This window comes from Gossypium hirsutum, chromosome A05, assembly GCF_007990345.1.
Source record: "Gossypium hirsutum isolate 1008001.06 chromosome A05, Gossypium_hirsutum_v2.1, whole genome shotgun sequence".
NCBI classification, from domain to species: domain Eukaryota; kingdom Viridiplantae; phylum Streptophyta; class Magnoliopsida; order Malvales; family Malvaceae; genus Gossypium; species Gossypium hirsutum.
In genome coordinates, this window is record NC_053428.1 from 3,115,544 (window position 1) to 3,245,177 (window position 129,634).

Here is a 129,634-nt window from a genome sequence, read left to right on the forward strand (position 1 = left end):
AGCCAATAAGTACAGTTTATTCTTTAAAGTTACCTCTATTCTGCTGTCTGACAGTTTTGACCCTTCTTCACTAAAAATTAATTATCTCCTCGTACAGAATTCGAATGATGTTTCATTTTATTTCTTTGGAAAATATACTCATTAAAGATTCTAAACATATAAATTTAAGCCCCTAATTATTTTTCTCCAATTTTTTTATGATTTTCCAAAGTCAAAACAGGAGAACCCGAAATCATTCTGACCTTATCTCACAAAATTTATTATATCTCATGATTTAAAATTCCATTGCTTACATAATTTCTTCTATAAGAAACTAGACTCAATAATATTTAATTTCATATTTTATTCATCCTATAATTCGATTTCTACAATTTTTTGTGATTTTTCAAAGTTAGACTACTGCTGCTGTCCAAAACTGTTTTAGTGCAAGATATTAATTACCATGTTTATAACACCCTTATTTTCTTTTTCTACACTATTTCTCATCACTTTCTCTTATTTTCTCTTCACTAACATATCAAGAACATAGGAACATATGTAAGGAAACTCTACATTAACATTAATCCCATGCTTTTTCAATAATATCAAACTTAAAAATATATTGAAATCATGATGTTCTTACCTTTTTCTATTGATTTCAATCTTCATCTTGATTTTCTCTCTCCTTTAGCTTCCATTTCTTGAATCCAACTTGATATTCTAACTTCCAATAGTCTCCTTAACATTTTTATCTCTTGGTAGCTATGGAAATTCTGTAATGGCCTAAATTCAAGGTTATCGGAACAATGGTTTCGTAACCATAGATCCGATTTAAAGAGAAATTTATTTCAATATTTTTGCTTGAAAATTGATCTGATAGGAAAATCGTATGAAAATATTGATAGAAAAATTTTACCAATTTAGTGATTAGATAGAAAAAGAAATTATTGAAGAAATTGGGTAAAAACAAGATATCGAGACCTTTATCTCGAAAAACCGAGTCAAAAACAATTTTATAAATATTTATGAAATGTTATTAATGTGGTATTAAAATTTCGTTAGGAAATTTTAATGTTTGGGTAGTCAATTAAATGAAATGGACTAAATTGTAATAGGTGTAGAAGTTGCTAGAATGATTAAATAGCTTAAGAGTCTAATGAGAAAGGATTTAAAAGGAATTAGACCCAAAATTTATTTGGGCTGGACAGCAAGGGTATGAAATCAGCAGAAAAATTGATAAATTAAGGGTAAAATTAGAATATTGCAAAATTAACTAAATAAAGCTAGGACTAAATAGGAAATATCTAGATTTCTCTTCATTTCTCTTCAATTCCAGCAGCTAAAAACGCCATAGGAGGGTTCTCTAAGTTGGTATTCCATAAATTTTGCACCAAGTGAGTTAATCCTTGCCTTTTTCTTGTAATTTTTGTGTTTCTAAGACTTTTACAACTAGGTCCTACTATTAAATTCATTAGTTTTTGATTTCATGGATGAAATTGAAGGTCACCATGGTTGAGTGCTGTAAGATTATGATGAAATAGAATGAAATTAAAGCTTTAATTTGTTTATGAGATGATTTTATTAGGTAGTTTCAATAGAAATTGATTTTTTAGGACCTAATTGTAAAAATGATTGGAATTAAAGTCTATTGCTGAAATTCTGATTCCTAAAGGTTGTAAACTAGTTTAAGGTGATAGAATAAAATGTTAATTGAGAAAAACCAGCTCAATTGAGAGGCTAATTGAGTAGGGATGAAATTATCATTTATTAAAAGCTTAGGGGAAAAATAGTAATAAACAGCTTGCACACAAACAGTTTGGACAGCAGCAGTAGACTAACTTTTAAAAATCACCATAAGTTGTAGAAATCGAATTATAAGATGACAAAAATATAGAATTAAAGCTTATTGAGTCTAGTTTCTCATAGAAGAAATAGTGTAAGCAATGGATTTGTTAATTTTGAGATATAATGAATTTTGTGAGACAAGGTCAGAATGAATTCGGGTTCCCCTGTTCTGACTTTGAAAAATCATAAAAAAATTTAAGAAAAACAATTATGGGCTTAAATTTATATGTCTAGAATCCTTAATGAGTCTATTTTTAAGAGAAACAAACGAGAACATTATTTGAATTCTGTATGAAGAGATAATTAATTTTTAGTGAAGAAGGGTCAGAACTGTCGACAGCAGAACAGGGGTGAGTTTAAAGAATAAACTGTACTTATTGGCTAAACCAAAAATTCTGAAAATTTTATTGTAAAAATATATATGAGTCTAGTTTCAGGGAAAATTAACGGATCTTAATTTGGAGTTCCGTATCTCAAGTTATAAATAATTTAGTGACTATGACTCAGGTAGACAGCTTTTACTGAACTATAAATAATAGTTGAATTATAGAGAATGTTGCATATGAACATGAAATGTATTAAATTGATAATTAAATTTATTTATTTAGATCCGGAAGATTCAAATAAGAAGCTAGATCGAGGAAAGGAAAAAGTTCGGGATTAGTAGATTTTTATTGTTTACACACAAGTATCAAGGTAAGTTCATGTAACTTGAATTATATTCTTAAATGCTTGAGATTGTATGTTATTTATGTGAAAATGATTTGAATGTTCATTGTATGAAAATTTATGAAACATTGATATATTTGATAAAATAGGAAGAAATCTCGTTTGAATGAAAGGAAAATTCGATGGATATCTTAAAGGGAATTGACGGTAAAAAGGATCTAGCCCGGACGGGTGATCCTATCCTGATATAGCCCTCCCGAAGAATATGTGTAAAATGGATTTAGCCCGGACGGGTAATCCGAATTAGGGTTTGAATTTAGCATGGACTGGTAATCCCGACAATACTCTATGAGTTTATATTGCAAGGGATTTAGTCTGGACTGGTAATCCCCCTACAAGGTTGAGGTTCGCGGGAGTGTGCTCTCTGAAATGGATATGTGTGCACATGAATATGAATTGACGGACCCGGAATTGTACAATAAATGTGTACCTCTGAAAATCCATTGAAATTTCGATAAATTCAACGGGATAAATATGGAAAAATAACAAGGAAATGGAAATCATGGTATTGACGAGCTCATCAATCATGGTATATATATTATTGATACATGGAAATTATTGTACTAACTTGAATGTTGAGTTTGTGCATGTTAGGGTAATAATGCATTGAATGGATATATGAATGTTTATTATATTGTATTGAAAATATTAGGTAAGTATAATTCTTGTTACTTGAGCTTACTAAGCACAAAGTGCTTACCCCGTTTCCTTTTTCCTTGTTTTGTAGTGTTATGAGCTCGGAGGTCGGATTTGGTCGAGGACACATCACACTGTCAACCTCAGGATTTCGGTATATAAAGAAACTTTATTTTGGAAATCAATGGCATGTATAAGCTAACAAAGTAAATGTTAACGTGAAATGAATGTAAAGATAGCCATTAGTATGGTTAACAAACCTGGTTTTAGATATGTGATGACGTTATCTTATAAATATGCATGAATTTATCTTGAAAATATGTTGAATTGATTTGGTTGATGTGGATTGGTCTCGATTTAATATTGCAAGGAAGGTTAGATATTTATAAAAGGGGCTATATTGAATATAAAAAAAAAATAATTCGTAAACTCCGGTAATGCCTCGTACCCTATTCCGGCAATGAATATGGGTAGGGGTATTACATTTATTGGTATCAGAGCTACGGTTTAGCCGGTTCTAGGATCGATGTAGCAAATACGGGATTAGCTATACATGCCATTTAAATTATTATTGATAGTGTGATATCTCCTGACCATTTAAAATGTGTTTTTCTTATAGTAATGTCATCCGACCGAGCTCAATCTGAGGAAGCTGGGAGTCATGCTCTGGCTTCAGTACAAAGAGAAGAAACTAGCAGTAGAAGGCCCGAGACAGAGGGTCGAGGGGAGAAGGCAAAAACAGCCTTCTTTCAAATGATGAATGAATGGTTTAATCAATACTTAAGAACTAACCCTCTAGTGCAGCAAGTTCAAGCTCCCCCTCCTGCTCCTCTACCGGTTCTCGAGATCCCACAAGGTACGGGTATTGAATCTGTTAGAAAAGGGAAAGCTTCAGTAGATAAAATTCGAAAATATGAGGCCGAAGAATTTCGAGCAGCAGTTGACGATGATTCCGAACGGGCTGAATTCTGGTTAGAAAACACTACTCGGGTTCTGGAGGAATTATTGTAATGGCCTAAATTCAAGGTTATCGGAACAATGGTTTCGTAACCATAGATCCGATTTAAAGAGAAATTTATTTCAATATTTTTGCTTGAAAATTGATATGATAGGAAAATCGTATGAAAATATTGATAGGAAATTTTTATCGATTTAGTAATTAGTTAGAAAATTTTTTTTTTGAAGAAATTGGGTAAAATAAGGTATCGGGACCTCTATCTCGTAAAAACGAGTCAAAAATAATTTCATAAATATTTATGAAATGTTATTAATGTGGTATTAAAATTTCGTTAGGAAATTTTAATGTTTGGGTAGTCAATTAAATGAAAAGGACTGAATTGTAATAGGTGTAAAAGTTGCTAGAGTGATTAAATAGCTTATTAGTCTAATGAGAAAGGATTTAAAAGGCAATTAGACCCAAAAGTTATTTGGGCTAGACGGCAAGGGTATGAAATCAGCAGAAAAATTGATAAATTAAGGGTAAAATTGGAATATTACAAAATTAACTAAATAAAACTAGGACTAAATAGGAAATATCTAGATTTCTCTTCATTTCTCTTCAATTCCAGCAGCTAAAAACGCCATAGGAGGGTTCTCTAAGCTGGTATTTCATAATTTTTGCACCAAATCCAGAAGATTCAAATACGAAGCTAGATCGAAGAAAGGAAAAAGTTCGGGATTAATAGATTTTTACTGTTTACAAACAAGTATCAAGTGTTAAGAGCTCGGAGGTCGGATTTGGTCAGAGACACATCACACTGTCAACCTCAGGATTTCGGTATATAAAGAAACTTTATTTTGGAAATCAATGGCATGTATAAGCTAACAAAGTAAATGTTAACGTGAAATGAATGTAAAGTTAGCCATTAGTATGGTTAACAAACCTGGTTATAGATATGTGATGACGTTATCTTATATAAATGCATGAATCTATCATGAAAATATGTTGAATTGATTTGGTTGATGTGGATTGGTCTCGATTTAATATTACAGGGAAGGTTAGATATTTATAAAAGGGCTATATTTAATATAAAAAAAATTTAATTCGTAAACTCCAGTAATGCCTCGTACCCCATTCCAACAATGAATACGGGTAGGGGTATTACATTTATTGGTATCAGAGCTACGGTTTAGCCGGTTCTAGGACTGATGTAGCAAATACGGGATTAGCTATACATACCATTTAAATTATTATTGATAGTGTGATATCTCCTGACCATTTAAAATGTGTTTTTCTTATAGTAATGTCATCCGACCGAGCTCAATCTGAGGAAGCTGGGAGTCATTCTCTGGCTTCAGTACAAAGAGAAGAAACTAGCAGTAGAAGGCCCGAGACAGAGGGTCGAGGGGAAAAGGCAAAAACAGCCTTCTTTCAAATGATGAATGAATGGTTTAATCAATACTTAAGAACTAACACTGTAGTGCAGCAAGTTCAAGCTCCCCCTCCTGCTCCTCCACCGGTTCCCGAGATCCCACAAGGTACAGGTACTGAATCTGTCAAAAAAAGGAAAGCTCCAGTAGATAAAATTCGAAAATATGGGGCCGAAGAATTTCGAGCAGCAGTTGATAATGATTCCGAACGGGCTGAATTCTGGTTAGAAAACACTACTCGGGTTCTGGAAGAATTATCTTGTACACCAGAAGAATGTCTGAAATGTGCCGTCTCACTGCTAAAAGATACAGCTTACCATTGGTGGAATACTAAAGCTTCAGTTGTTCCGAAAGAAGAAATTACATGGGAATTCTTTCAGACCGAGTTCAGAAAAAAATATATCAGCCAGAGGTTCCTTGACCAGAAAAGAAAAGAATTTCTTGAGCTGAAACAGGGCAATAGATCAGTATCTAAATATGAAAGAGAATTTGTTCGATTGAGTAAATATGCTCGATAATGGGTACAGTCAGAAGCTGAAATGTGCAAACGATTCGAAGAAGGGTTGAATGAAGACATTAAGTTACTGATCGGAATTCTTGAAATTCGAGAGTTTGCTACATTGGCAGAGAGAGCTTATAAAGCAGAAGAATTGAGCAAAGAAAAGAAACAGGCTGAGAGGGAAGCTCGAATTTTTAGTAAAAGACCGATGGGAAAATCCCAGTTTTCTGCTTCAAAGAAATTGAAGAAATATCAGGATCGTTCTACTTCAGCCATTGGGTATTCGGGCAAAGAGCGAGGTTCTCAACGCACTAATCCAAGGCCTTCTACTCCATCAGTGACCAGTGTTGGCAGTGTTGGCACTCCTAAACCGAGATGCCAGTACTGTAATAAAGCTCATTTTGGTGAATGCCGATTTAAGAGTGGGCTTGTTACCGATGTGGTTCTTTTGACCATTTCCTCAGAGATTGTCCAGAAAGGGTTGAAAAAGAAGTTGAACATATATCGAAGCCGAGTAATCTAGTTTCGAGGGGCAGACCACCTCGACCATCCGGTAATGTCAGTGGTAGTCGAGGAGTTACAAAAGATACTATAGGTAGGCCTGAGGTACGAGCACCTGCTAGGACATATGCCATTCGTGCCAGAGAAGATGCTTCATCACCCGATGTTATTACTGGTACATTTTCTTTACTTGATACTGATATTACTGCATTGATTGATCCTGGTTCTACACATTCATATATATGTGTTAAATTTGCAATTGTTAAAAATTTATCTGTTGAACCTACTGAATTTGTGGTTAAAGTCTCAAACCCCCTGGGCCAGTCTGTGTTAGTGGATAAAATTTGTAAAAATTGTCTACTGATGGTAAGAGGTTATTGTTTCCCGGCTGATTTGATGTTACTGCCATTTGATGAATTTGACGTGATATTGGGTATGGATTGGTTAACTCAGCATGATGCAGTAGTAAATTGTAAACAAAAATATATTGTGCTAAAATGTCAGAATGGTGAGTTGCTCCGGGTTAAATCTGATCAGACAGAAGGGTTATCTGATATGATTTCAGTAATGGAAGCACAGAGGTATGTCAAAAAGGGGTATGATGCTTACTTGGCTTATGTACTCGACACCAAGGTATCTGAGTCAAAGATACAGGCAGTTCCAGTGGTATGTGAATTTTCCGATATGTTTCCAGAAGAATTACCAGGATTGCCACCAGAAAGAGAAATGGAATTTTTTATAGATTTGATTCCGGGAACTACTCCGATCTCCATAGCTCCGTACCGGATGGCTCCTATAGAAGTAAAAGAGTTAAAGACACAGTTGCAAGAGTTTGTTGACAGGGGTTTTGTTCGACCGAGTCATTCACCTTGGGGTGCTCCGGTTCTGTTTGTGAAAAAGAAAGATGGGTCTTTGAGATTGTGTATCGACTACCGGCAGCTTAATAAAGTAACCATAAAGAATAAGTACCCGTTACCCCGGATTGATGATTTATTTGATCAGCTGAAAGGTGCTACTATGTTTTCAAGGATTGATCTTCGATCAGGTTATTATCAGTTACGGGTAAAGGAGTCAGATGTGCCAAAAACTGCCTTTAGAACCAGGTACGGGCATTATGAGTTTCTAGTTATGCCGTTTGGGCAAACTAATGCTCCTGCAGTATTCATGGATTTGATGAACCGGATATTCAGACCGTACTTAGACAGATTTGTAGTAGTATTCATTGATGATATTTTGGTTTATTCTCGGGATGAAGAAGAACAAGCAGAACATTTGAGAATTGTATTGCAAATTCTACGAGAGAAGCTGTTGTATGCTAAATTCAGTAAATGTGAATTTTGGCTTCAAGAAATGAGTTTTCTTGGACACATTGTATCTGCCGAAGGCATCAGGGTCGATCCAAGTAAAATCTCAGCTATTGTCAATTGGAGTCCACCGAAGAATGTATCTGAAGTTAGAAGTTTCTTGGGTTTAGCTGGTTATTATCGAAGATTTGTACAAAGATTCTCTATGATAGCTTCTCCAATGACTCGATTATTGCAGAAAGATGTAAAGTTCGAGTGGACTGATGAATGTCAACAAAGTTTCAACTAATTGAAAGACCTATTAACAAAAGCACTTGTATTAGTGCAGCCTGAACCGGGTAAGGAATTTGTTATTTACGGTGATGCCTCATTAAATGGTTTAGGTTGTGTTTTGATGCAAGAAGGTAAAGTAATAGCCTATGCTTCAAGACAACTTAAACCACATGAAAGAAATTACCCAGTACATGATCTTGAATTAGCTGCTATTGTATTTGTGCTGAAGATATGGCGGCATTACTTGTACGGTGAGAAATGTCATATTTATACTAATCATAAAATCTTGAAATATTTGATGACACAGAAAGATTTGAATTTGAGACAGCGCAGGTGGCTTGAACTAATAAAGGACTATGATTTGATTATTGATTACCATCCGGGTAAGGCTAATGTTGTAGCTGATGCTTTGAGCCGGAAATCTCTGTTTGCTTTACGAGCTATGAATACCCGGTTATCATTGACTGATGATGGTTCAATCCTAGCTGAATTGAGAGCTAAACTGACATTTTTACAGCAAATATGTGAAGCTCAGAAGAATGATGAGAAGTTACAGGTTAAACGGGCACAGTGTGAGTCAGGTAATGATTCTGAATTTCAGATTTGTTCTGATGATTGTTTATTATTCAGAGGTAGGGTATATGTACCTCAGAATTTAGAGCTCATACAGAAGATTCTACGCGAGGCCCACAGTAGTACTATGTCTGTACATCCGGGGAGTAATAAAATGTATAATGATCTGAAAAAGATGTACTGGTGGTCGGGAATGAAACGTGATATCTCTGAGTTTGTATCAAGGTGTTTAATATGTCAACAAGTTAAAGCTGAACATCAGGTACCTTCGGGGTTACTTCAGCCAATTACTATACCGGAATGGAAATGGGAAAGAATCACTATGGATTTTGTATCGGGGCTACCTTTGTCTCCGAGGAAAAAATATGCTATTTGGGTGATTGTTGATCGATTAACAAAGTCAGCTCACTTTATTCCGGTACGTATGGATTATTCTTTAGATAAACTAGTTGAACTGTACATATCTGAGATTGTCAGGTTACATGGAGTGCCTGTCTCCATTATATCAGATAGAGATCCCCGATTTACGTCTCATTTATGGGACAAATTGCAAGAAGCCTTGGGTACTTAGTTGTATTCCAGCACTGCATTTCATCCTCAGACAGATGGTCAATCTGAGCGTGTAATTCAAGTATTGGAAGATATGCTCTGATGTTGTATACTAGAGTTTGAAGGTAATTGGGAGAGGTATCTACCTTTGATTGAATTTGCTTACAATAACAGTTATCAGTCTAATATTAAAATGGCTCCGTATGAAGCTTTGTATGGTAGAAAATGTAGAACATCGTTATATTGGACAGAGCTCAGTGAAAGGAAGATACATGGGGTTGATTTGATTCGGGAAACAGAAGAAAAAGTAAAGGTTATTCGAGATAGTCTAAAAGCAGCTTCCGATCGTCAAAAATCATATGCCGACCTTAAGCGAAAAGAGATTGAATTTCAAGTCGGTAACAAGGTATTTCTGAAAGTATCTCCTTGGAAGAAAGTTCTTCGATTCGGTCGAAAGGGTAAATTGAGTCCAAGATTTATCGGGCCCTATGAAATAATAGAAAGAATTGGACCGGTCGCTTATCGATTGGCATTACCACCAGAACTTGATAGAATCCATAATGTTTTTCATGTATCTATGTTACGACGATATCGATCAGATCCTTCAAATGTTATTTCTCATACAGAAGTAGAGATTCAACCGGATATGACTTACAGTGAAGAACCGGTCAAGATATTGGCACGGGAGACAAAAGAGCTTAGAAATAAAAAAGATAAATTTGGTGAAAGTATCGTGGCAAAAGCACGGGATTGAGGAAGCAACATGGGAACCGGAGGAGGCAATGAGGAAACAATACCCAAACCTCTTTACTGGTAAGATTTTCGAGGACGAAAATCCTTAAAAGGGGGGGAGAGTTGTAATGGCCTAAATTCAAGGTTATCGGAACAATGGTTTCGTAACCATAGATCCGATTTAAAGAGAAATTTATTTCAATATTTTTGCTTGAAAATTGATATGATAGGAAAATCGTATGAAAATATTGATAGGAAATTTTTATCGATTTAGTGATTAGTTAGAAAAAGAAATTATTAAAGAAATTGGGTAAAATAAGGTATCGGGACCTCTATCTCGTAAAACCGAGTCAAAAATAATTTTATAAATATTTATGAAATGTTATTAATGTGGTATTAAAATTTCATTAGGAAATTTTAATGTTTGGGTAGTCAATTAAATGAAAAGGACTGAATTGTAATAGGTGTAAAAGTTGCTAGAGTGATTAAATAGCTTATTGGTCTAATGAGAAAGGATTTAAAAGGCAATTAGACCCAAAATTTATTTGGGTTGGATGGCAAGGGTATGAAATCAGCAGAAAAATTGATAAATTAAGGGTAAAATTGGAATATTGCAAAATTAACTAAATAAAACTAGGACTAAATAGGAAATATCTAGATTTGTCTTCATTTCTCTTCAATTCCAGCAGCTAAAAACGCCATAGGAGGGTTCTCTAAGCTGGTATTTCATAATTTTTGCACCAAGTGAGTTAATCCTTGCCTTTTTCTTGTAATTTTTGTGTTTCTAAGACTTTTACAACTAGGTCCTACTGTTAAATTCATTAGTTTTTGATGTCATGGATGAAATTGAAGGTCACCATGGTTGAGTGCTGTAATATTATGATGAAATAGAATGAAATTAAAGCTTTAATTTGTTTATGAGATGATTTTATTAGGTAATTTCAATAGAAATTGATTTTTTTAGGACCTAATTGTAAAAATGATTGGAATTAAAGTCTATTGCTGAAATTATGATTCCTAAAGGTTGTAAACTAGTTTAAGGTGATAGAATAAAATGTTAATTGAGAAAAATCAGCTCAATTGAGAGGCTAATTGAGTAGGGATGAAATTATCATTTATTAAAAGCTTAGGGGAAAAATAGTAATAAACAGCTTGCACAAAAACAGTTTGGACAGCAGCAGTAGACTAACTTTTAAAAATCACCATAAATAGTATAAATCTAATTAGAAGATGAAAAAAATATAGAATTAAAGCTTATTGAGTCTAGTTTCCCATAGAAGAAATAGTGTAAGCAATGGATTTGTAAATTTTGAGATATAATGAATTTTGTGAGACAAGGTCAGAATGAATTCGGGTTCCCCTGTTCTGACTTTGAAAAATCATAAAAAAATTAAGAAAAACAATTACGGGCTTAAATTTATATGTATAGAATCCTTTATGAGTCTATTTTTAAGAGAAACAAACGAGAACATTATTTGAATTCTTTATGGAGAGATAATTAATTTTTAGTGAAGAAGGGTCAGAACTGTCGACAGCAGAACAGGGGTGAATTTAAAGAATAAACTGTACTTATTGGCTAAACCAAAAATTCTGAAAATTTTATGGTAAAAATATATATGAGTCTAGTTTCAAGTAAAATTAACGGATCTTAATTTGGAGTTCCGTAGCTCAAGTTATAAATAATTTAGTGACTATGACTCAAGTAGACAGCTTTGAATGAACTATAAATAATAGTTGAATTATAGAGAATGTTGCATATGAACATGAAACGTATTAAATTGATAATTAAATTTATTTATTTAGATCCGGAAGATTCAAATACGAAGCTAGATCGAGGAAAGGAAAAAGTTCGGGATTAGTAGATTTTTATTGTTTACAAACAAGTATCAAGGTAAGTTCATGTAACTTGAATTATATTCTTAAATGCTTGAGATTGTATGTTATTTATGTGAAAATGGTTTGAATGTTCATTGTATGAAAATTTATGAAACATTGATATATTTGATAAAATGGGAAGAAATCCCGTTTGAATGAAAGGAAAATTCGATAGATCTCTGAAAAGGAATTGACGGTAAAAAGGATCTAGCCCGGACAGGTGATCCTATCCTGATATAGCCCTCCCGAAGAATATGTGTAAAATGGATTTAGCCCGGACGGGTAATCTGAATTAGGGTTTGAATTTAGCCTGGACTGGTAATCTCGACAATACTCTATGAGTTTATATTGCAAGGGATTTAGTCTGGACTGGTAATCCCGCTACAAGGTTGAGGTTCGCGGGAGTGTGCTCTCTGAAATGGATATGTGTGCACATGAATATGAATTGACGGACCCGGAATTGTACAATAAATGTGTACCTGTGAAAATCCATCGAAATTCTGATAATTTCAACGGGATAAATATGGAAAAATAACAAGGAAATGGAAATCATGGTATTGACGAGCTCATCAATCATGGTATATATATTATTGATACATGGAAATTATTGTACTAACTTGAATGTTGAGTTTGTGCATGTTAGGGTAATAATGCATTGAATGGATATATGAATGTTTATTATATTGTATTGAAAATATTAGGTAAGTATAATTCTTGTTACTTGAGCTTACTAAGCACAAAGTGCTTACCCCGTTTCCTTTTTCCCTGTTTTGTAGTGTTATGAGCTCGGAGGTCGGATTTGGTCGGAGACACATCACACTGTCAACCTCAGGATTTCGGTATATAAAGAAACTTTATTTTGGAAATCAATGGCATGTATAAGCTAACAAAGTAAATGTTAACGTGAAATGAATGTAAAGTTAGCCATTAGTATGGTTAACAAACCTGGTTTTAGATATGTGATGACGTTATCTTATAAATATGCATGAATTTATCTTGAAAATATGTTGAATTGATTTGGTTGATGTGGATTGGTCTTGATTTAATATTGCATGAAAGGTTAGATATTTATAAAAAGGCTATATTGAATATAAAAAAAAAATTAATTCGTAAACTCCGGTAATGCCTCGTACCCTATTCCGGCAATGAATACGGGTAGGGGTATTACAAATTCTTTTGATTTTTGGGTGAAAATAGTGAATTTTTTATAGAAGGACCAAATTGTAAAGAAAGCAAAGCTTTCTTTCTTTCTCTCTTTCTCTCACGTTAGTGCATGGGAAAAATGTTCATCCTCCTCTTTCTTTCCTTACACATATATATATTAAATAAAATAATAATAAAATAATAAAATATCATTTAAAAAAATCAATTTAAAGTATTAATAAACTAATATTTATTTAATTTATCTAAAATATCTCCAACATCATCATTGTCTCTAGATTTCTCTCTCCTTCTAATTGACCATATTACCCTTGATATTTTTTAAAATTCCATCTTTGAGTCATCATTTAATTTGGTAAAATTACAATTTAGTACCTCATAATTCTTCACTTATTCAATTTGGTCCTAATTCATCCATTTTCCTTAGTTTCTAGATCATTCCACCCATAAAATATTTGCACTATTGGTCTTTAAACTTTTTTTATATTTACACTTTAACCCCTCAAGTTTTGAGTATTTACTCTTGTACAACAAAACTTTTCACACTTTTATAATTTAGTCATTTCCTGAATCAAGATATCATAATTTACTTCCCAATGTTTTCATAACTCAAAACTTTCCTTTTTATCACTTATTTCCTTATTTTTCTATATCAAGGATAATATCTTTCTATAGAAAATTTCAGGGTATTACATGAATTCTTCTAATAATGATAGAATTGGAGATTCTCGTATCATCTTTCATGATAGCTTTAATAGCTTCAATACTATCAGTTTGAATAAGGACCTTTTGAAAACACCTATCTGCCGTAAGATTCAGCCAATCCCCCAGTGCTCTACCTTCAAAACTGAACAATTACCCAAATATCTCGCGACCCTATAATCCACTCTCCTTCCTATATCAACTTAAAACACTCCCTGCAAGAGGCTTATTTTCGACTTCTCTCTTTTGCCACATAATCATTTTAGCTTATTTTTTAATTTAAAATTTTTATTAATTTTTAAAGGGATAAATGTCAAAATTATAAATAAACTATGATTTGACTCAGTTTTCACAAATCACTAACACCGTTTTTGAATTAGCATCATTTTAGTTGATATATTGTATACACAAATAATATATTAATCCAATATGAAAATAAACGTAGTTATTTTTTTCTTTAGACGTGCACAATTGAATCAAAATTAATGTTTCATATATGTATATAAACCCCAAATCAAATTTAACAGGTATAACTGTTCCAAATTAAAGTTCATTATCAAATTGCACATTGATATGAAGTTGATGTATAAATTTATCATTTATCCCATTTTTAATCAAATCATTTGAATAGATTAGATTCAAGGTTGATATAATTTTTTATTTAGAAAAATTAACCTGCAATCTAAATAGGTTTATGGATACTTTTAGCATAAAATTTGACTAAAGTTATTAGGATTTAAATTCTAAATTAGATGTTATTTTTTTAATTATTATATTTCATGATGTAAGATATATTCTTTTTTTATTATTATAAGAAAAAGAGATATTTTTTAAAAAATAAGTTCAAAATATTTAAGTTGATTTTGGGAAAAAAAATACTTAAGCTTATGAAGTTTAATTCAAAGTAATAGAACAATTTTGAAAAAATTAGAGATATTTCAAGTTTTCAACCAAAAAAAAAAATTCATCTCTTTAGAAAATGAAAAATATAAAAGAAGACGTGTTTGATTGAAAATTTTAAAAATAATTTATAAAAAAATAAAATATGTAAAATTTAGAAAATAAAAAAATATTGTCATTATTTTCACTAAAAATACTTTATAAAACTAAAAATAATAAAAATAAAGGGTTGAACTAGGGTGATATAAGCAATCAAATATATGTTTTTGAACAAATTTTAAATTATTAAGTCTCATGCTTTAGTTGGAATCCAACTATTAAAAAATTTAAATTAAATTAAAAAGAAAATAAAATAAAATGGTTATGTTGATGTGGCAGGAGAGAGAAGTTGAAAACTCCCTCTGCAGAAAGCATTTTCAGGTAAAATGGGATAGAAACACTTTCTACAAGAGGTGTTTTCAGTTTCTCTCTAAACCGGCCTAATTCACTAAATTCATTTTTCAAATGGTACATGTTTCTCGTAAATCATTGTCTGTGTTAAAATTGATTAACTTTGAATTGAAAGAGAGCATTGGACAGGTGGATGGTGTGAGTGAGGATGTTTTCAATCATTACTGTAAGGCCCTTTTTAATTCTGGGCTTTGGGGATTGTTTGACTTCATCAACTTGTAATCATCGGGGATATGAGTATAGTCATAGATTTATTTTCCGATGCTTAAATTACTACTTTGATGGTTTCCAAATGTCTGGATATGAAAGGAGAATTACTTGTCAAAACATTTACAGAGTTTTACAATAATGTTTAAATATTTTCTACTTTGTTCTTTATTTATTAAACTGCATTTCTAGTAGTAACGAAATCTTACTCTATAGGAGTTGGATGAATAATCTTTCAATGAGTGAAATAAAATCATGAATGTATAATTTTTAGTTTGGTATGAAACCCTGGCTTACATTGTTAAATCAATAAGTTCACTATTCATATTGATTGGGTCAACATTAAATAATAACCAAAAAAGGAACTCAAATTTCGTCTTTTCATTTTTATTGCCTCATGATTTGAATGTTATGTTTGAGATAGTGGCAACTATTCAATGTTTCTCTTTTTTTTTTTATTAAAACAAAATCTTAAAGCAGCTTTTGTTTATCAGCTAACACTCCCGCGGAGGCGGCTATCTGGATCATTCCAAGTACTAAAATATTTTAAGGTAAATTGTACTAATAGTTACTCAAATTTGAGGTTATTGATAAAACAGTCACTTAATTTTTAAAAAATAACAAAACAGTCCTCACTAACCTTTTTTCATTACTGACTTAAACGGAGCTATCATTTTTCATCCTCCTATCACTACTCTCCCATCCCTCTCCCGCTCCCCCACCATCCTTCCCCCTACTGTGATTCTCTCTTCATCCATCCCTCCTCCTACTTTGATTTTTTCCCTCTCTCCCATTATCCCTTTGTTAACCCTCTTTCCCTAATTCAAAAATAATTTTAATAAGAATGATCTCATACATTGTTTATAGAGATTTTTATATATTTTATAAACAGGTTCATAGAGTATAATAATGAATTTAAACGGAACATTTGTCACTGCTTGAATTTACTTGTGTAGTTTAAAGATATTTATGACTATGCGTTAAATAATTACTCAATCTTAATATGTTCATATATGGATTATGTTTGAGATACTGACAATGAATTTTTTTATTCTACAAATATCTTTAAAAAATTATGATGTTTCATTTTTTAAAAATATTTACTGTATTTTTAAAAAACATCTATTAATATATTAATTTTGCAAAATCTTAAAACTCTAATAACAGTATATTAAATATTATTCTCTTATATATTTATATTGTTTTGTATTAAACTTAAATATATCATAGTTTATGCTGGTGGGCTATTTGTTTAGCAGTCAGAGTAGGGTTTACACAAAGTCTTGGTGTAGTCTTGATGTTACAATAATTTGTACCATAACTTAGGTACGCTAAAACTAGTAATAATCTAATACATATAATATATAATATTATTTATTAAATTTAATTAATTATCTGATTTCGAACTAAATTAACCGTTAATTAAAATTTTAAAATATTTTTAATCGATTTCTGATCAAACTAAATCAATTAACTAAATTAAATTAATTTAATCGATTAATTTAATTTTAACCAAAATTTAAAAACCCCAACCATAATTTCGTGTCCCCTTCCCGTTGTTATTAAAGTCCCGGCCCCAAAACTCACCTAACAAATAAAAAGCATTTTAGGTTTATAACAATAAATTCAGAAGAAAACACATTTAATACTAAATTAAATAACAACAAATCACAAAATTATTCGTACTAGGTGCAGTTTCGTAATCACTGTACCAATAATTCTAAACTATAATATTTATCGATAAAAAACACAGTATTAAAACAGCACTGATAAAAAAAAATCATAATAGAATTTTTGTTTAATTTCAATTTTTTTTAAACTACAATAACAAGACAAATTTCAAATAACAAATATGATTAATACAACTCAAATTCAGTCTTATCTAAAATAGTGAACATTTTAATTTTTAAGCCATTGCATAAATTATCTATTTTTAAACTAAGAATTTCAAGTATTATTTATATGTATACAACTAGTACTTAATTATTTGACATAATAAATATTTAAATACGTGTATCATTTTGAATTGAGTAATTAGATTCGAATCAAATATGTTTAAGACCATGGATAATGTTATGTGAATAAGATATTCACTTAATGGTTGAGGTTATGAAACTTTTGTAGTTTTTAATTTAATTTTTAATTATTCTCGTTATAATTGTTGATATATTTTTAATTTTTTAAATAAATTAACGAGAAGTGTACATTATAAATTTAAGTTGAAATATCTTGAAATTTTAGTTAGATTTCTTTTTAAATATCCACGTGTGTTCTTCTATTTTACAGTTTCAATATAATTTTATTCGAATTGAGATAGTATTTAGATAAAACTCTCTCAATAATACTAACTTCAAAATTCAAACTTAATCTAAATGTTTGAGACAAAGTTGGACTTCTATTTCTACCACTTACTTGATTGTGAAATAGGCTTTTTATTGCAATAAAATATATATCTAAATTAAAATAATAAAATTTTTATTTATTATAAATAATTAAACTAAAAAAATCCACAAAGAATCTTATAATAAATAATTCCAAACTGAAAATTTGTTTATAGCAAATTAATCAATCCGGAAAAGTATATTATAAGAATATAATAAAATATTAAAATAATAATAATTTTAACACTATTTATAAAATAAATACCAAATATTAGCTCATTTTATATTACTTTACTATTTTTTTATAATATGTAATCATGTTATTTCAACATCGCCTAGTCTATGCAAAAGGCCCAGTATTGTTTTTCTTTTTTCTTTAGAAAATGCAAAAGGCCTAATCGATGACGCATAATTTTTTGGTCTAGTCTTTTGATGCTACATTTTTCTCGAGAATAATTTCGTGGCTGCTTCTTAAAGGCCCCCCCTCTCACTCAGCTGAAAGGTTTTTTTTTTTTTACTTTAATAATAAAAATAATAATTATAAAAAGGAAACATACTGTAGATTATTATATAAATAATACAAGGATATAAAAAATTAATTGGGAATCTAATCAACAACTTGATTTAAAGATTTTAATTACACTAGCTGCCACCGATGTTACGGCACCACTTTAATTTTTTAAAAAATATTTTTACTATATTTGTTTAGTATTTAAAAGAATTTTTTTTGTGTTGTTTAACAATCTAATGACATGATTTAAAAAATAATTTTTTTTATAAGAAATGAATGTTTTATATTTAGGCAAATTTCAAGACTAATGTCACTAGATATATTGGTGACACCTAAATTTATTATAAAAGAAAATATTATTTACAAAAACAATCTACAGTATACTTCATTTTCATAATTATTCTTTTTATTACATACGTAGAAAAAACCCCTCAGCTGAAAGTAACATTTTGTTTGATAATAAAGAGAGAATAATGTATAAGAAAAATAGACAAATAATACTTCAAATTCACAATTATTGTAATTGAACCAGTTTCTCAAATTAAATAATACGAAACTAAAAAATATTTCAGAAGATTCTTCTACCATGGCCCCAAATTAATAGCCACTTGTTCACTACATTTATAACACTAAGCTGTAACGTTTTCTCTCTTTACATTGATCTTCAATGATGACTATTGATTTGGTAACACTAAGCTATAATAATTTTTTGATTGAAACTGTCATTTTTCCAAATATCGTTAAAAAATTATATTTTTATTTAAAAAAGTAATTTTTTTTAAATATTAAGATAAAAAAAAGTAAAATAATATATTTAGTTTACAAAGGTTAAAATGAAAATCACATGTAAATGTGAAAAAAGCACACGTGTTGCAAGTTTGCTGTATTTAACACGCGTCAAAGTCTATAAGCTATGAAGCCAGCGTTAGAAATGATGTCAAAATTTTGACATCCCTAATTTTAATTCATTGATGCTACAACAATTTCTAATAATATTTTAATCTTATTAACATCAAATCATAGTACCAATATTTCAATACTTCTTCTTTTTTTATTTTGTAAAATTTCATTTAAAATATATTAGATCATGTTGTTGACTCTAATTAATCCTTATGTTTTTTTTATGCTATATATTATACAAAATTTGGATTGTAAGTATAATTTTATTTGCATGTAAATATATATTAGTAATTGAAGTGTAACAAAACTAATATATATACTAACCCGTGTAAAAGGAGAAGAACAGTAGGACGCGAGGAAAAAAAGCAAAGAAAAGGTAGTTTAAAAGGATGGTTTAATACCCAATGCGGTGATTGGTAAAGTGTGGAGTTCAAATCCCAATCAATTCAAAGACTAAAAGGCGATCTTGACTTTGGACCACTACGTTTAGTTTGATTTTGACTGGCTTTTAAGAGTTTTTCTAGCCTTATAAAATTAATTTTGTTTACGGATAAGGAAAAATAATTATGTAAAAATATATTAATAAAATAGGTTGTGCAGGGATGAGGCTGAGGTTTTGAGCTCATGTTTAATATTTTTTATATGGCTTAGATTTAGGTAAAAATTTAAGTTCGTTTTTTATTTAATCTCTAAATTTTTATATTGATCTGATTTAAACTCGACTCGATTTTAACTTATGATGAAGTTTAGTCAATACCTCATTTAAAAAGAAGAGTGAGTGATCTAACTTAAAAGTATATACGAGTAAAAAAGATCTCATAACGAGAGATAAAAAAATCAATTCTAATAGTTTACTATACTAACACATGTCTAAATTCTCAATATATAACATGAAATAAATTCATCAATAATAAAAATTGAACCTACTAATTTTTATATTGTTGTTTTTATAAAAAATAATTTTTAAAATATAATACATCAAATACATTAAAAATATTAAAATAAATATTTTCTAACCATTTGAAAATACATTAAAAAAATATTTACTTAAATAACACTAAGATAGTAACAAAATTAACAATAAAATAAGAGTTATATAATATCTAAACAATAACAACAAAATAGTAACAATATAATAGCAAAATGGTAACAAAATAACATAAAAAAAAAGAGAGGCAAATTCTGGTCAAGCTCGTGCCAAAAAATCTTATCCGAAACTCGACCAATTTAGAAAGCATGCCTTATTTTTTGTCCAAGCCCATTTATCTGGGCCTATATTTTTACCCAAATACTCACATTTTTCGAGTTGGCCTGCGAGTAGCCCACCTAGCCCATGATGAGGTCTAATCTTGACTATCCACTCAATAAGATACCTCATCAAGCACTTGTTTTTTAGATACGAGCACTTCTAAGTGTGAACATGCCTCTAACGATGAGTGGGCCTCACCAAAGAATAACAACAACATTGTATTGCATATGATCACTATGTCTGCACCTCACGTACACTAAACCACTACATGATAAGATGACTTTCCTATAAATATCTTCCCAACAATGAATAAAGGATAAAACTTTTTGAGGCCTAAACTTACTCTCAGTAATTTCTCTCTTCTAGCAATCAACTTGTCCTCTTGTTCATTTTCGACTCTCCGTCTATTTAGGTGAATCGGTCTTCTTAACGCCATACCTTTTCTTCATTGCCTTTTCCCTTATTATACACTGAATCAACATTTGAAAATTATTTTTTTATGAATTTTACATAAAATATAGAGTAAACTACTAAAATAGTCACTTTTGTCTGCCTCAAGTTACATTTTAGTCACTTATGTTATCATGTTGTAACATTTTACTCACCGAGTTGTTAATGGTGTAACAGTATGCTGACGTGGCACGTTAAATAATCATTTCAAACAAAAATTTTAGGTTAAATTCTACAATTGGTCCTTATATTTTTTCATTTTGAGCAATTTTTTTCTTTTATGTTTTTTTAACTTTCTTTTTGTTCTCTCTTTATTTTTCATTCTCTACTGCTTCTCCCTTTGTTTTCCTTCATTCTTCATTCCTATTAACATCGTTTTTCTATATTTTCCATTTGTTAAAACTAGTCCACAAGCTCGTCTCACTTGAAAAAATAAACTTGTTTTAAAAAAAATAAAAGCATAAGGACTAGTTTTAACAAATGAAAAACATAGAAAAAACTACGTTAAAAGAAATGGAGAAGAGAGGAAAATAGAGGGAGAAGCAGAAGAGAATGGAAAATAAATAAACAAAAAAAAAGAAAGTTAAAAGAACATAAAAGGAAAAAAATTGCTCAAAAGGAAAAAAAATATGAGGACCAATTGTATAAATAAAACTAGAATTTTTATTTAAAATGATGATTTAACGTGCCATATCAATTTACAGTTACACCGTTAACAACAATTAATAGCTCAGTGACTAAAATGTTATAATGTGATAACATAAGTGACTAAAACGTATCATTTCAAAAGTAAATGACTAAAATATAACCTGAAGTAAATCAAAATGACTATTTTAATAATTTACCCTAAAATATAAAATAAACTTATAATAATATTTATTACGTTTTAAATAAAAAGCTTTGTAATCATTTTAATTTATTGTTACATTTACTTGCATTTTATATTTGTATTCAAAGATGATTGATATGCGCATAAATTTTCGGCAAAAGGAAGAACATCATCCATTCTAACAAGCAAACTGCGTAGCAGCCATGCTAGTTGTTATCCTATTGTTTAGGCTTTAATTAATCTTGCTTTAGTCAACGAGAATAATCTGTTTGCTCGTCGGACTGTCAATTGTAATTTTAAAAATGATTTCATTTTCATATTTTTCTAACATACCAAATTTCAAATATATTTTGTTTAAATCCCACCAAAACTATGATCACATCACATTATCGCCCCATTAATGTTAGTTAAGATATAAAAAATATTATTATTTTTGAGCCATTATAATTTATTTCGCACTCCAAGTCTCCAACTTTAATAAGAAATTTATTATTAAAAATATATTTTTTTAATAATTTTTAATTTTTATTTTTTTTTAAAAATTAATTAATTATTGATGTGATAATATGCCTGCATGCAATATTAGTAGATAAATAAAAGCTAAATTTTTTATATATTTTAGAATGATTTAATAAATATTACAAGTTTGACAATAAAAAAAAGTGAAATTAAATGGAAAGTTAAAATAATTTATTTTTATAAAATTGAAAGGTTAAATAACTTATTATATTTATTTTTAATGAAAATTAATAATTAACCAAAATCAAACAATATTTAATTTAAAAGTAACAATATATAAAAAATGATTTTTTCCCCAAATTCAATAAACATGAAAAAAAAGTTGGTAAATTTAAACGCCATCTTTCAGAGGAAAACTTTGGGACTGGCAAGAAAATGAAGTCAAGAAAAGTGGTGGGGAAAAATGAATGCGTAGGTGATGGGTGACCGCAGCAATGGGCAAACAACGAGTACAGTGCAGATAGAAAATGGAAAAAGAAAAAAAGTTTGAAGCACAAGGCAAAAGGAAGGCGCGTGTATGACCAAACACTCGTTGACTGACATTAAACACACACACAGACAACAAAGAAATCCCAGTGTGTTCAGATTTTCCTGAAATGGTTTTCATGTATTTTTCATGGGAACTTTCTTTTTTTACCCGGCTTACTTTTCTTGACCAATTTCTCCTCTCTTAGTAATTCCTATATCTGTTATAAAATATAAATATTTCCAAATTCAAGTTTTTCCAATCTCTAGGTTCCAGGAAGGAAAGGGAGTGACCTTTAAAATCGTACTCCTTTGCAAATTTTTTCCATAAAAAAATCCAACATTTCAAAGCTTTGAATTCATCAAACCCACGAGACTTTTAAAAACCGTTGAATAGACCCATCTATTTTCTAAATCCCATCTCAGTTTAGAGTTTCGAGATTTCAAGGGCTGACGTGCCCATTTTATTTGGTAGGATTGGTACGTATTTGAAGGTTTTGTTTGACTTCATTCCTCTTTTACTCATATATAAGAGAGAAGGCAGTCAGATTCTGGGAATCAAATATTTTTATCAACTCCAAAGGGTTTTATATTTTCTTTAGATATTTCATTTCTCTGAGAAAGAGAGCGAAAGGAACACATCTCAAGTCTTATTAAGGATTCAGGTAGACTATATTTATCATGTAATTATTCTGATCTTCTTTTTTTTATTTGTGTGAGCTGAGGTTCATGATTTAATGGAGTTTTAAATGCTCAGTTTATGTTTTTTTCCCCTTCAATTATTGGAGTTAATCAGTTGCAACTCGTGAGTGCTTTGCTTTTAACTTTATGTCTTTATCCTTTGTTTTTGGGTCCTCAACATATCTTTTTCTTTTAATCATAAACAAGAAAGGTCATATCAATTCTTCAAAGTGAAACTTGTTGCTAATAATTTTTTTTGGGTGCATGTATTATCTTGTAATTTAATTAGTTTCACAAATCATGTTGTGCAGGTAGAGGATTATATTGTCTTGTAAGGAAAAAAAAAGGCTTATGGGATTATCGCTTTCCTTGTTACTCTCAGCCTGGCAACAAATTCTAAGTCACAGGTTCTTCTATTTGACTTACAATGTCGGTCTGAGTTCTAAAGATGGAGAGATGACGGTGAGAGTAAATAGCTTCAAGAGAACGGATTCGGACACCGTCACCACCACCAACTCAGCTGTTGGGTTGGATAATAAGATTCCAAGGAAAAATTCAACAACATTGAAAACAAGCAAACCTGATCATAATAACGTAGTGCTTGAGAAATCGTTGTCGTTCAAGGACCTGGTTCAAGATCAAAGGAAACCATTAGTTTCAAGTGGTTCGAATGGATTAATGCATAAACCAATGCCTACACTTTCACTGCCAGAACCAACGATTTTGTTTTCACCCAGACCCGTTAGTGAGCTTGATGCGGCTGCTGTTAAGCTTCAAAAAGTGTATAAAAGCTATCGGACTCGAAGAAACCTTGCGGATTGTGCAGTGGTGATTGAGGAGCTATGGTGGAAGGTATTAGACCTTGCAGAGCTTAAGCAAAGTTCTGTTTCGTTCTTCGATGTTGAAAAACCTGAATCTGCTGTTTCACGATGGGCAAGAGCCAAGACAAGAGCTGCTAAGGTACTGTCTTTTTTACAACATAGTCGTGTTCATGTTGTAAATGCTTAATTAATGTCTTTGTTTAAGCAATATTTATGATATTTCTTCCTTTTGAATTGCAGGTGGGAAAGGGTTTGTCCAAGGATGAAAAAGCTCAGAAATTAGCCCTTCGGCACTGGCTTGAAGCTGTAAGTTTTGCCTTGCTGGTTCCTTCAGTTAATTATCTCGACATAAATATATTGCAGAATATATGACCGGACCATTCAATGCATTTTTGGCAGATTGATCCAAGACACCGGTATGGGCATAACTTACACCTGTATTATGACGTTTGGTTCTCAAGTGAAAGCTCGCAGCCTTTCTTCTACTGGTAATTATTATATTTTATTCTTTAGCAGCCTTTGAGAATTCATCATCACATCTCTCTAAGTCAAAAAGAAAAAAAGAAGAGGAACCTGTTAACGTTTTCTGATGACTATTGTAATTTATTTTCTCAAAAGGTTGGATGTTGGAGATGGGAAAGAAGTAAATCTTGACAAATGTCCAAGGAAAAAATTACAACAGCAATGCATCACATATCTTGGACCAGTACGTTTTTTCATTTGTCAGCCTGTTATGTAATGAATTTTCAGTTTCAATAATTTAATGTTCGGTTACATGATTATCATTCATTATTTGCAGAAAGAAAGGGAAGGATATGAGGTAATAGTTGACCATGGGAAGCTTGTTTTTAGGGAAAGTGGGTTACCAGTAAATACAACTGCTGAATGCAAATGGATATTTGTCCTTAGCACAACTAGGTCCTTGTATGTGGGTCGAAAGGAAAAGGGTAAATTTCAACATTCTAGTTTTCTAGCCGGTGGTGCCACTACCGCAGCTGGAAGATTGGTCGCTAGTGATGGCGTTCTTGAGGTACAAAACCATATTCATTCACACAATGCGATTTCGTTTGCTCGTTTATGGTTTAATGTGTTTTGAGACTTACTTTTGTGTTTCTTCTTCTTGTTTTTTCAGGCCATATGGCCATACAGTGGTCATTATCTACCTACGGAAGAGAATTTCTTGGAATTCATTAGCTTCCTTGAGGAAAATCATGTGAATCTCACTAATGTTAAGGTAAATTAATTTTCATAATTACGAGTTAAGATTAGATCACGTGAATATTCATTAGCTGATGGGATTTGCAATGTTTTGTTGATTACAGAGGTGTGCTATTGATGATGATAACTCTTACGGGCAAGCCCCAGCTAAGGAACCAAAACCAGAACCAGTGGTCGGTTCTAATAAAACCAAGAAAATTGATGTTGGTGATGAAGGTGACAGCATCAGGGGGGCGGAAACAAGCACTGATGAGCATCACCGTGATGAAAAGAGAAGCAGCACCAAGGCGCCAACACCACCAGTGTTCGCTAAGAGATTATCATGCAAGTGGACCACAGGGTTCGGACCCCGCATCGGGTGCGTGCGCGACTACCCCACTGATCTACAGTCAAAAGCACTTGAACAAGTTAACCTATCACCAAGGGTTACTCCTGGGTTCGTGAAGTTTGGTCCAATTCCTTCACCAAGGCCCAGTCCAAGGATCCATCTTTCCCCAAGGATAGCAGGCATGGGACTGCCAAGTCCAAGGCCCATTGCAACAACTAACTAAGCCAGTTCACTTGAAGGAGATGGGCTACTAGGTTGCATGACTTGGGTCGGGTGACCATAAGTTGGGTCAACGACTCGATGATAACTTGCCACCTCCTCTACGGCACTACTTGTGCCGACGGGAGAGTTGGAAAATCAACGAGGAGAACAAACAAGTTGACTGGAAAAAGAATATGTTTTTTCATTCTTTACTTTTTTTTTCTTTGTCCAACAGTGTAATTGAGCCAGGAAAATTTTAATCCTACTTCATTTTTTTCACTATAATAATTAATGGAAAGCTAATAAATCATTTTGAAATATGAAGGTATAATCATTATTATTATTATTAATGCCAATTGCCAACTATATATATGATTTGAGGAAAAATATCAAAGCCAACGTAAAATAAAATATTATTGCATACAAAAATAGATCTGTGTGGACACTGGACAGACAGCAGCTACAACATGCATAACTTACCTTTTGCAGAAAAAGAAAAGCAGAAGATCGTGGAAGCAAGGTACGATCACAGTGAATAATCTAAATCACTGATCAGATCAAAACTAAGAATTCCAGTTCCAATATATATATATAAAATAAAAAAGATAAACACATAAAGAAAGTGCATTAATATATTGAGTAAACCCTAAAACGTTAGGCAGACAGTAAAAAACTTTCTCAATTCCCATCTCTCTCTAGCTGGTAGGGCTAGACAAAGTTAGTGATAGAGATGCAGGTGGGTGGAGGAGGCCATTGCGATGTGCCGTAGGGACCAGTGGAAAATCAGGCAGTGACTAGTATGAGTACGACACTGTTTGCTTGAATGCTTCTAGCCCACGATCATTTCAATCAAAAAGATGATGATGCATATGCAGTTTCTTGCCTTTGTATCCTTTTTACTGTGACTTGTCATCCCATTGTTTTTCTTCAGTATAGTTTCATGCAGGAATGGCCCCCTTTGTTTCATGTTTTTTTTCCTCTCTGCTGCTTACTGAATCATTAGAATCAAGTTACTACGTATTTTTTTATTGATAAACCTTTTATGTTCTGTTTGTGATGTCTCACATTGGTGCAACGTTCTCTTCTCAACTCATGCCTGTAGAATCTGCAGATAAAGAGGGTTTATATTTTCTTTCACTTTTTTTATTGGAAATGTGAAGATGGTCTCAGCTGAATACTGCAGATCTAAAGTAATAAATGAAGAGATGGCGTTCCCGGAGGGCTTTGCTTCAGATTTAACTGTCAGCCACCAATCATCGCTAATCCTTGCTCTTTTGTCTCTCCCCTTTGTTCAACAAATGAAATTAAATTTTATGTACATATTACAGAGTTAATGTTTAAGGAAAACTCTTACGTGACTCTGCTAAAATGAATTACAACCTACTTACTGACAATTAATTTTTAAAATTTAAATGCATAACTTATTTAAGGTAAAAGTACAAAACAAAACCTTGTACTTGGGGCGGATTGCATTTTGGCCCTAAATGACAAATTAGCCATTCTTCAAAATTTTCTATTAAATAATTATGTGCAACGTTAATTGAAATGGTTAATTATTAATTTGGTCCTTAAACTATAGCTAAAATATTTTTTTTTATTTTTTAAAAATTTTCTTTAACAGTAATTCTATATTTTTTAAAAATATTTTGTTCAAAATTTTTTTAAATATTAAAAATAAATATAAATTGTTAAAAATATATGAAAATTTTTTAAAAATAAAAAAATCTAAAAATTCAAAATATACATGTAAAACATTATACCAAAAAATTTAAAAACTTTAATCAAAATTTCGAGTTGAAACCCCAAAACTATCGTCTTTTTGCAAAACCCATGAGGTCCCTGCTCAAAACCCAATAATTGTTAAACCCAAAAACTTAAAGATCAAAGCTTCTTAGGTATTAAACAATAAAATATTCGACTGAGAAAGTTTGTAATAACTGACAAGATACAAAAATGAGTAATCAAAATTTTATACCGGTGATTGCACACCATCAAGAGATATGAAAGCATAGGAACGTGGAAATGAGTATTGACTAAACTAGAAGAAAGTAAAAATTAAATGATTTTTTATGTACCTTTTAGTTAAAAGCATGAATGGTGAAAATGAAGTTAAACATTAAAGATTTATGAGAAACTTGAAAGTGAGTAAACAAAACTTTTAGTTGAAATTTTTGTTATTTTTCTAAGTTTTATAAAATAGGAGAAAAATAGTCTTGTAAAAACACAATAGTTTATGGTTTCAACTTGAAATTTTCATAAAATTTGGAATTTTTTTTTTTGTAATATTTACATAAATATTTTGTATTTTTAGAAATTTTTACTTATGAATTGTATTTTTAAAAATATCTTAACATATTTTTAAATAATTTATATTTATTTTTAAAATTTTTCTAAAAAATTACAATTATTGTTAACAAAAAGTTAACAAAAATTAAAATAATAAGTTAAATGTAATTTAGAGACCATATTAATAATTAATCATTTAAATTAGTATTTCATATCATTGAATAAATAAATTTTAACAAAAAAATTAATTTATACATTTTAAAATATATAAAAATTAATTTACTTATTTTTCAATAGAAAATACACCATTCTCATACTTTTACCCTTATTTACTTGTTTAAATAAATAAACATCAGTGTACGATTGCTCGTTGCCTCTGTCCTTTGTGGAACAATAAATAAACAATATTTGTGTTAAGTTTTTAATCTTTTACAAATTTACCAATCAATAAGACAAATCATTTACTTAAACTAATTTTTTAATTAAAATTTCTAATTGATTCTTAAAATTTTCTATTTTTATATTTTCAAAAATTAGTGTTTTTATTATTTTCTTTTTTTTAAATCTTCATTATTTTTCTATAAGTTTCATAAATTTTCAGTATTTTTTAATATTTTGTTATATTTGTTATATTGAGAATTGTTGGCTTGAGTGATAGAAAATCATTGTGAAATAATTAAAAAAAATTAAGTCATTAATCAAAATCCACATTCATCTTCTTCTACGTTATCATTTTTCATGTTAATCACCACATATCATTTCAAAGTAAATTTCAAGTTTTGAACTGCTAAATTTTTATTAAAAGAGTAATTAATTTAAGAATAATTTTGTAACATTTAATAATAAAATTTAGGGTAAATCTTAAAATTATACATTAATTTTTATTTAATATGTAATTATATATAAAATTTAATTAGTATAATTATATATGTGAAATTCTAATTATGGTTTAAATTTATACTTAAAACTTTGATTTTAGTTTTAATTAAATCATATACATTTAAAAATATATATCATTTTTTTATATTATATAAATATAATTATTTATGTATATAATATATAAATATAAAATATTATTATATTAATAATTATGTTAATAAATTATAAAAATTAAATTAAATTAAAAATTTATATATATAATTTTGATATTTATCTCTAAATTTTAAAAGGTTGGGATGAGGTATTTAGAACTAAAACACGTTTAGGGACATTTGCTCTACTGTCCGGACAGCAGAGCAATAAACACTAACATGCAAGCAAAAATTGACAATCCCATCATTCAAATTAAAAACTTTTAGCAGTACTTAATCGCCTGATGCCTTGATCAGTATACGGAACTTGATTTGAAGTTGACGACTCCGGCTTCGTTTGGATGGGCGATTGACTGCGGTGCGGTGCGTTTAACTTACTTTTTATCTCACGCTACAGTATCGCTACAGTATCTAATCTCACCGCCACCGCTGTTTTTACACTAACCACAGCTAAACGCACCGCCCATCGAAACTCACCCTCCATCTGTTTATTTTAGTGGTCTCTAACTCTAAAACTTTATCTATTGTTTACTTTGAATAAATTATTAAGGTTTTAATTTTTAACCAAATTTTTTCATCTGCTTATCCTTATCCTTATTTTTGTGCAATATTTTTACGGTCTACATTCCAAATAGACCTTTTTTATTCTTTATTTATTTGAAGTTTTTGCTGTAGTTGAATCAGCGATCGAAGTAATGGACAACAGTCTCAAAGATACGAGACTCTGCGGTCTAGGCGGTAGGCATGCAATCTAAGGATTTCTATTTTTAACTTACTTATGCCCAAGTTTTCATAGTGATGGCAACGCAAGGGAATTGGATCACGTCCACCGTTGCCGGTGGGTTCTCCGCTCGTCGGTTTTTACTATTTGATACTCAAGCTATTATTTTTATCTTATTTAATTTATTTCAAATGATAGTTCATTTAATCCGATTTATGATGTAAGACTAATCTATTCAATCAGAGGTGATAGTTGTCTACGCGGCTTGAGTAAGGCTGGCTTCATTGGGTATCGTGTTTGAACTCTGCGCCCCTGTTGCCATGTTTTGTTTAATGCTTCTTGATCTGTTCATAGCCCTTCTTTGCTTTTTTCCTTTTGGGTATGGTTGTTGCTTTGGTTTATGACAGGTATAGCGGTAATCATCCTCTATATATTCGAGGTTGTTTGTCTCCTTCTGGATCCTTCCCTCTTCTGATTATGGAAATGAACAAAAAAATCCTCCAATTGAAAGGAAAATGACTAGGCTCGATTTGATTTTTCAAGTATTTTATTTTTATTTTTAAATTTGCTAAATTAAAGCAGTAGTAATTTATTTTTAATGATAAAAATACAAAGAAACATGAAGACTTCCAATTATAGAAATATTTTTTTTTATGAAAACAATTAAACAATTCTCTATTGTTTTTGAATTTCAAACTATTTTATTTTTATCTTTCAAGAAAACAAAAAGTGACCTATTTTTTTTAAAAATCAAATGGAGCCATAATTGCTTTTTGCTTTTAGGTTTATCACAACTTATTTATTTTCAATAATTAGATTAAATAGAAAACAATGGATTTTTTAAATAGGTTTTGAATTTATACTCTCGTGCATAAATTTTAATAAAAAATATTTTCGATTTTAGTAATTTAACTAAAATTTTAAAATTAAAAATATAAGACTTTATTTAAAATTTTGTTAACATTATAATTTAACTTAGATTTAAATTTAAAAGAAGTTAAATCGCTATTTAGGGTCTAAACTCAATGATAACTCTCACATTTGGATTTAAGTTTTTTTGTCTAAGTTTATTATTGAACTTAACATTTGTTCCTATATCAAAACCTAAATTTAGAATCATTCTCACATTAACATCTAAATTTTAAGGTTTTAAATAAAATACTAAGAATTAATTTAGATAAAAAAATTATATCTTAAAATTGGGAGCAATCACTAAATTTCGACACTAAATTAGATTAAAAAAATTGTTAAAACTTAAACTTGAGGATAGCTTATTTAACCCAACTTAAAACTTCGAAATTCTGCAAGTCAAAATGTAATTGTACCATTTCGATTGTTTTGGTCTACTATATTATACACCAAATCTATATATTAAAAGGTTAAATATATGTACCTGCAATAAGAATTTTGCACTGACCTTTTCTTTTCCTCGAAAGGACAAAAAAATCAGAAAAAGGCTAAGAGGGTGTGTAGGGAGCTGCCAATCTGATTTATAAGAAGGAGAAATATATAACTTGTCTGTAAAGGAAGATCACTTCAGCAAGACATCTGGGAGTGATAGATTTAATAACTTCTATGTTGTTGTTTGTGAGTTTTTTTTTTTTGAATTTATTTTTGAATAGTTTGCCATATTGAAAACTGAGCACTGCCTCAAATACCCCCATCTCTCTCAAGTGTCTGGAATAGAGACTATCATCATCTCCTCATCATTTTGGGGGATCTCTTGAGAAAATGAAGCAAAGAATGTGCTGTCTTCTCATTGCTATTCTGCAGACTACAAGCTGGATTCATGCATCATCAACCACGTCTTTAGAATCTCATGATTTTGTTCCTCATCAACAAGGTTTGTCATTTAGTTGTCTGATTTACATCTTCTGGATAAAAAAAAAGAAGCTTTAAAAGTTCCTTGTTTTGGATCAAAGAGCTACTGTTCCAGAGTTCCTTGGTTGCTAATCTTTGGTCCTTTTTTCCAAAGCTTCTCTTTAACCTTAACTTGTCAGTTCCTTGTTTTGGATCAAACAGGTACTGTTCCAGAGTTCTCGGGGGCACATAACTTTGAGTCTAAACAGGTTAATCATTAAAAGTTTCATCTCTTTTTATGTTATTTTCGAGTCTGGAATCCATGGTGTCTTGGGGTTACTTAAGTACTATTTATATAAATTTTTCAGGGCGGTGTTGAAATCGGCAATGGTGGAGTAGGTAATGAGCGAGAAGAACCGTATAGTAGTAGAATGATGGGAAGACTTGGATCGAGGCCACCGAATTGCGAACGCAAGTGCGGAGGGTGCAGGCCATGTGTTGCCACTCAAATCCCAGCAACGACGGATAAACTGGGGATTCAGTACACCAATTATGAGCCTGAAGGATGGAAATGCAAATGTGGGTCCACTTTCTTCAATCCATAAATGCTACCATTTAAGTATTTAAACCACCGTTTCCATATAGCGCTCTCTTTCTTTCTCTCTCTACATGGATGTATAGTCTCATTTTGTGTTTTATCCTCCTTAAATTGGAAGGGATTGGGTGCGGTGTTGATCTTTTACGGTACTGACTGCGACACTTTAAAAAAAAAGTTTAAAATTTACGGTCCGTTTTTGTTGTGAAAGTGAATGGAAGGAGTAGACGACTTAGCTATAGCTAGCCATGTGGTGCAAGTTGAATTTTGAGTTGGACAGAGATTCTTCATTTTCACATTTTCATGGACAATGGACGAATTTGAGCCCATGGACCATTGTTGAATTCGATTGTAGACATTATTTTAGACCTTTGTTTGAGTTTTCCAGCTCCCTCAGGATTCGGAATCATAAGAATATAAATCAGTTTTCTTTCTTTATCTCTCTCGTCCTTTTGCTGTCGATTTTTCATTTTATAAGCATATGACATTATCCCCAAAAGTCTGCCATCATTAGCAAATGATTTCAGGAGAAAAAAAATTTAGTTGGTATTTCCACTCTAATTGACGACACCAAAATTTTCCAATGTATTTTTTATATCATCATAAATTACTAAAGAAATATTGAGAAAATATGTATTTTTCTACTAAATATATTGGTGTCTACATTGGTAGTTCTGATATATATTTTTTAAAAACCTAACATGTGTGTAGGGGTGTGTGTCGTGATTGACTAGCCACATGACAATAGAGTTGCCGCTTGATAGGATGTCTACATCATTCTTGACCAATCAGTACGGGTCTCACTCAATTTTTTTTTTGTCCCCTTCTTATAAATGAAAACAATTGTCTCCTACCTACTCTTCCACATTTGCAAACTGAAAAAATTAAAAATTAAAAAGGTTAGTGTTTGAGTTTTGAGGGCAACTTATAAAAGAGATAGGTTAGTGTTTATCTTTGTAACTTTTTTATTTGTTATTTTTATTTATGTGCAGAAGTTATACGTTTTTAATATATATAACAATATTATGGTATTATATGTGTAGAAGTTATATGCAGGAAAGCTTTCTTAATTGGGGCTGCTTTTTTTAACATTTTTATTTCCTGTTGAACGTTAAAATAACTTTGCAGAATACTTGTGGAGTACGTTATGAGACGCAAAATACTTGGGAAGCACAGGTGGGATTAAATTCTATGACTTTTGAGCGCCGTTTTGAATACTTCGATGCACTTGTATCATATAAAATTTAAGGAATGCGTGCATTCATAAATGAATTTCGAAGCACATATTTCCTTATGCGTTTTGAATACTCTGATGCACTTGCATCATACAAAATTCAACGAATATGTGCATCTATAAACGAATTTCAAAACATGTATTCCCTTTCTCCCTATATTATTTTCCTATAAAAGGGATGTAATATTCATAACTTAGACACGCATGAAATTAATATCAAACATTGAATAGTTGTGTTGCAAGAGTTGTGTGTACTTTTTTTGGATAATCTTCTACTTATTTTTTATTCCTTTGTTAATCTAATTTGTGACCGATATTGAAATGAGTACGTGCCTAACAGTAGAGACTTGCGATTGTGGGAGATTCTAAACACATTGGTTCCGATACGCACATGCAAGTGCCGTATGTGGGAACGTACGAATTGAGTACGTGCCTTACATTAAAGACATCTGTCGACTATAATGCATTTACAGTGTGTAGAGTCCTGAATTCCCACCCATCCCAGATGAGAGTATGTAGTCGTCGGTGTCTAGCGTGTCATACAAGTTTGCGCTAAATAAGGACTTGCGTCGCATCCTGAAAGGTCACCCAAATTCCTCCCAAATAAGGAACAATGTGGATATTCGAAAAAGGGACAAACAATAGAGATTATACGGGAATTGTAGAAACCCAATGCATATAAAGGCAACATGTTCTCTGTATAGGGGTACATCGGGCCTTAGCGTCGATAGCATTATTTTCTTTCAAATAATATATTCATTACAATGCTTCCATTATTTAGGTGCTCCAGATTTGTTATTTATTGTTAACTTACACATAACTTGCATTAGACAGTAGTGAAGATAAATGTGATATTCAAATGAAAAACCTCAATTTATTTATTTATGTCATATATATTTATATCACACTATTTAGGAAAAAGATACATTAATCGTGTTGTCAAGGAAAATGTGTGCCGCAAGACTGTGGACGACGGTTGCATGGAGGATTTCTACAGGGGACCGGAGGTGCTTGGGCGTATTGTTCTATGACCTCCTCCGTTGGGCATTCATGAAGCTTTTCGAAATTATCCTTCAAACAATTGATCAATATCCGACTACCATCAAACCTGTTTGGGACCTTCCCCGACATTGCTTTGCAGAGGTCCACTTTACCGAGAATGATCGTTGATCCCGTGACAATTGACCTATCCACCAACAGGTCGAGTTGTAACACTACGTTCTCGAGTGTGATTGTACACTCGTCACATGGAAAGTAGAAAGTGTGTGTTCTGGCCTTCATGTTTCCACCAATGCGCTAAGTAGTGTAGGATCGAGTTTGCAACTCCTGAGCATGCGAGACATATGCAAGAATCCAACTTTTTGTAAGTAGCCATGAATTTGAGGGATCAGAGGCTTTCCCATATTATGTATGAACCCCTCCAATACACGATAATCTGCCTATTGCCTATTTATAACATAAAAAAAATTATTTCAAATTATAAAAAAAAATTAAATCTAACATAATTGAAAATAATGAAATTTAAAATTTCGTCTTACCATTACTACTCGGGCAGCAAAAATATGTTTGTCGTCAAAAAGAATTAGAGAGGCGACCATTAGTGAGAAATTAATCCGAACGAATAAAATACGAGAAAATAAAAAAAATATTTTTAAATGAGAATATCGATAAATTTAGGATAAAAAAATTGATAGAGTTGAAAAAAGGACGTGAATGAAAGAAATGAAATTTGGGAGTATTTATAGGCTAAAAAGAAAGTGACCGTTGCCCCCCTTATTTCTTTTTACCGTTACAGTGCTATTTGTACAGGAAGCGCACCTAATTTAGATGCATTTTATCCTAAAAATGATCTATTTCCCTAAAAAATTTATTTAGTATTTCGGTTTTATATATCTTTTAAAAATGTAGTTTAGAAAATTGTTGACATTAAAATAGAATAGAATAAGTTTGAAACTATGAACATAACTAATATATACCTATTGGATAATGATAAAATTCAATCCATTTTAAGCTTAATCCCAACAAAGCAAGTTCACGTGAAAAATACTCTTCTCCAAATCTCCGATAGATTACAGTCAGAAAAAAGTCACGTGACAAGAGGACCCCTCCTTGACAGTGGCGCAAATCTCCGATAGATTACTGTTTATTTTAAAAATTTCCGTCTCCGAAGGAACTTTCGCATCCTTTGCACGCGTAGTAAGCACGCATGGCCTACCATTTCCATCTCTATCTCTCGCATCCAGAATTAATTATAATAAAAAAATGAAACCAAAAAAGCGGAAAAAAGAAAAAGAACTTTTGAAAGAAAATGCCCACACATAACTAAAACACACATATCCCCTCCGTCGTTCAAAACTTTGCTCTTTTTATTTTCTCCCTCTTCTCTTTCCCTGCTTCGATTGGATCAAAGCCACCACAATGCGAGAAAACAAAGTTCTTAAAGAGAGAAGATATGCTGATATATCTGTTTTAATAGAGATAAATATAGAATTATGATTTCTTAGCTACCCCTTTCCATAATTTTTTTCCTTTTTCGATTAACCTAACCTAACCCTAGTTTTTTTTTTGTTTGTTAATTTTTATTCTTTTTTTTTCTCCGTTTAAAATTAACATGAAACTTTAGATCTTTTTGATCTTTTTTGACGTGATCGAAGATTTGATGTGTATGAATTATCGTTGAGGTTGATTCGGTGTTTCGTGTCGCCGTATAATTTCCTCGTTTTTTTATTTGGGGGATTTTTCTAAGTTAGGGTTTCATATTGTGTAGTTAGAGTTTCGATATATATATATTTACTTATTTTAACTTGAATTAATGGAGCCTCGTGTCGGCAATAAGTTTCGGCTTGGTCGTAAGATCGGTAGCGGTTCTTTTGGAGAGATCTATCTGGGTTAGTTACAATTTTTTCTTTTTCTCTCCTCCTCTCCTTTTTTTGGCCTGATTTGAATATAAATTGGTGATTTTATTTTTCTGTTCGTAGGTACAAATATTCAGACAAATGAAGAGGTTGCCATCAAGCTTGTAAGTACTCCTTGCTTGAAACTCACTTTTTTGTTGTTAAATTTTGTATATAACAATGGCTTTTGTTTGTTTGCTTGTTTATAACTGTATTTTGCTGCATTCTAATGTTCTGTAAAATAATGATGTAGTTGCTTTTCTTGCTAGGTTTTAAACGGAGCCGTGTTTGTTGGATTTCCTGTTTTAACACTTCCATTTATAACTTAGTGATGCATTTGAGTCACAGCACACATTGAAGTAAGAAAGTCTAGAAATCTGCTACTGTTTGGTTAGTTGGATTCTAGCCAATTAACAAGAGGGGTTCAAAAGTATTTTCCTGGATAAAATTATAAATTTACAATTGACTATTGGCACCTTGGTTTTTGCTTTTCAGTTTTTATTTGACCTCTGTTTTCTTTTTTCAGTTTTTTTTTTTATGGTTTGTACGGGGCAAAAGTGAAAAACAGAGACTTAAACTATTAATTAAGTTATTACTTCCTACTTTCTGGTTTTTGATGGCATCATGATGGACAACAAGTATATTGAATGGGGTGATAATCCTTTATAGTTTTTTTTTAACAATGTACCATATCAATTAAATTTTGCTGTTCTGTATAAGAATTGCTTTCTAATATTTAGTATTGATGTTGGTTTTCTCTCTCTTTCTTTTTGTTCAATGGTAGTGGTTTTCTCTATGTTGCAGTTGTTTTAAGTTTTAACCATGGTAAATTCTTCTTGATACATTAGGAAACTGATGATTTTTATGTTTTTTTTAAATGATCAGGAAAGTGTGAAGACAAAGCATCCTCAGTTGTTATATGAATCAAAGTTATACAGGATCCTGCAGGGAGGAAGTAATGAGGCTATTTTGTCTTACCTTTTTTATCATACTGTTTCATGTGATTGCAACTTTTGACTTTTCCCCATCTCTATCTTTTTCGTGCAGCTGGGATCCCAAATGTGAGATGGTTTGGAGTTGAGGGAGACTATAATGTTCTGGTTATGGATTTGCTTGGACCTAGTCTTGAAGATCTATTTAACTTCTGCAGTCGGAAACTTTCCTTGAAGTCGGTTCTCATGCTTGCAGATCAAATGGTAGTTTCATAGAGTTTCATACATTTGATACGTCTGTTCCTTTTCCTTTAATGTATTGCAACTTAATGCTATTTTTTTTTCTCCCCCCAGATCAATCGTGTCGAATTTTTTCATTCAAAATCTTTCCTACATAGAGATCTTAAGCCAGACAATTTTCTTATGGGCTTGGGAAGGCGTGCGAATCAGGTTTGTGCTTTCTTCTTGCGTTATTGATTTGTTATATTTGTGCAGAGTTTAATGTATTGCTGCTTTTCACTTTCATTTAGGTCTACATCATTGATTTTGGCTTGGCTAAGAAATATAGAGACAGTTCAACACATCAGCACATTCCCTACAGGTGATATAACTTTGCATGCATGTAACTTATTTGCATTTACATGCAGTTTCACATCTTCTTCACTGGTTTACTTGTACTACTAGAGCCACCTGAAATGATTCTCTATGAGATTCTCTTGGTTGCACCTACATTGTTCTCTATGGGCTAATAATTATTGGTAGAGTTGGTGCACCATCTTTTAGAAGAGGCATGAAAATTCACGAGGTGGAATGATCCTATACTGATGTAACACATGACAGTGTATGAATGAACTAATATCATTCAGAAAAGAAAATGCAGTCAGTTGGATTTTAAGCTATGGTTTTTTAGATAATTTCGTCTTCATCAAGCTTTTATTGTAGGCTCTATTACCTGAGGACACATGTTTCTATTTTTTTTCTTTATGTACGGTAGTCTGCCTGAAGATTAATTCATGCATGTCTAGTTCCCTGGTTTGTTTTGCCTTAAAGTTATGGGATTTTCCAACAAGGTTGGTTACACCATTTTAACTTAATAGTCGTGATCTTTTAGTATGGCATGTGTTTTTTAAATTTGCAAGATAAGGTCTCGTGAAAATCTACCAAAATGGTTGCTGTAGTGAAGGCAGTGATGAATTATCCAACTTCTTTGCCTTGTGTTGGCATGCCTATTTCAATGTTCTTTTTACTAATTTACTCCATTCGTAATTTGCGGTGGATATTCAAAGCCATGTTTTTATGCTTTGCCTGGTCATGATGTTCTCAGGGAAAATAAGAATCTGACTGGAACTGCTAGATATGCAAGCATGAATACTCACTTAGGCATTGGTATGTATGGTTCATTTTATTGGTGGTGTCTTTTCTTTGATGCACAGACCTTTGTTTTAGTCTTCTGAGTTCTGATTCTGTGCTTTGATTCCATGTAGAGCAAAGCCGCAGGGATGATTTAGAATCTCTTGGATATGTGCTTATGTATTTCCTAAGAGGAAGGTGGTTCCTGATACTTATGCTACTTGCATTTGTGTCATCTTCATTTCCTTGATAGCTTTAATTATTGATGCCTCTTCTCTTGACAGTCTTCCTTGGCAAGGTTTGAAAGCTGGGAATAAGAAACAAAAATATGAGAAAATTAGTGAGAAGAAGGTTTCTACTTCAATTGAGGTAAGGATGCATTTGAATCTTGAAGTTGCTTTAACTTTCTGTAAAGGTAATTTTTAGGTAATGGAAAGATGTAGATGTATGGCTTAGAGTTCTGGTTTTCTATGCAAAATTGTAACGAAAGATGATGCTGTTTCAGGCCTTATGTCGAGGTTATCCAACAGAATTTGCGTCATACTTCCATTATTGCCGTTCTCTAAGATTTAATGATAAGCCAGATTATGCTTATCTCAAAAGAATCTTTCGTGACCTCTTTATTCGTGAAGGTTTGGTCATTTAGATTTCCATCTTTGGATGCTGTCAACTTGTATATTCTCCATGGCTCATAGTAATTTCACATCTTTCTTTGTTCTTGTTGGTCCTTACTGAACAGGCTTCCAGTTTGATTATGTATTTGATTGGACCATTTTGAAGTATCAACAGTCACAGCTGACCACTCCTCCTGCTCGAGCCCTTGTGAGTGCTTAGTAGGATTATTTTTCTTTGGCTAGTAATCAGTTTGGAATTTATCTTTTGTAATGCTTGTCTCTATTAGGGATCTGGTGTTGGAACAAGTTCTGGCATGCCTCCTGCTATTGGCAATGCCGACAGACACGCAGGTAATTAGTGCTTCTTCCATATATTTGGTCTTTGCTGGCAATGCTACCTAGGTATTATATTTTTTACTTGGGTGTGTGTATCTCTAACCTACAAACACATTTGAGCACACTTGCATTATTATTTCTTTGCCATTTTTCTGTTTTTGGAAAAATAATATCACAATTGGGCGATCCATTTCTTTGAAGTTGGAAAGTCAATTTTTGCTTGGAATAATAGCATTTGTATCTCTTGGTTGCAGCTGGGCAGGATGTACAAGCTGCTGGTATGTCACCGATGGATAACTCTTGGCGGAGAACAACATCAGGACCCTTGATGTATTCTGGAAGTTTTGCAAAGCAGAAGAATCCAATTGCAAATGATCCTGCAATAAAAGACTCTGCAGTAATTATTATTTTCTTACACTTATGCTTTTGAACATCTATATTGTATTCTTAGATTTGTCATTAGTCTTGCATTACTGTTTTGCTTCCTTTTCATCTTAATTCTTAGGATATATTTCTAGGTTTCATTGTTTGTGATACATAGGATGACTTATAAATGCTAATAGTTTTGCATTAGTCCTCTGTCATCCGCAAGGCATCTTTTTAGCATTAGTGCATGTATTCTCTTACCACATTGAGTAGTTTTGAACTGCTCCTATGCATTCCTGTATATAATTTAAAATTTCTACAATGGAATTGTATATTATTGAAACTTGGGTTTTACTTGGATGAAGTATACGGGGCAGTCAGGTGGATCTTCAAAACGAGCTAGTGGTCGTGAAGCAGTTGCTGGAAGTGAGTTTGACCCACAACGGTCTCGTACAACCGAAGCTAGCCCTGGGCACAAACATTTAAATCAACAGCGAGGTCCTGTTGAATCTTCTTCTGACCCTAAGCACACTGGAAGAAACACCAAGAACTACGAAGTTGCCCTCAAGGGGATTGAGGGCCTTCAATTTGAGAGCGATGAGAGAAATCAGTATTAAAATTGTGAGCTATATGAATTGTTGTAAAGCATGAAATGATTTGTGTTTGTCCTTGTTGGTGGGTTGAGTTGAAGGAATTTGTAAAAAGTTGGAGCTCTGGAGTTGGGACTCTCGTGTTGTGCACCCAAAGCATAAATTTCTGCACTGATGGAAGAGCTTGTGAAGTGAAAATTGACTGACACTGCTATCGAAAAAGGTGGTTGCCTGTGAAGGGCAAGAACTGTGGTGTGGTTATTTTCCCAACACTTTTTAACTTGCTGTTTTTACGGTGCCCCTTTCATCTTAAGATCATTGCTTTACTCGTCTGGGACTTGTTGAGGTGTGAAACTTACGGCACTGTAAATTTGCCGCATTCATGTTACTCCTGTTTCTCACGTTTTCATTTAGATATTAGTTTATTTTTGTTTCGTTTTGTATCAGTGTTCCAAAGGCAATTCTATATATTCTTTTCTCCCTCTAGAGTTATGATAATAAGGGAAGTTACGATTGAGGAGATCATGATAATCAAGATTTGATTTTCTTATTAAGGGCTGGGTATATCATACTCGTAAGCATTGCTTGGTCATTGTCTCGTTCTTTTCACTTTTCAGTTCAATGCAATTGATTTTCTTTTCGTTTCGACACTTGTGTCTTAGGCTGAATATTTTATTCATTAAAAAGTTGACATTAATATAAAGACCAGGGCACGAACTCCGGAAAAAACCTATCCACCCAATTTGAAAATCATAACAAAATTGAAGACAACCATTTCCTGAATTTCTACCATTTGAGGTCACGAACTGTGATTTAGAACTGAGATTGCTTGCATTTTTAAGAAGACGAAATAAGCCTCAATTACTTGCAGAACACCAAATGGCGATTAAATTACTTGCAGAACACCAAATGAAGATTAATGTTAAGACGAGAAGAGGAGCGTTTCGTTAGAGAGTGATACATCTATTCAAAGGAAGACCCATAAACAATCCTGGTGTACCTATCCTTGAGCCACCTAAAACTCTTCAAAGACCCTTTTACTCTTCCCTCAACATCGTAAACCTTATAGCTTGCTACCCTCTTCTTCCTCTGCAACTCCGGATCATTTAAACTCTAGCTTTTCGAACAACACCCGGACTTTCCTTTTCTGAACTTGGCGTCGGTATTCTGCACCTGGGTCTGCCGTTGTCGCACTGTTGAAGCGTGGGAAGCACCGTAACAACTGAGATCTTGCCTGCTGTGGATGCCATTCCCATATGACAAATTGGGTCCCTTGTAGCTTTCTATATGCTGCATTTTCACATCTCCATACGCTTTGGATCCCAAGTCTTCCATGAAATTGTTAAGCTCTCAGAGGTAATTTGGGGAAGTGAAGGGCTTTCTCTCGCTGGTGGTAGTAGGAACCTCACTTTTTGTGTGAATGTCTCTAAAAGCTGAAAAGTGGTGGCAAATGAAATGCCGATAAAGTTTGAGCAGAGGAAAAACTTTGGAACGGGGTTTAAGCCGAGCGAGGTCGTTTCGTAGGCGCGGAAACGGGCCAAGAGTCCAACATTCATTTGGACCTTTTGGGCTTGACCGTTGTTTGCTATAGCTTGTGGTTTAAAAAAATAAAAAGAATTTTTATTTATTTTTCTACTATCACCTTTTTCAGGTATCACTGGCCAATTTGAGTTCTTTCGGAATCTTCAATGCCGCTGTCTTGAAGAAAACCCTAAAGATTCTCCTTTTGCCTTAATTAAAACCAACAAAACCTAATCTTTCTATTGCTTCGATTTTTAAGATCTAATTGATTTGTTTCTATATTTTCTCGTCCCCATATCTGCCCTAAATCTCTCAACATTCCCCAGATTCTTAATCTGCTCTTTGAAATTGAGTAAGTTACGTATTCCTCATTTTCTTCCCATATTGATCTACAGATCTGTTATTCCATTATATTGTCCTGCAATTTTTTTTGTTTGGTGTCGTTTCAATCGATTTATTTGGTAACGTAATAAATTCTATAGGTTTTTAAGGATATGATCTGATATTTCTATTCCTTTATTTTTCTATTTGATTTATTTATTTTAATTTGGACATATATATTTCTATTGATTCAGTTATTCATATAATTTCGTAGGTGTGTTATCGTAGCTGAATTTAATTGATTGACGGAAATGAGTGATAACAATTCACCACCTGGTTCACCCAAACAAAACCCAGCTCAGAATTCTGAGACTAACTTATTACCTAAAGATGATAGCTCTCTGGAAACCATAGTTAGAAAGATTCAGGATTCCATGTCCTTAGCAAAGAGACACAAGTTCTGGGAAACCCAACCTGTTGGTCAATTTAAGGATGTTGGGGACACGAGTTTACCCGAGGGACCGATCGAGCCCCCCATTCCCTTGTCTGAAGTAAAACAGGAACCTTATAACCTTCCAAATCCATATGAATGGACCACCTGTGATATGGATTCAGAAGATACTTGTACCGAGGTTTATAATCTTTTGAAGAACAATTATGTTGAGGATGATGAGAATATGTTTAGGTTCAATTATTCCAAGGAGTTTCTTAGCTGGGCTTTGCGTCCTCCTGGTTATTATAAGAGCTGGCACATTGGGGTTCGTGCTAAGGCTTCAAAGAAGCTTGTTGCTTTCATTACTGGTGTCCCCGCAAGAATAAGGGTGCGAGATGAAGTTGTGAAGATGGCCGAGATCAATTTCTTGTGTGTTCATAAGAAGCTGAGATCAAAAAGACTTGCACCTGTAATGATTAAGGAGGTTACTAGGAGAGTTCATTTGGAGAATATTTGGCAGGCTGCTTACACTGCCGGTGTTGTTCTTCCAACACCAATTACTACTTGCCAGTACTGGCATCGGTCGCTGAACCCTAAGAAGCTTATTGATGTTGGGTTTTCTAGGCTTGGGCCTAGGATGACAATGAGTCGAACCATCAAACTCTACAAGTTACCTGATTCTCCAGCCACCCCTGGGTTCAGAAAGATGGAGCTTCATGATGTCCCTGCTGTTACAAGGTTGCTTAGAAGCTACTTGAGCCAGTTTGTCGTTTCTCCAGATTTTGATGAGAACGATGTGGAGCACTGGCTGCTTCCCACCGATGGCGTCGTGGATAGTTACTTGGTTGAGAGCCCAGAGTCGCATGACGTAACTGACTTCTGCAGCTTCTACACGCTTCCCTCGTCTATTCTTGGCAACCAGAACTATTCGATTTTGAAAGCAGCCTACTCATACTACAATGTGTCCACTAAGACTCCATTGCTTCAGCTGATGAATGATGCTTTAATCGTTGCTAAGCAGAAGGATTTTGACGTTTTCAATGCGCTTGATGTCATGCATAATGAGTCATTCCTCAAAGAATTGAAATTCGGACCAGGTGATGGGCAACTTCACTACTACCTCTATAATTATCGGATACGAAATGCTTTGAGACCATCAGAACTTGGTCTTGTACTCTTATAGTTCAATATGTTCCAGCTTTGTTCGTGCAGTTTTGTTTCCAATTTGTTGCATCATATTAATTGTTCCGCTGCCATCCACAGCCAAGGATTCGGTATGCAGTGCAAGCAAGAGTAGCCTTTGTTGTGTTTCTGAGCTTGAATTGCCTAGGCAAATTACAATATTGCTGTTGACAATGCACATTGTTCAATGGACATCAATATGTTGAGCTTTTAATTGTGGTTTATTTCTTAGTTTGTCATTGCTCTTGCAGTTTTTCATTGCTTTTTTTCCCCCCTCTTATTGTCCTTGTCGCTTCATTAATTTCCTTAAAGATCAAACAAAGGTGCTTCAACCGCTGTTGTTTCAGTAGTTTTTATAGTGATGAACTCTTTTGAATGTTCAAACCAACCTTTGAGGGGGGAATGAAGCTTACTTGCCCAAATAACTGGCGTGATTCTCCCGATTTTTCGTGGAAGTGCGTCTATATCTGATATTTGTACTTTGATGCATTTGTATTTGATGCCTATTTGGATATTGAATAGTCGATGTTGGATATAGATGTTCTTTGAAGACTCTTTTAAGTACTAATTCGTAAGTTCCAAATAAAAAATTTTGGGTTTGTTTAATAAAAACAATCTAATTGGTTAAGTCTTTAGAAAAAAATAAAACATATTTATGTATTGCATCACACGTGGCTCAGTATCATAATTCAGCCTTTTTCAAACTGGCCTTAGCCATTTTCAATATACCAGATTTGGTGCCAACAGCATAAATGAAACCTGTTAACGTGACAAGCATGCATCGTATTAGAGTTGTGTTGACTCTCTACTAAAAAATAAAAAATAAAATAGTAAATTATTCTTTGTATATTAAACCAAAATATAAATTAATCCTTTTATTAAAAAATTATCCATTTCAAGTGACACATATATCTCATGCTGAGGTGAGTAAAATGGATAGAATTTTTAACTAATTGTGAAATGATCGATTCAAGCAACTAGACAATAACACATCATTACTTAATAGGAGAAATATGTGAAATTTTTAACAAAAAGATCAATTTACTCTTTGATCTAATATATAGGGACTAATTTGTTTATTTTTGAATAGAAAGGATAAAATGCAATCTAACTCTCGTTACAGAGTCGTTCATGATATTTTTTTTATCCATCGTAATTATATTTTACTTTAGGAGTTATAATTACATAAATTTGTTATTACAATAATTTATATTATGTAAATTTGATAATATATTTATCTTGTATTCATATTTAATTTTTTTATTGTATTGTACTTGAAATATTAAAAAAATATTTTATCTGTTTTTTAAGTAAAGTTAAAAAAGAAAAAGAGGAGATATTTCAACTCCATTTATTTTCCTACGGCCTTGGTTGCTTTCACGGTGTTTCTATTTCTAAGGAGATTCTCCATCTCTATAAGATTTCAATAAGTTCATTTATATAAAGAATAAAATAAGGTAAATTTTTCATGTATTTTTTCTTCTTCAAATTTATATAAAATTAATGAAATAATTATGGACTACTAAAGTCCAATAATATTTATGACTATTATGACTAAAGTACAAGATTAGCAGATAAAATAAGGACCAAATAGAAAGAAGGTAATTATTGACCACAAAAGAGAGAGAAAAAAACTAAAGCTTAAAACGACGCCGTTTAAAGTCTTAGCTGGTTTAGAAACTTAGATAGGGGTTGGCTTTTCCAGATGTCATCCAATCCCTAGCGCCCACGTGGAAAGCAAGTGATGACAGTTAAACACCTCATCAAATTAAATGACACCAGACAAGCTCCTTCCCTATCTATCCCCTGACCTTTCCTTCCTTATATATGGCCAGATGTAAGAAAAATGGTAAAAAATTCCTTCAGAAGAAGCAACAAAGCAAACATAACAAAAAGCCAAATTTTTAGTTTCAAAATCCAAACTCGGTTGCATTTAAAGAAACAATATACATGCCTTTTATTCTATGTGTTTATTAGTTTCGAAGGTGATAATAATGGAGTATGTCGGAGCTCGGAACTTCGCGGCAATGGCGGTTCCTACACGTGCCTTTTGGAAAGCAAACCTGATGAGGACTAAAACAACGATTCCAAGTCATAATCGGCTTATTTCCTTAAAGGTGAGAGCTAGTGGAGCAAGGAGCGATAGTTGCGTTGCGGTTAAAGAAGATTTCGCCGACGAAGAAGATTTCATAAAGGCCGGTGGCTCTGAGATTCTCTTTGTTCAAATGCAACAAAATAAAGAAATGGATAAACAGTCGAAATTAGCGGATAAGGTTTTCACTTTGCTCACTTTAGTTCGATTTTCATTTGTTGGAACTAATATCGGGAGATAAATGGATATTTTCCCTTTTTTTTTTTGGTTATTTCTGCGTGTAAATATGGAGGCCCTACTGGTGGCTTTTGAGCCACAAGAATTTACATCCTTTTCTGGATTGCGTTTTTAAAGTGGCGACACGAAGATTGGAAAAAAAAAGTTAAATACTCATGAAAGTTATGACATATGATGGTCACGTGCATCTGGTCAATAGTATTTGGCCGCCTTCTTTGCCCTTAATTTTTGCGGTACCACTAACTAGTTTGCTTTGTTATTTGATGTTCTATTGGTATTTTCTAAATGTGATTTTATTTTTTAAAAAATTGAAGAAAGTTTGCATTTTATTAGTGGGTTTTACTGTTTCGTTGAAATATCCATTTTGAGCCTTCGTGATAGCATGTATGTTTTTCACAGTTACCGCCCATATCAACTGGGGAAAACGTATTGGACCTGGTGGTTATTGGTTGTGGTCCGGCTGGTCTTGCTCTTGCTGCAGAGTCTGCTAAGTTGGGTTTAAATGTTGGACTAATTGGCCCTGATCTTCCTTTTACCAATAATTATGGAGTATGGGAAGATGAGTTTAAAGGTATTCACTTCATTTTCTAAGCAATTTATGTAAGATTTATTTCGAAGCAATCAAATAAACACCAAGTTAATCTAATGTTCGTTTTCAGATCTTGGCCTTGAAAGATGTATTGAGCATGTTTGGCGGGACACCATAGTATACCTTGATGATGATAAGCCTATTATGATTGGTCGTGCTTATGGACGTGTTAGTCGATACTTGCTCCATGAGGAGTTGTTGAGGAGGTAACAACAGCTCCTTGTCAATGATATTTGTGGTCATTTTTCTCTTGGTTATTGCTTCTTCTATGTTCCCGATCTTAATTTGTATTGATTTTCCCTAGGTGTATCGAGTCAGGTGTAATGTATCTTAACTCGAAGGTAGAGACGATTGTTGAAGCTACCGATGGTCGTAATCTTGTAGTTTGTGAACACAATCGCGTCGTTCCTTGCTGGTACTATAATTTATTTTTCTCGTACTGCTAATCCTAAACTTTTAACCTTTTAGTATCACAACTCCTTTCAAGCCCCTAATGTGCTATTATAGGCTTGCTACTGTTGCTTCAGGAGCAGCTTCAGGTAAACTCTTGCAATATGAGGTAGGGGGTCCAAGGGTATCTGTTCAAACAGCTTACGGCGTCGAGGTTGAGGTACGAATGATACACTAACTGTGATTGTTAACAGTTGTACAAATCTTTGCATTTGTTATTTTAACCTCACTGCAGCATGAACAGAAGATTACTCTTTAAGAGGGCAAAATTTCTGAACTTATTTAACAGGATACTTTTTTCTTATTATATCAGGTGGAGAACAATCCTTATGATCCAAGCCTGATGGTTTTCATGGATTACAGAGACTATGCTAAACAAGAAGTTCAATCTTTAGAAGCACAATATCCAACATTTCTTTATGCCATGCCCATGTCTTCAACAAGAGTTTTCTTTGAGGTTTGCACCATGCAATTAATTTGTTTATTGTTTATGTTGTATGCCATGATTCAATGCAAAATGATTTAGAAAGTTGCATTGCAGGAAACTTGTTTGGCCTCAAAAGATGCCATGCCTTTTGATTTATTAAAGAAGAAGCTCATGTCAAGGTTAGAGACCATGGGAATCCGGATTTTAAAAGTTTATGAAGAGGTAAACTGCATGGTCTAATTAAGATACCAGATTCATTCCGCTATAATGTATGGATTACTTATTATCATTACTCAGCACCAAAATAGGGCTTCATGTCAGTCATCTCCTTGCCATTTTATAAATTGGTGTTGATGGTCAAAAGATAACTTTCTCCACAAGTCATTTTTCTTTACTATTCCTCATTCACGATTATTTAAGGGACAGCCCCTCAAATTTGTTAGTAGAAAATCAGAGAAAACAGCTTGTCACAAACAATGCCCCATCAAATTCAGGATTCACCTTTCTATCATAGTAGCACATAATTTGCTATCGAGTTGGTTTTTATTCATTATTCTGATCAATGATGGAGTGCAGAGCCCAATGCTGTTAATCCTGTCTTACTTAGAATTAATGCCCATCTATCTTTGCACTTCTCAATTAGTAGTCTATCTCATTTCATTCCTCACATTTCCATGTTCCAACTGCATCATGAAGTAACATGTGTTAAATGCCAATTTTTATTAGCAAGATGCCATGTTTCAATCTTTTGCAGGAGTGGTCTTACATCCCAGTTGGTGGTTCCTTGCCAAACACAGAGCAGAAGAACCTTGCATTTGGTGCTGCAGCAAGCATGGTGCATCCAGCTACTGGTAGGAATTGGGTTAATAGATATTTCCTTCAATAATTAAGACTTAATACTGCCAATCTAAACCTTCTTAAACAGGTTATTCGGTTGTCAGATCATTGTCAGAGGCTCCAAATTATGCTTCTGTAATTGCAAATATCCTAAAGAAGGATAATTCTAATGGCTTGCTTACCAGTGAAAGAAATAATTGGAATATCTCAATGCAAGGTATGCTGTGTGATTTATCTTCTTTTCCTCTCAACTTCACCCGTTTAAGGGTTTGTAAACAAGTTCTTTCATCTTAAGCAAGCCACAGTAATGGAAATCTAATTTTTTTTTTGGTAATAAAAGAGTGATTAACAAATCAAAACAAACTAAACTGAAGCTCTTAACGTATTCTGGACATCATTTTTGAGCAAGGAGCAACAGCTTGGAATCAGATGCTCAAAACAATGAACAGCTCCATCTTGAACAGACTCAATCTTTGCCATAAAATCAGTCACTTTGTTTGCTTATACTGCATATGCATTATTTGGGTTTAGTAACATGATTAATTTCTCTTAGTAATCGTGATGTCAATTGTCATCCTTGGTAGTTGTTGTCTTTATGATTTGTCATTTTTCTTTTGCTTGGCTTGTATGATTAATTTCTCTTCGTAAATGTGATGTTAATTGTGTGCTGTAATGCTGTGGCGTTTTGTATAATGTATTAACAACTTAAAACTCAACGCATGGTATCACCCTCTTAAGCTGTGTTATTATAATTTAATTCAGCTTGGAATACTCTTTGGCCAGAAGAAAGGAAACGCCAGAGGTCATTCTTTCTCTTTGGGCTAGCACTCATACTGCAACTAGATATTGAAGGCATTCGAACATTCTTCCATACATTCTTCCGTTTGCCAAGTTGGTATGACTTCATATTTACCATCTTTTGGTGTGTTTTTATAAAGAAAGCCAAGATAACTAACCTTTCCCTTTCCACAACATCATCCAAATATTCAGCTTTTAAACTTGAGACAGAAAACATAACTCCATGAATAAACAAACCTATCATTAATTTTTTTTAGAATTCATCATTATAAAAGAAATAATGCTCGACTAGCATGAGTTGCATACTTAAAATTTTACTTTGTAATAACTAAGGAATATATTTATTGCAGGATGTGGCAAGGATTTCTTGGTTCTACTCTTTCCTCTGCCGATCTCATTCTGTTTGCCTTTTATATGTTTGTCATAGCACCAAACGATATGAGAATGTCCCTTGTCAGGCACTTAATCTCAGATCCAACTGGAGCAACTATGATAAGAACATATCTCACAATATAGATGGTATCTTTTGTATTTCTTCCCTTGTTTGGTTGTATTTTTCAATTGCTTTTCAAGCAATATTATGAGGAGCCTATCTACCATGAAAATAAGTAGGCATTGTATATTCAAATGTTTGCATGTACATCTTCTTTAGTTAAATATGGTGCGTATTTTTCTTCCAAATTTTGAGCCTATGATTATGTACATTTTTTTTGACCAAATAAACACGAGTTGCGTTTAACTTTCTACTGTATTGCCCTTCAGCAACCAATCGCTCTTCAAATTCTGGTGTCTTGTTCACTGCTTCTTTGTCATTAGTGGCAACCACTGACAGATGCAAGAAGGATGATGTGGGAGTTTATGCTTCTGCTGCATTGCTATTAGGCCTTACCTTTGATGGCCATAACAGTATTAATTTCATTCAGTCCAATATTTCCATACGTTTTTTTCCAGACATGATGTTATGCTGCCACCATTTTATCAAAAAAGTAAATCACTTAACATGAAAGGAGCCTGGCGGCTCCATTTGCAGCCAGTGGAAGCTGATAACTTAGAATCAACGACCTAATGAAATAATCTCTTTAATTAAAACTTTGTTAGTCAGAATATGCCCCAGGTGCCAGGTTGGATACAAGTTAACAATATTTGTTTATTTTCGGAAAGGGCTTTTTCAGGTTATGGAATCTTTAGTTAGATAATTAATGTCTGGCATCATAAAAGGTCAACTGCTGCCTCTGTACCCTAATTACACTAGACTCTATCAATCTGTTACATGGCTTTGATGAGAACATTGATTTTCTGGAGAGAATAAGGTTATTGGATTCCTGCTTTGGCATCTGTTGCATGCTTGCATTCCATGATTGAAAGAAATTAGTAGAATATACATTGGAAGATATTCCATGATTGAAAGAAATTAGTAGAATATACATTGGAAGATATTCAGGATTTTTGAGGAATTATGTTTTTGAGGGGATTGGTCCAACATGCCCCATACCACATGCTAGAGACGTGTTCATAATGAAAGGTTCAGAAGTCAACTGAACATGTAGAGATGAAATGACAAAGAACTTGTGGCAGGGATTACTTACAAACTAGACCATTGACGTTGACCAATAACTACAGCCATTTCAGTTTGAAGGTTTCAACTATGGAGGCTTTTACTAATAGATTGAAGCCACTTGCAGGTGATCAATTATCTCAACACAACTGGCGGATTTGGAAGTTGCATTGAAATTGAATATTCTATAGATCAAAAGTTAGGCTCTTGAATTAATTTGGATGTATCTGTTCTACTCTGAACCAGGTGGCAGTACAGAAAGAATCTATTAACCATTTTATGATAAACCTTGAGTCTCTGCTCTTCTATACCAAGCACGTTTAGCTTTTTATCAATGGATTTCATTACTCCTCTGATCGGTATAATTGACAGATTATGCACAGCTACGGCCTCTCGGGCAAGCCGTGTTATCAATTTGGACAGAAGCATGCACTCCTTGACTGCAGAACTAAATGAACTGATGGACAAGAGAGATGATTTAACGACTCGTCTCGAGCGAGCTGAGCTGGATGGATCAAGACGAACAAATGAAGTGCAGAGGTGGCTGGCAAGAGTAGAAGTTATCGAAGCTGAAGCTGCCTCCATTATGGAGAATTTCGGACAGAGTAGGCAAGGGTTGGGGTGCTTCAATCCAAGTTGTTGTTCGAAATACAATATGAGCACGGAAATGATAGAGAAGCTGAAGGATATAAGTGAACTGAAGGGAAAAGGAAACTTTGAGAGACTGGTGACTGAGCCACGTCCTGCTCCTGTAGAAGAGAAACCGTGTAAGCCTGCAATTGGCATTGGCGTGATGTTAGACAAGGTGTGGGAGTTTCTTGAGGAGGAAAAAGTGGGAATTATTGCATTATATGGAATGGGTGGAGTTGGGAAAACTACCCTTCTGAAGACCATCAATAATGCATTTCTTTCCAGCGATCACAATTTTGATGTGGTAATATGGGTCTTGGTCTCTAAGGAATTTGTTGTTAGTAAGATCCAACAGTCCATTGTGGCCAGGCTAGGGTTGCCATGGGCAGATAGTGAAGCCCATGAACTTCTAACTTCAAAGATTTACAATGTTTTGAAAAAGAAGAGGTTCCTTCTATTGCTTGATGATGTTTGGGAGGGAATTGATCTGGGGGATATTGGGATTCCTCTTCCTGATGATGAAAATAAATGCAAGCTGATATTTACAACGCGATCCATGGATGTGTGTAGCGACATGGATGCTCATAGGAAGCTCAAAGTGGAACTTTTGAACGATGAGAAATCATGGCAATTGTTCTGTGAGAAGGTTGGAAGAATGGATGTTTTAGAGTCACCACCTATTAGAAATTATGCCAAGACAATCGTCCGAAAATGTGGAGGTTTACCACTTGCCTTGATCACGGTTGGTAGAGCCATGGCCAATAAGGAGACTGAAGAGGAATGGAAGTATGCAATTGAATTACTCAACAAATCTCCATCAGAACTTCGAGGTATGGAAGATGTATTTATCCTCCTAAAGTTTAGCTATGACAATTTAGAGAATGAAACTGCAAAAATGTGCTTTTTGTATTGTTCTCTATTCCCTCAAAGCTATTCTATTGAGAAAGAACAGCTAGTGGAGTACTGGATTGCAGAAGGATTTTTGAACAGTTCCTATGACAGCAATGCCTATAATAAAGGGTATGCTGCCATTGGGTCCCTGAAAGTTGCCTTCTTTTTGGAAACAGGCGAAGAAGAAACCCAAGTAAAGATGAATGACGTTATCCGAAGTTTTGCCTTATGGATAGCATCTGGATGTGGGGTAAACAAGGGAAATTTTTTTGTGGAGGCAAGCTTGGGCCTTACTGAAGCACCTGGTGTTAAAAACTGGGAAGGAGCACAAAGAGTTTCTTTGTTAGACAATGCAATCAAGACTAGAAGAAGTACCGATGTGCCCAAATCTGTTGACACTGCTGCTCAGTGGAATAATTGTCTGAATCGTATACCAGATGACTTTTGCCAATCAATGTCTGCTCTTAGACTCCTGAATTTGTCCTTTACAAGCATCAGAAGGATCCCGGTGAGTATCGGTCAATTACTAGAGTTGCGTCATCTTAATTTAACAGCTACAAAGATAACCACGTTGCCTAAGGAGCTTGGAAGTTTAGCAAAGCTGGTCCACTTGAATCTCTTGCGCACATACTCTCTTCGAACGATTCCACCTGAGGCTATAACTGGACTTTCAAAGTTGGTGGTCTTGAACTTGTACTACAGTTATGAGCGTTGGAAAATTCAGAATTCTAACTGTGAAGATGAAGTTGGATTCGAGGTATTGGAGACCTTGACACAACTTCGCTTCCTCGGTTTAACCATTTCCACGGTAACCTCACTGCATAGACTCTCTGGCATTAGAAGTTTAGTCAAATGTATACAGTATTTATTTATAAAGGAATGTGAAGGTTTGCATCAATTAGAATTATCAACTTTGGGTTATGGTAAACTATTGAGAAGACTTAGCATCAATGACTGTAATGAATTAAATTACTTGGTAGTGGATGGTGAGGCCGGAGAAAATTGGCTACCTAATCTGGAGGTTCTAGCCTTGTATGGCCTGCCTAACCTAATTTCGGTGTGGAAAACCCACCGAGAGGAGCAAGCCTGCAAAATCTGCGCTTGTTGAATATCTGGTATTGTCATAGACTGAAGAATGTTTCATGGATATCATTACTTCCAAGGTTAGAAGCAATTTACTTGTTCTACTGCAAAGCGCTGGAAGCACTGGTAAGTGAAGACGGGAAACTAGAGCCCGATTCAAAGTCATTTTCAAGGCTCAAAACTATATCCATCCGTGACCTCCCTGCATTGAGGATCATTACACCATTGGCATTAACTTTCTCCTGCTTGAAGAACATTGCAGTGATTGATTGCCCACAGCTGAAGAAACTATCAATCAGAACAGCTTATAATTCTACAACCCTTCCAACAGTACACTGTAGTAAGGATTGGTGGGAAGGTCTAGAATGGGAAGAACTCAACACCAAAAACGCTTTTCTTACCAACTTCACATCAAATTGATGTAGCATCAGCATGTACTTTTTGTCATATTATTCGGTACGTCCTGCTTAACTGTTTATATGGAACTTCATTGTATAACCAGTTCTTCATGTTCCTACACTTTTGTCTTGTACAGATGTTGGCCGAATTGTAGACTCTCAATTTTAAATGTATGGCTGCAAATCTTCTCAAGAACCAGGGACCAAGTATTAGGATTCATAAAATAGTTTAAGTTCTCTGTCTTGCAAAATAATCAGCACCAATGCTCAAATGAAACAGACCTAATAGATTGGTTTAGACTTGAAAGTAATATAGGAAAAGGAAAGTTAAACGTTTAAATGCTTAAGGTGCTAAGCTAGGTTTAGTTATTGAATTTAATTTACAGCATATTTACTACAGCTTTGAGTAAATTTTTATTAGAGAATTTCCCAAATCTGATCAAACTGATATAGTCTCTTCCCAACAAGGTGGATATTCTGCTTGGGACTTTGACCCCCCCAAAAAAAGTTTAAACACTCTAGAAGCCCACAGGAAATACATGGGCCTATGTTATAATCCATAAAATTAAACAAATGGTAGAGCGGGGGACAGATTCAAGAGAACTAAAAAAAAAAAGTTGAATTATTGTTTTTCAAATTAAAATATTGACTAAATTATTAAATTTTTAATCATTGAAATTCACGTATAATTCATGCTATCTTTTTGAATTTTTATGAACTTTATTTTTTTAATTGTGAATATTTTTAAATTTTTTAATATTTTTATAAATTTTAAATTATTTGTTGATATAATATATAAGATAAATATTATCATGTCAGCATGAAATACAAATGAATTGTCATGTATTTTGTCATGCCAACATCATTAAAAAATTATAGTAAATATTTCCATTAAAAAAACAAAAAAATGATTCTTTTTTAAAGGGTGATCAATAAATTTTGTTTAAAAATAATAATAAGGGTTAAATTTATAAAAGATGTAAACGTTAAAAGCTATATTTGACATTACGCCTTTATAAAAAAACTGATTTATAATAATTTCTTAACTAAATTAAGGCTGCCTTTGGTTCACCGTTTAACGCCAGTGAGGTGCAGTTGGGCTACAACCTCACTGACAACCTGTTTGGTTGAGCATTTCAGTGCAACCAAAATCAATTTTCACCACACTAACATCCCAAAAACCAACCGGAGGTAAACATACCGCCCATCCAAACTAAGCCTAAGGTTCAATTGGTAAATGACATTAACTCAAACAAACAACTAACGAATAGAATAAATAATTAACTTTTAACCAAATCTAAATAAAATTGTAAAGTCATTTTAAAAATAGAGTAGAAATTTCTAATAAAATATTATTATGCATTAAATTTAATATTCATAAGAACTAAATTATTAGAAATAACAAGTAACAAAATTTTGAAGAATACAAAGAGTAGGGCAATATTAGAGCTTAATTGTTTCATCAGCTTCCAACTCTAACAATATGTTTGGTTCATATGAATGGTAATGTCATTTAAAACATATTTGATACAGTCCCTCCATTTAGTAGTTTGATTGTTGGTAATATCATTCACACGAATAGGTGATTACAACCCAATTAAAAAAAAATTGAATAGCCATTCGGGGCATCACCCTTCGAATGACTATTCAATACTTCTAGGAATGCAACAAAAAAAAATATTTCCGTTTTACCCAACTCAGCACATCTTGCAACAACATAGCCCGCAAATTCAAAAGAAAAAATAATAAAAGAAAATAGTTTAAGAAAAGAGAGGATATAAGACCTTGAATTTAGTTTAGAAAGATAAATCTAAACAAATCTATTTAGAGATTGGTTATATCAAGGATTAAATTCTTTATTCACCAGTTTTGGTGGAATTGAAATTGATGACCAACAAAGTTTGCGATCTCGCCTCTATCTCTGATCTTCCTTTTCCTACGAAGTTCATTTTTTTTTCTTAATGGTTCATGTTTGTTTGGCCAAAAATTATGATTCTAAATTTGAGGATTTTCAGTGGACTTTTAGAGTTGAAAAAATGGGGGAAAGGAATATAATATAAAGAAAATTAACATATACAAAAAAATGAAAAATGATGATGAACTGGGGGCCAACATTTGACCATTAGTGGGCTTGTGACCGTGGTAAATAATGCCTAATTGTGACAAGTTGCAAGCTTCTAGAAAATTGTAGAAGGAGGGGCCTTGTGAGGTAGAGGTTGAGAGAGAAGAAAATGGGAAAGAAATGGAGAGAAAATCTATCACAAATAATCATGTTTTAATATAATTTAATACTTTTGTAACTATAAAGCTTGATAAAAATGAATATTTATATAAGTAAATATATTGAAATATGGTTAAATTATATATTATTTTTTTAAATTATATTTAATAATAATTTTTATTAAAATTTAATAACATTAGCCGCCTCCCTCAGCTTCCTCCAACTCTCTGCTCCAACATTACCTTTATACCTCTTTCTTTGCCTTATGTTGATGGCCTGCCACTTGGAGTTGAGTCCACCTCCAAGTTGCCCATTCACAAAGTTCCTTACCTCAAAAAATCATTTGATAAACTTGAAACACAGTTGACTGAGTTCCTTAAAAGGTCGCCGCAAATTAAATTGATTATTCACGATTTTGCTCAGCATTGGTTACCGCCTATGGTGAATCAACTCCGCATCAACTTAGTTTACTTTTCCATTTTTAGTGATTCAACGAACGCTTTCTTAGGCCCTACATCAGAAATGCTCGGTGGAAGTAGAAAATCACCTGAAGATTTCACGGTGGTCCCGACGTGGATGGATTATCCTAATAACATAGCTTTTAAGCTCCATGAAACGGTGAGTCACAAAGAGTGCGAGGATACTCTATCCGATTTAGAACGGTACGCGACAGTGCTTTTAAATTGCAAAATTCTGGCCTTGTGAACTTGCTATGAATTCGAACCTGAGGCGCTTTGTGTGCTTAGTAAGATTCATTAGAAACCAATTGTTCCACTTGGGTTGTTGCCGCCACCACTAACGAGCGTAGATGATAAAGGAGATGAGAATTTGGAAGCATTGAAGAAATGGCTTGATAGTAAGCAAGAGAAGTCGGTTTTCTACGTTGCACTCGGTAGTGAGGTGAGTCTAAGTCAAGAGTCCATGCACGAGTTGGCATTTGGGATAGAGAAGTCCGGGTTACCATTTATTTGGGTTGTGAGGAAACCCCATTTAGTTGAAGAACAGTTTTGCAGACAGGGGCGAAGCGAGGGGGTGGGGGGCTGACATGCCCGCCCCCTAAAATGTAAAATTACATTTTAGTCCTTTAAAATTTTTTAAAAATTTTAAATTAAAAAAGCTAAAATTTCACTTTGTCCCTTCTAAAATTATAAAAATTTGATTTAATCCTTTACAAATTATAAAGATATAAACTATAAAAAATTAAAATTTCATTCAGCCCCTAAATTTTTTTTCCAGCTTTGCCCCTGTTTATAGAGGACATGATCCCCCCGAGTTTGAAGAACGTGTTTTCAAAACAGGGTATGGTTTTACGTGGCTGGGCACCTCAACTTAGGATCTTGGCTCACTCATCAGTTAGTGGTTTCTTGACTCACTGCGGGTGGAGTTCCCTAATAGAGTCTCTTGGATTAGGTAAACCTCTGATATTGTTTCCCATTGGAAGTTCAAATCTTGGGTTGATTGCTAGGTTGATGCATTGGAAAAAGGTTAGATTCGAAATAGAAAGAAACGATGTTGATGGATCATTTAAGAGCGACTTGGTGGCCGCGTGTATTAAGCGAGTCATGGTGGATCCCGAAGGTGAGCAACTCAGAGCTAATGCACTTGCAATGAAGGAGATTTTTGGCAATGAAGAGTTAAGTAACAAGTGCTTGTGCGAGTTTACTCAAGCAATTGAAAATATTTAAATTTTAATTTGTATTAGGGTCATGTGTCATATATTTTGGGGGGAAAACCTTTGGTTGAAGTATCTTGTAATAGTAACCATGTATGTTTTTGTTTGGAATTAGTATTATTTCGTTTAAAAAAATGAAGTATTTATACTATGCATTGTGGGTATCTTGAAAATAAAAGAAAACTATGAAAAAAAAGGAAGACTTTCTTTAATGTTCTTGATACTATCGAGATGTAAATAATGTAAATTTAAGTTGGTATTTGTTAAAAATTTTGAAGTAGATAAAATAGTAATTATTATTATTATTTGTGGAGAAGATAGTGGATATTATAGGAAATTAAAAAGATGGATTAAATCGTATATGATTGAAAAGTGATGGAGCAAAATTGTGAATAAGAATAAGAAATGACTAGATTAAATGGATGGGAAATAATGGAGGTGTAACGCCCCTAACCCGAATCCGTCACCGAAATAGAGTTACGGAGCATTACCGGAGTTACCGATTCATTTATCAGATATTTCATTAATCCGATATCTTTTCTTTTCCACGTTCAAGTCTCGTATTCAAGTCATCCGGATCTTTATAAAGAAATTTGATCGTCGTTTTCATTTATTTCATGTTATAATACATTCAACTAATGCTCTAAACAAAATTATCATTTTACCCCTAAACTTTTAATTAATGACGATTTCATCCTTTGGTTAAAATAAATTAAAATTATTGCAATTTAATCCTTATTTCTAGCCGTTATTCTCAGACAAATTGATAACAACCTATGAATTCTATAAAATGTCAGAATTTTCATAATTTCAACACTTTTCAATTTAATCCTTAAAACATGTTTTTCCCTGATCTTGAGCTAAATTAATAATTTCATTCAATTTTGTAATTTAAATAATAAAATAATCCATTTCATGCAAATTGGTCATTTCTAACTTTTTTTTACAAAATTGCCCATAAAATTTTACTTTTATTCAATTTAGTCCATGAGCCTAAAACATACAAATTAGCCATGCTAGCTGAATATTCATACATATTTTCCTCCTACTCCTCTCCATTCCACATCCTTAATTTATATAACATGCAACAAGTAACATTATCAATAATTTCACTATTTACTTATGTATATTCAAAACTGTCCATTTGCGTCATAGTCACTAAATTATTTATATCTTAAGCTACAGAACTCAAAATTAAGATCCGCTAATTTTACCTAAAACTAGACTTACTTATCTTATTACCATAAAATTTTCATGATTTTTGGTTTAGCCAATAAGTACAATTTATTCTTTAAAATTGCCCCTATTCTGCTGTCTGACAGTTTCGACCCTTCTTCACTAAGAATTAATTATCTCATTGTACGATATTTGAATGATGTTCCCGCTTATTTCTATTGAAAATAGACTCTTTAAGGATTTTAAACATATAAATTTAATCCCTTAATTATTTTTCTCCAATTTTTTATGATTTTCCAAAGTCAGAAAAGGGGAACCCGAAATCATTCTGACATTGTCTCACAAAACTTATTATATCTCATGATTTACAATTTCATTTCTTACACCGTTTCTTCTATAAGAAACTAGACTCAATAAGCTTTAATTTAATATTTTATTCACCCTCTAATTAGATTTATACAATTTTTGGAGATTTTTCAAAGTTAAACTATTGCTGCTGTCCAAAACTGTTTTAGTGCAAAATGTTGATTTTCATTTTGCCCCAAATTTCACAGTTCATACAATTCAGTCCTTATTTAATTAACCCCTCAATTAAACTAATTTTCTCAATTAATAATTTTCCTAGACATTATAAGTTATTTCATAACTATTGAAATTCAGAATTTTCACATAAAACTCTAACTTTAAACTCTTTTACAATTTAAGTCCCAAACATTCACTTTCTATTCAATTCTTTCAATAAAATCAGCATATAAACAATTTAAAGCTCTAATTCTATGTCAAATCATCATATACTTCCAGCACATATACATAGAAACTTTCAATTTCTTTCATAGAATCAAGAACTAATGAATTCAACAAATGGACCTAGTTGTAAAAGTCACAAAAACACAAAAATTTCAAGAAATAATCAAGAATTGAACTTACTTGAAGTAAAAATATGAAAAACCAGCTTAAGGGAACTATTCCGTGGTGTTTTTGCTGATGAGAATGCAGAAAAATAAAGAGAAATCTAGATAATTCCACTTTAGTCCTAGCTTTATTAAGTAAATTTTACAATTTTCTAATTTTGCCCTTATTTTCTTGGTGATTTAATGCTCTTGCCGTCCAGCCCAAATATACCTTGGGCCTATTTTCCTTTTAAACCCTCTTTCTTTTATCATTTAAGCTATTTAATCATTTCCCACAATTTTATATTTGATACAATTTAGTCTTTTTTGTTCAATTAGCTATCAGTACTTTAAAATTTCTGGACGAAACTTTAAAACTTACTTATTAACACTTCATAAATATTTATAAAAATATTTATGGCTCGATTTAAAATTCCCGAGGTCTCGATACCTCGTTTTCAATTCTAATTATTTTAATATATATATTTTTAGTACATTTCACTATTTCAAAAATTTTCCTAACTTCACATTTAACTTATACTCACTAAATTAATAATATTTCCTACTCATTTTTCAAATTTAGTGATCTCGAATTACTGTTTTGACACCACTGAAAATTAGACTGTTACAGGATGACTAAAAGTGATAAAACCATAGAAGTACAAAATGAGTGATGAGATTGATAGGAATAACTACCATTTGTTTGGAGTGATGATAATTAGATATTTTTGTTTAATTAAATATATAAAAAAAGAGAGAAGAAAGTGAAAAGATATTTCTAATAGAAAGATGTAGAAAAAGGAAGAAAAGTCAACACCATCATATTTTCTATCTTCTCTCTCACGTCTTTCACTCTCCATTTCCACCAAATTTTCTTTTCTTTCATTTTGGTCCATTTTCCTCCATTTTCAACCCTTTCAAGTTTTAAACTTCAAATTTTCTTCATAAATTTTTGGTGAAATCAAGAGAACAACTTCATGACTAGCTAAGTTTCATGTGAAGTTAGCTAAAGTTCATAGTTAAGGAAAGAGTAAAGAAGAGTTAGGGATTTTGAGTAAGGTTAAAGTAAGAATGATAAAGTTTTCTTGTAGATTTTCATATTTATCTCATCAAAATGCATGGAAATATTATGTGATTTTTGTTTAAATACTAAATGTCGTATATATGTTGTGTTAATGAAGAGAATGTTAAGAGGAGTGAACATCAAGTTGATAAAGGCAGAGAAATAGCAAATGAGTGAAGGAAGAATGAAGAATTTTATTTCAATCAATTTTGTTGTAAGCGTATCAAGAATTTTACTTTACTTAATTTAAACCCTAAATGAAAATATGATAAATTGGTTTAGTAACATTCATGAGATATGTTTGTAGTTGAAAATGATGATATGTATTTTGGAAATTATTTGAAAGTAAAAGGGTATTCCTATAATAAATTGAAAAGTGTATGTGTATTGAAATTAGAGAAAATGACTAAATTGCAAATAGTATAAAATTTTGATAGGTGAAATAGATATTAGGAGTAATTAAGTGAAATGTTGAATGTTGACAAAATAGATGTCAAGTGAAATTTGATGAATGGTTGATTCTATATAAAATTTTAATTATTTTCTTTGTTGAGAAAATGTAAATAAATTGTATAGTTTAAATGTCCAAGTAGACAAAATAAGAACTAGTAGGATATAAATGGTATGTCATTAGGAAAATTTTCATGCATGTAAGTGATAGCGGCATTATGGTACAAGTGATAGCGGTACTACGGTGCAAGTGTTGTGGCACTTCAGTGCAAAATGACATTTGCCCATCCATGCAAATAATAGTGACACTTTGGTGCAAATTATTGACATTTTTGCGCATAGTCTACATGTTCTATTAAGTTTACATTTGGGCAATAAAATTACAAGGCAAGTGAACTTAAAAAATGTCATTGGTAAGTAGCTTGTAACTTGTTGAATTAGTACCTTACTATAGTTATTATTGAAACAATTTTGTTTATGATGATAGTGATTCATGAAAGTTATATATATGTTTATATATGTGTATTTGTAATGAATTGATTTTAAATGCAAAGTTTTATTTTTAATTTGTTTACTAAGCTCTTGTGAGTTTAATGCGTTTTTTCCAAACACGTAGGTGAAGATCATTTTGAAGTTTTAGAATGAAGATCATCTCCAACTCATCTCATCACAAATCAAACTTGGAAGACAGTATGAATCTAAAATTTTGGGCATTAGTTTTTGGCATGTACCTAGGAATATGATAGAAATGTTCATGGATGAACTCAATGAAAGCTTTGGTGCTTTTGGTCCACTTTATAAATCTTGAAATTTGGATTTGTATGCTTTGGAATTGAGTTGAATTAGGTGATATTTAAGGTTGAAAATTGACATGTTCAAATGGTTTGTTGGTTGATATAGATGCTGTTCTAAGTGATAGGGTGAATCAATTTGCTTAAGTTTTAAGGTGGCAGGATTGAGGTCATGACTTTGTACCATCGTAAGGTCGCGACGTGGAATCTATGAGTCTTGACAAGCATTTAAAAGTTTTAACTTTACAATTTGGTCCCTAAATGACATTCTATCATCTTGGGAGCTTTTATAAGCTCATTTTGAGCTTGGATAAGTGCTTGAATCATATTTTAAGCTTAACAACTTTAAAAATAATTAAATTGATTTGGAGTGATCGTAGTTGCTTCGTCAACAAATGTGACATCCCGGTATCTTGACTCGACCATCAAGTCGAGCAAGGGGCATTACATTCTTTCCATTCTTCTTTTGGGGTTTCTATTTTTTAGATAAAGGAGAGGGAAGGTTTTGTGTATTAGTTTCAATTACTAGGGGAAGCTATGGGAATCGAGGGAATATGAAAAAAGAAAGTAGGAAGAGTTGAAAGAGGACTTTTTTTCAAAATTTATTATTAAGATAATTTGCTTTTCAATTGCATAAGAATAAATTCAAAATTAATTGGATAATGAGCTTCTAATCTATTGGTAATTAATATTAAGTTTCAATTTTTTTAAATTTTTCTATAATTTTTTTTAAAATTTAATAATAAAAGAAAAGAAAAAAATTAAGGTCAAATTGACAAAAGTTGTAAAGGTTAAGGGGTTAAATTTGTGATTATACCTAACTTTTAACGGAGTTAACTGAAAAGTTAACGAAGGGATTGGAAATGAAAAATCAAAAAATAAAGGAATAAATTTTGAACAAATAAAAGTAGAAATACTAAATCTATATAGATCAATAAGTATAGGGACTATCTTTAAAATTTAACCTAATATGTAGTTATATGTAGAGTCAAGATAGCTAACAACGAACAGTGTGACGGATCGGTACCTTCTCAATTTTCTCTAGAGGAAAACCAAGATGAAAAGTGTGCACTCGTTCTGGTATTGTTTAAAAACCTTTAATTGATAAGCTAAACTCCACCTAGTTACTAGGTATATTTTTTCTCACTCAATTATTAAAAAGTTATAAATTTATTAATTGATTATTTAATTTTTTTCCATTAGCAATTAAATGGCTAATGGAAGATGACGTGATAGTTTTAAATTGACATAATAGTAAATTTTAACTCTCAATCCTTAACATTTATATATTATGTAAATTTAGTCTTGATTCTAAAAAAATTTAACCCTCAATATTTACAAATTGTGTAATTTGACTTTTTTTTTTACTTTTCAACTAAAACGCTAAAAAAATCCAAGATAATAATTTTTATATTTTCTCATTTTTTAAAAATTAACTCTCAATGTCACAACTAAAAGTAAAATACACAATGTGTAAATATTGAGGGTTAATTTTTTTAGAATCAAAATTAAATTGACACAATGTATAAATGGTGAATGTTAAAGTTGCTATTATGCAATTTTAAAAACTGTCAATTTATTTTTCCGTTACTAATTTAATGGGTGGTGACCATGAAAAAGAAGTTCAAATAGTTTGGTGACAAAAAAAAAGTTAAATAATTATTTTATTTTATAATTTTTTAAAATTAAATGATAAAAAGAAAATACTAATAATTATAGTTTAGCTAAATGATTATTGCCAATTACTGCTTTTTCTAATTTGTAGCGTTTACCTTGTCGTGAGCAAATTCATCATATGGCTGTAGCTAGTGACTATGATACACTGTGGACGTATGTTATGATTTGCTGGAAAATTTTTGTACATTGAGAATAGATTTTATGTCTTCCAAATTTTATCTATATACAGTGCCGGTGCAGGGACTTCTTAAACCATTGGATTGTTGCCAATACATTACTATGCTTGGCACTGAATAGGATGCCTTTGGCTGCTACATTCTTTAATGGGGTAGAGGACATGATCTTCCAAGGAAGCTGAAGCAGTAATTTTTGGGTTAGGTTAGAATTTTATTTTTTAGGTCGGAATTAAATTGTATTTTTTTATAATAGTAAAAATATAATTTCATAATTTTAATAGTTTATATTTTTATAATTTATCATTTTATTAGTTTCTATTTTTATATTTTTTAAGTGATTAAATTAAATTTTTATTTTTTTAAAAGAATTAAAATATAATTTTATTATTAATAATTTAAAATTTTATAAATTATAAAAAAAATCTAAATAAAATATTTTTCGTTTCGAGTGCCAGGCCGCTGTCACCCCGACTTAACCACTGGGTACATGAGCAACAATTCTTGTAAGTAAAAATGGAGAGTGATTAGCTTCTTTTAATTAGATATTTTACCAGTTAAAAGTCGTATAATATTAAACTTGGGGTATTTGATTGATTATATCAAATCTTTCTGCCCAAAGATTCAAGCTATTGAAAGTAGGTAACCAATCCTCTCATTTTTTTTTAGCTTGATATGCTTTACTTAGGAGTGATAATGATGCTATTTAGTGGCATGATATGTCCATTATTTCTTATGTATCGATCATATATTTTATAAATGATAAATTTGGATGCATTTTTTTTAATTGTCATTTGCTATTTAATGATTTTTTTTAATATTAGGCACATGTATTTTTCATTTTTTTTGAAAAAAATATTAGTAAATATTTTCTAATTAAATCAAAGACAATTAAAAATAATAATCTTAATTCTTAAAATTTAAAATTTAATTTTCGTAAAGTAAGTAAATTGCTTAAAAATAAGCAAATAACAAAAATTGAAGACTTGGGGGAGTAGGGGAATATTAAACCTTAATTCTCCCATGTTGTAAACAAGATCTTGTTGAGGACCTCACCCGTGGCTAGAACAGAGTCTCGCCAACCAGCCCGGTCTGAAGGTCTGCCCAAAATGTGGAAGGGTTTGAATTAAAATATAAGCCCAAAAAATAGACTTTGACAAAAAAATAAGGCTTGTTTAAAAAATGAGTCTGGCCTCGAATAAGGTATTTTTGGTCCAAGCCTGGTCCGAATTCACTAAAGGACAAAAAAATATTATTTTTTTATTTTTTAATATTATTTTCTTGTTGTTTTCTCCTTATTTTGCTACCATTTTACTATTATGTTACTACTATTTTGTTGTTATTGTTTGAATATTGTATAAAACTTATTTTATTGTTAATTTTGTTATTATTTTAAAGACATTTGTTAATTTTGTTATTATTTTAGAAGCATTTGCTTGTTAAGTTGCATCTATCTTAGTATTATTTAAGTATACATATTTTTTAAAATTTATTTTCAATTTGTTGGGAAATATTTATTGTGATATTTTTAGTATTTTTATGTATCATATATATTTTAAAATTATATAAAAATAATATAAAAATTAATATGATCGGGCTAGGTCAGACTTAAATTTTAACATTTTTATTCGAGTCAAGCTTAGATAAAATTTTAACCACATTTTTTAAACCAAACCTAAATTTTTAGTTAAACCTAACCTTACTCATGCACGCCTCTACCAGTCTCCCACTTGGGTTATAAAGCCATATCTTAGCTCAGCTTGAAAAATTATTTCACCAACCATTCCATTATAAAGTATAAACAAAATACCACACTACACACGTATATATAAATTATATACCTCAATTAAACAGATAAATTATTTAAAACGCAATTATTTTAATAAAACCATTTCACATGGCATCTTTTATATGCATTAAACATCAATTATTTTCACAAAACCCCAATTATTGAAGAACCAACGACTCCTCTAACCAAAAAGCAAAACAAGGTCTCTGGCAAAATAGTCTGGATTTCTTCTAGACATGGATTACTCCAACAGCAAAAAACAGCTTCATATTGCAATATTCCCATTCAATCAAATCTAAATAAAATTGAACAGTCATTTTAAAAATAGAGTAGAAATTTCTAATAAAATATTACTATGCATTAAATTTAATATTCAGAAGAACTAAATTGTTAGGAATAACAAGTAACAAGATTTTGAAGAATACAAGAAGTAGGGCAATATTGAAGCTTAATTGTTTCATCAGCTTCTAACTCAAGTATCTCTGAACAGTATCTTCAGTCATGGTCCATATTGGTAATAAAGCCAACGACCGCCATAGCTGACGAACAACTATAAACAATAAAAACAAAAAGAAACTTTTAAAATCAAGACAGCACTGGAAGGAATAAAAATTATAATTTAATTTCCGCCCTAAAAAATATTTCTCGTTTCGCCCACTCAAGTTCCATGCATTGGATTGGACAGCCATTTCCTAATAAATGAAGCCAACGACTCCACCACTCCAATCTCCGCCCTAAACAAAAAAGCAAAACAAGATCTCTGGCAAAATAGTTTGAATTTCTCCTACTCATGGATTACTCCAGCAGCAGAAAACAGCTTCATATAGCAATGTTCCCATAGCTAGCTTACGGTCACATCGCCCCATATCTCCAAGTCGCCAAGTTCTTAGCTCAAAAGAATCACCATATCTACTATGTCTCCACCCCAAAAAACATTAGCCGCCTCCCTCAACTTCCTCCAACTCTCTGCTCCAACATTACCTTTATACCTCTTTCTTTGCCTCATGTTGATGGCCTGCCACCTGGAGTTGAGTCCACCTCCGAGTTGCCCATTCACAAAGTTCCTTACCTCAAAAAATCATTTGATAAACTTGAAACACAGTTGACTGAGTTCCTTGAAAGGTCGCCGCAAATTAAATTGATTATTCACGATTTTGCTCCGTATTGGTTACCGCCTATGGCGAATCAACTCCGCATCAACTTAGTTTGCTTCTCCATTTTTAATGCTTCATCGAACGCTTTCTTAGGCTCTACATCAGAAATGCTCGGTGGAAGTAGAAAATCACCTGAAGATTTCACGGTGGTTCCGACGTGGATGGATTATCCTAATAACATAGCTTTTAAGCTCCATGAAACGTTGAGTCACAAAGAGTGCGAGGATATTGTATCCGATGTTGAACGTTATGCGACAGTGCTTTTAAATTGCAAAATTCTGACCTTGAGAACTTGCTATGAATTCGAACCTGAGGCGCTTCGTGTGCTTAGTAAGATACACCAGAAACCAATTGTTCCACTTGGGTTGTTGCCACCATCACTGTCGAACATAGAAGATAAAGGAGATGAGAATTGGAAAGCATTGAAGAAATGGCTTGATAGTAAGCAAGAGAAGTCGGTTTTCTACGTTGCACTCGGTAGCGAGGTGAGTCTAAGTCAACAGTCCATGCACGAGTTGGCATTTGGGATAGAGAAGTCCGGGTTACCATTTATTTGGGTTGTGAGGAAACCCCCTTTAGTTGAAGAACAGTTTGCAGAGGTCATGATCCCCCCCGAGTTTGAAGAACGAGTTTCAAAACGGGGTATGGTTTTACGAGGCTGGGCACCTCAACTTAGGATCTTGGCTCACTCATCAGTTGGTGGTTTCTTGACTCACTGCGGGTGGAGTTCCGTAATTGAGTCTCTTGGATTAGGTAAACCTCTGATATTGTTTCCCGGTGGAAGTGCAGATCTTGGGTTGATTGCTAGGTTGATGCATTGGAAAAAGGTTGGATTCGAAATAGAAAGAAACGATGTTGATGGATCATTTAAGAGCGACTTGGTGGCCACGTGTATTAAGCGAGTCATGGTGGATCCCGAAGGTGAGCAACTCAGAGCTAACGCACTTGCAATGAAGGAGATTTTTGGCAATGTAGAGTTAAGTAACAAGTGCTTGGACGAGTTTACTCAGTTAATTGAAAATATTTAAATTTTGATTTGTATGAGGTTCCATGTGTCATATGTTTTGGGGGAAAAACCTTTGGTTGAAGGATCTTGTAATAGTAACCATGTATGTTTTTGTTTGGAATTAGTATTATTTCGTTTAAAAGATTGAAGTATTTATACTATTCATCCTGGCTATCTTGAAAATCAAAGAAAACTATAAGACTTTCTTTGTAATATTCTTGTTACCTTTGAGATGTAAATAATGTCAATTCAAGTTGAAATGTATTAAAAATTTCGATGCAGGTAAAATAATAATAATTATTATTAGTGCAGAGGATAGTGGATAGTATAGGAAATTTAAAAAATGGACTAAATCATATAAGAGTGAAAAGTGATGGGGCAAATGTGTGAAAAATAAGAATAAGAAATGACTAGATTAAATGGATGGAAAATAGGGAGAGGACTAAAAGTGTAATAATACCATGAAGGTCTTGGATTGATTGTTAGGTCGATGCATTGGAAAAATGTTGGATTCGAAATAGAAAGAAATGATGGATCATTTAAGAGCGACTTGCTGTAGGAACGAAAATTTTAAGTTAAATTTTATAATTTATCCTTTATTTTTATATTTATATTTTAAGTAATTTAATTTTTTTCTTTTATTTTCTTTTAATATTTTTGTTCATTCTCTTTTACTTCTCACTTTGTTTTTCTCTAATTTTCATTTCTTTTAATCTAGTTTTTTATTATTTATATTTTTCATTTGTTAAAACATGTCTACAAGATAGGGACTAGTTTTAATAAATGGAAAATATAGAAAAACTATGTTAAAAGAAATAGAGAAGGCGGAAAATAGGGGGAGAAGCAGAAGAGAATGAAAATAAAGAAAAATAAAAAGAAAGTTAAAAGAACATAAAAAAAAAGTTTAAATTACTCAAAATAACTAAATATAGGGATCGATTGTATAAAATAACTTAAAATTTTTGTTTGAAATAATGATTTAACGTGTTATCGTTATACTGTTAACAATAATTAACAGCTCAGTGACTAAAATGTTACAATGCAAAAACGTAAGTGACTAAAATATAACATTTTAAATATAAGTGACTAAAACATAACATTTTAAATAAAAGTGACTATTTTAATTGTTTAACTTTAAACTTTTTAATATATAATTACATATATAGTCGAGGTTGCAAGCTAGGGTGATGGCTCGATACCTTCTCAACTTGTATAGGGAAACCGAAGAGAATAAACTATTATGGAGGATGATGTGCACTTGTTCAGGTATTAGTCAAGAAACTTCAAGGGATAATCGTTAATTACTGCTATTTCTAGTTTGCAGTGTTACTCTTGTTGTAAGTTAATTCGTCATATATGGGTCTAGCTGGTGGCTGTGATATGCTGGAAAATTTTGGTAAATTGAGAATAGATTTTATCATGTAAATATGGCTTCTAGATTTTACCTATGTACAGCGTTGGTGCAACGACTTCTTAAACCATTGGATTACTACTGCCCATACATTCCCATGCTCGACACTTAATAGAATGCCTTTGAGGTAATCTTGCGAGAAGATGAGGGTAATTTTTAAGCGGGCAAAGACGTGGAAATTTGATGAGTAGAGGTTGTTCTCTATCTCTATTAATAATATCATTTTTAATGTTAAAATTTATTTTTAAAATTAAATAATATTACCTATAAATGTTGAGTGTAATAATAACGTATATTAGACTCTCAAATAGAGAATGCAAGTTTAAACTTAATAAATAGTATTATTGAAAAGAACAATTATTAATCTGAACAAAAATCATACAATGAGGATAAAAAATACCAAAAAAAAATTGTATATTGTTAAACTTGTATTTACTTAATGATATCAAATTCCTTTTGCCAGAAAGTTTCAAGCTATTGGAGTAGGTATTCAACTCTCTCATTTTCTAGCTTGGTATGCTTTACTTAATGGTGATAATGTTGCTAACTGGTGACGTGATTCGAACAACAGTGTCATAATTGGCATAAGAACCTGTGTTAGCCTGAAAGTATTGCATCCTATTCTATATACATTTCAATCGATACATCACCAACTCAACATATTTTTATTTCCCTACTAATTTTGTGAAAAGAGACACCTAACTAACATATCTTTATTTCCCTACCAATTTCGCGAAAAAAGACACCCAATTAACGAAATGTACACATTATCGATAATTGCAATCTGCATACTCAATCATACTCTCTATTTTTCAAATTTCTCCTCTTGTTTGTGATACACCCCCAAAATATTTAAAAAAAAAATTCAAACCACTTATGATGGTGTTTATGGGTCAAATTGAGCAAGGCTTAAGCATAATATTAATAAATTTTATGTTCGATTAAGCCCAATATAATTCATAATATAAGCTTAAAATTTTACCCAAATTTATTTTAGTCTTGTCAATATTAAATTTTAAAATCATTTTTAAAAATATTTAATTATTTATATATTTTCTTTTTGACAACTTAACATTTTTTAATATATTTTCACTATATTATTACAATTTAACTTTTATGTGTTATAAATTATATAATACGCAAAAATAATATAATATTATATATTACTTACTTAGGAACGAATGAGTTAGATTGAACTCCAACGTTAAATAATTGAGTTTGAGCTTAGCTCATATTTTAAACGAATCTAATATATTGTCTTAACTTATTTTTGGGAATAATATTTTTTGTCCAAAACATTCAAATTCAAACAAACCTTTAAATTGAAAAGCAAGTGCAAAATAAATCAACCCAAATCTTCCATCTTCCAATTAAAGCAATAGTTTCAATGGCGATACGCCCCAAGCCCCAACTTGTTAAATAATAAAAACATATATGACTTGTTTGGTTACTTGTATAATAACATGAGAAAATAATTTATTTATTATACATATATATTACAATAGTTGAACATAAAGTAAAAAAATAATTAGTAAAAAATTAAATATAAAATTAGAAAAATAAATAATAACTCTTATAAAAAAAATAAAAGCTCTTAAAAAAGCAAACTCTTTTCCTCCTCTTTACTAAAAATGAATAATAAAAGTGACTAAATATTACCAATTAAAATAATTTATTACTAACATATATATTAAAACATGTATAAAAAATAACACTATGTAGCAATAAAAATATTGATAAACATATAAAAATGTACCAAACAAAACAAAAAATAAACGCCATAATTTTTTAAAAAAATCTCCTACCATTTTTTTTTCTCATTTTTCTCTCCTCTTTCTTGTTCTTTTTGGATCCTTTCCAGCTCCTACTCCTCTTAGACGGCTAACTCAATCGAAAAGGGGGAAAAAAATTAAAAATCTCAATTTTCATATTACCCTCGAAATCATCTATTATTCATTGGTTTATAGGTCGCATAAGCAACCTCTTACAATTTTAAGTTAAGCATTAATCCAACTGCTTTGAGACAGATTTATATTTTAAGTATGGATTCGCAACTTTTATTATTATTTAAGTTTGGCTAAATTTAATTAGTGATACAAATACAAATACAGGACAAGAGGAAAGTATCTTTCCCATCCTTAATTTAAGTGTTGTTTTATAGGAGCTGATGACTAGACATTGATGAAAGATTCAATGTATCGAATAAATAATAAATCAAATTTATCAAATATAATATAAATATACGAATGTATCGAAATTTAAATAACTATTTAATATTTTTAAAATTATATAAATATAATTAAAATATGATATAAAAATTGTATGGATCAAAAGTTACAACGAATAGTAGTAAGAAGAAAAGTAATGATTCAAGTTACAATCAGTAACATATTTATTAATTAAATAAATTCTCAGTTGATCAAATAATTGAGGGGCAATTATGAAAAACCAAAGTAGCTTTAGAGGGCAACTTTCTTCTCCTATATAATATTGGTGACAAGTTTTGTGTATTTTGTTTTCTTTTATGATAAGAGTTATTTTTCATGTTATAAGTAAATTTAAGTTATTATTTTGTGAATTTTTTTTATAAAATGTTAGAGTTGTTAATTTATTTTTTTTTAGAAATAATTTTATGGAACAGTGAAGTCACATTAGCTCTATCTTTTTTTCAATAATTTAATGTCAAATTAATTTTTTAATCATGAATTTCAATATTTTCACAATAAAAAAAATTAAATTTAAATAAAAATCCTAAAATTTAAAATAAAATTACGATTAAATTATTAGAAATGAATAATATCAATATTTCATACAACCCTTTCTCATATATAATAAAATAAATTTATTTATTCTTATTATTTTACTTTAAAACCTATCATCACGTTATTGAGATATTTTACATAAATGATTTCTCGTATTAATTCAATTTTAAATGTTTTAGAAAATTACAAATTTTTATTTATCCAAACAACCAACTAAACTACCGCATCAAATAATGTCAACATGAAAAAACAGTATAGTTATGTAGACAGCAAATAAAATTCAGCTTGAGAAAATTTGTATCTGGATTTAATTCTCAGTTACTACAAAGGCTCTAGTATAGGGACTAAAAGTATTTGACAGCCTCTCTATTACTATTAAACCGAATTAATTTAATCTCGAATTAAATAATATTAAATTATTATTTAAAATTTGAGGTAATAACATCTTTATTTTAATCTATATTTATTTTTTCTATTAATTGAAATAATGTATTCATTCTTTGTTTTTATAAGTGAAGTTTAACATAAATTGAAATAATATCACTTAACTTGATTAAGTTAATTTATTATATTATTAGTATGGTTTTTAACTAACGTATTATGTTGGGTTAATAATTTTTAGATTAAATATTTAAAATTTAAATGTTACTATATTTTAAGTTTTTTACTTTTTATATATTTAGAATTTTGTCTCTTTTTTTTTCGAATTTAAAAATTCAACTCTAGTTATTAGCAACGTTAAAATTTTTCTGTTAAATTTGTTGGTGTAACATTTAATTTTTAAAAAAAAAAAACAAACTACTCACTTGATATTCATGTCTAAAAATGACATTGTAATGGACTTAAATTTAATAAAAATTTTAATGATGTTAATAATTCTTTAAAGTTACATCCGCAGTTTAATTAGAAAAAAATATTTAGACTAGATAATAGTATTATAAATGTCGAGGTATCAAATTATGTCAAAAATTAAAATATAAAAAATAAATTTCAAATTTGAGTATATATAAGGACTGTAATTGAAATTTGACCCTTTATATATATAAAAAGTAGAGGGACCAGGATTGAAACTTAACCATTTTTGTTAATAATGTAAAAAGAAAAAAAGGAAAAAAAAAAGAGCAACGACAGTGTCAGAGAAGGAAGGCCCTAAGTCCTTCCTTTTATATATATTAGTATAGATATGTGCACGTCGGTTTCCAACATCTCTTAGCCGCCCATTCATTCAATTTTAACTCTACTCATGGGCATAATAAAAAAGAAAAAGGAAGAGAACTATTTGATAGAGACAACCGCCTACAAGAACTAAGGCTTCCATTCGATTATGAACAAAACATATCGAGTCTGAAACATCTGCATCAACAAAACACCATGGACAGAATAAAAAAGCTTCACATAGCGATGTTCCCTTGGCTAGCTTATGGTCATACAATGCCATTTCTCGAGGTTTCCAAATTCTTAGCTCAAAACGGTCATCGTATATCCTATATTTCCACCCCTAAAAACATTAGTCGCCTCCCTAAACTTCCCCCACATCTGTCATCTAACATAACTTTTGTCGAGTTTTCTCTTCCCCAGGTTGATGGCTTACCACCGGGAGTTGAGTCCACTGCTGAGGTACCTATCGAAAATGTCCCTTACCTTAAAAACGCATATGACAAGCTCCAAGGCCCTTTAACTGAATTCCTCAAAAACTCAAACGTCAATTGGATAATCCATGACTTTGAGCCTTACTGGTTACCTGGAGTTGCTGCTCCACTCGGCATCAATTTGGTTTTATTCTGCTTATTCAATGCCACTGCCCTAGCTTTCTTGGGTCCACCATCAGCTTTGCTTGGTGAGTTCCGGAAACGGCCAGAAGAATTCACAGTGGTCCCTGAGTGGATAGATTATCCTTGCAACATAGCTTTGAAGCACCACGAGATAGTGAACCATATAAAATGCATGGACGATGTATCTGATTTCCAACGGATGGGACAATTGATTCAAGGCTCCCAATTTGTAACTACTCGCGCGTGCTTCGAGTTCGAACCAGACGAGATTAAATTGCTTATTAAACTTTACCAAAAGCCTGTTGTTCCTGTAGGGTTGCTGCCTCCATCACTGCCATCAAACGAGGACAAAAGAGATGATAAATGGGAAGCTACAAAAAGCTGGCTTGATAGCAAAGGAGAGAAGTCAGTTTTCTATATCGCCCTTGGCAGTGAAGTGAATCTGAGTGAAGAGTCCATGCGGCAGTTGGCATTCGGGATAGAGAAATCCAATTTGCCCTTTATTTGGGCAGTAAGGAAACGCCCAATGGATGAAGGGCTAATCGATAACATAATCCCTCCAGGGTTCGAAGAACGAGTTTCAAACAGGGGCCTGGTTTTGAGGGATTGGGCACCTCAGTTACGGATATTAGCCCACTCTTCTGTCGGGGGTTTCTTAACTCACTGTGGTTGGAGCTCAATAATCGAGGCACTCAAGTTTGGCCGAGCTTTGATAGTGTTTTCTGGGGCAAGTGCGGATCAGGGGTTGAACGCTAGGTTGCTGCATGGGAGAAAGGTTGGAATAGAAATAGAGAGAAATGTAATGGACGGTTCGTTTACAAGCGACTTGGTGGCTAAGACGATTAGGCAAGTGCTGGTGGAACCAGAAGGAGAGGCGATTAGGGCAAATGCGTGGGCAATGAAAGAGATTTTTGACAATGAAGAGTTAAGTAATAACTACTTGGATGGATTCACTCGGTTCATTGAAGAGTTTGCACCTTCAGCTTGCCGTACCCAGATTAGTTAAGTTATATATCGATGTTTCTTCACGCATAGCATCTAAACATTCTGCTTAATTTCATTAAATAATTATTGTATTCTATAAATTAAGGAGTATTAATCAAGTGTTGTTTGATGTTTTAGGAAAATAAATTACGACCCCACCCAATATTTTATCTATATTTAATCAGACAAATCATTAAAAATATGAAATAATTTAAATTTTGTCACAGGTCTAATATGGGAAAATAATTAACGCAGCTTAAAAAATAATATAGTCCAAATACAAATACATTAATGTATATATACATATATTAATTAAATCAGTGAACTTCTTTCCTGAGCATTTGAATTAATTTTGAATTTTAGAGGCGAGATTATTAAGAGGATTTTACTTGAATATCATTTTAACTCAAATATAACTATACTCAAACCATAAAATGCATAAAAATATCTATGGTTTATACAATAAAATATCAACAAAAGTCAAGTATAATTGTAAGATTCAAATGAAGAAAATGGAATAAAAAAAATAAAAATGCAGTTGCAGCAATACAAGAAAGAGTTTAAAGCTTTAACAGAGAAGAAACTGCAGAGAATAGTTTTTATTTGTATATGTATCTATTTCAGTTATTCAGTATTCAGCCCTTTAAATAGCTGAGTTACAACGTAGGTTGTTTCCAAAAATATCAATTCTGAGAATCAGAATACTAACAATTCCCTTCAAAATAGGGATATGCTCTAACTGTGAAACAAATTTATTGAATTTCAAATAAACAAGAAATCAAACTAACGTTCCTTAAGCAAATAACTAACACTCCTCCTTGGTTAAGGAACTGCAAACTCCAATTCTCTGCCTTAGATACTCGAACATGTTGGCTGGAAGTGACTTTGTAAATAAGTCTGCTAGTTGTTCTTCAAACTTGCAGTAAACCAAAGTAACTTCACCATTTTGTTGTACTTCCCTCAAGAAGTAAAGTTTGATGTTGAAATGCTTGGTCTTCCTATGGAACACTGGATTGTTTGAGATTGCAATAGCTGCTTGATTGTTAACAAAAATCTCAGTATCGTTTTTATGCTCCATATGCAAGTCACACATTATCTTTTTCAGCCATAACACTTGATTAGCTGCTGTAGTTGCTGCAATGAACTCTGCTTCTGCAGTGGATTGAGCTACAATCTCTTGTTTTTTTGAAGACCATGAGAAAATTCCAGAACCTAGGCTGAAACAATATCCTGACGTACTTTTCATATCATCAAAAGATCCAGCCCAGTCACTATCCGAGAACCCATACAACTTGAAGTTTTGGCACATCTCAAACTTGACACCGTAATCAACAGTACCTTTGATATACCTCAATATTCTTTTTGCTGCTCTCAAATGCATTTCACTAGCACAATGCATAAAACGAGATAAAATACTTACAGCAAACATGATGTCGGGCCTTGTTGCAGTGAGATACATTAGACATGCAATCAAGCTTCTATAGTATCCTTCATCAGCTTTATCGGCTCCATCTTCTTTCATCAGCTTCTCCTTTTGATTCATTGGTGTGCTCATGGCTTTACATTCATCCATTTGAAATTTCTTCAAAATTTCTTTTGCATATTTTTCCTGACATATCAGCACCTTGTTCTTACATTGCTTGATCTCTATTCCAAGGAAAAAAGTCATAAGACCAAGATCTGTCATTTCAAACACTTGCGTCATTTCTTGTTTAAATTTCTCAACCAGCCTTGTATTATTTCCTGTCACCAAAAGATCATCAACATATAGTGACACAATGAGAGTATCTACTTCTTTATGTTTCACATAAAGAGTGGATTCTGAGAAGCTTTTAACAAAGCCAAGACTTAACAAATGAGCATCGATCTTGCTGTACCAAGCTCTTGGAGCTTGTTTTAGGCCATAGAGAGCCTTTTTGAGCAGGTAAACTTTTTCTTCTTCGCCTTGCTTCACAAATCCCTCAGGTTGCTCCACGTATATTTCTTCTTGTAATTCGCCATTCAAAAACGCTGATTTGACATCTAATTGGAACACTTTCCAGCCTTTTTGTGCCGATATTGCAAGCAACAATCTGATCGTATCTAATCTTGCAACAGGAGCAAACGTATCAGAATAATCAACACCATAAATTTGAGCATACCTTTTAACGACGAGCCTTGCTTTGTATTTGTTGACGGAGCTGTCGGCATTAAGCTTTGTTCGGAACACCCATTTGACTCCAATAACTTTTCTCCCTTCAGGCTTTTCTACCAGCTCCCATGTCTCATTTTTGTTAATCATTGTCATCTCTTCCTCCATTGCTTTCCTCCATTTTGGATCTTTTAATGCATCATCATGGCTGGCTGGTTCGCAAACTGCCACATTGCATCTTTGATAGATATCTGAAAGTAGCCTTGTACCTCTAACTGGAGGATCATCTTCTAACTCATTCATCCATTCGTCGGTTGTTTCGAAAGCACCTTTCGGTTCTTGAGACATCTCCTTTTTCCGTGAAATCATCCAATCCCACTGCTCGTCCTCGTTGAAATGTACATCTCGGCTAATTGTCAATTTTCCGGTTTGAGGATGATAAACCTTGTAGGCTTTTGAAACTGAACTATATCCCACGAAGATGCCAGGAATTGCCTTCTTATCAAGTTTGTCACGTTTAACCTTTGGAACATGAACAAAACATATGCAGCCAAATACTTTAAGAAAGCTAAGTGAAGGTTTATAACCGTACCAAGCTTCGAATGGAGTCTTGTCTTCCAAAGCTTTGGTTGGAAGTCGGTTCTGTAAAAAAATTGCCGTGTTGGCTGCCTCTGCCCAAAATGTCTTTGGCAACTCTTTTCATGCAACATACATCTAGCCATCTCCATTACGGACCTGTTCCTTCTCTCGCTGACCCCATTTTGTTCCGGAGTGTATGAAGCAGTAAGCTGATGTTTAATGCCAGCTTCTTCGCAAAATAAATTGAATTCTGCCGAAGTATACTCCTTCCCGTTATCGGATCTCAACACCTTAATTTTGCAGCCACTTTGATTTTCTACCATTTTCTTGAACTTCCAAAACACACCAGCCACTTCTTGTAAAGATGGTGTTCTTTGTGGTCCAACAACATCAGTATGAATTAGTTGCAACTTTTGAGAACCTCTCCAAGTTGATTTCGGAAACGGCAGCCTATTTTGTTTACCGAATTGACAGGCGGCACAATTTGGATGATGATCATCAAGTTCTGGCATTCCTTTTATCATGTCTTTCTTCTTCATTTTCAGCATTCTTTGAAGATGACAGTGACCAAGCCTTTTGTGCCAAATTTTCGTAGTGCAAACTTTGTTGACGTAGGCTATTTACTCCTCCTCCGTTGGATCAAATGAGAAACTTTTACCCCTCATTTTAACCCGTAAAATCTCTTTTCCAACAACATCATAAATGCAGCAATAGGAATTTTCAAAGGATACTTTAAATCCTTTTTCTATAAGCTGGCCAACACTCAACAAATTTTTATCAATTTCAGGAACATAAAGTACATTTGAGATTGTTTTTGTACCTGAACTTGTTGTAAATGCCACGGTTCCCGACCCTTTTGCGGAAATATAGCCACCATTTCCAATTCTAACCTTCATGACTCTCGGCTTCAAATCCTTGAAGAGAGTTTTGTCTGGAGTCATATGGTTTGTACAACCACTGTCAATCAACCAGCTTTTAGTTGAAAAACTTTTAGTTGAAAAACATGCTGCGACAAATATCTGATCTTCCTCGTCTTGATCAGCCACATGGACTTCTTCAAGCTTCAACTTATTGCTTCTGCAAACCACGGCTTCATGTCCAAGTTGATTGCATTTGGTACATTTAGTATCTGGTCTCCACCAACATCTGAACGGTGGATGGCCTTTCTTTTCGCAGTGCTGACAAGGCGGATAGTCTTTCTTTGATTTTCTACCCTTACCTCGAGTGTGAGTGTTCGAAGAATTTCTGCAGATGTTACTTGTGTTTTTCTCTCAGTATTCTTCTTGTGCTTTCCTCCTTCCTGGTGCCTAGCTAGCAAAGCTCCTTCTACTATTTGTTCTTGCCTCATGAGTCTTCGCTGTTCTTGAGCTTGCAAAGAATTCATCAATTCTGCCAAACTGAGTTTAGACATATCTTTTGTATTTTCCAAGGTGGTTATTGAAGCTTCATATCTTTCAGGCACTGTTACAAGAATTTTTTCAACAATTCTAGAATCTGGAAATTTAGTGCCAAGTAACCTTACCTTGTTGGCAATTTCATACAATCTGTCTTGGTACTCTTTGATTGTTTCTGACTCGTTCATCCTTTGCAATTCAAACTCCCGTATTAAATTTAGGACCTGCATTCCTCGTATCCGGTCATTTCCTTCATATTCTTCTTTGAGATAGTCCCACACTTCTTTTGCTGATCGGAGAGTGAGAACTTTTGTGAAAACGTTTGTTGAAATAGCAGCAAACAGAGTTGATTTTGCCTTAGCTTTTCGGGTCTTCTTTTCCTTGTGAGTTTTGATTTGGACCATGGTAGGATTGTTCGGCAGCGGAGGTATTTCGTAATCCTCTTCCACGGCCTCCCAAAGATCCAAAGCCTCAAGGTAAGTCTCCATCTTTACTGCCCACAGATGATAATTCTGACCATCAAAAACAGGAGGAGCAATTTGAGAAAAGCTGGTTTCGGTCTCCATTTCACACACAGATCCCTTAAGAAAATAGCTCTGATACCAATTGTAAGATTCAAATGAAGAAAATGGAATAAAAAAATAAAAATGCAGTTGCAGCAATACAAGAAAGAGTTTAAAGCTTTAACAGAGAAGAAACTGCAGAGAATAGTTTTTATTTGTATATGTATCTATTTCAGTTATTCAGTATTCAGCCCTTTAAATAGCTGAGTTACAACGTAGGTTGTTTCCAAAAATATCAATTCTGAGAATCAGAATACTAACAATTCCCTTCAAAATAGGGATATGCTCTAACTGTGAAACAAATTTATTGAATTTCAAATAAACAAGAAATCAAACTAACGTTCCTTAAGCAAATAACTAACAATAATGATAAGATATATTATACTTTAAAAAAAGAATTACTTTTTAAATCTTGATTATAACATTATTAGAATTAAAAGTGATAATAGAAAAGAATTAATCTTTATAAAATTTATATCTTTTTACATCAATCTATAATATATTTATCTTAAATATTTAATTGACTGAATATCCTATATTTCCACCCCTAAGAACATTATCCGCCTCCCTAAACTTCCCCCACATCTGTCATCTAACATAAGTATTGTCGAGTTTTCCCTTCCCCAGGTTCAAGACTTACCTGCAGAAGTTGAATCCATATCTGAGCTACCAATCGACCAAATCCCCTCCCTTAAAAAGGCATATGACAATCTCCCAGACCCTTTAACCGAGTTCCTCAAAAACTCAAACGTCAACTGGATAATCCATGACTTTGCTCCTTACTGGTTACCTAGAGTTGCAACTCTACTCGGCATCAACTTAATTTTCTTCAGCACATTCAATGCCACTTCGTTTGTTTCCATGGGTCCACCATCAGCTTTGCTCGGTGATCTCCAGCAGCGGCCAGAAGACTTCAAAGCCGTTCCCGAGGACCCTTGTAATATAGCTATATATGAAGCTCCACGAGACAGTGAACTACCAACACTGCATGGACGATGTATCTGATTCCCAGCGGGTGGGACTATTGATTGAAGGTTGCCAAGTTGTAACTATGCGCACCTGCTTCGAGTTCGAACCGGACGAGGTTAAATTACTTATTAAAGTTTTCCAGAAGCCTGCTGTTCCAGTGGGGTTGTTGCCTCCATCACTGCAGTGCCATTAAACGAGGATAAAAGAGATGATAAATGGTAAGCCATAAAAAGTTGGCTTGATAGCAAAGGAGAGAAGTCAGTTTTCCAAATCGCCCTTGGCAGTGAAGTGAATCTGAGTGAAGATTCCATGCACCAGTTGGCATTTGGAATAGAGAAATCCAACTTACCCTATATTTGGGTAGTAAGGAAACTCCCAGCGGGTGAAGGACAGATGGATGACATAATCCCTCCAGAGTTCGAAGAACGAGTTTCTAACAGCGGCCTGGTGTTGAGGGATTGGGAACCTCAGTTACGGATATTCTTCTATAGGGTGTTTCTTGTCTGCATTCCTCGTATCCGGTCATTTCCTTCATATTCTTCTTTGAGATAGTCCCACACTTCTTTTGCTGATCGGAGAGTGAGAACTTTTGTGAAAACTTTTGTTGAAATAGCAGCAAACAGAGTTGATTTTGCCTTAGCTTTTCGGGTCTTCTTTTCCTTGTGAGTTTTGATTTGGACCATGGTAGGATTGTTCGGCAGCGGAGGTATTTCGTAATCCTCTTCCACGGCCTCCCAAAGATCCAAAGCCTCAAGGTAAGTCTCCATCTTTACTGCCCACAGATGATAATTCTGACCATCAAAAACAGGAGGAGCAATTTGAGAAAAGCTGGTTTCGGTCTCCATTTCACACACAGATCCCTTAAGAAAATAGCTCTGATACCAATTGTAAGATTCAAATGAAGAAAATGGAATAAAAAAATAAAAATGCAGTTGCAGCAATACAAGAAAGAGTTTAAAGCTTTAACAGAGAAGAAACTGCAGAGAATAGTTTTTATTTGTATATGTATCTATTTCAGTTATTCAGTATTCAGCCCTTTAAATAGCTGAGTTACAACGTAGGTTGTTTCCAAAAATATCAATTCTGAGAATCAGAATACTAACAATTCCCTTCAAAATAGGGATATGCTCTAACTGTGAAATAAATTTATTGAATTTCAAATAAACAAGAAATCAAACTAACATTCCTTAAGCAAATAACTAACAATAATGATAAGATATATTATACTTTAAAAAAAGAATTACTTTTTAAATCTTGATTATAACATTATTAGAATTAAAAGTGATAATAGAAAAGAATTAATCTTTATAAAATTTATATCTTTTTACATCAATCTATAATATATTTATCTTAAATATTTAATTGACTGAATATCCTATATTTCCACCCCTAAGAACATTATCCGCCTCCCTAAACTTCCCCCACATCTGTCATCTAACATAAGTATTGTCGAGTTTTCCCTTCCCCAGGTTCAAGACTTACCTGCAGAAGTTGAATCCATATCTGAGCTACCAATCGACCAAATCCCCTCCCTTAAAAAGGCATATGACAATCTCCCAGACCCTTTAACCGAGTTCCTCAAAAACTCAAACGTCAACTGGATAATCCATGACTTTGCTCCTTACTGGTTACCTAGAGTTGCAACTCTACTCGGCATCAACTTAATTTTCTTCAGCACATTCAATGCCACTTCGTTTGTTTCCATGGGTCCACCATCAGCTTTGCTCGGTGATCTCCAGCAGCGGCCAGAAGACTTCAAAGCCGTTCCCGAGGACCCTTGTAATATAGCTATATATGAAGCTCCACGAGACAGTGAACTACCAACACTGCATGGACGGTGTATCTGATTCCCAGCGGGTGGGACTATTGATTGAAGGTTGCCAAGTTGTAACTATGCGCACCTGCTTCGAGTTCGAACCGGACGAGGTTAAATTACTTATTAAAGTTTTCCAGAAGCCTGCTGTTCCAGTGGGGTTGTTGCCTCCATCACTGCAGTGCCATTAAACGAGGATAAAAGAGATGATAAATGGTAAGCCATAAAAAGTTGGCTTGATAGCAAAGGAGAGAAGTCAGTTTTCCAAATCGCCCTTGGCAGTGAAGTGAATCTGAGTGAAGATTCCATGCACCAGTTGGCATTTGGAATAGAGAAATCCAACTTACCCTATATTTGGGTAGTAAGGAAACTCCCAGCGGGTGAAGGACAGATGGATGACATAATCCCTCCAGAGTTCGAAGAACGAGTTTCTAACAGCGGCCTGGTGTTGAGGGATTGGGAACCTCAGTTACGGATATTCTTCTATAGGGTGTTTCTTGTCTCACGGTGGTTGGAGTTCAATAATCGAGGCACTCAAGTTCGGCCGGGCTTTGATAGTGTTTTCTGGGGCAAGTGCGGATCAGGGGTTGAACGCTAGGTTGCTGCATGGGAGGAAGGTTGGGTTAGAAATAGAGAGAAATGAAACGGACGGTTCATTTACAAGCGACTTGGTGGCCGAGACGATTAGACAAGTGATGATGGAACCAAAAGGAGAGGCGATTAGGGCAAATGCGTGGGCAATGAGAGAGATTTTTGACAATGAAGAGTTGAGTAATAACTGCTTGGATGGATTCACTTGGATCATCGAAGAATTTGCACCTTCAGCTTGCCATAGTCAGGTTTAAGTTATCGATACTTCTTCATAATCATTCTGCTTGCCAAGTGGATTGCTCAAATAATTAAAGTACTGTATTCCATAAAGCAGTACTAATATAAAGTGTTGTTAGTTGTGATTAGAGTTATAATATAGCATGTGTTAAATGTGTACTGAAGAGTTATCTCAGATTATTCAATAAAATAAGAAGCGCTGCTTTTCTCTGTTTCTTTCACTCTCTTTCCACTGTTTTTCTTGCTGTCTGGAAATGGAACAATAGTTTAGGGCAAATAAATTTACTCATATGTTATTGTTGCACGTTAAATGGTCTATATCAGACCTAAATATTCTGCATTTATACCTTAACCTAACAGAAATAATATAAAAGAATAAATCAAGAACGCTTTAGAAAACCAAACGAGGGCATTAATTTTTTTCCCTTTGAAGAAAAAGCAAACTTCATTGATGACTAACTAACAAAATTAGCGGCAGATCAAAGCCAAAGTCTTCGGTTGCTCATTTTTACGTTCCACTGCAAATTTATTGACTTGTCTCCGCAGATGTGGGAAATGCCACATCAGCTAAATTCTACCGCTGGAGTCCGAAATAAGTGGCTTCTGATTTTTGACGAATTTGTTGACTTTTATATTTCTACCATTAATTGTAGAATTAGGCTTTTACTGAGTTAATTTTTCTCTATACGGCCAAAGACAAACAGGAGTTGAATTTTGGCTTCCGTACAGCTTGCAATAAAAGACAAAGGAGGTGATAGAAAACGCAACTTTATAACTTTAAACCCATAACAACAACTCCAACAGTTGTCCCATAGTTCATACATACTTTATATTAAGATTAAATTTACAGCTTGACGCATATACGAAACTATGAATTTAAACTTGTACTTACAAAAAAGAACACAAGGATTCACACAAAAACTTATGACCCGCGACCTTTAAACGTAAAATAATACAATGTATTATGTATTTTATAGTTAAAAAATGTTGACATCACAAATAAAATTAACTCCAAACATAATACATATACACAAATCATCAATTTTTTTTATAAATAACAATATTAGTATTTTGTGATTATTTTAATTTCGTTTAAATATGAGGTCATGTTTTCTTTTTTCCTGTCGAATTTTTTATTTTATATTGCACCTTGAATAAAATATGTATTAATCTTGAAATTCCATTTGTAGAGTGAAGGAAGAAATTTTTATATTAAATACCAGCTGTTACTTATCTATTAATAAATGGGTATATAAGGTGTAAGTACCATCAAATTGGTTAAAGTGGTAAAGTATATTACACTCTTAAAGAAGATTATAGGTTTAAACCTTGAATACGACATCATTGGAAAGTGTAGCTACGAACCTCAAACATATACTGTAAAATGATAATATAGAATACTAAAAAAAATTGAAAGCGACAAAGGAAATGTGAGAATTTTTTAGAGGGACCGGAATTGAGTGGTATGCTTGTTTAGAAGTTAAAATATGATTTCATTATTGTATTGACTTACACCTTTATAATTTTTAGAAGAACTAAATCAAATTATTATTATTTTTGAGAGGATCAAACTATAAATTTTTTTTTAGATAATTTGTGCCTGTGTTATCCAGAAAAAGCATTAAACTGTTACAATTACAATTGTATTCTCCCTCTACGTTAGTCCATGCATCATGTTTATGTAACCAACCTCAAACCCCATCTTGTACATAACTATTTTATTTACATTGCTGCTACTATTAATATTTCTTCCTAATAATCTCAACTTAAATACCTCTATGATGCTCCTTAATATGGCTTCCTCATTGCTTTTCCTTCCATGAAACAATCTTCTAGTCCTTTCCTTCCATAACGTATAGATAAAGGAGTTCCAAGTAAATTTTAGAATCAAAGTAAGGATTTTCCTTGTAAGCGTACCATTGTTCACTGTAGTTCATTTTCCCATGTCATAACAGATCTCTACACCTAGCATAACTTCGAAATTTCTCTTCATATTTTCTTTGAGTAAGCACATTCAAAGAAAATGTGATTATGAGTTTCAAGCTACATGTTACAAAGAATATGCTTATTTCATCCCCATGCATCCCAAATGAAATTAAGCTCTACTTAAAGAAAATGTAATTTCGAATTTCAAACTATAATTTTACTATATATTAACTTGTAAGTTTATAGATTTTGAGATCTAAAATTTATTAATCTCATTTTAGGGGCAATGCCCTATTAATTACTCCTGTTTTGAAGAGGAATAATCATGATTTTTTTAAAAATTGATCATTATATACTGTAAAACGAATTTAAAAATTATATATTTTGAAAAAATCTATTTAGTCGAGGTTGTGTTATATTTTTGCAAATATAAGTTGGAGGTTGAGAAACTAATAAATGGTAAGGCATTTTAAGTAGTTTCGAAGCTAATAAATATAGGTGACATAACTTAAAAGAAAAGCCAGAGAAGGAAACATAATAATAAGGTTTTAATTTTGATTATCATCCCACAGTGGGGACAATTCAATGAAATTAGACAGCTGTGTTAAGAGGTCTCATTAAATTAACCATCTTACAGAACAGACCCATAACCAAATAGCTTTATATGGAAGTTTCTCATGTGGCTTAGCTAGCCTCATTTATTTCAATACCTAATTTAACATATTATTGCTGGAAAAACTAAATTGGAAGCATACCTAAAATATTCTTTCTGTTTTTAGATTTTAATTTGGCTCCAGGTTTTACATTAAATAATAAATTCAGCATTTGTTGAATATAATAATAAAAATAATAGCTAATGACATTAAAATAGTAAATTTTAAGAAATTTATGTCTAACAAGATAATTATTATATTTACTTATTAAATTTTGGTAAAATTATCATTTTGTCCCTACACTTTTAATTTCTTTGTAGTTTAGTCTCTAGGCTCAAAAAATAAAATTTATATAATTTAATCCTTACTCAAGCCTAGTCAATTTTATACATATTAATAGCAGTCCATATATTTCACAAAATTCACAAATTTAAACATAAATTTATCATCTTTTTCAATTTAATCCCTAATTGATAATTCTATCAAAATTCTCTTTATAAAAGTTGTTTATCTAACAACAACCATTCATTTTCTATTATCAAACTTCAAACTTCAAGCATATTCATTAATGGAAAAACCCTAATACTTTAACGATTTTGCAAATTAATCCCTGAACTAGCTAGATTAAGCTACTATGATATCAGAAATATAGAAATCATCAAAAACGGGACAAAAATTCATACCTAATTGAGCAAAATAACTTTACCTAAATTTTCAAACTTCCATGGTTAGGTTTCTTTTTTCTTTTTTTAATTTTTGGTAGAAGATAATGAGAATAGATGATAATAGTTTATTTTATTTTATTTATTATAACTTTAATCACTAATTTTTAAAATTAACCTTAATATTTCATTCAATTTCCAATTATGACTATTCATACTTATTCACTAACCACTTTAATGGCCTATATAAGGACTTCCAACTTAAAATCCTATAGCTATTTAATACATTTAGCTATTAGAACTCAACTTTTGCACTTTACGCAATTTAGTTCCTTTTATCAAATTAAGTATGTAAACGGTAAAATTTCTTAACGAAATTTTTATATGGTATTTTTATCATACTGTAGACCATAAAATAATAATAAAATAATTTTTTTCCTTTTCCGGATTTGTGGTCCCGAAACCACTTTTTCGATTTCACTAAAAATGAGCTATTACATTAAATAATAAATTTGAATATAATAATAAAAATAATAGTTAATGACATTAGAATATTAAAATTTAAGAAATTTATGTCAAACGAGATAATTATTATATTTACTTACTAAAATATGGTTTTATCTTACTTGCGTTTTTACTCTCTCTTTCTTTTTTTTTCCAATACTAAGCAATAAAAAATAATAATAAATTTTAACAATAATAATCTTATATTTTGAATAATATTCTTAATATATTATTGAAAATATTTATATCAATATTTTAATGGCAAATATATATATTAAAATTTTTAATTATTTTATAGTAAAATATAAATAAATTAATTATATAAATATGAGTATTTGTTTAAATCAGGCTTAAACAAATATTGTAATTTAAATAAAATTTTAATTAGGTATTTTATTATTAAGTTTATATATGATATTAATAATTATAAAATATTATCTTATTATAAAATAATTTATGATTCTGAAAAAGAAATGATACTATAATTTTTCTTGTAATAAATATATTTATGTTGAGTTTATTTCTCTAAAAACAACTTTTATAAAATGATTTCAAGAAAATTTGTCAAAGAATGAAAACTATTTTACAGCAGAAGTCTTCAAACACAAAAAAAAAATCAACTTTTTAAAAAAATCAATATATATTTTAAAAATAATTTTTTAAAAGTTATATTCAGTAAAACAAACACAACTTAAATATAATCGAAGTCTATCAAATATAATATTTAATTTTTAAGTTATTTCCAATTCTTTTATTACTATTCTTGAATGAAAAAGAATTAAACAAGACAATTTAGATTTTACCAATCAAACATTTTTAAATAATTAAAATTGTACTTATTAATCTAATAATGGTTAGATTATATTTTATATAATTACATTGCCCAAACATACTTTAATATTGGATCATGCAATGGACTTTGGTTCACATAGCGACACGATTCAATCATTGGACAATGGACGTCATAAAGAAGTCAAAAGAAGTGTGATGCAAGATGCAGGGTTTGAATGTTACAGCTTGTTACTTTTCAGACAAGACAAGGATGGTATGATGTTGAAAACAAATTATGTTCCAATCAAATCATTCTCTTAATTGTGGTTCTTTAACATTTCTGAAGTTTGCCTTTCCATTGTCTATATTAGTCTTATAGCACCAAAACCAATTGCGGATTACAACATTTGAGATTCTCATTTTCATTTTGTCAAAAATATTTTGGGAAATTCGTAGCCTTGCAAAAAGATTGGAATTAAAAAAAAAAACATCCATGTTCTTTGTAATCACTTATATATGTAGTCACCATTGGTGGTGATTAATCAGAACTTCCTACGAAAGTAGATTAGTTAAAATGCAGATTAAAAGTGAAAATTATTTATCTATTATGTTAAAAGAAGGAATACAGTGTAAACCATACTTGTTTGTGTTGAAACGCCGGTACCCCCATGGCACAGCGGAAAAAAAAAATATATACATTCCGGCGATCCAAATCATGGATCTATGTGCGAGGAACGAATCGGGGTGAAAAAGTTTCGAAATTACCAAAATTTCGATCTGAGTAGACAGTGAAGCCTCGGCAATGAGAATACTATTTTGATTTCGAATTCAAGCTACAATCCTTATGATCCTGACCTTTACGCAATCCACCCAGTTGACAAAGAATGGAAGAAATCCCCAAAAACTATTTTCTGAGATATTTTGCTTGACAGCGACTACACCTAATAGCAAAGCTTCGGGTTTTTATATATATATATATTCACTTTTTAGGGTTTTTCTCCCTTTCTAAATATAACTCCCTTTATAATTGGTATGTATATATCGAATTAAATTTTAATCTGAACATAATAATCATAATTAAAATAAATAAATATAATAATATTTTAACCGAAAATTATAATTACATTAATTATATAATAAAGATTTCGGTAAACTATATTTATTTAAATTTATATACGAACCAAATTCATATATTAATAGAATTATGTTCTCCTTATGTGTTCAACATCCTTGTACATATAATATGTTCGATATTTGATTGCCCAATTAAATTAATTCTATAATTAATTTAATTCATGTGACAACCAAACAACAATACCAACTATGTTTATTCCATTCATTTCAACCATAAGGTGTGACCCTGTAGGTTCTTGTAACGTTAGCAGTAATACTAGAACGATTCTAATGTTACAAACAATGAATGGCATCTAGCAATGCATCATTGCTACCTAAGTTACAAGAAGTCATGATTCGACATAACCTTTTGTGATTAATCTTTTATGCATTAATCCTTAAGTCCTTTATCTCTGGAATGGACACAAGTCATGGAATAGTCACACTTGCATAGTCCATCCCATGTTTCTTGATACCTTGAGTAGACTATGATACACAAATAAGTATGACATCTCATATCAACTTATTTGAGCATGGCCATGCATTTCTAGTCTCACTCAATCAAGTGGCCTAAGATATTACTCCTATTATATAGGAGGGACTTATCCTATATTGATCAACCATATCCCTCTACATAGATTGTGGTATAACCAACATCAGCCTTTATAAATCAACCAGTTATGGTGTACGTTTGACTGTATCAAAATATACAACTCACGATGTTCGGATAATGATGATCTCAAGTCTAAGGATCATATACATATTAATCACTATGAGTAATGTTGTGACAATTACATAATAATCCAAGAAACATACTCATAGCGGGTCAGTCCAATATGTTGTTCTCTAACACACATATTCATGCGTTGATTCTGACACTCCATATCAATGGCAACTCTTTATCATCAATCAACTACATGTTAGTCTTAATGCATTATTGTTGTCCTAGTCAACAATAATACTTGACTAAGGACTTTTTAAGAATAATCATATTATTCTCAGGACATTATTATAAAACAGTTTATTTATACACACAGAAAAGAAACTGAAATAATAATGGCAACGCCTTATATTAATAAACATGGTAAATCAAGTATGTTATTACAACCATCTCATGATTGATCTTTGGGCATACTCTTACAGTTTGTATAGATGATCTAACTTGAATTTAGTTTAAACATCGAATGAGATACAAAATTAATTAGTAAGTTAAAAATAATAAAGTGGGATATATATATGTCACTCGAATCTAATTGAAACAATGATTAATAGTTGTTCGGTACTTTGATTAATAGTTACTCGTAAATGCCGTTCCAATTGCTAACAATCATTGATCCCGTAACAATTAACCTATTTATCGGTAAACTAAGTTGTAAAGCTACATTCTTGAGTGTGATTGTACATTCACCGCATGAAATATGGAATGTGTGTGTTTCCACCAAGGCGTTGATAAGTGTGGGATCCAATTTACACCCCCGAGCATATGAGACACGTGCAAAAATCTCGCCTCTTACAAGTGTTGTTCAATTACACACGATTGCCATGCAGATAGATCGTGCATGTATGTCTTCAAAATCTAATCTTCGACATGATTATATAAACATAAAAAAATTATAAATTTAACAATATTAAAACTTAATAATGAACTTAATTGAAAATAAAAAATTTTTAAAATGTTTTCTTTATCATTTGTAATTGGACGTTGAAAATGTGGTTTTCATCGAAACAAATAAGAGGAATTGTTATTATAAAAATCAATTAAAACGAATAAATTACAAAATAGAAAATTAAAACAACAAGAAATTGAGAGAAATTTAATGAAAAATTGATAAAAACTTGAGAGAATAGATCAATTGAGAGAATTGAGAAAATGATATTTGAATGGAAAATAAAAAAAATGACTTGAGTTTGTATGGCAAATAAACTAGCCGCTTTTAGTCATTGCCTGAAAATGTGTCTAGCAGGACATATTTTCTTGCCTAGTCAGACGAAATAGAATTTGTTTTTAACTAAGTTAGTAGAAAAATACGTTTAATTTCTTTTTTTTCTAAATATTCTAAAAATAAACCTATTTATCTAAATATTCAAAAAAAATCTAAAAAAAAACTTTAATTTTTTAAAAAACTGACTTACTTATCAAATTTAGCCCAGATTCCATCTAACTCTCAATATCTATTGGAAGCATCCACAATTGAAGACCGTTAATTTCTCAAGTCTGACCACTAAACAATGGTCCACGTTAATAGAATCCTACGTGTCAGAACCTATGAGATTATGGGACCACAACAAACAGCATTTCACCACGTGTCACGAATGAATCCGGGTTGTTGAATTGAAATGAAGGGAGGCAGAGGAAAAGCCTTGTTTATTTTATTTAATTTTTTATATTTTAATTACTTTTTCCCCAGGTTTTATTGTCTCTACATGTAATAACCTGAGCCCCCCCTCTTGGCCCCTGCTTCGTTGTCAGAATCACCAAAAACCATAAAAGGAGAGAACAAGAAAATACCTTATTTCGTTTACAAGGGGGAAAGAAGAGAGCGATAGAAAGGGATCGTGAGGTATAATAATGGAGAATCATGAGGAGGAAGTGAAAGAAAGAGAGATGACGGAGGAGGAGGGGGCGGAGGAAGAGCAGGAGGAAGGGGATGATGTGACCAGCTTGACGCTTGAAAGGGTGGCTGCGGCTAAGCAGTTCATTGAAAGCCACTATAAAGCTCATATGAAACATATCCAAGATCGTAAAGAAAGGTATATCGGAGTTTTCTATGTATATAATAATATATGTATATTGCATGTTGATTATATCTATATTATTCATTTTTTGATTTTTTTTTTTGCATGGCCTTGGATGTTTCTTTCGAGAAGATCTTGTTTTGGGTATTTTCAGAGTCATTTGATTTTTCAAGCTTGAATGTATAACGTGTTTGGTTTTTAATATTGCATGGCATTGGATTTGGTATTGGTATTGGGAAATTTTTATTCTTTTGTTTTTGCACTTTGAATTGAAAATCAACTGAAAAGTTATAAACTTGGGGGTTGTTGATGAAGGGAAATGTGTTTTAAAGGCTATGCTTAATTAATGAATCAGTGTCTTTTTCCGTCCTGGGGTAACCGGGTGCTGTTATACAGACATCCAATAGATTGATGTGTTTCCGGGTATTCTTTTATCATTTCGTCCAACACGAATTAAAAAGTGTTCAAAAGATTATAGGAACATCAAGCTGATAGCAAGTTATTGTAGGATTTGGATGGCAGTGGGAGCTTTGCAATGAAATAAAGAGAAAAGTGAATCTAGATCAAATAAACAAATTTCGAGGTTCTTTTTTTTTTCCCCATAACCTTTTCTATCCTCTATGTACATGGCAACAATGCTCTAGAGTTCTCGGAACGTACACATACAAAAGTGCTTTCATATGATGAGTATATATATGTTTACTTTTTCCCCCAATGAACTTGTTGGTGAAGAAATGGATAGAAATTTCAATTTTTTCTCGATGAAAATTACATATTTATATTGCTACGCAAGTCCATTGTTCTATGAACATCACAGCAGGAAAAGGAGCTCTAAAAGGAGTGAAACTGCCAACAAGGGCTTATCCATCGTTCAAAGGACCAACTAAGGCCATGGTCCAAAGTTTTTATATCTGCCAACCCCTTTTGTTTGAATTAGCTATGTCAGAGAAAGCTGCATTACCTTTTGCATCTATTGTTTTTTCGATCTCTTTCAGTCTTCCAAGACTCTGGAGTCTGGAACCTATGTTGGAAGAAGCATTTTTGTTATAGCCCCTGTGTACACAAGAAGAGACTCTCATATGTGTTGAAAAGACAAATTAAAAGGGGTGTTGAAAAGTCAAAAAAATGGGAGGTGCAAGTGGCACCGAAAGAAAAAAAATGGTAGGCAAGTTGTTTAAAGTTGAATGGGATAATTGCAATTTTGGTCCCTAATTTTTTAGGCCATTTGCAAGTTAGTCCCTGAACCTCAACTATAAATAGGCCTAACCATTTCTCATTTACACCATCCCAACCAATCTTTCTCTCTTAGTTTTTCTCTCTTATCCCATTTGAGAATTCTTAAGGAATTCTATTTGTTTGTAATATTTTGGAGATAGTAAAGTTATCATCTGGTGTTAGTGCCCGAGGACGTAGGTATAATTTACCGAACCTCGTTAAAACTCTTATGTTCTTTTTGTCCTATTTTTCTTTCAATATTTGAGGGTATAATAGTAGTATTTAATTGTGCTATTAAATTACGTTAGAAGGAATATTCTGACTAAGGAAAGACTTGGTATTTAAGAGATCCTTGTGATCCACCTCTCTTCCCTGGGAATTGAACTTTGTGTGATTTTTTAGTATAATAATTTACACGCTTCCGACCCTATTGGAACAACAAGTGGTATCAGAGCCGAAGGTTAATCGTAGTATGCTCTGTGGTTGCAGCAGTTCTTCCACATCAGAAAAGATTTTCTTAGGTATATTGAAAGATTATGGAGAAAACGGTCGGTGTAGGAGCTTCAACATCGTCCATGTGAACAAGACCGACAATTGCAAATGCAAGATTGGCCGTGGAGATCTTTGATGGCACGGGCCATTTTGGTATGTGGCAAAGTGAGGTTCTAGATGCCCTTTTTCAGCAGGGTCTAGACATTGCCATTGATGAAGAGAAACCAGATGATGTACAGGAGAAAGATTGGAAGGCGATCAATCGGTTGGCATGTGGCACAATTCGATCATGCCTTTCTCGAGAGCAGAGGTATGCTTTTTCAAAGGAGACTTCTGCAAATAAGTTGTGGGTGACACTTGAAGAAAAATTTTTGAAGAAAAACAGTCAAAATAAGCTCCACTTGAAGAAAAGACTGTTTCACTTCACATACGTCCCAAGTACCATAATGAATGATCACATCACCAAATTTAATCAGTTAGTCACTGATTTGCTGAATATGGATGAGACATTCAAAGATGAAGATTTGGCTTTGATGCTGTTGGGGTCACTTCCTGAGGAGTTTGAGTTCCTAGAAACTACTCTACTTCATGGCAGGAGCGATATATCTCTGAGCGAAGTCTGTGCGGCGTTATACAGTTATGAACAGAGAAAGAAAGACAAACAGAAAAACTCAATCAGAGATACAGAAGCTTTAGTAGTCCGAGGTCGTTCATACACTCGGAAGAAAACTCAAAAGGGGAGATCAAAGTCAAAGTCCAGACTCGGGAAAGATGAATGTGCTTTTTGTCATGAGAAAGGCCACTGGAAGAAAAATTGTCCAAAGCTGAAGAATAAGGGAAAAGCTGCTGTAGATGCTTGTGTTGCTAAGCATGATACTAGTGACTCTAAACTATCACTGGTTGCATCATCATCGTCGTTCCATTCAGATGAGTGGATATTGGATTCGGGTTGTACCTATCATATGTCCCCTAACCGGGAGTGGTTCTCTGATTTAGTAGAACTAAATGGAGGAGTTGTTTATATGGGCAATGACAATGCCTGTAAAACTGTTGGGATAGGTTCAATCCAATTAAAGAATCAAGATGGATCAACCAAAGTTTTGACTGATGTTCGGTACGTGCCCAGTTTGAAGAAAAATCTCATCTCATTGGGAGCCTTGGAATCCAATGGTTCAGTTGTTACTATGAGAGATGGGATTTTGAAAGTGACATCTGGCGCACTTGTGATATTGAAGGGCATCAGGAAAAATAACTTGTATTACTACCAAGGTAGTACAGTTATTGGAGCAGTCGCTACAGCTTCCGGTAACAAAGAATTGGACTCAATGCAGTTGTGGCATATGAAGTTGGGACATGCCAGCGAAAAATCCTTGCAAATTCTGGCAAAGCAAGGATTGTTGAAAGGTGCAAAGGCTTACAAATTAAAATTTTGCGAGCATTGTGTTCTGGGAAAGCAAAAGAGAGTGAAATTCGGTACTGCTATCCATAATACAAAAGGTATTTTGGAATATGTTCACTCAGATGTGTGGGGGCCTTCCAAGACACCTTCATTGGGAGGAAAACACTACTTTGTTACTTTTGTTGATGACTTTTCCAGAAGATTTTGGGTGTATACCATGAGAACTAAGGATGAGGTGCTTAGAGTTTTTCTTAAATGGAAAACTATGATCGAAAACCAGACTGGCAAGAAAATCAAGCGGCTTAAGACAGACAATGGAGGGGAATATAAAAGTGATCCGTTCTTCGATGTGTGCCAAGAGTATGGTATTGTTCGACACTTCACAGTTAGGGATACACCACAGCAGAATGGATTGGCAGAGCGTATGAATCGAACATTGCTAGAGAAAGTTCGATGCATGTTGTCCAATGCTGGGTTGGGCAAGCAATTTTGGGCTGAGGCTGTGACATACGCTGGCCATCTTGTTAATCGTTTGCCATCATCTGCATTAGAAAGAAAAACTCCTATGGAGGTATGGTCTGGAAAACCGGCTACAGATTATGATTCCTTACATGTGTTTGGATCCACTGCATATTACCATGTGAAGGAGTCAGTTAGATCCGAGGGCAAAGAAAGCTCTCTTTATGGGAATCACTTCTGGAGTGAAGGGATTTCGTCTTTGGTGCTTAAGCACAAAGAAAATGATCTGTAGCAGAGATGTTACCTTTGATGAATCTGCCACATTGAAAAAGGTAGCAGATAAAGATATTCAGACGAGCAATACTCCACAACAGGTGGAGCGTACTCCAAAACAGGTGGAGTTTGAGCAGATGGGGATTTGCCCAGTTAATAAGTCTAATTCTCCAGCCACAATAGAGGAATTAGAGGTTGAAGAGGTTCTGACCCAAGAACCACTAAGTACAACAGAACTAGTTGCAGTTGCAAGGCCACGGAGAGAAATTCGTAAACCTGCTCGATTTACTGATATGGTGGCCTACGCCCTTCCCATTGTTGATGATATTCCTATCATTTATCAAGAAGCAATGCAAAGCTTAGAAAGTGATAAATGGAAAAGCGCCATGGATGAAGAAATGCAGTCTCTCCTGAAGAACAATACTTGGGAATTGGCGCAATTACCGAAAGGTAAAAGGGCAATCGGATGCAAGTGGGTATTCGCAAAGAAAGATGGATCTCCTAGCAAGAAGGATATTCGCTACAAGGCAAGATTGGTAGCTAAAGGCTACGCTCAGAAGGAGGGAATTGACTACAATGATGTATTTTCCCCTGTTGTGAAGCATTCCTCCATTAGAATTTTGTTGGCCTTGGTAGCACAGTTGAATTTGGAACTAGCTCAACTTGATGTTAAGACGACTTTCTTGCATGGTGAGTTAGAAGAGGAGATCTATATGACTCAGCCCGAAGGATACACAGATGCTGGTGGTAGAAATTGGGTTTGTAAGCTGAACAAATCGCTATATGGATTGAAACAATCCCCGAGGCAGTGGTACAAGCGATTTGATAGCTTTATGAGAAGGCAGAAGTACACAAGAAGCAAATATGACAATTGTGTATATTTGCAGAAGCTGCATGACGGATCTTTCATTTATCTACTCTTGTATGTTGATGATATGTTAATCGCTTCGAAGAGCCAAAATGAGATAGATAAGCTGAAGGCTCAGTTGAATCAAGAGTTCGAGATGAAAGATCTAGGTGAGGCCAAGAAGATTCTCGGCATGGAGATAAGTAGAGATAGACCGAGAGGCAAGCTCTGTTTAAATCAGAAGCAATATCTGAAAAAGGTATTACAATGTTTTGGTGTAAATGAAAACACAAAACATGTAAGTACCCCACTTGCTTCTCATTTGAAACTTAGTGCTCAATTATCTCCGAAGACTGAAGATGAAAGAGAATATATGGCGAAAGTCCCATATGCTAATGCAGTTGGGAGTTTGATGTATGCGATGGTGTGTACGAGGCCTGACATTTCACAAGCTGTTGGAGTTGTGAGCAGGTATATACATGATCCTGGAAAAGGACATTGGCAAGCTGTGAAATGGATTCTACGGTATCTTCGAAAAACCATAGATGTTGGTTTAATTTTTGAACAGGATGAAGCACTTGGTCAGTTTGTAGTTGGATATGTTGATTCCGACTTTGCTGGTGATTTAGATAAACGTCGTTCAACTACGGGGTATCTGTTTACTCTTGCGAAAGCCCCAGTGAGTTGGAAGTCTACCTTACAATCTACAGTAGCTGTGTCTACTACAGAGGCAGAATATATGGCAGTTACAGAAGCTGTTAAGGAGACTATTTGGCTTAATGGATTGTTGAAAGACTTAGGAGTTGTTCAAAGTCACATAAGTTTATATTGTGACAGTCAGAGCGCTATTCATTTAGCGAAAAATCAAGTCTATCATTCAAGAACCAAGCATATCGACGTAAGATATCACTTTGTGTGGGAAGTCTTTGAAAAAGGAAAAATTCTACTTCAGAAGATTCCGACAGCAGATAATCCCGCAGATATGATGACCAAGGTGGTAACAACAATCAAGTTTAATCATTGTTTGAACTTGATTAACATCCTGAGAATTTGAGCACCTTTAGGTGTATGGCGCTCGAGAGCGCATTTGGAGGCACTACAAAAGATAGCTTTATCGAATTTGGGGAGTTGAAGGAAGTATGTGAAGATGTGATTATCCTAATCAAATCTTCAAGGTGGAGATTGTTGAAAAGACAAATTAAAAGGAGTGTTGAAAAGTCAAAAAAATGGGAGGTGCAAGTGGCACCGAAAGAAAAAAATGGTAGGCAAGTTGTTTAAAGTTGAATGGGATAATTACAATTTTGGTCCCTAATTTTTTAGGCCATTTGCAAGTTAGTCCCTGAACCTCAACTATAAATAGGCCTAACCATTTCTCATTTACACTATCCCAACCAATCTTTCTCTCTTAGTTTTTCTCTCTTATCCCATTTGAGAATTCTTAAGGAATTCTATTTGTTTGTAATATTTTGGAGATAGTAAAGTTATCATCTGGTGTTAGTGCCCGAGGACGTAGGTATAATTTACCGAACCTCGTTAAAACTCTTATGTTCTTTTTGTCCTATTTTTCTTTCAATATTTGAGGGTATAATAGTAGTATTTAATTGTGCTATTAAATTACGTTAGAAGGAATATTCTGACTAAGGAAAGACTTGGTATTTAAGAGATCCTTGTGATCCACCTCTCTTCCCTGGGAATTGAACTTTGTGTGATTTTTTAGTACAATAATTTACATGCTTCCGACCCTATTGGAACAACAATATGTGGGTTGCAGTTATTCATTTTTATATCCTTGTAACTATTTGTATATTTCTCTTTGATGATTGTAGTTTTATAGAAGGATACAGTTATTGAGAAGAGAATAAATCTAATAGTTTGATTTTGGTGTGTCTTGGCAAAATGCAGGCGTTTGGTTTTGGAAAAGCAGTTGGCATCTTCTGATTTTCCAGAAGAAGAACAAATCAATCTGCTCAAGGAGTTGGAGCGCAAAGAGTCAGATTATATGAGGCTTAAAAGGCACAAGATCTGCGTCGATGATTTTCATCTTTTGACAATTATTGGAAGAGGAGCTTTTGGAGAGGTTAGAACTACAAACACTTTTGAGAGTATTCATAGGACATCTTTTTGACAATTATCATGTCCCCTTCTTTCTTTTTCCTTCATTTACTGCACGGAACCATCATGCTGTTGTAGAAACTTGCGTGACATTTGCAAAATGATTGCCATAATTACAGCATGAAACATTCTATTAAAATGGAAAGAAAGAAAATTATTACAAAACCTATGCCACTTGAAATCAGATTTGTAAATGTTAAGCAATTAACAGCTAGCAATAGCATTCATCAACTGAGGTGCATATAAAGTTAGAATAGTGATTACAAGATTGGCGATGGTAGAGTTTTTGGTGCTTTATGTGAATTTTTTAACATGTTGCAACATTGCTAGTCTTGCGGTAGGATCACTGTCAGCTAGAAGAACTGAGCAAAGATGTTCCAAACAAACATAATTTGGATGCTTCAGCTTTGTAGTATTGATTGAGACATACAATCCATTTTTTAAAGAGATTACTTGAAAATTTGAAGTCTTTTATGCACTGAGGTATTAGGTGGTAGGCCTTGAATTTTCGGAGAAGTAAAAGTCCTCCATTTTAAAGTAGAATAGGACTCTGTATGCTATTACAGTATAAATTTTTCAATAGAGTTCAATTTTAACTGCTAGGCATTTCTGAGATAAGAAATCTTTTGAAACAATCTTCTTGTTTTACACATTGTTTCCTACACTTATAACTATTGCATGTGTATTGTGGGCTGTGCATTTATTTTCCAGCTTGAGTGCAACTCCTACGACTAGCATAATTCATTGTTATGTTTTCTTTTAACTGTTCTGTTATGATGTTGGAGGTCTTGTTCATATGGTGTTGTTAGTTTACAGGTAAGATTGTGTCAAGAGAAAAAATCAGGTGATATTTTTGCCATGAAAAAGTTGAAGAAGTCAGAAATGCTTAGCAGAGGACAGGTGAGATCTGAAATCATTAGTCGCTAAAGCTCAATTTTCTCGTTCATAGCATGTTTTAGAAATTCCATCTCCATTTTTCTTTCTACTATTTCCATGATGCTGGAAAATCTCTCTCTCTCTCTATCTCTTGTGTTATATTGCTACTTGTTTCATTTCTTTACACTCACAGATTGTGCATATAATATAGGTTGAACATGTAAGAGCTGAGAGGAATTTGCTGGCAGAAGTTGCCAGTCACTTCATTGTGAAACTCTATTATTCTTTTCAAGATGCTGAGTATCTATATCTAATCATGGAGTATCTGCCTGGTGGTGACATGATGACTTTGCTAATGAGAGAAGACACTCTAACTGAGACTGTGGCTAGATTTTACATTGCTCAAAGTGTTCTGGCCATTGAATCTATTCATAGGCATAATTACATTCACAGGTTAGTAGCCTTTTGTTGGTACCAACAGAATATCGGGTAGTGTAAACGTGGAATCTTGTTCAAGGCTGTGTAACTTCTTTCCTTCTGTAGCTCTTGTGAATTATTATCAATATCTGACAAACTTGTGTTTGTTTCTTTTTCCTTCTACCAGAGACATTAAACCTGATAATCTTCTGTTGGACAAAAATGGTCATTTGAAGCTTTCAGACTTTGGTCTTTGCAAGCCTCTAGACTGTAGAAATTTATCTTCTATAAACGAAAATGAAACCCTTGATGATGAGAATTTGAATGAATCAATGGATGTTGATGGACACTTCCCTGAATCTGGTAGAGGAAGGCGCTGGAAAAATCCCCTTGAACAGTTGAAGCACTGGCAACATAATAGGAGGAAATTGGTATTACGATACTTTCTTCTTGTTAAGTTGCATGTTATAATTCTAACGTGTGCATGCATATGTACAGTCACAGGAAGCATTTTTACGAATTCTAGTCCCATTTGCTTGGAGAAAGGATTGTATGAAACTGTGATTCCATGTCATTCCTATCCCTTTCTAATAGGGGAATGACAAATCGGATTTTTCCTCCTGAAAAAAATCAAATCCAACTAAAAATGCTAAAAAGCAGGAGAAAAAATCCAATTTGTCATTCCCCTATTAGAAAGGGATAGGAATGATAAGGAATCACAGTTTTATACAATCCCTTCTCCATTTGCTTGATATTTAAGATATTGAATGAACTGAACTTTAGGATTAAACTGTTTTATTATTCATTTTACTTTTCTTTTGTTGCTTGTACGTCTTGTTTGAGTCTGCATTCTTGTTAGTGAATTTTGGGAGGGAATCAAGTAATACATCGAATCATTTGTTCTGTCAATTATTCTTGGGTTGTTTTCCTCTGGTTTCAATGGCAGGCATTCTCAACAGTTGGAACGCCAGATTATATTGCCCCTGAAGTATTGCTCAAGAAAGGATATGGCATGGAGTGTGACTGGTATGACTTAGGATGAATGATACTTAGTGATAAGATTTGTAAAATTTGGATCCTGTTTCTGTCATTTAGTCATTCTTCATCTGCTATTTTCTTTAATAAATTCTCATCAGTTTACCTGTTGCAGGTGGTCACTTGGTGCTATCATGTATGAAATGCTTGTTGGTTATCCTCCATTCTACTCTGATGATCCAGTGACTACATGCAGAAAGGTTTTTCTCTCTTTCAAAACTTTCAGCAGTTTTAAGTTGATCCATGGAGAATTAACTTTTAACTTTCATTATCCTATTTTAAACTTTCACGTGCCCTTCTTCATATCCTCATTATGTATAGTCTGCCTTATTGTCATCTTCTTTCTGTTCTTTTACGATCTTAACGATAAATTTAAGGAAAAATTAGTATTTGGCTAATTCAATTCATTTTGTAGATTTATACAATGATGTGGTGTGATGTTACGTGCGATATTAGATCTTTAGCTCTCTGACCTCTTATAAAAGATTAAATACTTCCATTGAAATTTCCAGATTGTGCACTGGAGAAATCATTTGAAATTTCCAGAAGAAGCAAGGTTGACACCAGAAGCAAAGGATTTGATTTGTAAATTGCTTTGTGATGTTGACCATAGGCTTGGTACACAAGGAGCGGACCAAATTAAAGTAATTTATGAGAATATCAAAATAGTTGTTTCCCATTTTCCCTTACATTGTGTTTTCCACATACTAACGATGACCATAATTAGGCCCATCCTTGGTTCAAAGATACTCGTTGGGACAAACTCTATGAAATGGAAGCAGCATTTAAACCGCACGTTGAGGGAGAGTTTGATACTCAAAATTTTATGAAATTTGATGAGGTTTGTTATTATGAGTACATTTATGCTTTCTCAATATTTTACATTTTCATTTTGAGGTGTTTTTTTTATGCTCTATAAAAGGCATTTTCTGCCTTCATCTCTATGGAGCCTATTGGTGATAAATTCTGACTGTTTCACAGGTGGACTGTCCAAGAACAGGATCTGGGCCATTAAAGAAGGTACTTACCTTTTTGCAAGGATTATTACCATTCTTTGAATACTAACTATTCTTCTCCTCTGACCATTCTATATTTTAGACCAATATAATGATGAAAGTTTCATCTCTGGCTTCAGAGTCACCTCCACTATTGTTAAACTTACATTGAGCATTTGTATGTCAAGTTATTCAAACTTAACATGTCTTGCATAACTTACCATTGTGTTCTTACCTTCATGCCAGACGTTTTTAGCTCCTAAAGATCTTAATTTTGTGGGCTATACATACAAGAATTTTGAGGCTGTCAAAGGGTTGCGCCATTCTTTTGGTATGAGATTCTCTGTTCCTCTAGTGTTACCTTTTGCTTATATTTCGACTAGTTCTTTTTTGTCAAATCTTTGATTTCATGATTTAAAATCATATTTATTTGATTTTTTTTCCTTTCTTGATTCCTTTGATCAAAACTTAGAATTTCCTTAAAGCAGTGACCTCAGTAACTAATTATAAACGTTCATATGGGAAGACACCGTCGTATATTTCTTCTTATTTGCTGAACCTCCATCAATAAGGTCACATATTTATTTATCGTTGAGCCAGTCCCATGCATGGTTTTGGAGTCAAATTACGGTTGCCCTTCCGCTGTCAAACCGACTAATACTAAACTCATTCTTGTCTAGAATTGTTAGTCTTCCTTTAACTGCTTTTTCTAAATATTTCATTAATCTGAGCTGCTACAATAGTATGGATCAATATGATTCATACCACATCTAAGTAATGTAGTGCTCATTTCATGCTGCATAGTGTTGACTGTTAGATGATAGGTCTTTTTAGCTTAACAAGAGAAGGAAAGAACACCACCGTTCAACTCAAATGTTGTGTAGCATCTCAAGTGCACATGCATGTGTTGTTTCAAATTGTGTTTAAATCCATTTTGTTGCCAAACAAATAATTTTCTTATCGTTCATTCAACTCCAGCGGATGTAAAGGAGTTTGGACCCGTAAGGCAGGCATCAACCGACTCGTTCCACAGTAAGATACCTTTCCTAAACTAGCATTTTCAGGTCTGGTTTTTATCTGATAGGGTCAAAACTTTTCTCACAAATGGGGGTTTCGGTTTTAGGTGATTCTGGTGTGGACTACTCTAATAGTGATAAGGAAACAAGAATGCTCTGACTATCAGAAGAGATGGCATACATGTCACTTTGTGGAGTGGCTCAATCTTTTACATGTACAAACACCATGCACAATGGATAAACAAACTCTTGTTATATTCTGATTGATGGGTCTGCCTGCTTATTTCAGTCAGGTTCTACCATGAGCTTCTTATTTCGCCAAACTAATAAGTGTACAGTATTTATGAGTTAGAAAGGAGTAGAGATTTTTGATGGGGTTGGTTGGTAGTAGCCATAAGGGAAGTCTTTATGTCCATTTAGTCTTTGAGTTAAAATGTCTTAATTCAAAGTCAAAGGCTCAGCAGTCAAGATACTGGTTGGTGTTATATGAAAGCATTGTTCTTCGGTAATGAATTGCAAATTATATGAAATCATCTTTCTTTAGTTTTATCAGAGAACCAGGTGCTTTGAATTAGTTTAAATAATGTTGAACAGCAAATTTATAACAATACTAGATTGGAAAAAACGGTGTAAAAAATATGCAAGAAATTGGTTTTGGGCATCTTGGTGACAAATTAAAGCCACCTATGGATGAGTTTTATTTTATGAGTTAAATTTTTTTTCATAGAAAATATAAAAAAATACAGTACAGTCTCAGTAATATAAATATTTGTTCTTTTTTAAATATTGGTTAATATGTGTTTTTTTAACAATGATTTTAATGGTGTGCTTGATTTGATCAACAAGTGAAAGGGTAAAAGATGTGAGTAAAAAATGAAAAAAATAAAATAAAATTGAAGTTATTTGATAGATTAAAGCAGGAGTAAAGTATGGGTCCCAAAACTTTTAAACCTTTTACCTGATTTGAATTAAAATTTAATTTGCTATAATTTTGTAAAAAAAATAAAACAATTCATTACAATGGGATATAATGATAGCACATATTACATAATACGAGATTAAATCTTAAAAAAAATAAAGCTTTTTGTTAATAGTTGGCTTTTCAGTTTAACTACTTACACATGCTAATACTACAAAATCTTTTTATGTATTAGTATTAATCTCGACCGTCAGGCAGCACTGCTCACATCTACTTTGTAGGTTGTTTTCTATGCCAGTTTTTTTGTGGCATAATAACTCTAAGCCCAACTGTTTTCTTCCGTTGTTGACCAGTTCGCCGGTGAGAGACCGAGCCTTAGGACATGGATTCACCCATTTCACTACAATCCGTCAATGCGACGTCTGGTGAGACTCCTCTCTAAGTTGTTTCACTTTCCTTTATGCTTCCCTGCGCTTTGTGAAGTTCGTGCCTTGATTGTTGCAATGTCGGCGTCTCCGCGAGGTCTCCATCGGTTCTATTTCCTGACGGTTGATGGTGTCATCGCACCAAGGTTTACCCTGGTGACTTTTATGATTGATTATTAGGTCTTTTCGACCTAAGCTCCCCCACCATCCGGTCCTTATTGGCGCTAATAGTGATTTCGACGTCTTTTTCATCTTGGGCTTCACATTCACTCGGCCTCCACTGGCGGTGAGTTTGTTGTCTACGATTAGTGCGGCATCCTCCCGGCTGTTTCCCAGTGCTCCCTCCCGATTTCCTCTGTGTATGATGGCGGTGCTGTTAGTAACAAAGGTTTGTGTTGTGTTATGTATTTTGGGCTCAACCTTTGGGCCCAAACCTTGGGCCTGATCTGTTGTATTCTCTGGGTTTTTGGCTGTGATACTTGTGCTGGCATTTTCTAATTAATGAATATATTCATTTGGACAACAAAAGACCTTATACTACTATGTATTTTTTAAGGTACCGTATACTACTATGTTAACTTTTAAAATTTTGAATTTTTTATTTTTTCCAATCACATTGATATTGGATTAAATTGAATCACCAACTTAATGAAATGTTTTATTATAGTAAATATATTTTAGAAAATTACATTCACTATGAAATTGCAGTGTAAAAAATAACCATATAATAAATCGATAATTCATGCTTTCTATACAAAAAAATCGCTAATAAATTTACAAATTTTTTTCTATTCTCGTTGACTCCCCCTCTTACTAAAATAGTTAACGTCCAAAACAACCAATCAATCATACAACATGTCATGTATGTTACTAACCAAACCAAATCATTAATTATTTATATGATTAACTTTGATGATACATGGTATCAATGGAGATGATGAAAGACGAGAGCGGAAGTTGAGAGGAAGACCGGTTCACCCATTCTAAGGCCAAGAGTGGGATAGGTAGAGGGGCTCAAGATGAATGTCTAGTGTATTTAAGGTTTTGTGTGTATAGAAAGGAGTCCCTCTACAATGTTGATACATTTAGGTATTTATAGGAGGGATGAGGGCCCAATAGAGGGCCCCAATCGGGTCTACAATAGTCCCCTAGTCAAGAGGTAGGTTATAAATAGATTGTGCCTCGAGACCATCTGTAAAGTGTTTCTTGTCTAGTAGCTTGTTACAAATAAAACAAGGGGTGGTCATTTGGAACAATTCACCTTTATAAGGAAAAGATTGATCCCTGGGAAAGTATTAGGAAGTGCTTCCATTTTGAAATTCCCAAAAACTTCGATTTGTTGTTCAATAGGAGGCATAGTGATTCTTGGGTGGTCTCTTTCTCAAGGAAAGTGTTTCTGTTAATAGCGAATGGCTTAATAGAGGGTCCTAGTGGGTAATAAAAGGTATGTGCATAGTCAGTCATTGAGTGACCATTTGAACAGTACAAAGCGGATGGTCACTTGCAGCTGTCTCTCCAGTCGATTCTCGTGTTACTGCGTGCCATAATTAGGATAAAGGTATAACAATAATCCCCCCAATTGAGAGTAGGTTATAAAGTGACCTTGTCTCCAGACTATCTAAAGTGTGTTTCCCTTACGGGTGGTAGCTGTTTGCAGATAAAGTAGCGGAGGGTAAAGGGTACAATTTACTATCCGGATGACCCGGGACTCTAAGATACCTTGCGATTCATGCCTACCCCTTTTAACAATGTGTTTGCGAATGGTATTCTTGTTCGTAGTTGACTTGTATAAATTTTAATTTATGACTTAGTAGGTGGTATAGCTATTGGCTCGACAATTCGAAAATGTTCGAGTGGTTCAATTTATCAATAAGAATATATGGATTTATACAATTGAGACATGCCATATGTATATCATGGATGTGAATTTCGACATATAAAATAGAAGAGGCTCGAGCCATCCATTAACAATATAAGATGTAAGAAGTATGACCCAATTGCTAGTAACGCATACTATCCGTTGGTGTAAGAAATGTGTAATGCTTGTTAAAATGTGAGCAAGGAGATTATTTATTTTTATTAATAATGACAGAAAATGTAGCCTTTGGCTATAGTTTTTTACAAGTAAAAATTGAATAAGTGTTGAGTGCGGTACTCATAGTTATAAATTTTATTCGTTAACTCAATTTGGAGGTCGATAGCTACTCCCATACATGGGGAAGGCTTATAAGAGGCCCTGTTCCCGCACATGAAGGGAGACTTACGGAAGTTCTACTCCTACACATGGGGAGGCTTACAAGAGGTATCATATATCAGTCGCACTATCGTTGGCTCTCACAAATTGGAATTATATAGAGAATAACAAATGTCTTACTCTCACACATGTGGAGAGGCTTCCAAGAGATTTTGGTCCTATATATGGGGAAAGGCTTACGTGAGGTCCTGCTCCCATACATGGGAGGAGGCTTATGGGAGGTCCTACTCCCACACATGGGGGAAGGCTTATGAGAAGTGATAATAATGACCCTACTCCCAAACATATGGGGGAAGGCTTATAGAAGGTAATAAAGGTTCTGTTCCCACACATGGGCAGAGACTTACAGAAAGTGGTAATAATGGCCTTGCTCCGAAATGTATGGGGGGAGGCTTACGGAAGGTAAAAAAGGCCATGTTCCCAGACGCATCAGAGGAGGGTTACAAAATATGGTAACGATGATCCTACACTCAAACGCATGGGGGGAGGCTTACGAAAAGTGGTAATAATGACCCTACTCCTAGATGCATGGGGCGAGACTTATGAAAAGTGATAATAAAGGCCATGCTCCCATACATGTAAGAAGGCTTATAGAAGGTAATAAAGTGACCCTGCTCCCAAATTCATAGAGGAGGCTTAAGGAAAGATGGTGATGTTACGTCTGCAGGTGGAAGAAGGCTTATGATAGATCCTGATCTCAGACTTGTGGGTGAAGGCTTACGGTAAAAAATCATTGTTCAATCGAACTATCGTAAGCCCTCGCAACACGAAATTACGTGGATAAAAGAATGAAGTCTTGTCGCATCGAATCATAACCATGGGCTAAGTCTACTCTATCAAAGCATGAAAAACCAGTAGCTTTCAGACCTCCCATGGGCTAAGTCCACTCCCCGAAAATCTTACCGGAAAAAGTTACTTTCAACTCTCATGAAAAACTTCCACAGAATTTCTCAGAATCACAACCGAATTAATCTCAAACATCTCTTCCCAATAACCTTTAGACTGTAGCATACTGTAACACCCCCTAACCCCAAACCGTTACCGGAACGAGGTTATGAGGCATTACCGGACATATCAGACAACTTACGAATAATTTACAATTAATATAACTTTCATAGTATAATAAAATAATTAAGTCCCTATCTTGAACTCTCGAAGTTCAAACATGTATTAAAAGTAGAATGGGACTTGTTCGAGTATTCCAAATTTTTTTATAAAAATTTCGGCAGCATTTCTACTTATTTTTACCTAAACCTCCTGCAAATTCAAACCAAAACAACCAATACCAATATTTCACATTCATATACTAATATTTATATTATTAACAAAATTTTAATTTAATAACTATTATAGCATCATTCAAAATTGATTAAAAACTTCATTCATTTAACAACTTGATGTTCATGTATCAAAATATCATGTACTTTCTTTACCATTTCATTTAACCATCTAAATTTTATAATTCATCATTCACTACCCAAAGTAATATACATATTCAAGTGACTAAATAACACCTATGTACATGCCACCTTTACCCAAAAGAAAAATATACATCACCAAGTTTGTGTTGGAGTCGGGATTGTTCTGGATGCTGAGCCGGGACACTTGACTTCTACTAACTTGCGCACGGAAACAACCGTACGCTGAGTATGGATATACTCAGTGGTATTACTATAATCCAAGACTATTTAACATTAATAAATTACAAACATCAATTATTTACCCTATTAACAAATAATCTCATTTTCAAAATTTCATTTCAATTATTTACCCTATTAACAAAGCTCGGACTATGACAGATACGCGGATTTCCACCCAAACACACCAGAATATCCAACCCAAACACACCCGAAATATTGTAAGTCCTCCATAACACACCGATATAATATATCCTCCCAAACACACCAATAAGGCATTAAATGCCTATTCGGATAAACCGAAGTATATAATAACAGAAACATCTTCTCGGCCGAACTACAATCTCTTCATCACATCACAAATCCAATGGCATGCCATTTGTATCGAATCTAGTCCGACGAGTTGATAGGGTATTATTTTACTTTTTCTAATTTCAATTTCACATACTTACCTCAAGTCTTATTTACCATACATAACAATTAAAATTTCAGCAATCAATAATAATTAAAATTCGAATTATAGTAATACACACCGTAATTCTCCCGTTTTAATCCTCGATGACTTTCTCCTTTCCTTTCGATGCTGATGCTTCAGGTTCTTTGTTGGCTACGAAAATAATAATTTATAATCATCAATGCAACATGATTCAATTTAATTTATGAGCCTAAACATGCAAATTTAACCATTTTTAATGTATATATATAATTTCACAATTAAGCTGTCTACTTGAGTCATTGTTACTAAATTATTTATATCTTGAGCTACAAAACTCCAAATTAATATCTGTAAATTTTCCTTAAAACTAGACTCATATATCTTCTAACCATAAAATTTCCAGAATTTTTGGTCTAGCCATTTAGTACAGTTTATTCGTTAAATACTCCCCTGTTATTTCATTTGACAGTTCTGACCTCTCTCTACTAAAAATAAATTATCTCATTGCACAGAACTCGAATAAGGTTCTTGTTTATTTATTTTGAAACTAGATTCATTAAGGAGTTCACATATATAAATTACACTCCATAATAATTTTTGTACAATTTTTAATGATTTTCCAAAGTTAAAACAGGGCATCTCGAAATCACCCCAAACCAGTATTACAAAATTTCAAATATCTATTGATTCATCAATTAATTGCTTACACTGTTTCTACTATAAGAAACTAGACTCAATAAGCTTTAATTCCATATTTTGTTCATCCTCTAGTTCAATTTATAAAATTTTTAGTGAATTTTCAAAGTCAGACCATTGCTACTTTCCAAAACTGTTTTGATGTAAAATGTTAATAACCAAATTTATAACACCAATTCACACCTTATTCCTATTCAAATTTCATTTAAACTCAAATTTAACTATTAAATTTTCAAACATATTTTCTTAATTCCGAATTTTCCTCAATTTAGTCCCTAAAACACAAAACTTATAGCTTACTTTGCAATTCAATCATTATATCTATTCTAACTTGAATTTCATTCAATTAAACCCCTATTTCATCATTTTATTCAACATGAACTTTGTCTAAAAACCTAAGAACTTCCAAACTAACAACTTAATTTCATCAAAAACTTGTTTTAAGACTTCTAAAATATCAAAATTATGAGAAAAGGACTTGATTGAGCTTACCAATTAACTCCAAGCTTCATAAACCCTATTTCCCCTTTTCTTTCTTCTTTCTCTCCTGTTTCTTCTCTGTTTTCGTTTTCATTTCCTTTTCTTTTAACTTATTTGTCTCTTTTATATATAATAATAATATAATATAATATAATATACTTAATTATTAAATAAATATATATTTTTTAATCAATAAAATCTTTGATATTTTCCACGTTAAACCGCCTCAGCTATAGGAAATGGTTTAATTTCCTCTTAAGTCCTTCTAATTTTTCTTTAATCTATAATTAAACTTTTACCCTTATTCAATTTAATCCTTTTTACTAATTACTCTAAATTAAGCTAAATTTACTTAATTAAAACCTAATTAAACACACTACTAGACTCATAAATATTTTTAATAATTATTTTCGAACTTATTTCACTAAGACGGAGGCCCGATAACACACTTTTCTGGTGCCCACGGATTTTGGGTCGTTACACATACAGTGTCGGAGCATATCATCAAGATCTCACTTATTCTCTCATAATTACTTATACTCAATTGATTTGTTCAATAAAAATTTTGTACATACTGAAATGATCATACGAATATTTCTTTGTCAAATGATCAACCACCATCAAATAACATCTTATTTTTCAGAGAAAATGACAATCCCGATACAAAATCTATGGCAATTCTATCTCACAACTTACTCGTCTCATCACTGACTGTATTAGTACTAAATACACTTGGTTTCTCGTCTTTTACCTGTTAACAAATCAATGTCTGAATACGAATCCAAAATATCATTAAACACATACAATCACTAGCACAACTAACTCGCATAATTGCACATCTTATCTCTCTTGGATGAGCAGACTAACTACTATTGAGCGTTGTGCAAAAACTTCTATATAAACTTCGGATTCATCTATACATACATTCTACCTCGAGATAACAATAATAACAAAAATCATGTTCGACCTGAAATTCAACATCATAAATAAATTCGCTCTAAACTTATTTAGATTACCACCCATTATCACATTTCTGAGCTTCTCAGTTTCACAAAGAAAACCCTACTTTGGCATTTAATTGGGTTGGAATAAAATCATCATCAAATAAAGCCAATCATGTAATCAACATTCACAAAAAAATCAAGATTTTCCAATACGTATATAATGCAGAGTAACAACCCCTAAAAACAGAATAATAGCTTCACTTGAATCTCACCATTTACTTTTATCTCAAACATAACAAAATAGTATAACAAAGAAAAATGAAGAAGTCCCAATCATAATTTAATCAGACCAACGTTGCTCTTATCAAACATTTTAGTTAACTAACATTCTTATACAATAAAAATTTCATCAGAAAATGAACAGCCACATATTCATCTGACTAATTCTGTCATCCTTAATCCCATAATATTTCATTCATCAACAAAAATCAATTCAAATTTTTTTTTCGGTAAGTACACTCTTTAGACATCATATCTGAATAAGTCAATTTACCGAAATTAGCTTCTTCTCTAACCATGACATTGCATATCTCGAATGATTTTTAAAACATTCTAATACCTTTTTCCAGAACTGTATTTACTTTTCAAACTATTATCGTCTCTGTATGTCTTATTAATCACTTCACCACTATACTCTCCAATTCTACACATGTGACTTTATTAACATAATTCTCATGAAATTTTGTCATAATTACAACTCTGGTAAGGGGGTGAGGTCGTAAAGCCTCTAACTTAACTCTCATAATTACACACATATGACTTGACATTCATCATTAACATAACATCATCGTTTTCACATAATTCACTTCAAGCAAAATTAATACACTTATATAGTCTATCAATATTTTCTGGCATCTACAATTTCAAACGATGAATTCACTTAGTTCAGCTTAATATCAACATTTAATAAATTTCAATCTCTTAAGTCCATTTATCACTTACCTTTCTTAATCAATTTAGGGAACAATTTCGGAATTGAGTACTTCGTTTTCACCATGCCATAGTAAAACTATGGTCTTGCACATAGTCATATATCACACACTGAAGCCATAGCCCAGCTATGGTCTTACATAGATCACATATCACACTGATGCCATATCCCAGATATGGTCTATATTGAATAATATAAAAATTGATAACATCTCAGAGAGAGTCCAGAAGAATAACATTGCACATTCACCATTCAGAGTTTCCACCAACAGTAACAAAAGATAATATCATGTGAATCTTAGTATAAAATATTCTATCACATATATTAACTTGGATAACCAAAGAAAGATAGAGTAATACCACTTGTGAATCAATCAGACTTGCGACAATTTCTGTATGTTAGCATATTTATCTAACCTTTTCCATATAATGATTATAGCATCCAAACATGAACAGTTGCATATACTTCTGAAAATATCAGTACATATAAGACACCCATATAAAATCCCCAACACAAATTTTTACTGTAATATACCTATTTATAATAGCTATATTTAAATATTTTCGCAATTTATTTACCAATTCATTGACAGGTATAGTCATCAATAATTTCACATCATTCAGTTCACTCAAGAAATTAATTCGGAAGAAATTTTCAGTTAATCGTTCTGTAAATTTCATATTTGAACAAATCGATTTTCCTATGAATAACTTCTTTATTTAACAGTGGTACTGTATATCCCAGCTAGTTTTCAGAAAAATTTGATGTTTCTATTCAGAACCCATCTTTACCTATTAACTCATTCTTAGTTCCGACTATATTATCAATTGTTCAACCATTGAACTTTTTCACTTTCCACTTTTGAAATCAATATAAATCTCATGAATTCCATTGTATATAACTGTACTAGTAAAGGGGTATAGATATTAAAGTCTCATAATTTAATTTTCATATATTTTCTCATATAACATTTATTATTCTCAAGTATTATAAAACATTTATCCGTACTTTTACGAGTTCTGCTTCATCATAACTAACATTTTTACTCAGAGATAATTATTTACCTCATAACGAAAATTGTTTACTTTTTACTTAGCAGAGGCCCAGTAGACTAATTAGAACACTTCGGATATACAGGACTTATACAGAGGTGCATTGTTTTGCACTAATGAACAGAGAGCACTTCAGTGCTATACAGAGAACATAAATGTGCTAATCAGAGAGCACTGACGTACTAAATATCAGAGAGCACTGGAGTGCTAATAATCAGAGAGCACTGGCGTGCTAATATTCAGAGAGCACTGGCGTGCTAATAATCAGAGAACATGCTGAGGTCCCTTAACATCCTAGTAGTTCTAATCTTGTCTACTTGGGCAAATTATTTCATATATGCATATCACTTTTGCACCTTTCGCATAATATTTTTACATGCTTTACAATTTAATCCTTGTACCAATAATTCATATACTTATATATTCTGTATCTTCAATACATGTAATATATTTCAAAATTCACTATTCATTCATAATTCTCTAATAATCCTTATCATGTACTTCATATATTACATTTATATATTTTATAATTTAGTCATCAGCACTATATTTCATGTAGTAATATAATTTGCTTTTAATAATACATATAACATAATATTCATCATCGACATGTATTATAAAACATTTATTTATGCTTTTTTTTTTCTTACCGATTCATCATAATCAACTTTCTACTTGTATACTTGAGTATCGCTTTTAGCATTATCAGAATTAGCTTGGTTGAAAAACATCTCTTTCTATAAGTAAAACAAATTTCATTAGAGTTGAGGGATATCACACTATCACATATTTTAATGACATGTGTTTTTAGACTTCACATATACTACGTTTGATCCGAGAACTGACTAAACCTGGCTCTGATACCACTAAATGTAACACTCCTAACCCGTATCCGTCATCGAAACAGGGTTACAGAGTGTTACAAGTCACCAGTACATACAGAACATTTACAGATTTATCAAAATATTACTATTCACTTTCTGAGATCATATATATATAACAACTTTTATTTGGGCCCTCGAGAAGCCCAACATGAACATTAAAATCAAGTCAGAACTCAACTGATTTCTCATAAAATTTTTCACTTAAATTTTTTTTTAAATTTTACTTGTGAACAGTACCCACACGCCCGTGTGATTAGGCTGTGTGGATTCCACACGCCCGTGTCCCTTGTCCGTGGAGCTTTCTGTTTATGACATCATCATCAATTTAAGGGCACACGGCCACATCGCACGCCTATGTCCTAAAGTCGTGTTCCATATACGGCTGAGACACACGGCCGTGTCTCTACCTCTGTGGTCAATATCTAAGCTATTTTCCAAGCCTTGGTCAACCTTAATCTCTTACACACTTATACAAAATCAAAAGCATATAACATAGTATTCATTTAATGATTAAACATTCTCAATTAAACTACAAATATAGCATTTGTATATGTCATCATACATGTGTCTCTCATACTCATTTTACCTTGTCTATTATGGTACCACTTATACTTTTATACCATGATTATCATTTTACCAAATATTTTCAGCTTAATCATCAAGCATTCATATTTAAAGTTAGATCATATCTTTATAAAATACCACATTTCAGATGCGCAGAATAAAATACTTGCCTTAGACATTTCAATCCAACTTCATACCCAACAAGCATCATATTGAAACTAGTCATATATATACATGTCATGATATGTATCGTTCCAATACTGTTTTCTTATAAACATATATCATTTATTTTCCTCCTCCTCCTCTCCATTCTACATCCTTAATGTATATAACATTCTTGTAAGTACGATTTCACAATTTACTTATTAATGCTCACATCAAGCTATTCACACGAGTCATAGTCACTCAATTATTTATGAGCTCCAAATTAAGATCCGTAAATTTTCCCTAAAACTAGACTCACATATCATTCCACCATAAAATTTTCAAAATTTTTGGTTTAACCAATTAGTACAGTTTATTCATTTAAGTTTCCCCTGTTTCACTATCAGAAAGTTCTGACCTCTCTTCACTAAAAATTAATTATATCACAGTACCAAACTCGGATAATGTTCTCGTTGATTTCTATTGAAAATAGACTCATTAAGGATTCTAAGCATATAAATTTGAGTCTATAATTAATTTTATCCAATTTTAGGTGATTTTCCAAATTCAAAACATGGGAACCCGAATTTATTCTGATCTTGTTTCGCAAAATTCATTATATCTCATAATTTACAATTCAATTGCTTACACCATTTCTTCTATGAGAAACTAGACTTAATAAGCTTTAATTTCATATATTATTCATCCTCTAATTAAATTTTTACAATTTATGGTTATTTTTCAAAGTTAACCTACTGCTGCTGTCCAAAGCTGTTTTAGTTCAAGATGTTTATTACCATTTTTCCTCTAAATTTCACAGGTCATACAATTCAGTCCTTGCTCAATTAGCCCATCTATTAAGCTAATTTTTCTCAATTAAAATTTTATTCCATCATTATAAACTATTACACAACCTTTGAAAATCATAATTTTAACACTAAACCTTAATTCATAACTTTTCATAATTAGGTCCTAAAATTAATTTCTATTGAATTTACTTGATAAAATGATCAAACAACAAAATCAAAGCTTAAAATTCATTTTATTTCATCATAAAAAGCCAACACTTATCAATGATAGCTTTTAATTTTGTCCATAAAATCAAAAACTAATGAATTAAACACTTGGACCTAATTGTAAAAGTCACAAAAACATGAAAATCTCAAAGAAAAGGGTAAGAATGGAACTCACATATGTCAAAGTATGAAAAACCAGCAGCTTTCAGACCTCCCATGGCGTTTTTTCTGAAGAAAAATGATGATATCTCTAGATTTTTCAATTTTGTCTTGTTTTATATGTTTAATTTGCAAAATTTCCCATTTTGTCCTTGTTTCTCCTTGTCTTTTTTGCTGATTTTCTTGCCCAACCGTCCAGCCCATACAATTTGGGTCCGATTGCCTTTCAAATCCCTCCTTTTTAATCACTTAACTATTTAATCACAATTTAATAAATTTTGCACTATTTTCAATTTAGTCTTTTTTAATTAATTGACTAACCAAACGTTAAAATTTTCTAACGAAACTTTAATACTAACTTAATAACACTCCATAAATATTTATAAAAATATTTATGGCTCGGTTTATGAATCTGGGGTCTCGATACCTTGTTTTCAACCCAATTTACCTGATTAATTCTTTTAAAATCGTAAAATTCACTAATTAAAAATAATTCTTTTAAGTTCGCACTTGGCCTATAATTATTATTTGTTAAAATTTCTAAACTTACTCGTTAGATTTAGTGATCTCGAATCACTGTTTCCGACACCACTGAAAAATTTGGCTGTTACACACTCGGCTTGGATTTATGTGATTAATGCATAATCATAAGTATAATGTAATAGTCAATTTTGGCCCAGGCAAATGAAAAAACAAACAAAAAAAAACTAAAATAAAAGTCCAATTTTTTAGTCCGTTTACAATATATGTGTGACCCAACAATTTAAAACCCATTTCAGACCCAAAATACAAACCAAACCAGCCCAAATCCTAGCCCACCAGCTATCAAAATTTTTAACAAGTAAACCCTAACCCCCTCTTCAGTCGCCGCTCCTCACCATGGGCCACCTCGTGCAGCACCACGCCCCTGACCATCGCCTCTTCCACGTGTCGCAACACCTGCAACCAAATCAAAAATAGCAGCAAAGAAAGCATGCGAGAAACAGAGAAATAAATAGCAAAAAACAAAACACAGAAACAAAAGGGTTTTGATTTCGGCTATAAGAGCCATTGGGATCTCTCTGTAATGTTTTTTTACGCACACCATTAATCAAAAAATAGAACAGAAGTTTCGAAAGGTGGATTTTTTTTACTATCTATTTTCCTTTTTTTTTTTGCTTCTTTTATTTTTATTTTATTTCATAACTAAAATCTTTCATAACTTACCTGAGTAGCCTCACATCCTCCGTCATCGTGGGTGTTTCACCGACGCTAAGGGTCTCAAAACCTTTCAAGGTTTGGCCTTGGCTTTGACGGCTGCATCGGCTAGGTAAAAAGACCAAAAGTCCTCTTTTATTCGTTCTTTTGTCGCAAATAAGAGGCTAGACCTCTAGATCTGGTCAAAACGAGGCTAAGGGACCGTTTTGCATCTCCCTGACCACCGCCTATGGTGGAAGAATGGCGATCCGGCGATGAGGCGATGATGGGTATATTACCCTAGCCAAATGGGGAAATTAGAAAAGGGAGAGAGAGCGACAAAGGCTCTCTGCCTTTTTTTTGAAGAAAATGAAGCTGAAATGGAAAAAAAATAAAAAAATTTTGGTTTAAATGGCCCAGCAAAACGTCACCGTTTTGCACCCCCTTACACTCTCAAAACGGCGTCGTTTAGGGGGGGATTACCCGCGACCCGACCCAATTGATGGGGGGATTCGCGTGTTTTATCCCAAATGGGATATTTTCTGTTTTGGTCCCTCACGTCCTCACGCCCTTTAATTCAGCCCTGTTCCTTTTCTTTTAATTTTTCCCGCATAATTTGTCCCTTGTTGCATTTAGGTCCTGCACTGAAACGCTGCGTATAGAGGGTCGGGGTAATTGCCCAGTTAGCCCCCGCTTCTCTGCACATGTTTCATCTTGGTCCTTAGCAGCTTTCTGTTATTTGCGATTTTTACCCTTTTGTTTACTTTGATTTAAATTTGATCATTGCCTTTTTATTTCAAATTGTTTTATCATATTTTATTATATGTTTATTTACTATCTATTTAAATGTTATATTTTATTTAGTTTTAATCTTTATATGTCATTTGTAAACTTGTTTATTTTTAAATTATTTTGTTTTTGCTTATCCCAAGATTTTTTTAGATATTAATTATTTTAAGTATATACATATCATTTATTTTATTTTCTCCTTTGTAAATTGTTTGTTCCTTTCATATTTCTTCATTTCGCATGCTTATTTTAAGTCTTTCACATGATGTTCAATTTTTTATTTATTTATAAGTCTATTTTGAATACTTTATACTAGTTTATCTTATGGTTAAAACGTCATTCATATTGATCATTATAAATTGTCACATTCTTGCTTTAAAGCTCCATCTTCTATTTTAAAATTGTTTTATGTATTATTTATTTAAAACTATTTCAATGATTTAAATTGTTTTACATACCTTTCAAAATTCTATCTATTTATTAAATATTCTATTTATTATTTATTATAAGTCTTTGTATTACTCATTTTATACTTTTATGTACATATATGCATGTTATTTGTTCTAATATATATATATCATCTTTTTTAAATTATTTTATAATTACTGATTTTAAAAATTCATTTGTTACTTTATTTCTTTAAACTTGTTTATTATCTTTTTAAATAGTTTTTTTTTTACATTTTATTCATTTTAACTTACCTTATATTATTTTTTTTAGATTGTTATATTCGTTTTTATTGTTCATTGAGTGCTAATGTTAGCATGTAAATAATGTATGTGAGCCATTATTGTCATTGTATGTACCATAAATTGTTCATTTGTATTTTCACATTATTGTTGTATATTTGTGTGATGTTGGTCATGTAACAGCCCAATTTTGACTCTAATTGGACATAGTGGTTTCGGGACCACAAGTCCGAGTTAAAAAAATATTTTAATATTATTTCATGTGTTTATTATATGTTAATTTACATGTGTGAAAATTTCGTGAATTAATTTTATTGTTTGTGTGCTTAATTTAATAAAAGGACTTAATCGCATAAAATGTGAAATTGACTAATTAATGTGTAAAGTGCTAACTTGCTAATGTCTTTATAATGTGAAGTCCTTAATAGGAAATTAGGCCATTATTCAAGATAGTGGATCGCATTATGCTTATAAATTATAGTTTTTATATTATGTATAAAGGTTATAATAATATATTATATTATAATGTTAATATATTAAAAGACAAACAAATTAAAAGCCACATTTTTCATCTTATTTTGACCGAAACTAGAGAAAAGAAAAAGAAAGAAACCTAAGCTAGGTTTGGCCATCTTTTGAAGCTTAATTCAAGATCAAGGAACGAAGAAAACGAATTTGGATCGGGGGAAATCGAAGATAATCGAATAGTCGATCGTGTTTGCTGATATCCGAGGTAAGTCTATTAGCTAATTAATGTCATAAAATCAGTATATAAATAAGTATATGAGCTGTTTTTGGATGAATTATAATTAAAAATATGATAGTTGAAATAATTAAAAGTATGAGTGAATTATATATATATTATGCAAATCTACATCTATATGTTCTCGTATTGAACTTAGGTATGCCATTTATACAAGTTTATAAGGGGTTCGACTATGCAACTATGCATGTATATGTTCTTGTGATAAATTTAAGTATGAAACTTATATATGAAAAAAGGGAGATTCGATTAGGTATGTATGTTCTTGTAAAGGTTCTTGAACGGGGTTGAAGAGATGAAATTATTAGCTTGGATTATCCTAATGTGTTCGAAAGTACGATATTAATAGTATGCTTCAATGTGTTAAGTTATATATATATATATATTCGGATGTATAATTTAGATATTGAGTTGAATTTGATGACTGAACTTTTTATACCGATGTGGGTTAAGGATATAGTTTATAAATTATTGAGCTGAATTTTTATGTGAATTCTATATACCATTATGATATACAACTCCTATGAATTGAGATTCTTTTGTTAAAGCTCAGTATCATTCGGTTTATCGTTAGTGACATAATTCAGACTTTACGTCTAGCAGGCTTAATGCCGGTGAAATTATTCAGACTATAAGTCTAGCAGGCTTAATGTCGGTGACACATTTCAGACTATAAGTCTAGCAGGCTTAATGCCGGTGACACATTTCGGACTATAAGTCTAGCAGGCTAAGAGCCGGTGTATTGAATCAGGTTTTAAAACCTAGCAGGCTAAATGCCGGTGAATCCGTTTAAAGCATGTGATAATATACAATTGATACCTCTATGATTTTGATTATATGAAATCGATGTATACATAAATGTTCAATCACATGATTTTAGTCATATTAACTTGATGAGCATATATATATACATATATTTGGTCTAAGCAATTGATAGATATGTATATATATATATGTTGCATTCGGCATAGGTGGATATATTTATGTGTATGCATTCGGCATAGGTGAAAATAAATGTATGTATCTATGCATTCGGCATAGATGGGTATAGGTGCATATGTGCATTCGGCATTTATGGATGATAAGCATAAAAATTTAGCTTTTGATATATGTAGTTGAATAGTTGTATTTAAATGGATTCGATGAAGTGCGAACAATAAGTACTCTAGAAATCAGTATATGCTGTTAAGGATTATGTTAGTAACTTGATTATATGCATATAATGTATATACATTTGTCCGTTTATGTGTATTAGATAAATATACATCCTTTTTGACTTAAACAAAATGACTCAATAAAGTAGTGTTTGATTAGTAATCATATTTGATGATTGTAATTTCAATAAATTTACTTAAAGAATTATATGATTCTTTTATATGTATTATAGATATGCTGTAGACTTACTAAGCTATAAAAGCTTACTTTGTTTGCTTTCGTTCATTCGCTTTTATAGATTTTTTTTGGAGACGCGTTACGAGCTCGGGGATCATCAGCACCGTCCATCACACTATCGACTTCTTTTGGTATTTTGTTAAATATTTGAACTCGATCTTATGGCATGTATAGGCTTGATAATGTTTTGGATAATTTTGAATCCTATTGTGTAAATAGCAATGCGAAAAGAGTTTAACTTCCATGCTTGAATTTGATTATATATGTTCATGAATTGGACTTGCATTTGGAATTAGATATTAAAGTTATGTTTATGTGAGCTTGGTTTCGTAATGCCTCGTAACCCTGATTCGGCGACGGAGACGGGTTAGGGGTGTTACATTTTATTGGTATCAGAGCTACGGTTTAGTCGATTCTCGGAACTAGCGTAGCGTGTATGAGTCTAGCTATACATGCCATATTTTTATATCGAGATAATGTGATGACTGCTGACGTCTAAAAATGTGTTTTCGTATAGTAATGGATCCCGAACGAGCCGTAGTTGATGATGTTGAGAGTATAGCGCCTGCTCCCGCGCAAGGGACAGAGCCAGTAGATTCTCGACCAATCTCGAGTAACCAGGAGGGAGAGGCTAAACAAGCCTTCTACCAAATGATGAATGACTGGTTTACTCATTATGTCCGAACTAATCCGGTTACACAACAACCTCCACCCCCGACTAATCCATCTTCGATTCCTGTTATACCCCAAGTAAGTGATCCGATGAGATTACTTAAGCCTCCGGTTGACAAAATTCGAAAACACGGGGCCGAAGAGTTCAGAGCTACAGATGATGATGATGCTGAGCGAGCTGAATTCTGGCTTGATAATACTATTCGAGTGTTTGATGAGTTGTCTTGCACCCCTGATGAGTGCTTGAAATGTGCCATATCCTTGCTACGGGACACTGCATATCACTGGTGGAATACACTAGTATCGGTGGTTCCGAAAGAGCGAGTGACCTGGGAATTCTTTCAGACTGAGTTTCGTAAGAAATACATCAGCCAGAGATTTATTGATCAGAAACGTAAGGAATTTCTTGAACTGAAACAGGGCCGTATGACAGTGACAGAATATGAACGGAAATTTGTGAGACTTAGTAGATATGCTCGAGAGTGTGTTTTAACTGAAGCTATCATGTGTAGAAGATTTGAAGATGGGCTGAATGAAGATATTAAACTGTTAGTTGGTATACTTGAGATAAAAGAGTTCGTAGTACTTGTTGAACGAGCTTGTAAAGCTGAGGAGCTCGGGAAAGAGAAAAGGAAAGCTGACTATGAAGCTCGAGATTCTCGTAAAAGATCATTCAGTAAATCATTTCAGTCGACCTCAAGGAAATTCAGAGCGGATCATAGCCAATCTAAAGCTACTGCAGGGTTTCCTAAGTATGATCGAGATCGACCCCCTGTGAGTTCACGAGCTACTTCAGTTGCTAGCGTTGGTAGTGTTCGACAAAATAGATCAGAGTGCAAGCATTGTGGGAAATGGCATCCTGGGGATTGCAGATTCCATGATCGGTCTTGCTTCAAGTGTGGTTCAAAAGATCATTTCATTCGAGAGTGTCCGATGGTAGCTGAGCAAAACACTGTGCAGGATACCAGACCGAGTAATGTGCCAGTCCGAGGTAGACCGCCGAGACAATTGAGTAATGTAAGTGGTAGTCAGAGAGGAACCAGGGACACAGCAATTCGATCTGAGGCCCGTGCACCTGCCAGAGCTTATGCCATCCGTGCTCGAGAGGAGGCTTCTTCTCCAGATGTTATTACTGGTACTTTCACTCTTTATGATACTAATGTTATTGCATTGATTGATCCTGGTTCGACTCATTCTTATGTGTGTGAGACTTTAGTATTCAGTAAGACTTTGCCTGTTGAGTCTACTGAGTTTGTAATTAAAGTATCGAACCCCCTGGGCCGGTGTGTTTTGGTTGACAAAGTGTGCAAGAATTGTCCGTTTATGATTCGAGATTTATGTTTTCCAGCTGATTTGATGTTGTTACCATTCGACGAGTTCGATATAATTCTGGGTATGGATTGGTTAACTCTGCATGATGCTATTGTAAACTGCAAACGGAAAACTATTGATCTACGGTGTCAGAATGATGAGATTATTCGGATCGAATCTAATGATCTGAATGGTTTATCAGTAATAATATCCTCGATGTCGGCTCAGAAGTATGTGAGAAGGGGTTGTGAAGCTTACCTTGCATTTGTTCTTGATAGTAAAGTGACCGAAAAGAAGATTGAATCTGTACCAGTAGTGTGTGAGTATTCAGACGTGTTTCCCGAAGAATTACCGGGTTTGCCACCTATTCGAGAGGTAGAGTTTGGTATTGAGTTAGTACCAGGGACGACTCCCATATCGATAGCTCCGTACCGTATGGCACCGACCGAATTAAAAGAATTGAAAGTACAGTTGCAAGAGCTGACTGATAAAGGTTTTGCACGACCGAGTTTCTCTCCTTGGGGTGCACCAGTTCTATTTGTGAGAAAAAAAGACGGAACGATGAGAATGTGTATTGATTACCGGCAACTCAATAAAGTGACTATAAAGAATAAGTATCCGTTACCACGGATTGATGATTTGTTCGATCAGTTGAAAGGGACTACTGTGTTTTCAAAGATAGATCTGAGATCAGGCTACTATCAGTTGCGAGTTAAAGACTCTGATGTGCCAAAGACTGCTTTCCGAACGAGGTACGGACATTATGAGTTTCTTGTTATGCCTTTCGGACTTACTAATGCACCTGCTATTTTCATAGATTTGATGAATCGGATCTTTAGGAAGTATCTGGATCGGTTTGTGGTAGTATTTATTGATGACATTTTATCTACTCTCGAGACGAAAATGAGCATGCTGAACATCTGAGACTTGTGTTACAAACTTTGCGAGATAAGCAGTTGTATGCAAAGTTTAGTAAATGTGAGTTTTGGTTACGTGAAGTCAGTTTTCTGGGCCATGTTGTAACAGCATCGGGTATTTGGGTTGATCCGAGTAAAGTTTCAGCTATACTTGATTGGAAACCTCCGAGGAATGTTTCGAAAGTTCGAAGCTTTCTGGGGCTCGCTGGCTATTATAGACGTTTTGTGAAAGGGTTCTCTATGATTGCGACCCCGATGACAAGGCTACTACAAAAAGACGTTAAGTTTGAGTGGTCAGAAAAGTGCCAGAAAAGTTTCGATCAGTTGAAAGCTCTTTTAACCAAAGCTCCAGTCCTAGTTCAACCCGAATCGGGTAAAGAGTTTGTTATCTATAGTGATGCATCTTTAAATGGTTTGGGCTGTGTATTGATGCAGGAAGGCAAAGTTGTAGCCTATGCCTCGAGACAGTTAAAGCCGCATGAAAAGAACTATCCGACGCATGATCTGGAATTGGCCGCTATTGTATTTGCGTTAAAAATATGGCGTCACTATCTGTTTGGCGAAAGATGTCATGTTTATTCCGATCATAAAAGCTTGAAATATTTGATGACTCAGAAAGATCTGAATTTGAGACAGCGTCGATGGTTAGAATTGTTGAAAGATTACGAGCTCGTGATTGACTATCATCCGGGAAAGGCTAATGTTGTTGCTGATGCCCTAAGTCGAAAATCACTGTTTGCTTTGCGTGCAATGAATGCACATATGGTTATGTCTGATGATGGTGCGATAGTAGCTGAGTTGAAAGCAAAACCGTTATTTGTTCAACAGATTTGTGAAGCTCAAAAAGCCGATGATGATTTAATTGCAAAACGAACTTAGTGTGACTTAAATGTTGATTCAGAGTTTCTAGTTGATACTGAGGATTGTTTGAGATTCATAAATCGATTATGTGTTCCGAAAAATCCAGAGTTAATTCAGATGATTTTGAATGAAGCCCATAATAGTCGATTTTCTGTTCATCCGGGTAGCACGAAAATGTATAATGATCTGAAACAACACTATTGGTGGCATGGAATGAAACGAGACATTTCTGACTTTGTTTCGAAATGTTTAATATGTCAGCAAGTAAAAGCCGAGCATCAGGTACCTTCTGGATTGCTGCAGCCGATCATGATACCTGAATGGAAATGGGACAGAGTTACGATGGATTTTGTATCCGGTTTACCGTTAACACCCAGCAAGAAAGATGCAATTTGGGTTGTTGTTGATAGATTGACAAAATCGGCTCACTTTATTCCGGTTCGTATTGATTATTCGCTTGATAAACTTGCTGAATTGTACATTTCTCAGATTGTAAAATTGCACGGAGTGCCTATTTCTATTATTTCGGACAGAGACCCGAGATTTACATCGCGGTTTTGGAAGAAATTACAAGATGCTTTAGGTACGAAACTACATTTTAGCACAGCTTTCCATCCGCAAACAGATGGTCAATCGGAGCGAATTATACAGATACTTGAGGACATGTTGAGATGTTGCATTCTCGAGTTTGAAGGTACGTGGGAACGATATTTACCTTTGATTGAATTTGCTTATAATAACAACTTTCAATCTAGTATTAAAATGGCACCTTATGAGGCTTTGTACGGTCGTAAATGTCGTACACCACTGTATTGGACCGAGCTCAGTGAAAATAGGATACACGGGGTTGATTTGATTAAAGAGACCGAACAGAAAGTGAAAGTGATTCGGGACAGCCTGAAATCAGCATCAGATCGTCAGAAATCTTATGCGGATTTGAGAAGAAAAGATATAGAATTTCAGATCGGCGATAAAGTGTTTTTGAAAGTCTCACCGTGGAAGAAAGTACTCAGATTCGGTCGTAAAGGCAAATTGAGTCCAAGATTCATTGGACCGTATGAGATTATAGAACGTGTCGGACCGGTTGCTTATAGATTGATGTTACCACCTGAGTTAGAAAAGATTCACAATGTATTTCATGTTTCGATGCTCCGTAGATACCGATCTGATCCTTCACATGTGATTTGTCCGACGGAGATTGAAATTAACCCTGATATGTCATATGAAGAAGAACCGATTAGCATTCTGGCTCGTGAGATCAAGGAATTACGAAATAAGAAAATTCCGTTAGTTAAAGTATTGTGGCATAAACACGGAGTTGAAGAAGCAACTTGGGAGTCAGAGGATACAATGAAGGAGCGTTATCCAAACCTATTCACCGGTAAGATTTTCGGGGACGAAAATCCCTAAAGGGGGGAGAGTTGTAACAGCCCGATTTTGACTCTAATTGGACATAGTGGTTTCGGGACCACAAGTCCGAGTTAAAAAAATATTTTAATATTATTTCATGTGTTTATTATATGTTAATTTACATGTGTGAAAATTTCGTGAATTAATTTTATTGTTTGTGTGCTTAATTTAATAAAAGGACTTAATCGCATAAAATGTGAAATTGACTAATTAATGTGTAAAGTGCTAACTTGCTAATGTCTTTATAATGTGAAGTCCTTAATAGGAAATTAGGCCATTATTCAAGATAGTGGATCGCATTATGCTTATAAATTATAGTTTTTATATTATGTATAAAGGTTATAATAATATATTATATTATAATGTTAATATATTAAAAGACAAACAAATTAAAAGCCACATTTTTCATCTTATTTTGATCGAAACTAGAGAAAAGAAAAAGAAAGAAACCTAAGCTAGGTTCGGCCATCTTTTAAGCTTAATTCAAGATCAAGGAACGAAGAAAACGAATTTGGATCGGGGGAAGTCGAAGATAATCGAATAGTCGATCGTGTTTGCTGATATCCGAGGTAAGTCTATTAGCTAATTAATGTCATAAAATCAGTATATAAATAAGTATATGAGCTGTTTTTGGATGAATTATAATTAAAAATATGATAGTTGAAATAATTAAAAGTATGAGTGAATTATATATATATTATGCAAATCTACATCTATATGTTCTCGTATTGAACTTAGGTATGCCATTTATACAAGTTTATAAGGGGTTCGACTATGCAACTATGCATGTATATGTTCTTGTGATAAATTTAAGTATGAAACTTATATATGAAAAAGGGAGATTCGATTAGGTATGTATGTTCTTGTAAAGGTTCTTGAACGGGGTTGAAGAGATGAAATTATTAGCTTGGATTATCCTAATGTGTTCGAAAGTACGATATTAATAGTATGCTTCAATGTGTTAAGTTATATATATATATATATTCGGATGTATAATTTAGATATTGAGTTGAATTTGATGACTGAACTTTTTATACCGATGTGGGTTAAGGATATAGTTTATAAATTATTGAGCTGAATTTTTATGTGAATTCTATATACCATTATGATATACAACTCCCATGAATTGAGATTCTTTTGTTAAAGCTCAGTATCATTCGGTTTATCGTTAGTGACATAATTCAGACTTTACGTCTAGCAGGCTTAATGCCGGTGAAATTATTCAGACTATAAGTCTAGCAGGCTTAATGTCGGTGACACATTTCAGACTATAAGTCTAGCAGGCTTAATGCCGGTGACACATTTCGGACTATAAGTCTAGCAGGCTAAGAGCCGGTGTATTGAATCAGGTTTTAAAACCTAGCAGGCTAAATGCCGGTGAATCCGTTTAAAGCATGTGATAATATACAATTGATACCTCTATGATTTTGATTATATGAAATCGATGTATACATAAATGTTCAATCACATGATTTTAGTCATATTAACTTGATGAGCATATATATATACATATATTTGGTCTAAGCAATTGATAGATATGTATATATATATGTTGCATTCGGCATAGGTGGATATATTTATGTGTATGCATTCGGCATAGGTGAAAATAAATGTATGTATCTATGCATTCGGCATAGATGGGTATAGGTGCATATGTGCATTCGGCATTTATGGATGATAAGCATAAAAATTTGGCTTTTGATATATGTAGTTGAATAGTTGTATTTAAATGGATTCGATGAAGTGCGAACAATAAGTACTCTAGAAATCAGTATATGCTGTTAAGGATTATGCTAGTAACTTGATTATATGCATATAATGTATATACATTTGTCCGTTTATGTGTATTAGATAAATATACATCCTTTTTGACTTAAACAAAATGACTCAATAAAGTAGTGTTTGATTAGTAATCATATTTGATGATTGTAATTTCAATAAATTTACTTAAAGAATTATATGATTCTTTTATATGTATTATAGATATGCTGTAGACTTACTAAGCTATAAAAGCTTACTTTGTTTGCTTTCGTTCATTCGTTTTTATAGATTTTTTTTGGAGACGCGTTACGAGCTCGGGGATCATCAGCACCGTCCATCACACTATCAACTTCTTTTGGTATTTTGTTAAATATTTGAACTCGATCTTATGGCATGTATAGGCTTGATAATGTTTTGGATAATTTTGAATCCTATTGTGTAAATAGCAATGCGAAAAGAGTTTAACTTCCATGCTTGAATTTGATTATATATGTTCATGAATTGGACTTGCATTTGGAATTAGATATTAAAGTTATGTTTATGTGAGCTTGGTTTCGTAATGCCTCGTAACCCTGATTCGGCGACGGAGACGGGTTAGGGGTGTTACAGGTCATGTATTATTGTCTACACTCATTATTATATTGTATCTCATATTATTGATTCGTGAATTAAACCCCAACAAATTTACCCAACTTAGATCGTTTTATTTTATTTCAAACAAAATAACATACGTCGTTTAAATGTCGTATTCGCTACTATTCAAAAACGAAATTTCAAAATAAGACAATGTTTCGCGTTTTGGAACATTGAGGAATTGTGCCCTAACTTACGGAGTTTCGATTCTCTCGTTCGTTCTAAATAGCCAAATATCCTTTTGAGTTTTAAAATACACGAAATTCCAATTAAAATTGAAGATAAACTTGCGCTTGGGAGTTCATGGTATTGTGTCCTAACTTACGGGATGTGATACTCTGATATCTCGAGACGAGGAAATCTTTAATAATCGTTTTGAGCTAACTCAAGCATTTTTTAAAATCGACGTTAATAAAAAAGGATCACATTTTAAATTCGTTCTTGATTTTTAACTTTCGACTTTAGGAAATAACTAATCAATTTGGTACCAATTTTGGGCGTGACAAGGGTGCTAATCCTTCCTCGCATGACACCGACTCCCGAACCCATTCTTTCGAGTTTCATAGACCATAAACATTGTTTTAGTAAACTAAAATGTTTTATTAAAACAAAGGTGATCCGATCACAACTAATAAAGATCGGTGGCGACTCCCATTTTTCGTTTTCAAAATCAAGTCGATTCCCGTTTTTTTAAAAAATAGTTTCGACATATAACATGTAGAATTTATAAATACGGCGTAAAATATAAGTAGTAGATGTAACTCTTCACAAGAGTCCCTCGCGAGTTCCCTTTCTAACAATATTGTTATATGAACATTTCCCTTTCTAACAATATTGTTATATGAACATACATATATGCAAGGGAGTGTTAACCATCCGTGAAGTGTAACCATCCAGGGATGCGAGAACTGAGACGTCAGATGGTAGCCGCTCGTGAGGCGTAAATCTGACAACCTTTGAAAATGCAGCAAAGTTGATTGAGAGCTAAAAAGAAAACAACTGCTATTTCATTTATATATATGTACACACCCTCCTTGAAGTTATTTATGTGGAACCTTGCATGGGTCCTCCTTCAATTTTTTATTTTTTTTTGTACATATATATTCGAGAGGGGGTTACACCTTCATTAAGAACCCTTTGTGGTTCCCTCATAAAATGTTCATTATTTTTTCAATATAAATGCCCCCGTAAGGACACCTTTTCAAGTTTATAAATATATATATATATACACACAGATAGTACTTTTATTGTTTGAAAGAAGTATAGACCATTAATATCAGTAAATATGAATAGGCAAACTAGACTGCTAATTCCACTTGATACAAGTAAAATTCCTTAGAGGTGAGAACACTATAATCCCAAACTCCTATAACTACAGAGAAATTTATGTGAGCATAACGTTAAGCATACAACATATATAATTAAGTTTTCATGTATTCGAAAAGATTAAGAAGTCATGTCGCATAATAATAATTATGTTCAATTCCAAATATAATTATTCGAGTTCAAGCACAAATTAATTAAAAATATAAAATAATAATAATTCAATTAGGCTTGGGAACTATTGGAATTTTGTAGTACCATATGTATACATATATATTATAGCTACATTAAAAATATAGCAAATCCTATTGTACAATCGTGTTGTATTCGTTTGCACAAATTGGTTATAGAGCCATATTAATTAACAGATAAATAATCTAATTTTTAGAATTGATATGATGCAATAATATAAATGTGTAATATTAACCCTTAACTATGCAAGTAAAGTTATAACTTTTCTTTTTCTTAGCCCGCCTATGCTGGGAACCTCAAAGATTTTTTGCTTGCCTATGGCCCTCCAAGCATAAGTAAAATTT

General features: G+C 33.0%; 12 protein-coding genes across 15 annotated transcripts; 11 read left to right on the forward strand and 1 right to left on the reverse strand.

Moving 5' to 3' along the window:
* The first annotated feature begins 22,522 nt into the window (after positions 1-22,522).
* Positions 22,523-26,117, forward strand: LOC107937707 (IQ domain-containing protein IQM1). The gene is made up of 8 exons (XM_016870662.2): positions 22,523-23,254; positions 23,582-24,230; positions 24,332-24,397; positions 24,491-24,579; positions 24,710-24,797; positions 24,891-25,121; positions 25,224-25,325; positions 25,414-26,117. The coding sequence occupies exons 2-8, from the start codon at positions 23,622-23,624 to the stop codon at positions 25,858-25,860; spliced, it is 1,632 nt and encodes a 543-aa protein (XP_016726151.2). The 5' UTR covers positions 22,523-23,254; positions 23,582-23,621; the 3' UTR covers positions 25,861-26,117.
* Positions 26,118-31,196: 5,079 nt separating this feature from the next.
* Positions 31,197-33,744, forward strand: LOC107937720 (EPIDERMAL PATTERNING FACTOR-like protein 5). 2 transcript variants are annotated; one of them, XM_041112865.1, is made up of 4 exons: positions 31,197-31,719; positions 31,899-31,945; positions 32,045-32,255; positions 33,400-33,744. In XM_041112865.1, coding segments are annotated over exons 1-4 (372 nt in total). In that variant the 5' UTR covers positions 31,197-31,607; the 3' UTR covers positions 33,402-33,744. The 2 variants fall into 2 exon arrangements, with proteins under 2 accessions (XP_040968799.1, XP_016726164.1); XM_016870675.2 differs by lacking the exon at positions 33,400-33,744 and having other exon boundaries at positions 31,204-31,719; positions 32,045-32,774.
* A 2,039-nt stretch (positions 33,745-35,783) lies between these two features.
* On the forward strand, positions 35,784-41,030 carry LOC107937722 (casein kinase 1-like protein 12). The gene is made up of 14 exons (XM_016870676.2): positions 35,784-36,393; positions 36,484-36,524; positions 37,285-37,354; positions 37,447-37,595; positions 37,686-37,781; positions 37,862-37,932; positions 38,656-38,717; positions 38,816-38,879; positions 38,966-39,050; positions 39,187-39,313; positions 39,421-39,503; positions 39,583-39,646; positions 39,886-40,028; positions 40,363-41,030. Exons 1-14 carry the CDS (start codon positions 36,318-36,320, stop codon positions 40,612-40,614), a joined length of 1,383 nt encoding a protein of 460 aa, XP_016726165.1. The 5' UTR covers positions 35,784-36,317; the 3' UTR covers positions 40,615-41,030.
* A 194-nt stretch (positions 41,031-41,224) lies between these two features.
* Positions 41,225-44,258, forward strand: LOC107937723 (glycylpeptide N-tetradecanoyltransferase 1). The gene is made up of 2 exons (XM_016870677.2): positions 41,225-42,460; positions 42,704-44,258. The coding sequence occupies exon 2, from the start codon at positions 42,741-42,743 to the stop codon at positions 44,043-44,045; it is 1,305 nt and encodes a 434-aa protein (XP_016726166.2). The 5' UTR covers positions 41,225-42,460; positions 42,704-42,740; the 3' UTR covers positions 44,046-44,258.
* A 1,461-nt stretch (positions 44,259-45,719) lies between these two features.
* Positions 45,720-50,213, forward strand: LOC107937734 (lycopene epsilon cyclase, chloroplastic). 3 transcript variants are annotated; one of them, XM_016870691.2, is made up of 11 exons: positions 45,720-46,317; positions 46,773-46,944; positions 47,033-47,168; positions 47,267-47,377; positions 47,470-47,572; positions 47,726-47,869; positions 47,954-48,061; positions 48,594-48,690; positions 48,765-48,893; positions 49,439-49,571; positions 49,825-50,213. In XM_016870691.2, the coding sequence occupies exons 1-11, from the start codon at positions 46,009-46,011 to the stop codon at positions 49,988-49,990; spliced, it is 1,608 nt and encodes a 535-aa protein (XP_016726180.2). In that variant the 5' UTR covers positions 45,720-46,008; the 3' UTR covers positions 49,991-50,213. The 3 variants fall into 3 exon arrangements, with proteins under 3 accessions (XP_016726180.2, XP_016726181.2, XP_016726183.2); XM_016870692.2 differs by having other exon boundaries at positions 45,757-46,317; positions 49,460-49,571; XM_016870694.2 differs by lacking the exon at positions 45,720-46,317 and adding an exon at positions 46,452-46,606.
* Positions 50,214-50,340: 127 nt separating this feature from the next.
* Positions 50,341-54,227, forward strand: LOC107937733 (disease resistance protein RPS2-like). Its single transcript, XM_041112866.1, is given in 2 exon segments — positions 50,341-53,632; positions 53,635-54,227. Coding segments are annotated over 2 exon segments (2,688 nt in total). The 5' UTR covers positions 50,341-51,363; the 3' UTR covers positions 54,054-54,227.
* A 2,223-nt stretch (positions 54,228-56,450) lies between these two features.
* Positions 56,451-57,970, forward strand: LOC107937719 (UDP-glycosyltransferase 91C1-like; the record flags this gene model as incomplete). Its single annotated transcript, XM_041112650.1, has 3 exons — positions 56,451-56,948; positions 57,012-57,276; positions 57,489-57,970. Coding segments are annotated over 3 exons (1,212 nt in total), but the record flags the coding sequence as incomplete, so codon positions are not given.
* Positions 57,971-67,110: 9,140 nt separating this feature from the next.
* Positions 67,111-68,115, forward strand: LOC107937705 (UDP-glycosyltransferase 91C1). The gene has a single exon (XM_016870659.2). The coding sequence runs from the start codon at positions 67,111-67,113 to the stop codon at positions 68,113-68,115; it is 1,005 nt and encodes a 334-aa protein (XP_016726148.1).
* A 5,445-nt stretch (positions 68,116-73,560) lies between these two features.
* On the forward strand, positions 73,561-75,224 carry LOC107937712 (UDP-glycosyltransferase 91C1-like). The gene has a single exon (XM_016870667.2). It carries the CDS (start codon positions 73,638-73,640, stop codon positions 75,042-75,044), a length of 1,407 nt encoding a protein of 468 aa, XP_016726156.1. The 5' UTR covers positions 73,561-73,637; the 3' UTR covers positions 75,045-75,224.
* Positions 75,225-78,352: 3,128 nt separating this feature from the next.
* LOC121229184 (uncharacterized) lies at positions 78,353-79,692 on the reverse strand. Its single transcript, XM_041112651.1, has 2 exons — positions 78,818-79,692; positions 78,353-78,689 (listed from the first exon to the last, which is right to left on the reverse strand). Exons 1-2 carry the CDS (start codon positions 79,690-79,692, stop codon positions 78,353-78,355), a joined length of 1,212 nt encoding a protein of 403 aa, XP_040968585.1.
* Positions 79,693-81,584: 1,892 nt separating this feature from the next.
* Positions 81,585-83,316, forward strand: LOC107937718 (UDP-glycosyltransferase 91C1). Its single transcript, XM_041112652.1, has 4 exons — positions 81,585-81,647; positions 82,128-82,495; positions 82,628-82,687; positions 82,941-83,316. Exons 1-4 carry the CDS (start codon positions 81,585-81,587, stop codon positions 83,314-83,316), a joined length of 867 nt encoding a protein of 288 aa, XP_040968586.1.
* Positions 83,317-91,291: 7,975 nt separating this feature from the next.
* LOC107937704 (serine/threonine-protein kinase tricornered) lies at positions 91,292-103,349 on the forward strand. The gene is made up of 13 exons (XM_016870658.2): positions 91,292-91,679; positions 98,252-98,426; positions 99,278-99,361; positions 99,549-99,790; positions 99,942-100,185; positions 100,701-100,780; positions 100,905-100,989; positions 101,302-101,433; positions 101,517-101,630; positions 101,771-101,809; positions 102,031-102,115; positions 102,763-102,816; positions 102,908-103,349. The coding sequence occupies exons 1-13, from the start codon at positions 91,498-91,500 to the stop codon at positions 102,958-102,960; spliced, it is 1,569 nt and encodes a 522-aa protein (XP_016726147.1). The 5' UTR covers positions 91,292-91,497; the 3' UTR covers positions 102,961-103,349.
* The last annotated feature ends 26,285 nt before the right edge of the window (positions 103,350-129,634 follow it).

What these genes read in the sequence shown, in the direction of transcription:
- LOC107937707 (XM_016870662.2), top strand. Translation starts at nt 23,622, where the DNA reads ATGGGATTATCGCTTTCCTTGTTACTCTCAGCCTGGCAACAAATTCTA. An exon ending in TTCGGCACTGGCTTGAAGCT is followed by an intron (nt 24,398 to 24,490) that starts GTAAGTTTTGCC and finishes CATTTTTGGCAG; the next exon opens with ATTGATCCAAGACACCGGTA. An exon ending in CTAGTGATGGCGTTCTTGAG is followed by an intron (nt 25,122 to 25,223) that starts GTACAAAACCAT and finishes TTGTTTTTTCAG; the next exon opens with GCCATATGGCCATACAGTGG.
- LOC107937720 (XM_016870675.2), top strand. Translation starts at nt 31,608, where the DNA reads ATGAAGCAAAGAATGTGCTGTCTTCTCATTGCTATTCTGCAGACTACA. An exon ending in TTTTGTTCCTCATCAACAAG is followed by an intron (nt 31,720 to 31,898) that starts GTTTGTCATTTA and finishes TGGATCAAACAG; the next exon opens with GTACTGTTCCAGAGTTCTCG. An exon ending in ATAACTTTGAGTCTAAACAG is followed by an intron (nt 31,946 to 32,044) that starts GTTAATCATTAA and finishes TAAATTTTTCAG; the next exon opens with GGCGGTGTTGAAATCGGCAA.
- LOC107937722 (XM_016870676.2), top strand. Translation starts at nt 36,318, where the DNA reads ATGGAGCCTCGTGTCGGCAATAAGTTTCGGCTTGGTCGTAAGATCGGT. An exon ending in CAGGATCCTGCAGGGAGGAA is followed by an intron (nt 37,355 to 37,446) that starts GTAATGAGGCTA and finishes TTTTTCGTGCAG; the next exon opens with CTGGGATCCCAAATGTGAGA. An exon ending in TGGGAAGGCGTGCGAATCAG is followed by an intron (nt 37,782 to 37,861) that starts GTTTGTGCTTTC and finishes ACTTTCATTTAG; the next exon opens with GTCTACATCATTGATTTTGG.
- LOC107937723 (XM_016870677.2), top strand. Translation starts at nt 42,741, where the DNA reads ATGAGTGATAACAATTCACCACCTGGTTCACCCAAACAAAACCCAGCT.
- LOC107937734 (XM_016870691.2), top strand. Translation starts at nt 46,009, where the DNA reads ATGTGTTTATTAGTTTCGAAGGTGATAATAATGGAGTATGTCGGAGCT. An exon ending in CAACAAGAGTTTTCTTTGAG is followed by an intron (nt 47,870 to 47,953) that starts GTTTGCACCATG and finishes GTTGCATTGCAG; the next exon opens with GAAACTTGTTTGGCCTCAAA. An exon ending in TTCTTCCGTTTGCCAAGTTG is followed by an intron (nt 49,572 to 49,824) that starts GTATGACTTCAT and finishes TATTTATTGCAG; the next exon opens with GATGTGGCAAGGATTTCTTG.
- LOC107937705 (XM_016870659.2), top strand. Translation starts at nt 67,111, where the DNA reads ATGGCGAATCAACTCCGCATCAACTTAGTTTGCTTCTCCATTTTTAAT.
- LOC107937712 (XM_016870667.2), top strand. Translation starts at nt 73,638, where the DNA reads ATGGACAGAATAAAAAAGCTTCACATAGCGATGTTCCCTTGGCTAGCT.
- LOC121229184 (XM_041112651.1), bottom strand. Translation starts at nt 79,692, where the DNA reads ATGGAGACCGAAACCAGCTTTTCTCAAATTGCTCCTCCTGTTTTTGAT. An exon ending in AACTTGGACATGAAGCCGTG is followed by an intron (nt 78,690 to 78,817) that starts GTTTGCAGAAGC and finishes GTTGATTGACAG; the next exon opens with TGGTTGTACAAACCATATGA.
- LOC107937718 (XM_041112652.1), top strand. Translation starts at nt 81,585, where the DNA reads ATGCAGTTGCAGCAATACAAGAAAGAGTTTAAAGCTTTAACAGAGAAG. An exon ending in AGAAGAAACTGCAGAGAATA is followed by an intron (nt 81,648 to 82,127) that starts GTTTTTATTTGT and finishes TCCCTTCCCCAG; the next exon opens with GTTCAAGACTTACCTGCAGA. An exon ending in GATAAAAGAGATGATAAATG is followed by an intron (nt 82,688 to 82,940) that starts GTAAGCCATAAA and finishes TGGGAACCTCAG; the next exon opens with TTACGGATATTCTTCTATAG.
- LOC107937704 (XM_016870658.2), top strand. Translation starts at nt 91,498, where the DNA reads ATGGAGAATCATGAGGAGGAAGTGAAAGAAAGAGAGATGACGGAGGAG. An exon ending in AAATGCTTAGCAGAGGACAG is followed by an intron (nt 99,362 to 99,548) that starts GTGAGATCTGAA and finishes CATATAATATAG; the next exon opens with GTTGAACATGTAAGAGCTGA. An exon ending in ATTTTATGAAATTTGATGAG is followed by an intron (nt 101,631 to 101,770) that starts GTTTGTTATTAT and finishes ACTGTTTCACAG; the next exon opens with GTGGACTGTCCAAGAACAGG.